A 144,179-nucleotide genomic window follows, 5' to 3' on the forward strand; every position below is an offset into this window, starting at 1 on the left:
CATCTTCTCTGAACTGCTTCCACTGCAAGTATATCCCAACTTAAAAAAATAAATCAAATAAAAACTGAAAGAACTGTGGATTCTGTAAATCAGAAACAAAAATAGAAATTGCTGGAAAAGCTCAGTAGCTCTGGCAGCATTGTAGAGAGAAAGGTTCTGAGGAAAGATCTTTTGACCCAAAACATTAACTCTGATTTCTTTCCACAGATGCTGCCAGACCTGCTGAGCTTCTCGAGCAATTTCTATTTTTGTCAAAGAAATCAAAACTGCGTGCAGTATTCTACAAGTGGTCTCACAAGCACTTTGGATAGATAAAACAAAATGTTCCTACTTTTATACTCCATTCCTTTGAAATAAACAACATTCCGTTTGCCCTGCTCAGTACTTTTTGTACCTACACATTAACTTCATATGATTCATGTACAAGAATGCACAGATTCCTTTGTATTGCAGCATTCCATAGTCTTGCTTCATTTAAATAATATTTTGCTTTTCTATTTTTGCAACAAAAATAGGAGGTAACCTCAACTTTATCTATGTTAATTAAACCTACTGGCCAAATCATCTACGCAATTAACCTATCTGTAAAAAATTGGGAACCTTACTTTTGCCAAGTTCAAACTTTCTAATAAATTCAGCTGATACAGCTTTCAACTTCTTTCTCCATATCCAAATATGAACACTGTCTTCCAAACAAGGACAAAATACAGTGAAAGATAATGATTAGTGGACCACTGATGACCAGTTCCCCAAGTTGTTTAGGTAAAACAAAAGGATCTGGTCCTGCATAATGTAAGCTGACCCCTGGGTGTGGACAATACCAGATTCTTTTAAGGTTTAAACAGAATAGCTCTAGGGTTGATGGAGACAATAAATGCTCTTTGGACTTTGTATTTAAGAGCTGGGTTCTTATAGGTTCAAGCAGTAGGCAATGAAGGAGATCATAATTGCCAACTGTTTGCCTCTATTCTGTGGCTACAATCAGTGGAGAGAGAGCACTGTGTCCAATACTTTCACTGCTTTTAGAGAAAGTTGAGCACTGCAGGGGGCAGAGTGCCTTATTTCCCCTTCTAACTCCATGTTGATTTAGTCCCTTGCCTCTCTATATACCTCTCCCACATCCTCGGTGATATTGCATTTCCCTTTCTGCACTTTGTACGTAAATTGATTAATTGGAAGCATGGGTGATTTAGTGGTGGTGGATAATAGATTAAAAGTACCTTGGGTGATTTGGTAGTGGGAAAAAAGCCATCCAGTGTGTATAATAACACTTCTGGATATGAGAACAAGAGAAGAGTTGAGTTCTTATTGTCAGTGTCTGTATGCCTTTGGAGAGGGAGAATATGGTGTCCCTTGAAGCCTTTCAGGACCAATGGCACTGCAGGGGCTGAGGTGCATTACCCCTCCACAATTTTGCTTTAGTTTCTCTTGGTTTTCCCCTTTTGGCTTTTGGTTATATTACAGCACCCCTGTTGGGCAATTTTTGTTTTTCTTATGTTGATTTATTTTTACAAAAAAGAGCTGAGTTCTTTCTTTGTGGAGGGTAAAAGTTGGCTTCAGGACAAGGATAGGATCCAAAAGGAAAGTGCAAAAATTAAGGTGTATATTAAAGTATAGGCTTACAATAAAGCCTTTGTAAATCTCGGGAGGTCTTTTGCTGCTTCATTCAACATATGGACATCAAGATTTAGAACAAGCAAGCATTGGAGTGGAGAAGGGATTGATAGTTATTTTGCCATTGTGCTTTTTTAAAATCCACACGTGGTTCATGGGTGACACTGGCTGACCCACATTCACTGCTGTCCCTAGTTGCCATTGAGAAGATGGTGGTGAGCTGCCTTTTTGAACTGCTGACATCCATGTGCTGTAGCTAGACCCACAATGCCCTTTGGGAGGGAATTCCATGATTTTGACCAAGCACCACTGAAGGTATGGTTCTATATTTCCCAGTCAGGATGGTAAGTGGCTTGGAGAGGAATTGTAGGTGGTGGTGTTCCCGTGTATCTGCTGCTCTTGTTCTTCAAGATGGGAGGGGTCATGGGTTTGGAAGGTGCTGTCTAAGGAGACTTGGTGAATTTCTGCTGTGCATCTTGTAGATGCTACACACAGTTACTACTGACTGTCGGTGGTGGAGGGAGTGGAATTTTGTGGATATGATACCCACAGACTGCTTTGTTCTGGATGGTGTCAAGCTTCTTGAGTGTTGTTGGAGTTGCACTCATCCAGGCAAGTGTGAATAATTTCATCACAGTCCTGATTTATGCCTTGTAGATGGTGGACAGAGTTTCAGGAAGCAGGAGGTGTAATACTCACCACTGTATTCCTAGCCTCTGACCTGTTTTTGTAGCCACTGTGTTTATGTGGCGAGGCCAGTTGAGTTTCTGATCAATGGTAACCCTCAGAATGTTAACAGTGATGGTAACACCATTGAAAGTCAAGGAGCGGTGATTAGATTGTCTCTTATTGCCTTGCATTTGTGTGATGCAGATGTTACTTGCCAATTGTCAGCCCAAACCTGGATACTGTTGCATTTGAACACGGACTGCTTTAGTATCTGAGGAGTTGCGAATGGTGCTGAACATTGTACGATATTTCATCATCAGTGAAAATCCCCCTTTTGAATATTAAGATGAAGGGAACATCATTGATGAAGCAATTGAAAATGGGTAGGACTAAGATGCTACCCTGAGGAACTCCTGCAGAGATGTCCTGGAGCTGAGATGATTAACCTCCAACAACCGCAACCATCTGCCTACGTGACAGGTATGGCTCCAACCAGTGAACAGTTTACCCCCAATTCCATTTTTGGAGTGCTTTTTGATGTCACACTTGGTCAAATGCAACCTGGATGCCAAGGGCTGTCACTTTGACCTATAGAACATAGAACAGTACAGCACAGAACAGGCCCTTCAGCCCATGATGTTGTGCCAACCACTGATCCTCACGTATGCACCCTCAAATTTCTGTGACCATATGCATGTCCAGCGATCTCTTAAATGTCCCCAATGACCTTGCTTCCACAACTGCTGCTGGCAACGCATTCCATGCTCTCACAATTCTCTGTGTAAAGAACCCGCCTCTGACATCCCCTCTATACTTTCCTCCAACCAGCTTAAAACTATGACCCCTCATGTTAGTTATTTCTGCCCTGGGAAATAGTCTCTGGCTATCGACTCTGTCTATGCCTCTCATTATCTTGTATATCTGAATTAGGTCCCCTCTCCTCCTCCTTTTCTCCAATTAAAAAAAGTCCGAGCTCAGTCAACCTCTCTTCATAAGATAATCCCTCAAGTCCAGGCCGCATCCTGGTAAACCTTCTCTGAACCCTCTCCAAAGCATCCACATCTTTCCTTTTATAGGGCGACCAGAACTGGACGCAGTATTCCAAGTGCGGTCTAACCAAAGTTTTATAGAGCTGCAACAAGATCTCACGACGCTTAAACTCAATCCCCCTGTTAATGACACTATATGCTTTCTTAACAACCCTGTCCACTTGGGTGGCCATTTTAAGGGATCTATGTACCTGCACACCAAGATCCCTCTGTTTCTCCACAATGCCAAGAATCCTATCCTTAATCCTGTACTCAGCTTTCAAATTGCATCACCTCGCATCTATCCAGGTTGAACTCCATCTGCCACCTCTCAGCCCATCTCTGCATCCTGTCAGTGTCCCGCTGCAGCCTACAACAGCCCTCTATACTTCCAACGACACCTCCAACCTTTGTGTCGTCTCTCTCTCTATCTCTTCAGATATTTTTCTTTATTCTTTCATGGGAAATTGGTTTAGCTGGCCAGATAGCATTTGTTCCCCATCGTAACTGCCATTGCACTGAGTGGATTTCAGGAAACAGTTAAGAACTGGATCTGGAATCACATGTAGGACAGGTAAGGTAAGAATGGCAGATTTCCTTCCATGAAGTGCATTAGTAAATTAGATAGGTTAGTCAGTGGCAATTTCATGGTAACACCGACAGACTGTTCTTACATCTCAGATCACTAGTTGCTGTGATGAGATTCGAACCTATGTCCCCAGCACATTATTTCAAGTCCATTAACCTGGCATGCACTGGTACAGACATCCTCTAGGAAAGGAGCCACAGAGAAGGAGAGGATTAGGCAAAATGGGAGGATATTTAATTGGGGAAGAGGAAACTATGATGCGATTAGACATGAGGTAGGAAGCATAGATTGGGAGCAATTGTTCCATGGTAAAGGTACTATAAACATGTGGAGACTGTTTAAGGAACAGTTGTTGCATGTGATGAATAAATATGTCCCTCTGAGACAGGCAAGAAGTGGTAAGATAAAGGAACCTTGGATGACGAGAGCGGTGGCGCTTCTCGTCAAAAGGAAAAAGGTAGCTTACATAAGGTGGAGGAAGCTAGGGTCAAGCTCAGCTCTAGAGGATTACAGGCAGGCGAGGAAAGAGCTCAAAAATGGTCTGAGGAGAGCCAGGAGGAGGCACGAGAAAGGCTTGGCAGAACAGATTAGGGAGAACACAAAGACATTTTACACTTACGTGAGGAATAAGAGAATGGGCAAAGAAAGAGTAGGGCTGATCAGGGATAGCATAGGGAATTTGTGTGTGGAATTTGATTCCTGAAGAAGGGCTTATGCCCGAAACGTCGATTCTCCTGTTCCCTGGATGCTGTCTGACCTACTGCGCTGTTCCAGCAACACATTTTCAGCTCTGATCTCCAGCATCTGCAGTCCTCACTTCTTCCTCAATTTGTGTGTGGAGTCTGAGGAGGTAGGGGAAGCCATAAACGGGTTTTTTGCTTCTGTCTTTACGAAAGAAACAAACTTTGTAGTGAATGAAACCTTTGAAGAGCAGGTGTGCATGCTGGAATGGATAGAGATAGAGGAAGCTGATGTGCTGAAAATTTTGTCAAACCTCTTTTGAACAAAGGTTGTAATGAGGTCAGGAGCTGAGTGGCCCTGGCAGAACTAAAACTGTGAGTGAGCAGGTTTTATTGCTGAGTAGGTGCTGCTGGATAGCACTGTTGGCACTTTCCATTGCTTTACTGATGTTCAAGAGTAGATTGATTGGATGGTAATTGGCTGGATTGGATTTGTCCTGCTTTTTGTGTTCACAACATATCTGGGCAATTTTCCACGTTGTCAGGTAGATGTCAGTGTTTTAACAGTACTGAAATGGCTTGGTCAAGGGAGTGGCAAGTTCTGGAGCACAAAAAGTCAGTACTATTGCTGGAATACTGTCAGGTCCTTTAGCCTTTGAAGTATTTGCTGCCTCTAACTTTTTCTTGACATCACATGGAGTGAATCAAATTGGTTGAAGACTGGTATCTGTGATGCTGGGCAGAAATGGAGGAACCTGAGAGGGATCATTCACTAAGCACTTCTGTTTTAAGATTGCTGTGAATGCTTCAGCCTTATCTTTTGTACTGATGTGCTGGGCTCTTTGTTCATTGAGGATGGGGATATGCGTCGAATCTCCTCCTGTGTGTTGTTAAATTGTCTGCCAGCATTCCAGACTGAATGTGACAGGACTGCAGAGTTCAGGTTTGGTCTGTTAGTTGTGGGATTGCTTTAGCTCTGTCTGTCATTTGTTGCTTATGCTGTTTGGCATGCAGGTTATCCTGTTTGGTAGCTTCACCAGGTTGACCCTTCATTTTTACGTCTGCCTGATGCTGCTCCTGGCATGCCCTCCTGAACTCTCCATTGACCCAGTGGGATTCATCCCCAGGTAGAATGGTAATGGGTGAGTGTGGGATATGCCAGGCCAAGAGGTTACATATTGTGCTGGATTACAATTCTGCTGCTCTTGATGGCCAACATGCTTTATGGATGCAGAGTTTTGAGTTGTTAGCTCTGTTTGAAGTCTGTCCCATTTAGCATGGTGATAGTGCCACACAACACAATGGAGGGTGTTCTCAGTATGAGGTCAAGTGTGTTTTTCTCTTTTGTTGGTTCACCAACTGCTGCAGATCCAGTCTAGCAGCTATGTCCTTTAGGACCCGACCAGCTCGATCAGTGGTGCTGCTGTTGAGCCACTCTTGGTGGTGAATATTGAAATCCCACATTCAGAGTACATTTTGCGTCCTTGCCAACCTCAATGCTTCCTCCAAGTGTTTTTCATCATGGAGGAGTACTGATTCATCAGCCAAGGGAGGATAGTGTGTGGTAATCAGCAGGAGGTTTCCTAGTCCATATTTAATCAGAAGACATGAGACTTCCTGGGGTCAGGCATCAATGTTGAGGAATCTTAGGACAACTCCCTCCTGGTTGTATACCACTGTTCTGCCACTTCTGCTGGGTCTGTCCTGCCAGTGGGACAGGACATATCCAGAGATGGTGATGATGGTATATGGGACATTGTCTGTCAGGTATGATTTCAGAAGTATGACTATGTCATGTTGTTGTTTGACTGTTCCAGATGATTGCCTGTGTAGAGTTTCAAATTCTCCCCATGTCTGCGTGGGTTTCCTCGGGATGCTCCGGTTTCCTCACAAAGTCCAAAGATGTGCAGGTTAGGTGAATTGGCCATGCTAAATTGCTCATAGTGTTCAGGGTGCTAGGTGCATTAGTCAAGGGAAATGTAGAGTAATAGGCATAGGGGAATGGGTGTAGATGGGATACTCTTCGGAGGGTCGCTGTGGACTTGTTGGGTCTAACTGCTTGTTTTTACCCTGTAGGGCATCTATGATATTGGTTCCAGGACATCTCTGAAGGAGTTCCTCAGAGTAGGCCAACCATCTTCAGCTGCTTCATCAATTACCTTTTCTACATCGTAAGGTCAGAAGTGGGGATGTTCATCAATGATTGGTTGATTTTCAGCACCATTCGCAACTCCTCAAATACTGAAGCATCAAATGCAACTAAATCAGGACATTATCTAGGCTTGGGCTGACATGTGGCAAGTAACATTCGCATCACAGGCATGCCATACTATGACCATCACCGATAAGAGATACTCAATGGTGTTACCATCACTAAGTCCCCCATTATTAACATCCTGGGAGTTATCATTGACCAGAAACTCAACTGGACTCACCACATAAACACAGTGGCTACAAGAGTAGGCCAGAGGCTAGGAATACCGTGGTGAGTAACTCACCTCCCAAAGCCTGTCCACCATCTACAAGGTACAAGTCAGGAATGTGTTGGAATACTCCCCATTTACCGAGATGAGTGCAGCTCTAACAGCACTCAAGAAATTTGACACCATCCAGGACAATGATTTTCATTACATCCACAGGCATCCAGTCCCTCCACCACCTACACTCAATAGCAGCAGTGTAAAGCATCTACAAAAAAATTCACCAAAGATCCTCACACAGCACCTTCCAAACCCATGACCACTCTCCATCTCAGAAAAGGGAAGCAGACACATGGGGACACCACCACCATTAACTTCACCTCCAAGCCACTGATCATCCTGATTTGGAAATATAATGCCATTTCTTCACTGTTGCTGGGTCAAAATTCTAGAATTCCCTCCATATGGGCATTGTGGGTCAACCCACAGCAGGTGGACTGCAGCAGTTCAAGAAGGCAGCTCACCACCACCTTCTGAAGGGTAAGTAGGGACAGGAAATAAATGCTGGGCAGAAGATGGAACCTTTATCCCACAATGAATTTTTTTAAAAAACTACCCTCCTGGTGTAGTCGAACCAAAATCTTATGTAATTGCATCAAAGTGTCCGCAGTCCTGTATTCAAAGGCAATCATGTAATTTGCCTTCCTGGGCCTCTCACGTTTCCTGTTGCAAGTCTTGACACCAAGATTTGAGCACAAAGTTCCAGGCTGACACTCCATTGCAGAAACAAGGGATGGATGTGGTTGGATGTGGTTTATTTCAGTTGTGATGTTAATCTATTTGCTTGGGTGGACAAGATCCCATGAGCCTATTTTGATGAAAAGCAAGGGAGTTAACCCCATTCTTGTGGCCACTGTGTACTCCCGTCAACATCACCATAAAGGAGATTATCTGGTCTTTACCACATTGCTGTTTGTAGGGGTTTGCTGATCATATGTTCACTGCCATGTTTCTGACACATGACAACAATGACTACTTCAAAAAGGGACATAGCTGGCTGTAAAGCCCTTTGAGATTTCCAGTGCTTTTGAAAAATGCAGTATAAATACAGACCTTTTTCATTTTAATGGCTTGTTGTACTACACTAATATCCAAGTACTCCTGAATGCCAGCGTTCCTCAACAAAATGTTCTGCCTGAGTAGCAAACCTTGAAATATTACCCGGTGGTCCTTCATCTGACCCATTGAAATCATTGAAGATAGCTCCTCCAAAGGTGCAGTGCTTCTTTAGCCCTGCATGATTGTACCAGCTAAATCTTTATATTCAGCACAATGTGTTGTGACAGTTCCCTATTTGATGTATGTGTGTGTGTGTGTCTGGACAGAACACATTGACCAGATGTGGCAGAAGTTGCAGCGGGAAAGGGGCCAGGTTGGGCTTGATGAAAGTGATATTGAGCGTGATTTGCACTGATAGTGCTATCCTTGTCGTACAAGATTGCTTGCAGATGGTTTTGCAACACATCAGCAACTCTTCTGACCCAGAGCTTGTGGTACCCCTTTCCCATGGTTATTTTTGGGCCAAGGTTGATGGATATGGTCTTGGCAGAAGGTGAAGGAGACATCAATAAAAGAGAAGACAGTTCGGCTCTTGCAGGTTGTTCCATCATTTAATTTGGTTGTGGTATATCTGTTCCATTGTTCTAATTAACAACCTATGTAGACACCATGTCTTTTTATTTCCTTTATTTTTGGACAATGGACGAAAGAAGGAATATCCTGCTTTAAACCAAGGAGACTGTGTAAAGAAGAATCAAGTTCACTAATGTACATTGTGAGTAATGGACAATGTTGCCTTTTCCTGAGACATTGAGAATAGAAGCAGACAGAACAGAACCGACGGGTGCTACGTTAAGGGAAATTGCTTGACAATATTTTGATAAGCTCCTGATCAGGTAACCATGGCTTGTATAGGGCCAGTGCAGCTGAAGCAGCTAGACTAGAAAGAGAAGGCATCAAAAACCTCTGTGTGTGTCTCTCTCTGCAGTGTCTTCAGTAACAGCTAGCTGTCTTCCTCTCACATTTCTCTGCAAGTGCCTCGTTGAAGGAGGAATAAAATGCCTTCAGAAACTCTAAAAATTCTCAACCAGTGAACAAAAGACTAAACATCAGCGTTCAAATAATCTTGTGTCAACATCAAAGAAACATCAGGAAGTGTAAGAAAAAGAACAAATTGAATCCCGTGATCCAGCATGGTGCTATCAAACTGTGGTTTTTCATTTGTCCCACCCTTAATATTTATGTCTTGTCTGTCTTTGTATGTTTGTCTGTTTGTGAAGTATGTAATTTAAAATGAGTTTAAATTGTAGAGGTGTAAGTTACAAATTTTATGTCATTGGTTAAAAACAATCTGTAATAAATAGATGCTTGTTTGATCAGTATGGAACCTCTGGTGAGCATTTTCTTTGAGCATGTATTGGAGCAAATTGGAGACTTTGTAAAGTTTGACAATTTTTTTTCACATTTGAACAAAAAGACTATGGGGTGCAGGTTTATAGTTACTTAAGAGTGGAGTTTCAGGTAGGCAGGATAGTGAAAAAGGCATTTGGTACACTTGCTTTGCATGGTCAGTGCATTGTGTATAGGATTTGGGAGGTCATGTTGTGACTGTACGAAACAATGGTTAGGCCACTTTTGGATTACTGAATTCAATTCTGGTCTTCCAAGCTATAGGAAAGATGTTGTGAAACTTGAAAGGGTTCAGAAAAGATTTACAAGGATGTTGCCAGGGCTGGAGGGTTTGAACCATAGGCAAAGGCTGAGTAGGTTGGAGAGCTGTTTTCCTTGGAGCATCAGAGGCTGATGGGTGACCTTATAGAGGTTTATAAAATCATGAAGGGTATGGATTGGATGAATAGTCAAGGTCTTTTCCCCAGGGTTGGGGAGTCCAAAACTAGGGGGCATAAGTTTAAGTTGAGAGGGGAAAGATTTAAAAGGGACCTAAGGGGCAACTTTTTTATGCAGTGGGTGATACGTTGTATGGAATGAGCTGTCAGAGGAGGTGGTAGAGGCTGGTACAATTACAACGTTTAAAAGGCATCTGGATGGGTACATGAATAGGAAGGGTTTAGAGGGATATGGGCCAAGTGTGGGCAAATGGGACTAGATTAGTTTAGGATATTTAGTCAGCATGGATGAGTTGGACCAAGGGGTCTATTTCTGTGCTGTACATCTCTATGACTATGATATTATTTGCAACTATCCACGTATTTGAGCTAGGCTGTTAGAATCTCATTCCTCTCTGATGTAGGACTGGCTCTCTTCCTTAAAGGTGGGTCTTGCAGTTCAGAGTGGATCTCCTCCTGGATCTTCTTGGGTTGCTGCACATTCTTCTGTCATGATTCTTGCTGCAAGTCTCCACTGAGCAGGTGGCTTCCACGTCTGTATTTTTATCCCCTCAACATGGGCCTTTCTGAATGTTCTCTGGCCTTTGGCCAATGGGGTCATGAGCTGGATTCAAAGTATCTATGGGGGTCACATCAAAACACTTCACTGTTGTCATGCCGGCAAGATGTAAAGTACATGTCCTCAGGAAAGTCAAGCTGCCTGGAAGATCGAAACTTCTCCAATATACAACCCTCAGGCTGGTTGTAACTGGTTTGCCTAAACTTTTATGACCTCTTTTACTTTTGTTTCTGCTATTCTCTGTAGCTGATAGCTGTTGGCTGCTGTTTAATTTGGTTTGGCCAGTTTTCTATCAGACTTGATTTCTTCCATTTGGGTCAATTTAGAAAGTTCAACTTTGGGCCTGTCATCACCTGAACACAAATAGATAAGGACAAACTGAAAATTTAAATTTCAGAATGCTTTAAATAATGTCCCACACAGAGGTTTGTTTACAAAAGTAAAGGACATAGGATTGGGATTAATGTACTATTGGTTTATAGAGCAGTATGACAATGTGGGTTCAATTCCCATCACCAGTTTGTGGTTACTATGAAGGACTCTCCTTCTCAATCTTTTCCTTCGTCTGAGGTCTGGTGGCCCTCAGGTTAAATCTCCACCAATCGCTTCTCTCTTTAATGAGAGAGTAGCCCCTATGGTCTGGTAAGGCTGTGGCGACACAACAAAAAAAAGTGTGGTACCACAAGGATCAGCATATGGGTCTCAGTTCTTCATAAACTATAGAAATTATTTGGATTAGATTAGATTAGATTACTTACAGTGTGGAAACAGGCCCTTCGGCCCAACAAGTCCACACCGACTCGCCGAAGCGCAACCCACCCAGACCCATTCCCCTACATTTACCCCTGCAGCTAACACTATGGGCAATTTAGCATGGCCAATTCACCTGACCTGCACATCTTTGGACTGTGGGAGGAAACCGGAGCACCCGGAGGAAACCCATGCAGACATGGGGAGAATGTGCAAACTCCACACAGTCAGTCACCTGAGGTGGGAATTGAACCCAGGTCTCTGGCGCTGTGAGGCAACAGTGCTAACCACTGTGCCACCCACGGATGTGAGAACTACACGTAACATTTCTAAATTTGCAGACTGGACAATACCAGTTGGAAGTAGGAGTTTTGAGAAGGCTTTCAAAGGGATTTTCAGAGGTTAAGCAAACAAATCAGGGCAGGACTTATACACTTAATGGTAAGGTCCTCGGGAGTGTTGCTGAACAATGAGACTTTCAAAGTGGAGTCACAGGTAGATTGGATAGTGAGAAGGTGTTTGGTATGCTTGCCTTTATTGGTCGGTGCATTGAGTATAGGACTTGGGAGGTCATGTTGCACCTGTGCAGGACATTGATTAGGCCAATATTGGAACACCGTGTGAAATTCTGGTTTCCCTGCTGCAGGAAGTATGTTGTGAAACTTGAAAGGGTTCAGAAAAGATTTAGAAGTATGTTGCCAGGCTTTGCAGTTTTGAGCTATAGGGAGTGGCTGAATAGACTGGGGCTGTTTTCCCTGGAGCGGCGGAGGCTGATGGGTGACTTTATAGAGGTTAATAAGATTGTGAGGGGCATAGAGAGGGTAAATAGGTAAGCTGTTTTCCCTAGGATGGGGAATCTCTAACTAGAGGGTGTAGGTTTAAGGGGAAAGATATAAAAAGGACCTAAGGGGCAACCCTTTCATGCAGAAGGTGATGCGTGTATGGAATGAGCTGCCAGAGGAAGTGGTGGAGGGGTACAATTACGACATTTAAAAGCCACCTGGATGGGTAAATGAATAGGAAGAGGAATTTGGGCCAAATGCTGGGAAATAGGACGAGACTTATTTAGGATTTCTGGTCGGCATGGAGAGTTGGACTGAAGGATCTGTTTCTGTGCTGTAAAGCTCTGTGGCTCTATGACTCTAAGTGTGCAAAAAAATTGTCAGATGGAAGACAATGTGGATATATATGTGAAATTATGCTCTTTGCTCAGAGAAATATAAATATAGAGTGTTTCTTAGATTGTTTTTAGAGGTCTACAGCATGGAAACAGACCTTTTTGCCTAAATTGCTTATGACACCAGTGAGAAACGGTGAGAGGCTGGGTGTCATTAAATTTGAAAGGGACTTAGGTGTCCTAGTTCATAAACCACTTGAAATTTAACATGCAGGTACAGCAAGCAATTAAGAAGACAAGTGGTTTGTTGATTTTTTACTATAAGAGGAGCTGAACTTCAAGTAAAGATATCTTACTGCAATTGTATAGAGCCTTAATGAGACCACGCTTGGAATATTTGTGTGCAGTCTTGGTCTTTTAACTACAGAATGATGTGCTTGGCATTGAGGGATTGCAACTAATACATTGATTAAACAAATTCCTGGGATGGATGGATTGTCCTATGAATGGGAAGGATTTAGAAGTATATGGGCTCGATTCTGGCAAATGGAACTAGATTAATTTAGGATTTCTGGTTGGCATGGACTGGTTTGACTGAATGGTCTGTTTTCATGCTGGACAGCTCTATTACTCTATAAGAAAGATTGAATAGACTGGGTTATTTTCTAGAATTTACAAGAATGATAGGTGACCTCATTCAAACAGACAAAATCTTTATAGGGATCGACTGGGCAGACATGCGAAGGATGCTTCCCCTGGCTTAGGGGAGTCCAGAACCAGGAGACATCATCCAGAATAAGGAGCAGGCCATTGAGGACTGAAATGAGGAGGACCTTCTTCACTCAGAGATTAGTGAATCTTTAGAATATTTTGCCCCAGAGGTCTGTGGAGGCTTAGTCATTGAATATGTTGAAAAGTGGATTTGATAGCTTTCTATGTATTAAAATATCAAGGGATATGAAACATTTGGGGCGGCACAGTGGCACAGTGGTTAGCACTGCTGCCTCACTGCGCCAGAGACCTGGGTTCAATTCCCGCCTCAGGTGACTGACTGCGTGGAGTTTGCGCATTCTCCCTGTGTCTGCGTGGGTTTCCTCCGGGTGCTCTGGTAATTTGAATTGGCCATGCTAAATTGCCCGTAGTGTTAGGTGAAGGGGCAAATGTAGGGGAATGGGTCTGGATGGGTTGCTCTTCGGAGGGTCGGTGTGGACTTGTTGGGCCGAAGGGCCTGTTTCCACACTGTAAGTAATCTAAATTGCAGCAGGAAAATGGTGTGAACGTAGAAGATTAGCCATGGTCTTGCTGAGTGGGTTCAAAGCACCAAATAACCTACTCCTGCTCTTGTTCCTTATGTTCTGCTGTGTTGAAATTTGTACCCAAATACTCACCTGGGCCTCTGGATTGCTAGTCCAGCAACATTATATTTTTTGTCCTAACCAATTTTACTCTTCCATTACAACTAATAAAGAAACATGAAGGCAATGCTAATATAAAATTGGATAGTTAAATTTTATGATGCATTGGATTTGAAACATCAGCTCTTTTTCTCTCCCCGGATGCTGCCAGACCTAATGAGTTTCTCAAGGAACATCATTTCTTTTTCAGTTTTATGAGGTAGTCTAAGTCTTCCAGATAACTAAACAAAATACTTGGATTATACATAAAATGGCTTAAACTGCACTTTACATCTCGTAACTATTTTAAAATGAAGTGCCTGTCAATTTGTCTCATTTTCAACTTCCACGTTTGCAAACATCACTTGTCATTTAAGTTGCTATTGTTTTGGGGCATGTGTCAGGTTTTTTTAAAAGGAAAGTATTGCAGATGCTGGAGTTCCAAATGGAAGACTAAAAATGCTGGAGGAACGTCTGTCAGCACCTGTGGAAAGAAAAATAGATATAATGTTTCCAGTCTAATATGACTCTTCCCCAAGAGTCTGTGGATTTGTGCTGAGAAATCTTTGAATGCAGATCTCATGAGATAGGGAATTTGTAAAGGATGAAGTAACAGATAATATGTATAAGGTTTCAAACTATAAAATAAGATTGCATTGGACGCGGCTAACATATCTTGAGATAGAGGAAATAGACCTGAATGTTTTACAAGACTTAACAAAGCCTATGGCTATAGAATTGGCAAAGGGGTTAAAGGTGGTGTTATGTCTCATTGAGGTAGTGAGCTGGAAGTCAAACTTCACCATTCCCAGAGTTGTCACAAAAGTTAAAGATTTTATAGAAGTACGCAAAATTCCCCAATTTACCTTTACCGACTCAGGTTACAGAAAGGCATGGACCAGATTTCTATACCTAACAAGACTGGCTACTTATCACAAGTAGGAGAAAGTGAGGTCTGCAGATGCTGGAGATCAGAGCTGAAAATGTGTTGCTGGAACAGCACAGCAGGTCAGGCAGCATCAGCCTGCCTGACCTGCTGCGTTGTTCCAGCAACACATTTTCAGCTACTTATCACAAGTAATCAGACTTTAGCTATAGGTGAACAATTATGAACCATTGCATATGTTTGTATATTGCATATTACATTGTTACACTGTAACTAACCTTGTTACTGAAGAAATTGTATGAAGGTACCTTTCTACCTAAGATGGTGCTGTTAGTGGCAACTTAGAACTTTTCACTGTATTCTTTTGAATACATGTGACAATAAAGCTAATTCAATCCAGTTCAATACATAATTTTACAAGTTAATACTATAACTCCTTTTATAAACCCACCCCTCTTACACACAAACACTGATAGGAAGAATTACATGGGTGTTATGGATGGAAGGAAAACCAGAAAGCAATTCAGTAATCTCTGCTGAGCTTGTTCTTGTGCTGATTAGAATGCTACCTCTCAGTCATCCTTCTCTAGGTATTTTCACTGGTTTGCAGGGTGAAGCAGGGGCTGTTTTATATTTCTAAAAGTTATCTGACTTATTAATTAAAAGTTTGGGCTGAAGAAAAAAATAAGCTGAATTTCTTCAGGTTTAACGTAGCCTTAATTACCAAGATCAGACAGTTCCTAAGCTGGTGGAAACCTGAAGGCTTCTCTGTATCTTGTTCATAGCACTAAGCTGTTCAGCTACCTGAGAACCAATCATATAATTGTTGGCAGGCAGTTCTTTTTCTTCAATAACTGGTCATTAGTTCACAGTCCAATCAACTACTTGTTGCCAACCAAAGCTCAATTTTTACAGAACCCTTCAGCTCCAGCCCATCTGCAAACTACATGTCAATGACTGTTGGAACCAGCAGCTGTATAAACAGTATTCACAATGAGTTTCAGATTGCTTGCTTTAAAAACGTGCAACAATCCTGCATAAATTCTTGGCTTCTAAACAGTACTTTTCTCATTTGACTCCACTGCTGAAAATATAGAAAAAGCGGCTTTTTTCCCTGGACCTTTGGAGACTGAGGGGTGACCTAAAAGAGGGTTATAAAATCATGAGAGGCATAGATAATAAGATGAATAGTCAAGGTCTTTTTCCCAGGATGGGGAGTGCAAAACTAGAGGACATTAGTTTAAGGTGAGAAAGGAAAAAATTAAAAAGGATCTAAGGGGTACTTTTTCATGCAGAGGGTGGTGTGTGTATGGAATGAGCTGCCCAAAGAAGTGGTGGAGGTGGTTACAATTATAACATTTGAAAGGCATCTGGATAGGTATATGAAGAGGAAGGCCAAACACTGACAAATGGGCTTGAGTTCTGAGGAAGGGTCATTGGATCCAAAATGTTAACTCTGATTTCTCTTCACAGATGCTACCAGACCTGCTGAGCTTTTCCAGCAATTTCTGTTTTTGTTTAATGGCAAATGGGACTAGGTCAGATTGGGATGTCTGGTCGACCTTATGAGTTGACCATAGGGTCATTTTCTGTGCTACATTACTCTATGACTCTACAGTCTTTACAATGGAATTTTCTGCTCTGTCTAGAAAGGCAGAGACAATTAACCTATTAGCATAGTATTTGGGATTGGTGCATAAAAAGGCCAGGCACTTCAAACAGTTGCGATTGAGTTACGGTTAAAACTAGCATCTTGAAATAGAAATGGAAAGAATATTGGAATTGAGAAAAGATGAAGATGGAGGTGAAAAGACTTGAGATTTAAGAGAAAGATAAAGTGAGAATTTGAATTGCAAAGTGTGTATTGTTCAATTATCCTGCACAATGAGTCCCCAACTCTGACCTGAAGAAGAATCATATTGAACTCAAAACATTAATTGTTTCTCTCTCCACAGATGCTACCAGACCTCCTGAGTTTCTCCAGCACTTACTATTTTTATTATTTCATAAAAACATAGAATTTTAGAAAATTGGAAAAGGAGTAAAGCTATTTGGCCCTGCAAGCCTGCTCCATCATTTGTAACCCTTTAATGTAGTTACCATGGGGTCCTTCCAGATCATAGGGCTATTCTCTCATTACAGAGAGATGACTGATGGTGTTTTAACTTGATGGTCACCACACCCCAAGTGAGGGGAGAGGTTGAGAAGGAGAGTCCTTCTTGTAATTTCAGCTGATGTGGAAATTAAACTCACACTTTTGGCGTCACAAACCATCTGCGCTAAATGGCCTTCTTTGCCATCCAATATGATTATGGCTGATCATCCAACTCAGTACTATTTTCCTGCTATTTCCCTGTACTCTTTGATCCCTTTAACCTGAAGAACTATATCAACTTATTCTTGAAAACATTCAATGTTTAGACCTTAAGCACTTCCTGTGGCAGAGAATTCCATCGACTCACCACTCTCTAGGTGAAGCCATTTCTGCTCATCTCATTTGTAAATGACCTATCCCATTATGAAAGCATAAAATTACAAAGGGATATTCAACTAGAAGAAGTTGAAACTACTGTAGTAGAATAATGCAGAAGTTATACTGAAGTTATATCAAAACCCTGGTTTGACCACACTTGGAAAGCTGTGAATAGATATGGGCACCACACCTTAGGAAGGTTATATTAACCTTGGAGGAAGTACAGGTTGTTTTGCTATAACACGTGTTTCGTTAATGTGAATTTGCTGTAATGTGATTGACAAAGTAGGGACACAGTTTCTAAAGTGCGAACTTTATAAAGTGTGTTGACTGTAATGCGATTACATTGCCAACACTTTAAGAGCTGTTTCTAAAGCATGATTCTTCTATAATGCAAGGTTGCAGAAGAACACAACCATCGTGTCATAAAAGAACTACTTGTACAACATAGATTTCCGAGCATATCTGTCTTTCAGCAGTTATGATGAGAGGTTACACTAATTAGGCATGTTTTCTCTAGAATTTAGAAGGTCAAGGGGTGATTTGATTGAAGTTTTCAAGATATTTATAGGACAAGACACGGTAGATCAAGATAAACTATTTCAAATGTTTGGGGATTCTCAAGGGGCATTATCTGAGAATTAGGGCCAGACCATTCAGAAGAGATGTTAGAAAGCACTTCTACACACAAAGGGTGGTAGATTTGAAATCTCTTCCACAACAGTAGTAGATACTGGATCAGTTGTTAATTTTAAATCTGAGGTAAATTCTTTTTGTGAAGCGAAGGCATTAAGGAATATGGGCCAAGGGCAGGAATAGAGTTAAGCTACAGATCACCATAATCTCAATGAATAGTGGAACAAGCTCGAGGGGCTGAATGGCCCACTCCTGTTCCTTTGTTCCCATGTCCTAAAGTATGACCCTTTATTCTGGACTCTCCAGTCATTGGAAACATTTTCTTAAGTTCACCCTGTCTATTCCTATTAGCATTTTCTAGGTTTCTATGAGATGTTCCCTCATTCTTCTAAACTCCAGTCAATATAGTCTTATCTGATCCAATTCTCTTCATACATCAGTGGTCCCATCTGAGGAATCATTCTGGAACATCTTTGTCACACTCCCTCCATAACCAAAACATTCTTCTTTAGATAAGGAGATGAAAACTGTACACAATACTTCAGGTATGGTCTCACCAAGGCCTCGACAATTGCAGCAAACCACCTTGGCTCCTGTACTTGAATCGTCTCACATTTGTCTGCATTGTTCTTTATCTGCCATGCATTTGTCTCTTCACTGCCTGCCGCCCCTGCATGCTTACTCTGAGCAACTGGTGTACAAAGATACCTAGGTCTCATTGCACCTTCCCTCTTCAAATTTATTGCCATTCAGATAAGAAACTGCCTTCTTGCTTTTCTACCAAGTGGATAACCTCACATTTATCCACAGTATACTTCATCTATGATACATTTTCCTGTTCACACAACTTGTTCAAATCATACTGAAGCATCTCTGCACCTTCCTCACATCTCCCAACCAGCTTTATGTGGTCTGCAAAGTTAGAGATAATATGTTTTATTCCATTATCTAAATCAGTTATATTGTTTATTGCTGGGGTCCAAGCATTGATCCCTGCAGTACCCCACTGGTCAGTGGCCATTCATAAAAAGACTTGTTTATTCCAACACTTTGTTTTCTATCTGACAATCAGTTCTCTATTCATATCAGTACGCTACCCCAAACTCATATGCTTTAATTTTACATGCTTATCTCTTTGTGGAACTTTATCAAAAACCTCCTGAAAGTCCAAGTAAGTTAAATTCACTGGTTTATTCTTATCTATTTTACTTGATAAACTTTGGTAAAATGATTTTCCATTTGCAGATATATGCTTTTGTCTGATCCTGTCACTGTTTGCCAAGTACTCTGCTATTAAATCTTTCATAACGAACTCGCACTTGGAAAACAGTAACAGGATCAGATTATTTTTATTGTCTAAGGATCTTAATGAATTTATACAGTGCATCTTGTAGATGGTACACACTGTTGCTGCTGAGCATTGATGGTGGAAGGAGTGGATATTTGCGGATGTGGTGCTAATCAAGCCAACTGCTTTGTATATTTATGTTGTAATATTTAAATTACTTGATTAAAAATCACACAACACCAGGTTATAGTCCAACAGGTTTATTTGGAAGCACTAGCTTTCGGAGCGCTGCTCCTTCGTCAGGTGGTTGTGGAGTATAAGATCGTAAGACACAGAATTTATAGCAAAGGTTTACAGTGTGATGTAACTGAAATTATATATTGAAAAAAGATCTGGATTGTTTGTTAAGTCTCTCATCTTTTAGAATGGGCATGTTGGTTTCAGTTCTTTCATACGTAAATCACAAACTTTTTAAGAAGTTACATTCTCAAATGAACTTTAACAATTGGTGTCCTGTCGGCCCAGATAATGTACTGAAGGTGTGAGCTTCCCTGTTTGAGACTGTCTGTGCCACAATGGATTTACAGAATCTTACATGGTTTTATGCAGTGTTTGAGCAAAGTAAGATGTAATTCTGCAAGTACAAATTCACCCCACAAACTTACATGTGTATGTGTGTGTGTGTGGGGGGGGGGGGGGGGGGGAGGTGTGGGGGTTATGAGTGCCTGTGAGACTTATAAAGGGGAACAATGAAAAGTGGCTGAGCAGAGGCTGACAGCCAAGTTTGGTAGCCATGAGGATGGCCTCAACCAGGACCTTGGGTACATGTCACATTACAGTTGACCCCATTGCCCTATATACACACACACACAGACACTCCTACACATACACAGACCCTCACTCATGTATACGCTCACAGATACACTCCCACACTCGCCTTCTCGCAGACAACCACCTGATGAAGGAGCAGCGCTCAGAAAGCTAGTGCTTCCAAATAAACCTGTTGGACTATAACCTGGTGTTGTGTGATTTTTAACTGTCCGCCCCAGTCCAACATCGGCATCTCCAAATCATAAGTTACTTAACTGTTAATGGAGCTGCAACACCTAGGCAAGTGGTGAGCATTCCATCCCACTCCTGCCTTGTAGATGGTTAAAAATCACACAACACCAGGTTATAGTCCAACAGATACACGGTGACAGGATCATTGGTGATAACCCGGGGTCCAGGGCTGGTTACAATTGACGGAGTATGGGTCACGCATTCTCACTTCTGATTGGTCAGATTAAACCTCGGCCTGGTGACATTGTGGAGGCTGATTGGCTAACTTCGACTCTCTATTACGGATGCAGTGGCTGATTGGTTGCGGTATAATGGAACCGTGTCCGAGGAGCCGGAGCCCGGCTGGACCCTAGGCCCGGAGTTCGGCTCGCTCGCTGACCCGGGGTGAGGGGGGGGAGAGGCAGTACCAGGCACCGGGCACCGGGCAGGGAACCCGGCCGGGAGACCCTGTACCGTTCCCAAGGTAACGGCCAGGCAGCGTCACGCAGACGGATAGCCAATCAAGGACTGGTGCTGTGTCGAGCGGACTGTGATTGGCGAAGGGAAATTCAAAATTCAACCGTTAAACGGCGAAGGTTCTGAGCGAGGGAGCGGGAAAGGGCGAGAGAGACGGACAAGTGTGTGTAGAGAAAGAAAGATAGATATACGAGAGAGAGAGAGAGAGAGAGAGAGAAGGAAAGAAGAAAGAGACGGATAAGTCTATGAGAAACAGACAGGCGGAGAGATAGAGAGAGATAGGCACAGAGCCGGAGCCATGGCGGATTCGCCGGTGATCTGGAGTTACGATGCACCAACTCACATCGATTTCAACAACTTGCAGGAGCAGGATGATCCAGCCGCGGACAGCTGGTTCGGTAAGAACCGGGGGCGGGGACGGGACCGGGACCGGGACCGGGACCGGGACGGGGTGAACCCCTCGCCGATCCCGATTACTCTTCATCCCTACCCGCGGCCCGATCGCTGTGTCCCCTTCCCCCTCCCGATCCAGTCACCCATTTTTACCCGATCACTGCCCCTCCCTCCCGGGAATCTTTACGCACACCCCTCCCCCCCAAACTGGGCAATCTCTTCCTTCCCCACACCCCAAAAAAACCTGGGAATCTCTTCCTTTCTCTCTCTCTCTCTTTCCCCCCGTTGATTTGAGGGGGTGCAGGCATATCCTTTGTCCACCCGGCCCAATTTAAATTCCCTTCCCGCCTCTTCTCCCCCACCCCCACCATACCAAACACTCACCCCCCCCCCCCCTCCCCCCAAAGATTAACCCTCAAACCCCCTGCTCCTTTTCTGTTCTCCCGTCTCCCCCTTCAAACACTAACAGCTCCTCCTCTAGCAGCCTCCCAGACACTCACGACCACCGCTCATCCTCCGCCCTTGGAGCCACTCCGTGCTGTTCCCGGGGTGATTCTCGGGCGTGGGGTCAGTGCTGCCTCTGCAAGATTAGAGATGGAAATATCCAGAGGATGCAGGTCGCTTTGGCACAAGTTTTGTTCTTCACTGAAATCATCTGCCCCCATGGCATTTCCTTTTATTTTGCTTGAAGGATCTCTATCTGTGACAATTTGTTGACCAAGCGCCTATCGTATTTTTGGAAGAGATTTTTAAGTCTCGGTATTTTTGTTCCGTTGAAAGAACTTTTCTCTCTCTTTGCTCCAAGTGATTATGGTTAGTTATGGTCAGTTCTGGATACGGCGAGCAGTTTAATCGACTCTTCCGTCCCTACCCCACCTCACCCCCTCGACTCTTTTCAACAAGTGGCGACGTAACCATCTTCATGACTTGATCGAAAAATCACTCTATTTCTAAATGCAATACTCCAGATAGACCTTTCCAGCTATAGAGGTTTGAATAGCTTCCATTGTACAAGAAATCCCAATTACTATGAACGATCTTCCTTTTAACTGCAGACTTGACACACACCCCTCCTCAGCCTGACCTGAGAGTTTCTAGAATTCTGTTTTTATTTTGAAGAATGTCCCCATTTCTGTATTCAAATTCTTTAGGTAATAGTTAAGGTTCTGTTAATCTCTAAACTTTTTTTTTGATTTAAATTTTGAGGTCCATTCAATGTTGATCTCGCTCTTTGTGTACGTTGTGTTCCTCGCTGAGTATTTCCCTCATGCACTCTGTATAATATGATCTGCTTGTACAGCACGCAGATCAAAACCTTTTACTGTACTTAGACCCATGTGACATTAATATTTTTTTTAAAGGGCATAACTTGAGATTCATTTTGGCTGCTTTTTGACTTTTCAGATGTTCGTATTTTTTTCAGTTGAGCTACTAGTAACTAACTGCTGCCCAAATCTTGGCTGCTGCTTCTGTTTTTGGTAGGATAGTTCTTGATGTGGCTTCCAGCCTGTCTTTTGAGTTTTCAAATGTGTCTGTCCGTTTTTCTTTTTTTTCTCTCTGGATTTGGCGTTCTCTTGGTCCTAAAGGATGTTGAGAATTTGTTTACATTGTCGAACACGATTTACACTCGAGGTATTTTCAGGGTAAACTGAGACACTGCCTGCTGCCCTTATTTGTTTTGAGCATTGACTTGAAAAGACTTGTTCAATGCAGGTATTGCAGAAAAGATGGACTCTTTATGTAAACCTTTTTGCACTTTTAAAAAAAATGTTGATTGTATTTTCTTCTCTTTATAATAGATCAGCAAGTTGGGATGACAAAGAGCCCTGTCCCTTTGGGAGTTCCTGTCATCCACAATCAGGCGTCAACGAAAACTTCAAATGAGCTTTCTCGTGAAACAAATGAACCAAGCTCTGTATTGGATGAACTCAATGAAGGTAATACATCTGCATGTAAGAATTTAATTTTCTTTTTAGTAACACAAGTTTATGCAAAATTAACTATCCTTGTGGCAAATCTGCATGCAATGACTTGTACCTTGCAGGAGAGGTGAGATATTTCACACACATGAGGTGATTAAAATAGTTAAGGAGGTGATATTGGATGGGCTCTGCACCTGAAGTTGATGGGCACCATGACTGCATGAAGTTCAGCTCTGAAGTCATCTAGACTCCAAACGTTAGCTTGCTTTCTCTCCATGGATGCTGCCTGGCCTGATGTGCTCTCCAGCACTCTGTTCTTGACTCAATTTTCTTGTTGTTCATAGATTATGGTGGTGCAGAGAATTGGAGAATTGCAATTATTATACTGTTAATAAAAGCTGTGGAGATGAGCACGTGATCAGGTCCTGGCCACTTTGAAGGTGTAGTGGGAAAGCTTCTAAAAGTTTGTGAACCAATCACAATAACAGGATGATTGAGTGTGGGAGCAGTTGTTGAAGCACAGGATGTTATAGTATTCTAAGAGCAGTTTCAAAGCCAGATTGGCAGAGATGAATTGTAATCCATAGTGAAATATAATGAAGTATGTCTTTAACATCTGGGGACGATTTGCTGAGAAATCAATAATATCGCTCTTGATTGTGTTTGCTATTTTGGGTGTGCTGTTTGTCTGTTTACTGTATAATATGAGAGAAATAAGCTTTTGTTTTATAATTGATTGTATATTAGGATCAGTTGTTTGTTCAAATCCTGTAGCTTTATTCTGTTAAATCCCCATGATTTCTGCTTAAAGTTTGATTTTTACAGCATGGAGAAAGATCTTCAGCTCATCGTGTCCTTGCAGGTAATCGATTATTTGGTTAGGCCATTTTTGGAATTTTGTATGCAATTCTGGTCTCCCTCCAATAGGGGGGATGTTGTGAAACTTGAAAGGGTTCAGAAAAGATTTTGTATGAATGTTGCCAGAGTTGGAGGGTTTGAGCTACAGGGAGAGGCTGAATAGGCTGGCGATCATTTCCCTACAGTATTGGAGACTGATGGGTGACCTTTTATAGAGGTTTATAAAATAATGATGGGCATGGATAGGGCACATTGATAAGGTCTTTTTCCTGGGGTGGGGTAGCTCAAACTACCCCATCCCAGGAAAAAGAGGGCATTGGTTTAAGGTGAGAGTGGAAAGATTTGAGGGGGAACATTTTCACACAGAGGGTGGTTCATGTATAAAATGAACTGCCAGAGGAAGTGGTTGACGCTGGTGCAATTACAATATTTAGAAGGCACCTGGATGGATATACGAATACGAAGGGGGATTTGGGCCAAAGTCTGGGAAATAGCCTCAATAAATCTAGTTTATCTAGTTGGCATGGATGAGTTGGATTGAAGGGTGTGTTTCTGTGCTGTACATCTGACTATATCTTTAATAGCAATGATATATCCTCAAATGTCAACCAGTGCCCTCATCTCATCTACCTTTATTTTCAGAACTCCTTGTAGCAAAATAAATGCTATCCAGAGTTTTCAAGCTCCCTTGTGTCTTTTCTGTCTGCCAGGCTGACCTGTCCTCTGCAGCTGTCCAAGCATCACCCACTGCACCTCCGTGGATTACCCCATTATCCTTCTAAGTGACACTTGCTGTCTCAGACACACCATTGTGGTTCAAGTACAACCTGTCGGACTTGTCCAAGTCTCACCTTCCCTGGGAATTAACCAAATGATCTTGAAACTGCTGCACCAACACTTCGGCCACAGAGTTATCTGGTTTATCTACCATTTTTTATACTCCTCTACCCAGCTCCCCAAATTCTAGTAGAATCTCTCCCCTCTTTCTGCCTAAGTTGGTATCGACTTGAGCCATGACCTCTTGACTGTGCACCCTCTCCCTTTGTACTGTACTGAATGTACTGTAGCTTTTCAATAACATCCTTGTCTTCGTCTGTCAGCTCCTTCTTTCCTCTTTTCTCTCACCTATCTAAAGTTGACCTCTGACTTCATCCTTTGGAGGAAATCTAAGAGCACATCTTTGGACTGTGGGAGGAAACTGGAGTACCCTGAAGGGACCCACGCAGACATGGGGAGAATGTACAAATTCCACGCAGACAGTTGCCCAGGGCTGCAATTGCACCCAGGTCCCTGGCGCTGTAAAGCAGCAGTGCTAACCACAGTGCCTCACTGGAAGTTGCTGCAGAAGATCTTGGGTGGAGGCAGTGTACAGACAGGAATCTTTCACTTCATCAAATTGACCTGACTAAAAAGAGGGATTGGGTTGGATAGACTGATTTAGGAAAGATTGACAAACCACTCGCAAATGACATCACAAAAAGCAGCCCACCTTTAGATTGCTCCTTGTGTTATATGATGGAGTCCAGAAGTAAGAGAGAGTGCAGCAGGGAGAACCTTGGAATCTGGCATAAATGTATTGGTGCGGTGTGATCAGTAAGCTATTTGCAGTCACGAAGCACATATCTATCTTCAGATGTGATTTGGGTCGAGCGAGTATTCAGTTTGGGAAAATTTGGAAGCCGTGTTGGATCTCAGTGCAAAGTGGAGAAAGTGATTATTGCTTTTTTGTTTTGAGTTCGTAGTTCATGAGGGGCATGGATAGGGTAAATAGACAAAGTGTTTTCCCTGTGGTTAGGGAGTCCAGAACTAGACGGCATAGGTTTAGGGTGAGAGGGCAAAGATAGAAAAGAGACCCAAGGGGCAACATTTTCACGCAGAGGGTAGTACATGTATGGAATGAGCTGCCAGAGGAAGTGGTGGAGGCTGGTACAATTGCAACATTTAAAAGGCATCAGGATGGGTATATGAATAGGAAGGGTTTGGAGGGATATGGTCTGGGTGCTGGCCCGTGGGACTAGATTGGGTTGGGATATCTGGTTGGTGTGGATGGGTTGGACTGAAGGGTCTGTTTCCATGCTGTACATCTCTGACTCTATAACAGGATATATTGAAGCCCAGGGTCAAGGGTCCAGAGAAAAGTGACATCACAGGTAAAACTGTAATTGATTTGGTAGGTACTAATTTGACTATCTAGCAAGGTTACTTTTGAGATTGAAGGCAACTACCTCAAATACAGTGAGTGGTCAGGGACAGAAGAGCATGACCATGAACGAAGTGGAAAGAGAATACAAGGGGCAGTGCTGGAAGAACTCAGCCCTTGAACACACTTGAGATTCTTGCTCCCTATTGGGGTGAGAGTGGGATGATATATGGAAGATGAGCAAATTGACAACATTATGGTACAGGAAGCCATTCAAGAGAAGGGAGTTAAGAGAAATAATTGTAGTTGTGGATGATTTATCATGGAAATTATGAAGGGATGCAATCAAGGCATACCGAGTGTTGTACTTAAATACAAAACCAGGTAAATGAGCTTGTAGTGCCGATTGAGATTGGCAGGTATAATGTTGTAGGTATCATAGATATAGCTGTAATGGAGTCAAAGCTGGGAACTAAATATACAAGGACGTGTCCCATTGAAAGGATGTGCAGAGGGGCAGGGTTGTCTTGTTAGTAAAAAAAAAAATGAAATTAACTCAATAGCAAGAAGTGATATAGAGTTGAAAGATGTAGAATCTGTGTGGATGAAGTTGAGGAACTGCAAAGGAATAAAGATCCTGACTGTGTGCACGATGGCTGTGGTTAACAATGGTGCTTCGCAGCACCAGGGACCAAGGTTCGATTCTAGCCTTCAGTGACTGCGTGGAGTTTGCAGATTCTCCTCTTGTGTGGTTCCAGTGGGTTCTCAGGTTTCCTCCTTCAGTCCAAAGATGTGCAGGTTGGGTGGATCACTATGTCCAGTGATGTACAGACTAGGTGGGTTAGCCATGCAAAATGCATCATTATGGGGATAGATAGGTGGGGTTTGTCTGGGTGGGATGCTCTTCAGAGGGTCGATGCAAACTTGATTTGGCTGAATGGCCTCTTTGCACATTCTAGGGATTTTGAGTTATGTACAGACCCCCTAGCAGTAGTCAGGATGTGGGGAGGAAAAAAATTAATCTGGAGAAAGCAAGTGCATTTAAGAAAGGCACTTACAATAATCACGGGGCCTTCAATATCCAGGTCAACTGGGAAAATCAGGTTGATAGTAAATCTCAAGGAATGCAATTCATGCAATAGATGAGAGATCTCTTTTTTAAGCAGCTTGTGATAGAACTGATTAAGAGATAGGCACGTCTGAATTTGGTGGTGTGTAATGGAGCAGACTTGATTAGGGAGCTTAAGGTGAAGGAACACCTAGAGGGCAGTATGAGGGGGAGAAACTGGAATCTGATGTAATGGTATTATAATTTAGTAAAAGTAATTACAATGCCATGAGGAAGACCTGTTCAAAGTTGATTGGAAGGGGAGCCTTGTAGGGAAGATGGCCTTAATGAGTTTTGAGAAGATGGTAGAGGAACAAAGGCAGGAATTTCTGGGGGTTGTTTGGGAGATACAGCAAAGATTCATTCCAAGGAAACTCTCTCCTCAAACGGGGAGATAACACTTCAAAACGAGCTTGCTAAATTCCTTGTTATTCAGGCTTGTTTATTTCTTCCTGTAGAAGATACCACTAATAGACCTCCGCATAATCTGGTTCCTACCTTGGAAGCATGGAAAGATAACCCCAACAAGACTGTTCCTAACAAAGCAGTGCCACTGAGGAGGTAAGGAATAGATCTGTCCAAATGTATGACTGCTCCATGTTACAGCCTGTGGCTTGGGGGAGAAACATTTCCCTGTTTTTGAGTTGGTTACAGATTAGCTGTGCTAATTTATTGGACGAAGTTAAAGCTGGCAATAGACAGCTGTAAGTGCTTTTGTTCAATAAGTGACTAATAGTCTTTGTCATACAGTATGAAACAGAGCCTTCGGTCCAACTCATCCAAATTGATTTTCCTAAAGTGAACTAGTCCCACGTGCCTGCATTTGGCCCGTTTTGCACTAAACCTTTCTTATTCATGTGTTTGTCCAAATGTCTTTTAAATGTTGTAATTGTACTTTCCTCTACCACTTCCTCTGAATGGCTGTTCCATATATGTGTGGAAATAATTGTCCCCCAGGACCCTTTTAAATCATTTTCCCCCTTCATCTTAAGCCTATGCCCTTTATGCTGCTTATGATTTTAAACCTCTATAAGATTACTGCTCAACCTCCTATGCTCCAGGGAAAGCAGTTCTGTGCCCTCCTTAGAACTCAAACACTCCATCTCAGTGACATCCTTGCAGATCTTTTCTGCACTGGTTCCAGTTTAATAATATTCTTCCTATAGCAGGGTGACCAGAATTGTATGCAGTATTCCAAAAGTGGCCTCAACAATGTGCTATACAGCTACAATGTGACGTCCTGACTCCTATACTCAATATTACGACCAATGAAGACAAGTGTGCCAAACTCTGTCCTCATCACCCTGTCTGCCTGTGATACCACACTTTCAAGGAACTATGGACCTGTACCCCTAGTCTCTTTGTTCGACAGCACTCCCCAAGGCTCTACCATTAACTGTAAGCCCTGTCCCTGTTTGTCTTGCCAAAATGCAATACCACATATTTCGCTAAATTAAACTCACCATCTGTCACTTCTCAGCCCATTGGCCCAGCTGTTCAAAATCTAATTTGTATTCATGGACTTTACTGTCTGTAATGCTATCAGTTTTTGAATGTCAGTTTTAATTTGCTGTTGACTAAAGTGGTAGACATCAACAATGAATGTCAGTGTACCTTCACACGCTTTCACACTTGGACTCCAGTTGTTCCAGGAGTTGATGTACCGCTTTTGGAGGGCTATTATAGGTAGACAATGAATACATGCTTTGCTACTGATGGCCAAGAATAAGTCCAAGTCATAGTCATAGAGCAGTACAGTGTGGAAACAGATCCTTCAGATCAACTTGTCCATGCTGACCAGATATCCTCAATAAATCTAGCCCCATCTGCCAGTATTTGGCCCATATCTCTCTCAACCCTTCCTATGCATATATCCATTCGGATAACCTTCTAAATGTAATTGTACCAGCCTCCACCACTTCCTCTGGCAGCTCATTCCATTGTGATAGTGACCACAATTCTGTTATGTTTACTTTAGCAATAAAAAAGGATTGGTATATACTGCAGGGCACGGGTTATTGATGGGGGAAAGGCAATTACGATGCGATTAGGCAAGATTTAGGATGCATTGGATGGGGAAGGAAATTGCAGGACTGGGCACATTTGAAATGTGGAGCTTATTCATGGAACAGCTACTCTGTGACCTTGATAAGTATGTACCTGTCAGACAGCGAGGAAGTGGTTGAGCAAGGGAGCCGTCGTTTACTAAATAAGCTAAATCTCTTTTCAAGAGAAAGAAGAAGACTGATGTTAAGATGAGTCGTGAAGGCTCAGTTAGGGCGCTTGAGAGTTATAGATTTAGCCAGGAACGATGTAAAGAAGAGCCAGGAGGGGACATGAGAAGTTGTTGGCAGATAGGATCAAAGAAAACCCTGAAGTTTTGTATAGGTATATCCAGGAATAAAAGAATGGCCCAAATCTTTCTCTAGTCAATTAAGGACCATAGTGGGAAGTTGTGCGTGAAATCGGGGAGATAGGGGAAGAGCTACATTAATGTTTTTCTTTTTTTTTTGTCTTTTTCCTGTGTGAATACTGACCATGTTGTTGAGGACAGTACTGAGATACAGGCTACTAGACTATATGGGATTGAGGTTCACAAGGAGGAGGTGTTAGCAATTCTAGAAAGTGTGAAAATAGATAAGTCCCTTGGGCTGGATGGGATTTATCCTAGGATTCCCTGGGAAGCCAGGGATGAGATTGCAGAGCCTTTGGCTTTTATCTTTGTCGTTGTCTACAAGGATAGTGCCAGAAGACTGGAGGATAGCAAATGTTGTCTCCTTGTTCAAGAAAGGGAGTAGAGACTAGTAATTATCGACTAGCGACCCTTGATTCAGTTGTGGGCAAAATGTTGGATAAGGTTAGAAGAGATAGGATTTATAATTAGCTAGAGGAATAATTTGATTAGAGATAGTCAATACAATTTTGTGAAGGGTAGGTTGTGTCTCACAAACCTTTGTTGAGTTCTTTTGAGATGGTGACCAAATAAGTGGATGAGCGTAAAGTGGTTGATGTGGTGTATATAAATTTCAGTAAGATGTTTGATAAGGTTCCCCATGGTAGGTTATTGCACAAAATATGGAGGCATAGAATTGAGGATGATTTAGCAACCACCATCAATCACATTACCAACGAGAACATCATGAAGCTAGTGGACCTGTGCCTCACCATCCACTTCACTTTCAACAACATAGTCTACAAACAAACCAACAGCACACCCATGGGATCTCCGCTATCAGGATTCATAGCAGAAGCAGTAATGCAAAGGCTAGAACAAACGGCCCTACCAATCATCAAACCAAAAATCTGGGTTCGCTATGTAGATGACACCTTTGTCATCACAAAACAAAACAAGATAGAGACATTTAACATCATCAACAACACCCTCACAGGCATAAAGTTCACCAAGGAGGAAGAAACCGGCAACAAACTTGCATTTCTGGACGTCACAGTAGAAAGAAAGGACAAGGGGCGGCATGGTGGCACAGTGGTTAGCACTGCTGCCTCACAGTGCCGGAGACCCGGGTTCAATTCCCCCCTCAAGACGACTGACTGACTGTGTGGAGTTTGCACGTTCTCCCCGTGTCTGCGTGGGTTTCCTCCGGGTGCTCCGGTTTCCTCCCACAGTCCAAAGTTGTGCAGGTCAGGTGAATTGGCCATGCTAAATTGCCTGTAGTGTTAGGTAAGGGGTAAATGTAGGGGTATGGGTGGGTTGCGGGTCGGTGTGGACTTGTTGGGCCGAAGGGCCTGTTTCCACACTGTAATGTAATGTAATCTAATCTAAAAGGGAGAGTTACAAACCTGTGTATACAGAAAACTGACAAACACTGACCAAATACTCAACTACACCAGCAACCCAACACACACAAACGAAGCTGTATCAGAACACTATTCCAACGAGCCACCACACACTGCAGCACAGACGAACTTCGAAAAACAGAGGAGAACCATCTATGCGACGTATTCAAGAACGGATACTCAAAAAACACAGTGCGCAGATTCCTCAAGAACAAACCATGACAAGCAGACAGCACACAGCCAGAAACCCTCACCACCTTACCATATATCAAAAAAGTTTCAGAAATGACAGCCAGAATACTTAGACCCCTCTGAATCCTAGTAGCACACACACCCACCAACGCTCTCAAACAAAAACTAAAACTTAAAAGACCCAGTACAACCCATGGACAAATCAACGTCGTCTATAAAATTCCATGCAAGGACTGCCGCAAACACTACGTAGGACAAACAGGAAGAAAGTTAGCCACCAGGATACATGAACACCAGCTAGCTACAAAAAGACACGCCCCCCTCTCCCTCATAGCCCTACACACGGATGAAAAAAAACACCATTTTGACTGGGACGGGCTAAGCAAAGACATGCCAGAGAATTCCTAGAGGCCTGGCACTCCAACCACAACGCCATAAACAAACACCTGGATCTAGATGCCATCTATCAAACCCCTAGAAAACGAACAGGAAATGACCACCACAAACTCTATCCAGGAGAAAGATACAAATAGAAAGCAGGAGACAACAGCTTCGCTTCACTTGGAGGTCGCCACTGATGATGTTACCTAGCCAGGTAATGAAACGTCTGGATATCAAACCTACAGCTCAGCGAGCAAACCTACACCCTAAACCTCAACCTGAGCTACAAACCTTGCGATGATTTAGCAGTTTGGATTATAAATTGTCCAGCTGAAAGAAGACACAAGGTGGTAGTTGATGGTAAATGTTCATCCTGGAGTTTAGTTACTAGTGGTGTACCACAAGGATCTGTTTTGTGTCCACTGTTGTTTGACCTGGATGAGGGTTAGTAAATTTGCTTATGACAGTGTTTGGTGGAGTTGTGGACAGTGCTAAGAGAAGTTGCAGGTTCCAGAGGGACATATAGTTGCAGAGCGGGTCTGAGAGGTGGCAAATGGAGTTTAATCCAGAAATGTATGAGGTGTTTCACTTTGGAAGGAGTAATAGGAATAAAGAGTACTGGGATAATAAGATTCTTGGTATTGTGAATGAGCAGAGAGATCTGTGTCCATTACATGGTTTCCTGAAATTTGCCACCCAGGTTGATTGGGTTGTTAAGAAGGAATTTGGTGTGTTAGCTTTTATTGGTAGAGGGATTGAATTTTGGAGCCACGAGGTCATGCTGCAGCTATTCAAAACTCTGTGGCTACACTTGGAGTATTGCGTACAGTTCTGATCACCTGCATTTATAGGAAGGATGTAGAAGCTTTGGAAAGGGTTCAGACGAGATTTGCTAAGATGTTGCCTGGTATGGAAAGAGTCTTATGAGGAATGGCTGAGGGACTTGAGACTGTTTTCATTAGAGAGAAGGTCGAGAGGCGATTATATTGAGACATAAGATAATCAGAGGGTTAGATATGGTGGACAGTGAGAGCCTTTTTCCTCAGATGGTGGTGGCTAGCACGTGAGGACATAGCTTTAAATTGACAGATGTCAGAGGTAGTTTTTTTACTCCGTAGTAGGGGTGTGGAACGCACTGTCTGCAAGAGTAGTAGACTCACCAACATTAAGGGCATTGAAGTGGTCACTGGATAAACATATGGATGAAATTGGAATAGTGTAGGATAGATAGGCTTCAGGTTGGTTCCACAGGTTGGCACAACATCTGGCCGAAGGGCCTATGCTGCGCTGTAATGTTCTGTTATGTACCCGCATCACCCTTTGCATGAAAGTGTTGCCCCTTAGGTGCCTTTTGAATCCTCCCCTCTCACCTTAAATCTGTGGCCTCTAGTTTTGGACTCCTCCCACCCTGGGTAAAAGATTTTGGCCCCTCATGGTCACCCCTCAGCCTCTGTCTCTCCAGGGAAAACAGCCTTGGCCTTTTCAGCCCAACTAGTATCAAACACTCCAACCCTGCCAACCTCCTTTGGTAAATCTTTTCCATACCCTTTCTGTATCTCAAATTTCACAATATTCTTCCTATAGCAGGGAGACCAGAATTGCATGCAATGGTTAGGCCATTATTGGAACAATGTCCTCTGTGGATGTAACATGACCTCCCAACTCCTATGTTCCATGCACTGATCAACAAAGGCAAGTATACCAAATGCCACCTTCACTCTTGTCTATCTGGGATTCAACTTTCAAGGAAGTATGAACCTGCACTCTAAGGTTTCTTTTTGTTCAGCCACACTTTTAGCATATACGTTCTGCCTTTATTTGCCTTTCCAAAAAGCAGCACCTTACATTTATCTAAATTCAACTCCATCTGCCACTCCTTGGCCCATTGGCCCATCTGATCAAGATCCCATTGTACTTTGAGGTAACCTTCACTGTCCACTGCATCTCCAATTTTGGTGTCTAAAATGAAATTTACTTTAATAAGTGACTTAAATATTACTCTTTTGATTCCAAATATGCAATGTGTGGGAATGAATGCAAAGATTTAGAAAGAAACCAATGAGAAATTACTGCTCACTCAAGCCACAGCAATGTTTTGAAATGGCTAAGTATTGACATGACTGTGATTTTTACTTATAGTATTGTACTATCTTTTAGGTCTTAATTTGTTTAAAATTTTAATTTTCACTAGATCAACTCGACGAACATCTGAACAATTGAGAAAACAGTTGGGCAAAATTAGAGATACAAGAAGATCTAAGGAGTTGGAATCTTCTGAGCCTCCGGTTAACAAAAAAGCCAAACTGTGAGCTGCTTTATTTAAATTTGTTCCTCTTTGAAGGAATTTGCACGATTGTGAGTTTGATGGGAAGTGCAGGAGGCCTCCTAAGTGTTTGGCCTCCTAATTGACCACTAAACTTGTTCTTCTGTTTTCCTGCTTATGTATTCCCTTGCCTGAGAGTGCCATAATGTGAATGTTAGAATGGTTCCAAGTCATTGTTCTTCTACTTTGAGCAGGGTTTGTAAAATGTTGCATGTGTCCCATGGAATCTTAAGTTATTGTTGGCTTCTTGTTCTTTTATGGCTGCCTGTTTCCACAGTGGATGTCTTTGTCAAATTTAAGGGTTCCTGGGAAGTTCTCAATGAGGGATGCATAGTTTGCTTGATGTGTTCCTAATTGGCTGGTTTTGCAATCATACTTCCACTGCAAAATAGGGTTAGCAATGTTACAAAATTACTCTGCTTTATTGGTTTTCTAAACTGTCATTTTGAAGCGCTCACTAAGTAAATTTGCTTGATGGTCATTTAAGCTTCCTGTTCTGAAAAGACAGATGTACCCAGCTGACAGCGATTTTGTTTGATCTATATTGCTGCAGAGGAATAAAGCAAAAAAAAAATCTCTTGTATTAAATCTAGGGCTCTGACTGGGAAGAGCTCTGGGAGTAGAGCAGGGAGCGTGTCTAGGACTCGAACTAAATTGACTTTGCCTGGCACGCCAACAGTTCTCAAGTAAGTGTTACTTTTGTTGTAAAGAATGTACTGCCTTCTAAGTTGTCTTGGTTCTTTGCGTTTTTTAATAGCAAGTTCTGGAGAGATTTTGAGTTTAGCTTGTGCTAATTTTTTAGTGTGTCAAGTTAGGGTTTCAGATTGAAGTATAAAAGCACCAAGTGACTGCACCAATTTTTTCCCTTGTTAATGGACCATTTTCCCAATCTATTAGAGCAGCTGGGTGTACTATATAATATGTTTTCGTTGGAGACTGATTTATGTAGTTGTAATTCCTCCTGACTTCCAAAGCCCATTGACAATCTACCTGGCACAAGTCAGAAATGTGATGGAATAGTCCTCACTTGCTTGGATAGGTGTAGCTACAATAACACTCCAGTTTGATACCGTCCAGCACCCATTCCGCCACCTTCAAGATTCAGTCTGTCCTTCATAGATGTATGGTGACAACAGTGTCTACCATCAACAAGATGCATAACAGAAACTTGTCAAGCTGGTTTTGGAAGCATTTTCCAGACCCATAACTTTGTCACATTTTTAAAGGACAAGGGCAGCAGATACATGGGAACAGTACTGGCAAGGTGTTTGAGACGTGGAACATGCTGCCTTGGAATTGTAATCACCCTTCTTTCACTGTCGCTGGGTCAAAATTCTGGAACTCCCTTCCTAACAGTGTTGGGGGTTGAACTCATCGTAGCCTCCTGTGTTTCAAGCAGTTGACCTTATGTAGTCCAATTGGGAATTTGCAATAAATTCTCACCGAGTCAGTGATACCCACGTCCACGTAAAAGTAAATTTTAAATGGTACGATTTGACAACGTGTTTCCACATTAGTAGCTGAGATTTTATAGATTGATTCATCAACTTTTATCTGACAGGAGGAAGCAACATATGGGGTCAAAAGGAAAAAGCACAGAAGAGTTGGAAATGGAAAAAATTGCTCTATTTCAGAAAGAAGTAGCAGACCAGAGAAAACTTAATGAGGAATCACTGAAACTGGCCATATCTGGTGCAGGTATACTAACCAAGCTAAGGTTGGAAGGAGAATTGTATTTTCCTTTTTTTTTTTAATGCAGTGATCTAACATTACATGAACTGTTATCGTGGTTTTGATAGCAAGCATCAACCTTTCCCACTTACTAACAGAAATTATGTAGTTTAGTATAGTTTATCTTCTAAGTCTGCATAACTCATGATGCCCCATGCCATGAAGTTTTGAGGACCCTTTATTTGCACACTGGTTTACCAACTGAATGACAGGAAAAAGCTAAATTTTAAGTTTTATGGCAGTGCAGAAACTGACTGAAGTTAATGCATGTTAAAAGATACACTTTTTTTTTTCAATTTCAGTTTTGATTTGCAATATGGGAGCTATTTGTACTTGAATATATCAGATTGAAATAAACATTGCAAGGACATGCCACTGAGCACTTTTATAGCTTTTGGGCTGTTATAGTTATCATTAGGAGATTTTTTTTTTTAGAAAGCTGCACAATTTCATTTAGATGTTGCAAGATAATCCCTGAATATGCTGTCTCAAATTGGGGAATTTGAGAACAGATTTGTGCTACCAACTCTTTAAAGCTATTTGTAACTATCAAAGCAAATGTTGTGAACAATACACTTTTTCTGTATTAACAAAGTTTCATGTGGCCTTTTTTCTGCAGCTGCATCACCTTTAATATTGCTTAAGTCGTGAAAGTGTGCCTGGCACCTTGTTAAATTTGTTTGGCTACATATGCATTTTTTTCAAGGCTGACTTGTGCAAAACCTGAGAGAACCTCTTTGGAATGTTCTCCAAACATGCAGTTTGGAGAAAATGAGAGATGTAACAAAATTATTGTACACCATTGTAGCAGATTAATAAAATGCTCAGTCTCACCAGCCTGAGAGACATTAAGTGCATATTTAATAACTTTTTTCACTTCACCATGAATAACAATACCTTCCATTAATCCCCTGGAATAACTGCTTAGGTTCTTCTAAACTAAAGGATTAAGATAAACTTTTTAAAATGTAGCATCCAATACCCTGTATACACTACTAAGAAGATTACTGTTTAATGTATTGCTTTCAGCTTTTTTTGATTTTTGCTTTTCAGGTCAGAGCAAGAAAAGGACACACATTCCACCTACCAAACCAATGGATATCAAGTTTCACACAGATGAACGCATTAAAACGCACAGTGAAAGCCAAATGGACAGAGTATACAAGGAAGTAGACTTCACCAGTGAACTACGTAAACATCAGCAATTTTCTGTGAGTAGATTTGTTATTATCACTAGATGTATGGATTGTACACTGTATTATGATCAGGGAATGAGGTGAGATGTATTGTATAAATTCTGTTCCACTTTTTGCCTGGTAGTTGTGGGGTAAACTTTAAAAATGGAAATATTAGTTGAGCTTCAGTTGCGATCATAAGCAGATAAACCATCCATAAGCAACTTGTGACTTATTTTTTTTTGCTTTTACTCCAGTTGTTGGGTGTTTGGTGCAATGTTGTCATAATTATTATTTCGATTTATCTGTCTGTAAAGATTTCTGATAGCTGCCATCCTCCAGAATCTTCTTGGATTTGTCTGGGTTTTGTTATCAATACCAAGCTTGTGTTTATCATTCCTTGTTTGGGACTTTCCTTAAGAAGCCATCTTCCCTATAACTTTTATGATACCCACCAGAGTCCTATTGCAACAAATGATTCTCTGCTTTATGTTATGACTCCGAGGTATTGCACAAGAAGTTAAATCCCTGTGTTCCTGGAGTGGCCATGCAAGTTAAATATCTTATAAAGTTTACAAAGTTCCCCAATTTGCCTAGCTTTCAGACCCAGATCAAAAGAAAACACAGACAAGGTTTCTGTATTGAACAAGAATCTTCCTCTGTCGCTCTCTGCTTATGCAATGTTGACCCATAATGCTACTGATCTAATACTACATTTTGAGTTGATGAAGCTCTAATTCTCCTGCAAAGGCACAGACAGGGTAAAATAGATTATGGTCAAATAGGAAATACAGCTCAATAGTCTTGTTCCCAGGTACCGTTGTCATGGTTTCTTTGACTCTTTTCAGACAGACTTGCACATTGCTTCAGTCGTCGTCTGTCTTTCATCAACCAGTGGAAGCAAAGGTGACTGGGTTACTAAAAAGTTTGATTTGTTAGTGAAAAGTCACAGCATAAAGCAACTATTGCAGGAAAGAAACTGGCTGCACAGTTGTTGGCATGCGAGCAGATCTGTCATTGATAACTGTTCACTAATTCGTGGATACATACTTCAATCAACTTCTTGTTGTCAAATAAAAACATCTGTATGCTCCTTTGTCTCCCATATGTTTGCAGCTCTAACTTCAATTATTGCTTCTTCATTGTTGTTTCTGTAATGTCTGGCATGGGTGTCAGGGGACCTCCCATTCAAAACTACAATCACTGTTTTAAGCAAAACTGATTTTTAAAAACTCAGAATAAAAATACATGGTCCTTGCATGTAAAATACACTTGACCAGTCTTATTTTCTTTCAAGTGTGAGAGTAGAATGGCTGTGAAAATTGAAGGGAACACAAAAATCTTCATCTGGCATGTAAATAAAGTAGATAATTTAAAAAAAAATCAACCTGTTCAGATGTGTTGTGACCCGTGGGGAAGGTGGCACTTGAGCATAGGCATTCTGGCCCAGAGGTAGGGGCACTAGCACTGCACCACAAGATGTCGAATGGGATCAAAGTATCTTTCCCCACAGTTGAATGTCAAAGCACGATTGATTATTTCTGTGCCATTTTGAACTGGGCTCCCTTCTGTTTTTGTATTTTTAGATGAACGTGATGATTACTGTACTACAAAACCGTTCAGATTTAAGGTTTTGGGTGAGAGTTTCTGGTCAGAAGGGGAGGATGAAATTTTTTGCGTGACAGGTGGTAATGATCTGTAGTGAAGACAAATTATCTCTGAATTTGAGCAAGGAAATCCAATCATGGCTTGAAGGAAACAAACTTGTAGGATTATGGGAATTGAGTAGGAGGTTTGGGACTGACTAGAAGCTCCTAATTGTGTTCCCTTCAATTAGGCTTGATGTATAAAATAGGTACTTCCTGAGCAATAAATGACTGACTACCATTTTTCAATTCACTTTATGTTACGATCATGGAGTTTGTTGGACTTAGGACCTTGGGAATTTCAGTCAAGTTGATATATCTCATCATTATTGACTGATTTATGCAGATAACATTCATTGCCTGTTAAGTCCTGCATTGTGCTGCTGCTTTTTCCGTGCTGTGATGTGCCCTGGAAGCAGGCAAACAGTGTTAAAGTATAAATAATATCTTGGGAAGGTTCTGGTTCTTGACTGTTTTGCTGACTTTCAGATTGATCTGTATTACCAGATCATGTCTTGGTTGGCATGATCTGTTGTCAACTGTGGCTCAGTTGGTAGCAATCATAACTGAATCTGAAGATTGTGGTATAAGTCCCACTCTGGAACTTCCAATATGAAAACCAAAGTTGACACTCCAGACAGCACAGCATTTACTTTGTACTGTCTTGAAGTGCCATCATTTAGATGAGTTGCACTTAACCAATGCCCTTTCCATTCCCCCAAATAGCAGTGTTTTGAAGAGCAGAGAGTATCCCCTGTGTCTGGCCAACATTTATCCCTCAGTTGACATCCCAATGAATGATGTTTTGGTCACTTTTCACATTGATTGAAGCTGGCTGAGTGCAAATTAGCTGTTTCCTATATTACAGACAACACTTTTTAAAAGTGCTACTTCATTGTAAAATGCACGGGAATGTCCTGTGGCTCTGAATGGTGTTATTTAAATACAAAATTTTTTTTCTTTCCATTTTGACCCATATTTGAACCATTTTAAAGTGTTGACAACCAACCATGTTAATGTATGTTAATTTGCATTATTTGCAATGTGTATTGTCTGCTTTTGATAATACTGGCTACTTGCTGTACAGACACATGGACACAAAGGAGCTACAGTACCAAAGCCTTTCAACCTATCATGTGGGAACAAAAGAAAGCATGAGGCTACAAACTCCCAAGAATACGTTTCTCTGGCACAGCAGGTAGAAGCATTTCAGTGTCGCACTCCATCACGCTACCAGCTGAGGAGCAGTCATCAGGTGGAAGAAGGTAATCTGAAATTCTGCCGAACTTTAAACAGATGACCAAATCCTAAAGTAATCAATCTTTACCCTGCTGTAAAGATTAATGTGCCTATCGGTCATATTTTCTCAGATTCTTTGAAACACGCTTGGTAGATCATCCATCTTAGAATTTAATTCTCTACGAGATCTTTCTGTATTGGGGGTGACTGTACTAAAAGAGCACTTTAGCTTCTATTCGAACAGTTTTCCTTGCACTTCAGATTTAACAACACAACATCAGTGATTTTTTTTTAAGTGACTGAGAACAGTAGACAGTGATAAATTACATCCAATGCATTATCTGGATTGTCATTATATTGATATTTTATAGACTAATAAACGAGGTCCAGGAATGTGGAGAATGGATTGCTAGCTGCCTTTTGAGATAGAAAACAAAGTGGGAATAAAAGGAAATTGTACAGAGTGGCTGAAGTTAGGATGCTTGCCCTACAAGGGTCCATGCTGGAACCACTGCTACTCATAATTGACCATTTAATATCTTGCATTATATTTTGGTTCCCAAAATTTGTGGATGGCACAAATGGATGAAGTGGGGCATGATCTTTAAGAGGGCAACAGCAAATTATAGCTGTTTGTTTATAAAATTGGCAAAGTCGGCAATAATTGGCACATGAAGTTGAACACATATGAAATTGTGCATTATTGTTAGGTCAAATTGCATAATTTGTTGCTCAGATGCCAATACAGTGAAGTACAGGAACAAAGATCTTGAAAGGGCACATCCATTAATAGCTACCAGCTGGGCAAGACCATAACACAGCAAACCAAGCACTATGCTTTTATTCCCAGAGAAAGAGATTTGTAAAGAAGGCAAAACGTCAAAAAAATAGTTCTTTTTACCATTGTTAGATCCCACATTTTAATACTGCATACCATCCTGGTTGTCATTATTATCTAAAGGATGTTGAGGCACTGGTGAGGGTGTGAAGAAGATTTGCATTAATAATGCCAGAAATATATACATATCAAAGAAAGACCTGCTTCGCTTCCCTGGGGGAAGGGTAGGCGCAGGAGCAAAGCTCCTGCTGAACGGCATGCAATCGATCCAAGGAACTGTGATTGGAAGCCGCTGTTGTGACCTTGGATGACTGTGCAGCCAGAAAGAAAATTGGATGGAGTGCTGCTCAAGAGTGACCAAACAGAGGTGTTTTTAAAACAATATGAAGTTTTGGTTGGAGTAAATGCAGTCTCATGGGGAAGAATATAACTAGAAGTTATCAATGTAAATAGTGGCTAACGCTTCCAATAGGGAATTTAGAAAAAGCTTTTGCACTCTGAAATTGATATCTGAATGAGAGCATGATAGCTGTATTGAAAAGGAGGCTAGAAAACTATCCTGACATTACCAACTTGTACCTGTCATTCCTAGATCCTGGACAATTTTCCAGACTGGATAACCCCAAACTCTTAATATCCTGGCCCTGTGTTTCTTCACCTACTCCTTCTGGGAGTTTAATTTAAAGAATCCCATTTTCTTCCAGACCAAATGGACTTTGGCTCCATTTTTAAAGCAAACATAGCCAGGTTTTTTGAATTAATAGCACGCATCCACATAATTAGAAATGAGTTATGTGTTGTGGTCATTGTTGGATTGTGCTGGTAGAGTTGATTTTGCCAGTTGAATAGTCGATTTTCAAAATCCTTTGATTAGTAGGCTGACTGGTTTACAACGCTTTAAGAAGTTTCCTTTATTTACCTCCAGTGCAGGGATGTTTATTGGCTGTTTTTAAAGGTTTGGTTTCCACCGTATACTAGACACAGTTAGTCTATGGCTTAATGTGTAAACTGGTGTTGAAATTCTTTTTTTTTAATCTTTTCTTGTATATTCCTGCAAGTGGAAACTACAAACCTGCCAGTGTCCTTAATGGGTTGCTGTAGTTATTCTGAACTCTGTGAACGCATCTTAGTGGGTTTTGCATTTATCCCCAAAAGACTTCCCATGTGCTTTTTTTTCTCCTCCTGCTTCATCTTGATGTTATTGTTGAAGTTGCAAGTGACATTTTCATGTCAGATGTAAAGCTATAGTGTAGAATGTTGTGTACAGGTGAAATATGTCATTCAGAAATTAAAACAGACCTGCAATTTGTGTTGCCATGTTCCTTTTACTTCATATTAACCTTTTCTCACTTCAACCCATTCCTTGTTCGGCCCATCTCAAAATTCCAACTAGTTAAGGATTCAGTTAATAGACCTCTGTCAGCCCTTCAATGAGAGAAATTCAACTGAATTTCTACTGTAGAATAACTGGTTGACTGAACCCGATTCCTTTTCCTTTTTCATTATTGTTCCCCTTCTGATTGAACCATACAAGTTCCTCAGACAGAGGTCTGAACAGTATCTAAGCATGGTGATTCAGTGGTTAGCATTGCTGCCTCTCAGTACCAGGGACCCAGGTTCAATTCTGGCTGTGTGTGTGTGTATTTCTCCCAGTGTCTGCGTGGATTTCCTCTGGGTGTCCTGGTTTCCTCCCACAATCCAAAGGTATGCAAGTTAGGTGAATCGGCCATGCTAAAATTGCCCATAGTGTTCAGGGATGTGTAGGTTAGGTGCAGAAGTCAGGGGTAAATGTAAGGGTCTGGGAGGGTGACTCTTCGAAGGGTTGGTGTGGACATTTTGGGCTGAAGGGCCTGTTTCCACACTGTATGGATGACCACGTTTGTGTGCAGAATGAATCCGTATGGAGCCATTTTAAATTTTATTCATGTTCCAATGAAAAAAAGCTAGCAGACAAACCAAATTATTCTACTCACTCTTGTTTTCCATATCCCTTTACCTTCAAATATTTTATGCAATTTTCTCTTGTGTCCAGTGGACTCTGCCTCAGCTACTCCTTTTGCAAAGCATTCTCAGTTTCCACCAATTTGCCAATTGGGTCATGTTTAGGTACGTTTGAAATCTAACATAAGCAATAAATATATTTCCTTTGGCACTGACACAGAAGGTCCGCTTTGAATATTTGAAAATTGGATTGTGTGCTGCACATATTTATGATTTACAAAGGTATTACCAGCTTTGGAGGGTTTGAGTTATAGGGAGAGACTGGGGCTTTTTTTCCTTGGAGAGGTGGAGGCTGAGGGGTGAGCTCAGAATCATAAGGGGCATGTGTAGGGTGAATAGCCAAGTTGTCATGTTAGGATGAGGGAGTCCAAAATTAGAGTGCATAGGTTTAAGGTGAGAGGGGAAAGATTTAAAAGGGACCCGAGGGGTGCTAGCCCTTTCTGGGGTGTGTGTGTGTGAAATGAGCTGCTAGAGGGAGTGATGGAGATGGCTGTTTAAAAGGCTTCTGATGAGTACATGAACAGAGGCATATGAGTCAAATGCTGACAAATGGACTTAGGTCAGATTGGGATGTCTGGTTGATCCAGTTGAATTGGACCGAAGGTTCTGTTTCCTTGTTTATGTATCTGTGACTATAACATAGAAAGAAACAAAGATCAGCTGGCACATTGAGCCTACCTCACTAAATCATGTTGCAAATGAACATCCTAACTCCCCCATGTTATCAGATCAAGCTCTTGATAAAGGATGACTGCGATGCATCCTGCCAGACTTGTATTTGCCTCTTTTTACAAGTTTTGATGTTTTTTAAAAATGTTTTGCAGGATGTGCAGACTTGCACAAACTGGGATCATATTCAAAAGATGTCTGAGGAAAAAGACCTTCAAATATCTAAGCTAGATTTAAGTTTATCTAACTGAACATATCTATTCACTCATCCTAAGCTCTTTGCCTGTGTTAGCAGAGTATATATAAAGCAATACCTAATTCTTTCATATTAAGAGCCACATTGCCTCAAATTCATGTTGTCTGATTTCAAAAAGATAACGGAGTCTCATGTGACATGGTTTACACTAGATTTTCGCCTCCACCTGAACCTTTTTTGAGTCTTTAACTGCGACAAATAAACAAAGAACAAGAGTCAGTGACTCAGCCATCGAGCCTGCTCTGTCATTCAATAAGATCCTGACTGATCTGATTTTATCTCAACTGTACATTCCTGCGTGTCTTTCCCCACCCCCATTTTAATTTTTTTTATCTCCTCGGTAATCAAGAATATATCTCTCTCTGCCTTTTAAAAAATACTTAAAGGTTCTGCATCCACTGCCTTTTGAAGAATTATATTATCAGTTGGAAGCATGCGCAAAAAAAATGCAGATGGAGTTTTATTCTTTGTTCTAATCTTTGAATCCCTACAGTGTGGAAGCAGGCCATTTGGCCCATCAAGTCTGCACCAACCCCTCAAACTATATCCTACCCAGATCTGCCCCTGTACTGTGTCTCTGGAACCTTGTGAACCCCATAGCTAATCCACCTAATCTAAAGGTCCTTGAACACTACGGGGTAATTTAACATGGCCACTCCACCTAACAACCTGCACAGATACTGATTTGTCTTAAATGGTGGCCGTTTTTACTTTTAAAACTATGACCTCTGGTTCTTTGTGCTCCCCTAAGAGGAAGCATCTTTTCTTCATCTACCCGGCCACATTCTCAGGATCTTGTGCTTCAATTAAGTCACCTCTAATTCTTCCAAACTCTCAGACGATGCGGGCCTAGTGTTTCCTCCTAAAGCAAACTGTCCTCCATTGTAGGAGGGTAACCCCCAATCAGGAGTGAAGGTTCAGGAGGCGGGCATGATTCCGACAAATGGAAGATTTTTATTTAAGCAGGAACCAGTTAATGGAGGGAGAGGGCCAAAGGATCTTCCTCAAATCTGGTCTGTAAATGAGAAAGCAATTTTTCCCTTTTGATCTATCTTCTAATCTGATAGAAAGATTAATGACAGATTTTACAGTGAAAAGCAGTATTTTATTCATTGAGTTACAATGATCGCATACAACGTGGTCACTATGTTTTTTCCCTCTTACTCTGTATATCTAGTCCTATGAGAGACCTAATCACTGCTGGGCATTCCTATGGACACCCCCCAGGTTCCCATGATCTTATGCTGTTTAACAGACACTATAATCACAACCTTTGGATCTTGCTATGCCTCCTATTCATTCACATTCCAAAGTTACTAGCAATACTCCTTTTAGATCTGTCTCGGGCTGGCTTATTTATATGTGCTGCATTTATCAGATTGTTATTGTTCTTTACATTTTCCACTATTCTAGTTCTTTATGAAAAATACAAGAGACAGTTAGTTATTTTTAACTACTTGGTATAACGCTTGTAATATTGTTTTTTTAATGGTAGTCCTAAAAATTAATTACTATAAAAGACTTTAGCTGTTGTTCTGATGGCTGCTTAATGGGTTAATGGGCTTTATCTCGCACCTCATGTCTGTTTATTTAAGAGGACAATTATCCTTTCATTTATGAAACTAGGATTAATTATTTGTCTGATTTGTAGGCATGTTCTTATCAAAACTGTCTGGAATAGGCTGTTCGTCATGTTTATCTTTCCAGCCACTTAGTCTTCTGGTGCTGGGACAGGCTGCTCTGTCTTGTTTGTCTATTTGTGTGAGTAGATATGGGCTGTTTTGGTATAAGCATGTATGGTACACCCCTACATCCATGTATTAGTTGAGTAAATCTTCTCTGAACTATCTTCTCTGAACTATCCTGTAAGTATGATGACTAGTACTGTCAACAGTACTCCAGATGGAGTGTCCATAATGCCCTATATAACTGCAGAATAACATCTCTATTCTTTCATTAATTCCACTTGCGGTAAAATATAACATTCTGTTGGAGACAGGAGTAGGCTTTTTGGTCCTTCTGAACCTGCTCTGCCATTCCATATAATTGTGGCTGATTTATCCTACTTAGTACTCTGTTACCCTTTCGTCCCTTTAACTGAAAAACTTGATCTAACTTATTTTTTGACAATTCAGCGTTTGATCACAACCACTTCCTGTAGCAGAGAATTTCACAGGTTCTCCAACTCTCTTTGGGTGAAAACATTCCTCCCCTCAGTCCTAAATGGTCTATACCATATCCTCAGAAAGTGACCTCTGGTTCTGGACTCCCCCTGTTATTGAGAGCATCCTTCCTGCATTTACCTTGTCTGCTTCTGTTATATTATGAACCAGGCTAGACCCCCTCAAAACATTTAAAGGAAGATGCCAAGACCATAACTTTTTTTTAGTTGTTTTAAGTGGACATCCCAGTGGATAGCCATTTTGTATTAAACAAAACCGTTTGTTTAGAGTACCAAATGAGTAGGAAGGGGTTTAGAGGGATATGGGCGAAGTGTTGGCAAATGGGATTAGATTGGATTAGGATGTCTGGTTGGCATGGAAGAGTTGGGCGGAAGGGCCTGTTTCTGTGCTGTACATCTTTGACACCTTCCCCCAGTTTTTAAGGTGTGAGTATAGTTTTAACCAATCAGGTCTCATTACTTTTCTGGGTCACTTGATTGCTACATGGAGGACCAGAATTAAAACTTACTGATTAAAATCTAATCAGTGTTGCATAAAATCACTGATTTGAAAGATGTAGATTTACTGTATTCTCTTTCAGGTCCTTGCAAGGTGTCTGAAAAGATCAAGCTAACTAAACCACATACTCCCATGTTAGTAACTAAGACCCGTGCTCGACCAACAACTTGTAAGAGTGCAGCTGAAATAGAAGCTGAAGAACTGGAGAAAATACAGTCGTAAGTGTGAGATTTCAAAAGCCTAAAATGTTTCCCGACATCTTTTGATACTTAAATGCTTATTTTTAGAGTTGGTGCGCAAAAGTTTCCCCTCAACCAGTATTTTGTCAGTATTACAATGTAGGATTTTCTCTTTCATGATTGATGGAATATATGTGAAGATTTAGTTTGTAAGTTGCAACAGTGGAACTGTTAGAGCCTGAAATTGTTTATTTACACGCCACTGGCCTGATTTATTTGAATGTAAGGTGAGTCCATTATTTGTTACTTATTTACAATCTGGTCTGAATGTCCACTTGAATTTTGTCAATCTCTGGGTGGCTTTCTTCGCTTCATGTAAAGCTTGCCCTTGTATGCAACTCGTCCTGACTGAAGCTACATATGGTTGCTCAGGCTTTTGAGCTTTTAGAACTGCGCAATCAGCCAGTTGGCTTTCCAAGTCTAAGTATCAGACCTGTTGGAATACAGAATCATGTCTGTATTGTGTATTGTTAAGCATTGTTCAGAGGCGTCAGGGCTAAAATGCTTGAAAAAGAAGGACACATTTAAACAGCATCAAATGAAACTAGCAATTGTCAATCTTTGTTCTTTGAGCAAGCAGACTGTTAAGGGTGTTGCTAGCAGAGGTAAACTGTCTCTGACCGTATTGTCACTAAAATTAAATGTTGAAATGTATGTGCAAATCTTTTGCATGCATAGGATAGGATCCTGTATGTTACTATTGTTTGCTAAGCATTACACTGAAACCAACTAAAGATTATCAGTCAGGTCCCATTCATGCATGCTCGGAGCTTCATATGTTAACACAGGATCCTGTTTTATGTAGTCAAAAGGAATAAATATTGAGGGGGGCAAAGAAGGGTTATGGAGACTGCCAATCTCTGGTCATGGAAAAGCAATTTAAGTCAATTTGCCTGACTCTAAGATTTACGGTTAACTAGTCCTGCAGAGTGGTAGATCTAGTGATGGTCATGTCAAGGAGGAATGATTTAAAGCCTCACATTGGAGGTAGCCATTGCCTGGCAATTTATACCATTAATCAACCCAAACCAGCTGCTGATCAGGTTTTGTTGCATATGGACATGGCGTATAGTTTCTCTTACCTGAGGAATCATAAAACCTGCTGATTATTGTGGATACCCCAGTTAATTTTATCTCTGAGGTAACTCCGATAAATATTTGTTCAGTAATTAAGGTACATGAAGGTATTCCACAGATCAGCCATGATCTCAATGCAGCTTCAGCTGAATGGTCTACTCCTGCTTCTATCAGTGATCAAGCCCACTTTTGATCTTGTGATTTGAGCCAAGGTCATTGCAGCAGCTCTAGATGTTTGCGTCCAAGGCACCACTGTGCTATGATGTCCTGGATTGTCAACAAGCATAAGTGTCTTCCTTTTGTTCTCAATTTGACTCCAACCACTGAATTGTGCCCCCACCTCGACTCCTACTGAATGCAGTTTACTTGATATGGTAAATGCTGCTTTGATGTCTAAGGCTTTCACTCTCTCTGTAAAAGACAATTGTAATCTTGAATCAAACATGAAGCCAGGAACTAAGTAGCCCTGATGGAACCTGATTTGGGCATCTATTAGCATGCTGTGGCCAAGCAAGTGCAGCTTGATAACACTGTTGACCACCTCTCTGAATTACGCTGATAAGGCTTCAGAATTGAGGCTTTGAGTAGATGGAGAGAATAGAGAACACTGGTCTATTCGGACTTTTCTCCATGAATACTTGGACGAAGTTAAGTAACAACTACAATTTCATGTTGAGGTGTTAGGGACCCAGATTAGTGATTGAACTGGAAATTAATTCAGACCTGATTCCTGCTTTTACAGGTACAAATTCAAAGCCCAGGAAGTAAATCCCCGACTCCTTGAGGGTGGCCCAATTCTTCCAAAGAAGCCACAGATTAAGGAACCAACAAAAGCTATAGGTTTTGATCTGGAGATAGAGAAGCGCATCCGTGAGAGAGAGGAAAATAAAAAGCCGGAAGAGGCAGAGGATTACGTTTTCCATTCCCGTCCCTGTCCTACTAAGATACTAGAAGACGTAGTGGTAAGCATTCTTCTGTTTCTTTACTCTGAAAGAAAAATAGTGTTTCAGGCATTTATTGTAATATCAGAATTAATTCCTAGATTCGATACAACATGAAATTCTGACTTTGAACTATCTAAGGTTGTAATTTTTGCTTGTTTTTATGATGATTGGTTTATTGTCTCATTGAAGGCGACACTTTTCTTTTTCCCCCATTTTCAGGTTGCTGTTGGTTGAGCTGAAGCAATATTTGATCAGTTACTAACCTGTCAATCCATTTTTAGAAAAATAATTTTCCATTGTGTGTGGGTTGTTTCACAATGTATGAATACTTACTTGCAGGGAGTTCCAGAGAAAAGACTGCTACCTATAACTATGCCTAAATCCCCAGCTTTCACAATGAAGAACCGAGTGAGAATTCCACGCAAGGAGGAGAAGGTAAGAACATAGATTATAATTAATGATAGATGTCAAATAAAAGCTCCAGCTCTATTCTGATCATTACCAAAACAAATCAATTTATTGCTTCATGCTTCATTTGAAAGTGAAAAAGCAGCCAACTGCCACCATATAATTGTAGAGATGTTCAGCATGAAAGAAAGCCATTTGGCCCAATGGCCACTGCCAGGCCATAACCACATCAGTAATTTGTTTAAGAACAATTTTTTTCTTGTAATGGAACATCCTAAGGTCTTTCACAGGAGCATTGTAAAGCAAAAACTGCTACTGAGTCTCAAGGAAACTTCAGGTCAGATAATCAAAATTGTGGTCAAAGAGGGAAGGTTTAAAGACTGCCTTGTCTTGTGGGGGCAGGAGGGGAATTAGCTGGAGAGCTGTGGAGGGATTCTTTGAGCTTGATGGGTAAATGAACTTGAGAAACAGAGCTCAAAATATAATAAATTTCAGTCCGAGTCAAATTCTGAAGTAGTGAATTTTATTGAAATGTTCTTGCAAGACTGGTGTCTAACAAGTAGGCACCCTGATCCAAAAATTACTCCACAATTTATACAGTTTAATTGAGTCTCTCTCGGTACTTCCCTGTTTACCTCATTGGCCTTCAAACCTGTAAATATTCCTTCTTGTGTTCTGCCCCTGCCCAGTTGCGCTCCGCCCTTGTTTACTTCTCCCCTCCTCCAAGCTGGATGACCCTGACTCTTATTTACCCTCTCCCTTATTTGTAACTCGCTTGGCTCGTTTCAGTGCCTACATGAGGGCAATATGCCGAGTTTGGCATAACTCTATGTTCTTTGCATCTTATCTGTTTGTCTGTAACATTGTTTGCAGGCACATTTCAATCTTGTATGCACATTTTTTAGCTAATGAAAAGCAATTATGTATTTCCTTCACATTGTTTCAGCCAAGAATGGAAACAATTATACACTGGTGTTAGTTCATTTACCTTGCATAAGCAATTATGGTTGCAGAAGTAACACTTTACCTATATCCCACAAACTAAAGGACGCCAACAGGTAGAGAATTTACAATTTGGGATGCTTGGATTTCTTGCAGTGAAGAGTTTAATCCTTCAAGTCTTATTGTGTTGTGTTGTGTTGTGTTGTGTTGGAACTCAGCAGGACAGATTTAAGAGCTCAAAGGTTCCAGCTTCTGATTCTGTGGGTGTAGTGCTGTTAACCGCCCAGTGTTACTTTACAGCAACTATAGCTGTTTCAAGATGTCGCTCTTTTTTCCCTCTGCTTTTTCTCTGGAGAGAACTTTTACTTGGATGGTTTAAAGACTTTGTGTAGGTAGCATGTCTTTTTATCTTGGGCATGGGAAGATGCCTGGTGTCATAGAAGGACTAGGAGTAGTTAGCACTGCTGCGTCACAGCGCCAGGAACCTGGGTTTGATTCCTGCTTCTGTCGACTGTGGAGTTTGCCCATTCTCCCCGTGTCTACGTGAGTTTTCTCCTAGTCCAAAGATGCGTAGGTTGGGGTGAATTGGCCATGCTCAGTTACCCATAGTGTTCAGGGATATTTAGGTTAGGTGTGTTAGCCATGGGAAATGTAAAGTAATAGGGGTAGTGGAATGGTCTGCGTGGGATATTCTTTGGAGGGTCAGTGTGGACTTGTTGGGCCTAATGGCCTGTTTCCACCCTGTAGGAATTCTATGGTGCAATTCAAACCTGCTCCATCATTTTCCACTGATCTCTTTTCCACTGTCCTGCTGTTCCCCATAACCTTTTTAACCCATTGCTAATTAAAAATTGAAAAACCTGTTACTAGGTGATCTGTATGAAGGCAAAATTAACGTTCTGGAAACAGCCATTTTCCCATCTGTGTGGCTCTTGGGTATTGACTAGGAGAAAGCTAATTCATAGTTACCTTTGTGTTATGTTGTGAATGTACTTAGGATTACTTGGAGGACTGGAGTTCTGAAGGAATGTTGTAAAAGGAATTTAAACGTTTGTGCAGATACCTTCTTAAAGAAGCCACTCCAGGTCACTGAAAATTCTCTATGCTTGGTAGATCTTATTAAAAATATCACCAGCATCCAGTGCTGTGATAATAGTTTGCTTTGGTGCTGACTGTGACAAGGCTGTTTTGCATAGTGACTAGCTTAATGAGGTTGTTCTTTTTATCTGATTCAGTTGGAGGAAAGAAGCTACCTTGCCACTCTGCTTCCTGAAAAGTAACACCTCTTGATTCGTGATGAAAACAAGGAAACTGTCTGCAACTGTGTATGATTAGTGACTTTATCACGTGCCAGCACATCAGAGTCTATTACTTGAGAACATCCTTTTTTTTTGTCTTCAAGAGCAGCTCACTTGCTGAATTGTTTTTTCTGCAGAAGGCCAACCTCTTTCGGTTTTTTTTTCTTTGAAGAATGTGTTTTTAGGGATATTGGATAACCATATTTGCTACAGTACTGATTTTCTGTTAACTAATTATTCAATGGGTTTTTGTTTTGAGAAACTTGATTGCTAGATCCATGTTTTAAAACTTTATTATAGAATAGACATTTAATTTGTCATCTTGGTAGCTGGAAAAAATATGTTTATTTCATGTTGTGTGTAGTGGACCATTGTAGAGACAGTACACTCCTGCAGCCTTGGTTATAATACAGTTTCATTGACAATTATGTCCTAAATAATAGTCTTTCACTCATCTATTTGAATTTGTATTTTAGTGTTAAGAGTGTGAAGTCAATAGTCGGTAATAGACAAACTATCATGAAACCCCTCACAGTATACCTATTAGCAACTGTGGCTATACCTATACCCCAAGGACTTCGGCATTTGAAGGCTGTTCACCACCCTCTTGAGGGCAATGAATGCTGTCTTGCTGAGTGATGCAATGTCCATGAATTCAAATGCCATCAAGATGTATCCCATGGCTTTCTCTACAATAACCCCAAGTCAATGATACTGGTATTGAGACAGTCTTGCTATCTTGTTAAAGCCCTTTCTTATATAAACAGTGCTAATTCTTCACTTTCAAAGATTATAGCCCTGGGACTCCCTCAGATGATTTGTCATGCAGCACCTTGATTGCTTAAGCGTTTGATCTGTTACCCTAAGCTTACACTACCCCTGGATTCTGCACCAAGCAAACACTGCTAATTGGCTTCCTCCCTATTCTCAGCCACACTATTAATGGCTCCCCAATGTTTATTTTTTGTTTGAGCACATGAAGGGTCTGGATAGCTTTTGGGGTTTTTTGTTGAGCTCCAATAACAAGACATGGCTGCATCTTGAATTACTGTGTTCAGATCTGGTCTTCTTTCTGCAGGAAAGATGTTGTGAAACTTGACAGAGTTCAGAAAAGATTTATAAGTATGCTGTTGCTGCTCCTCGGATGCTGCCTGAACTGCTGTGCTCTTCCAGCACCACTAATCCAAAATCTGGTTTCCAGCATCTGCAGTCATTGTTTTTACCTACTTTTTATAAGTATGTTGCCAGGGAGGAGGGGTTGAGTTATAGGGAGTGGCTGAATAGGCTGGGGCTATTTTCCCTTGAGCGTCAGAGGCTGCATGGTGAACTTAGAAGTTTATAAAATTGTGAAAGGAATGGATAGGGTGAATAGGCAAGGTGTTTTCCCCGGGGTAGTCCCAAACTAGAGGGCATAGGTTTAGGGTGAGAGGGGAAAGATATTAAAGACCTCTGGGGCAACTTTTTCAGAGTGGTGAGTATATGGAATGAACTGTCAGTGGAAGTGGTGGAGGCTAGTACAACTGCAATATTTAAAAGGCACCTAGATGGGTATATGAATAGGAAGGGTTTAGAGGGAAAAGAGCCAAATGGGACTCAGCACAGACGAGTTGGACTGCAAGATCTGTTTTTTGGTATGCATCTGACTTTGACATACTGGCTCCCAGGGCACTTCTGAACCCTAATTGTTTGGATCTTGTTGCAGCTGCATCATTTTACTCAAGTGGAATTTCTTTTCTCAACAGCCTTGCACTAATGTGGGTGGTTTATTTGTATGGCCATGGTAAAAACAAGGACTATATATTGCTGGAAACCAGAGTCTAGATTAGAGTGGTGCTGGAAAAGCACAGCAGGTCAGGCAGCATCCGAGGAGCAGGAAAATCAATGTATCTGACAAAAGCCCATCATTGGGAATGAGCCTGCAGAATGGAGAGATAAATGAGATGGAGGTGGGGAGAAAGTAGCATAGAGTACAATAGGTGAATGGGGGTGGGGTTGGAGGTGATAGGTCAGAGAGGAGGGAGGAATGGATAGGTGGAAAGGAAGATAGGACAGGTCATGAGGGTGGTGCTGAGCTGGAAGGCTTGAGGTGGGGGGAAGGGGAAATGAGGAAACCGGTGAAATCCACATTGATGCCATGGAGTTGAAGTGCTCTGAGACGGAAGATGCGTTCTTCCTCCAGACCTCAGGTGGTGAGGGGCCGGCGGTGGAGGCGTCCCAGGAACTGCATACCCTCGGCAGAGTGGAAGGGGATGTTGAAATGTTGGCCACGGGACGGTGGGGTTGACTGGTATGGGTGTCCCGGTGATGTTCTCTAAAGCGCTCTGCGAGGAGGCGTCCCATCTCCCCAGTTTAGAGGAGACCGTATCGGGAGCAACGGATACAACACTCTCCATTCTGCAGGCACCCTGCCTCTATTCCTGATGAAGGGCTTTTGCCCGAAACATCGATTTTTCCTGCTCCTCGGATGTTGCCTGACTTGCTGTGCTTTTCCAGCACCGCTGTAATCTATTTGTATGGCCATGTCAGGTCCTGATGTCTGTCTAGTTTTTGTGCCAGTGCCAGACCTGGTCCCAGTCCTGTGGTGTCCCTTTTGATCCCACAATCTTGATCCAGATGGCTGAGCTCTTTGTACTGGGTAAAGCTTGCTTAGACAGTTATGCTGCTGGTCCGAGAGTGTTCTGGGACTCCTGGGGCCAATTGCTTGCCCTTATTGGAGTAAGTGTATTTCAAATTTTATAATGCGTGAAATGGGCATCTTCCAAGAGATTGTATGGTTGTTTTTCACTTGCATGTAGGCTGCGAGAACAGCTGATGTTTTGTTTAGTGGTACTTGTCTGAGTTTAGTATGGTGAATGAAGACTCACTCTAGTCTCTTGCCTGTTCAAACTTGTAGGAGGAGAAACGTGTAATAAAAGCAAATCCCATGCCACACTCTGCTATCCCATTCAAGCCAAAATCTTTGGAAGACAAGCTTATAGAAGTTCAGCCATTCTCATTTGAAGCACGGGACAAACAGAGGGAAGCATTAAAGGAGAAAAAAATACAAGAATTGCGCAAAGAGTTGACTGAGGTAAAATTCATTTAAACATTTAATTGATTTAAAAAATGGCCACTCTTCAGAATCCAATTTGAGAGGTTACACAAATTTTTATATCTTGGAAGTTAGCCAGACAAGTTGACAATATGGTTAGGTTACAGGGCATGTTTAAATCTGAAATTGGCAGCATGATGTCTGAGTGAGTGGTTAGCTGCTTCAGTGTTAGGGACCTGGGTTTGATTCCAACCATGGGTGACCATGTCTGTGTGGAGTTTGCACGTTCTCCCCATATCTGTGTTTCTATCAGGTGCTCCAGTTTGCTCCCATAGTCCAAAGATGTGCAGGTAAGATCGATTTAGCCATGATAAATGTGGGGTTACGGGGATAGGATGGGGTTGTGGGAGTGGGTGGGATGCTCTTCGGAGGGTCAGTGCATACTTGATGGACCGAATCGCCTCTTCCTTCACTATGGATTTTTTAGGGATTCTATGAAAACAAGGAAGTCACGGTAATTCTTCACAAACATAAGACGTCATCCAGGGTATTTTGTGAACTTAGCTGTCCTGCTTTTTCTTGAAAGAAGACTATCAAGTCTCTAGGGAGCTGAGAGGATCTTTACTAGAGAGATGGGAGCTCAGATACATGGAGAAACTGGAATTGTTTTCATTTGAGCAGGTTTAGTTAAAGATTTTCGAGAAGTAGGTCAGCAACCACAAGTCATTATTTTAAAACCCGTTCACAAAGGGAAAATTCTTTTTTGTGTTTTGCAGTGTGATTATGGAGATCTGGAAAAAGTAGTCAGTGTGTGGGATTGAATTGGACAAAAGTTTCTTTTAGTTCAAGTTATACTTGTCTGAACTTATTTCCAGACTGTTACTTATTAATATCTATATTGTCCCTTGTACAGTTCCCTAGCTTTAAAGCTCAACTGCTCCCTGACTTTAATTCTACTCGGTTACCAGAAAAGATGGTGAAGTCTCCAACTAAAGTGCAGCCATTCCATCTGTGTTTAGAGGAACGTGGTGCTATCCGAGATCAACGCTGGGCACAGATGGTAAGCGGTTATGATGGGTTTTTTTTTTTTGGCTACCATGTTTTTTTTCATTTTTTTGCCTGTCTTCTAGGTAATCGAATCTCCTGTCAATGGATGATTCTTTGGCCCCCACCTTGACCATGAGTATGGATTTGTACCATTATTGAGGGAGGAGGAAGTGGAGGGAGAGGATGAAGACGCTATCCACCTCTTTCCCCCCCCCCCCCCCCCCCCCTCAAAAAGAACCCTGGCCACTCATGCTGAGTTGAATATCTCTGCCCTTAATTGGATTAAACAAAAAACACTGGGACCAAAGGCACCTTGTCATTCTTGGCTTTTACCCAAGAAACCTACACTGGATATCAGACAAATTAGGGCTTCATAATCCTATTTGGTTATTCCTGCTGGGAATTAGATGTGAGGGGGTGGCAGTGGGTGCTCAAGCAAGATGGGGAAATGGTAGGTGTTACTTTTGAACGGTCCAAGTCCTGCTTGTGAACAGTAAGGTTTAAGAAGATGTAATTTCTTTCTACAGATGAAAGAAGAGCTGAGACAACAAAAAGAAGCAGCATGCTTTAAAGCTAACCCCAATTCTGTCATTTATCGTGAACCATTTCTCCCAAAGAAGGCAGACCGGTCATTAATAGGTAATCTATTAGCTTTATTTTTTTGGAAAGGCGATGGTGCGCAGGAAACTCTACAGTGAAATGTTATAAAATGTAGTAAACTGACTACCAGTGGTTACAAGACAGAGGGTCCTGTAGTCTGATTATGGGAATTTCCACTTAGTTAACCCCAAAGTCTTTCCCATCTGAAATCTTTAGTTGCTGAATGCTGTCTTTTCTAGATGTTGCTGTGGTTCATGAAAGTCTTTTGAAGGGTTATCTGCTTGTAGTAAACCTACCCACAATAGATTGATTAAACATGATTTCCATTTTTCCAGCTTGATTCTGTCTATTTACCATTTATCTTTTAAATGTCTTGCTAGAAAGTCTTTACTAATAAGTTCTAACATCTTCCCTAAGACAAATGTTAAGCCAACTGGCCTATTACCTTGTTTTGTCTCCTCCTCTTGAAAAATGGAGTTATGGTTGCTATTTTCTAATCCGTGGAACATTGAGTCAAAGGGATTTTAGAAAATCAAAATCGATGTGTCCTCTATCTTGTCAGCCACTTTGAAGACCCTAGGATGGATTCCATCAGGACCTAGTAACTTGTCAATCTATAGCTGCTACAAATTGCTCAGTATCGTTTCCTTGGTGATTGATATTATTATTTTTTTCCTGAGATCCTCTCTCCTTCCATTTTTTGACTTTTACAGACATTTTTGGGTTGTTACTTTTCTGTCTTCTGTAGTAAAGACTGGTGTAAATTGTTTGTTCAAATCTTCTGCCATTTTGTCACTTCCCATTATTAGTTTCTATCTATAGGGCCAACACCTAAAGTTTATCAAACACAGGTGTTACCAAAGTGTAGAAACCTTTTTTTAAATCTGTCTTTAAAATTTCTGGCTGACTGTCTGTTGTACTCCAGTTTTCCACCCCCCCCCCCCCATTAACATGTTAGTCATTCTTTGTTTTATATTCTGTCCAATCTACTGAGCAGCTGTTGATCTTTGCATAATTATATAAAGTTTGACGTAAATCTTTAACTTTTAATTAAAAGACCCAACATCTGTGGTTCTCATTAGAATGTCATTTCTGAAATATTTCCTTAAATGTTTGCCACTGCAACTCTCTGCCTTAAGCTGGTCTCCTGGGTCTCTTTAGCTAGCTCAGATTTTATGCCTTCATAATTGCCTTTATTCAAGTCTAGTCTTCAGCCTACTCTTTTGCCCTCAAATTGACTGCAAAGTTCAATTATATTGTGATTGCTATTGCTGAAAGGAGTCTTCAAATGAGGTATTGACATGTTTAGTGAGGAACTGTAGCACAATAGCAAGTCTGGTACCTGTCTGATTTCTCTTGCCAGATCTGTTTAGTTTCTTCAGCACTGTTTAGTTAGATCTCTAGCACTTGTCATTTTACTGTTATTATATAAATAAAGGCTATTGCCAAGGTTTGGGTTTCAAATGAGTGGAAGTTTGAGACCCTGGAGAATCATAGAATCCCTACAGTGTGGAAACAGGCCATTTGGCCCAACAAGTCTACATCGACCCTTCGAAGAGTAACTCACTCAGACCCATTCCCCTACTGTATAACTTCACATTTCACCTGACTGATGCACTTTAACCTACACATCCCTGCATACTGTGGGTAATTTTGCCTGGCCAATTCACCCTAACCTACACATCTTTGGACTGGGAGGAAACCCACTCAGACACGGAAAATGTGCAAACTCCGCATACAGTCACCAAAGGCTGGAACCGAACTCGGGTCCCTGGAGCTGTGAGGCCACTGAAAATAATTTAAGCAGATGCTGAGTATTGGCTTTCACTGTAAAGTAACTTGGTGAGTGTCCTTGAAAGTCAGGAGCAAGTTGAGATGAGCATGAGTACTGTCTTGGAGCTTAGACAACTATCGTCAAGTTTTGTGTGGGGTATCGTGGCCAAAAGCATGGTGTTTGAGCATCCCTATATTTGAAAAAAGCATTTGACATTTGGACAGAAGAAACAAAGTTGAAGAACATGTGCATTGATATGAAACAACAGTGCTAAAATTGTTCAGAAGCTCCACCAGACCAGAGAGTCCCTTTTGAGATATGGTGGAAACAAGATTATTCTGTTCAAATACAAATAGAGTGGGAGAGAAGGGGACGATTCTTGATTTACACAGTTTAATCCAGAGGAACTGTTGGCTTGGTCTAAATTAGATTTGGGCAAGGAAGATCTAAAGTTGCTGTAGGGTGGCATGGCGGGGACCTGGGTTTGATTCCAGCCTCTTGTGACTGTCTGTCTGTGTGGAGTTTGCATGTTCTTCCTTTGTCTGTGGGATTTCTCCAGTTTCCTCCCACAGTCCAAAAATGTGCAGGTTAGGTGGATTGGCCATGGCTGAGTCACAGATAAGATGGAGAGAACTGGGTCTGGGTGAGATGCTCTTCGGAAGGTAGGTATGTACCTGATGGGCCAAATGGCCTCTTTTCACACTGTAAGGATTCTATGATTCTGAGAACTGCAGAAGGAGGTTCTTTCGTTGGCTTAATTGTCTTTTTTTTTTTTGCTTTTCTCTTCCCCCTAAAGTGTGTTTTCCTTTTGTAGCAAATGATTAATGTTTTGTTTGAACCCTTGCTTTTCAAACTTAGAAAATGTTGATTCCACAGTTCAGCAGACATTTGAACTGGCTACAGAGAAGCGTGCAAAAGAGCGTGCAGAATTTGAAATGCGTAAAGCCGAAAAAGAAATCATGAGGGAACAGTTTGAAGAGAAGAAACGAAAAGAAAATGAAGAAAGAGAAAGAGAAGAAACTGCTCGACTTCGGCAGGAGCTAGTGAGTAGCTGGTTATTTGGGGTCTGTTTAGCGGAGTTGGTTAAATGGTTGGTTCCAAATGCTCAAATCAAAGAGACTGGTTAAAGTGTTTCTTCATTCCGATCCACCTGTGGAGCGTACACATCCAATTTACTATCTCCCAGCTGGTCTGTGAACTAACTGCTCAGTGGGGCTAGTGGTTTGGGAGTGTCGGTCATTTCTTGACATATCTTCCAGCTGCATTCCAATATTCATTTGAACTTTAGTTTGTGTTTTAGGAGAGAGATGTAAAAATGATTCCTGTTTCTATTTGTCTAAACTGATTCTGACTTACAGTACTGAGAGTAACAGGGCTTTTGTTTGAAATGGCATGGCTTCTGTAACCGGCAGACCCATAGGTGTTAGACATTTCAGTTATCTCATGTGGCCTTCATTTTAACAGCTCCCATCAGTCATTTAGTACTATTTTCAGTCTTCTAGGCCAGCAAGTATCTTGCCAGTATTATTAATGGGTGATAGATATTTGTTTGAATTTTCAGGTTAATTACTCATCATTATCAACTATAACAAGAGTATCAGATTTAAAAGTTTAGTGCTAGTTATTTCTAATCCTGGGCATTTGCTGCTTAAACATGGATTAATAAATTTTATCCTTGAAAACAAGATAAGGTACTTTGATATTGTTAGTGATTTTTTAAAAAGAAAATGAATTTTACTTTGCTTAGTTCTTTCGTCGAAAGAGCCTCTCTGTACAAAGTTCTGTATTTTGGGGAGGGTGAAAGAAACCACATTCTAGGTTTGGATTTATAGTGGCGTACTCCTGTGAGGCTTGCTATGGCACAATCTGTTTTGAACAAAGGTACTTCAATGTCCTCATGTTAGTGGAGTTTGCAGGTTTCAGGTCATCTGAACAATTTAAATGGGGAAAAAAGAATTGAGTCTCTACCTTTTTTTTGTTTTGCAGGTACATAAAGCAAATCCTGTTCGACATTACAAGAAAGTGGAAATCAAACCCAGTGAGCAGCAACTTACAGTTCCACATACTCCTCATTTTTCAGACAGATTCAGGCTGTGATGTAACTTACTTTATCTTCAGTATTATGGTCAGAATCACTTTGGAGGGTTTGTAGCTGTCTGTAATGTTACTAACTTGATTTCAGGATTATTGCCATAGCTGTTGTATTTGGTTCATAATCCGCTAATTTTGTAACTTTTGTTTCACTCAATAAAGGTAGGCATTTTAATCACACTGTTATAAATATTATAAAATATTTAGAAAGTTGTCCTTAGTTTTTTTTCTTAGCTTGTTAAACTTCAACATGAAAATTGTGAATTTGGTAACCAGATGAAAGTGGTCTTCCAATATGGCATTTATGTGCTGTATTGTTCCAATGTCTAGATTTGGGAAATAACTAAACCACTGGTAACAATTCTATGAGGAATGCATTTAACATAGAGCATTGTTCTATATGTAGCTATCTTGTCTCACCAGTAAGTACACTCTAGCCTGTTATGAATGTGGACTGAAAGATCAGCTTTGAGCACTTAATGATTCCCCTTTTTTGAAGGTGATCAAAGCAAATCCCTGCTTGAACCTCCTAGAAAGCAAGAGCAGTTAGTTATTGTTCACTGTGTATTCATGACTCATATACAGGGCCCTGTATTCTGCAGAGAGTACATTACTTGGGCATTGAATCATTTTGAAATAGCATGGAGAACTGTTCCCTATTACAATACTATTAGCAATAGTTCAGCACTTTTCATTTTTGTTTCACGTGGTATAAATTGTTTTCCTATAAATTTTGATGTTTCTTCATCTTGAGTAAAAGACAAAAAGCTTTATTTTTCAGTTGGTACATGGGGTACTGATTAAGACTGCTTTGCTTTGTTGTGGATGGTGTTGACTTGAGTGGTGTTTGTGCTACACTTATCCAGGCAAGTCAGGAAAGTGCTCTGCATCTAACCTGGTCTTGTAGCCAGATTATTTGTGTATCTTGTCCAGTTCAGTTTCTGGTCAGCAGTAAGCCTCAAGTGTTGAAGGGAATTCAAACCTAAGTTCCATGCAACTCCAACATTACTTCCCTGCTTTTGAAATCTGTGCTGTTTTGAGAACTGCTAGTGGCGCATTTGGCTTTTTCACCACCCTATTAACATGTCCTTCTGCCTTCAGAGATCTGTGGATGAACACACTAAGGTCCCTTTGTTCCACAGAATTTTCTAGTGTTAAACCTCACTAGGTTGTCACCTTTTGAGATATACCAGGTGCTGATTTTGGCATATTCTTTGAAGCTAGACCAGCCCCTGGTTTGATGGTAGACTGACTGATATGATGGCCACGAGACTAGATTATGGTTGAATCCCTGCCCTCCCCTTCACTGTTTGATCATGCAGCATTGCCCTTTGAGAAGGACACTGCTTGTCACTGGCCACTCTGGTGTTTCCTTTCTTCCTGGTGATGGAAATTGAATAAAGATTTGTACACCTGTTGTCTTGCACTGTCTCTTATACCTGTACACACAACATGGGTGCTGGGGAAAAAAAATAAACAACTGCTGTTGGGTGGGGTGGGGTGGGGTATTATAACTAGGAGCTTTAGAATCTCCTCTGTTTAGGGAACTGACTGTGTGTTGGATAGGCCACAGTCGATGTGTTCCTGCTGTTAAAGAGGAGATTTTTTTTTTTCTTTTCCCCCTTGTTTAGGGAAGGTATTTTGTTTCGTTTTTTTTTCTGTCACCTACTTCCATATATTTGCCTTTGGCCCATATCTCTCTTTCTCGCTTACAAAAGTTTATCTATCTTAACTTTAAATCTAACAGTGCCACTTGAGGAAACATCTGCCAAACTTTGTCTGTAGAAGTGCTTCTGAACTGTCTGACCCTATCTCTTACAGTGTGCCCCTTTAGTTGTAGTATCCCCAACCAGTGGAAGTAGTTTATCTTGCCCTATCTTCCTATTTACATCTTGAAGACTTTGATCAGATCACCCTTTAACCTTTTTACATTCTAGAGAAAACAAGCTTGTGTAGTCTGACCTCCAATGTAATCCTAGAACTCTGGGCATTGTTCTTGTAAACCTATTTGCTACACGACTAAAATATCCATCTGATGGTGTGGTGCTTAGAGCTGCTTGCAGTACTCCAAATGGCATCTAAGCTTTGGTTTCATCTATCTTTGTGTTTTGAGTCATAGAATCATGGCATGGAAACAGACCACCTGTCCACACTGACCAGATATCCCAACCCAGTCTAGTCCTACCTACCAGCACCTGGCCCATATCCCTCCAAACCCTTCCTATTCATTTGCAATTGTACCAGCCTCCACCACATCCTCTGGCAGCTCATTCTATACACGTACCACTCTGTGTGAAAAGGTTGCCCCTTAGGTCTCCTTTATATCTTTCCCCTCGCACCCTAAACCTATGCCTTCTAGTTCTAGACTCCCTGACCTCAGGGAAAAGACTTTGTCTATTTACCCTATCCATGCCCCTCATTATTTTGTAAATCTCTATAAGGTCACCCCTCAGCCTCTGACACTCCAGGAAAAACAGCCCCAGCCTGTTCAGCCTCTCCCTATAGCTCAGATACACCAACCATGGCACCATCCTTGTAAATCTTTTCTGAATCCTTTCAAGTTTCCCAACATCGTTCCGATAGGAAGGAAACCAGAATTGCATGCAATATTCCAACAGTGGTCTAACCAATCTCCTGTATGGCTGCAACATGACCTCCCAATACTCTGATCAATAAAGGAAAGCATACCAAACGCCTTCTTCACTATCCTATCTACCTGCGACTCCAATTTCAAGGAGGTAGGAACCTGCACTCCAAGGTCTCTTTGTTTAGCAACAGTCCATAGGGCCTTACCATTAAGTGTATAAGTCCTCCTAAGAATTACTTTCCCAAAATGCAGCACCTTGCATTTATCTGAATTAAACTCCATCTGTCACTTCTCAGCCCATTGGCCCAGATCCTGTTGTAATCTGAGGTAACCCTTTTCGCTGTCCACTACACTTCCAATTTTGGTGTCATCTGCAAACTTACTAACTGTACCTCTTATGCTCACTTCCAAATCATTTATGTAAATGACAAAAAGTAAAGGACCCAGCACCGATCCTTGTGGTACTCCACTGGTCACTGAAAAACAACCCTTCTCCACCATTCCTGAAGGGCTAATGCCCGAAACGTCGATTCTCCTGTTCCCTAGATGCTGCCTGACCTGCTGCGCTAGTTTTCCCTGTATTCCATGAGATCTAACCTTGCTAATCAGTCACCCATGGTGAACGCCTTACTGAAGTCCATATAGATCACATCTACCGCTCTACCCTCATCAATCTTCTTTCAATGTAAAGATGTTTGCACACTTGGCTATGTTAGTCAGAGTTTTGAGTGTAGGAGTTGTGATGCCATGTTATGGTAGTACAAGATCATCTATGAAGTAGTGTGTACAATTCTCGTTGCCCTGCTAGAGAAAGGATTTCATTAAACTGGACTAGGTGCAGAAAAGACTTATGAATCTTCCAGTTTTGGTAACATCCTTATATTATCAGCAAAGGCTGGATAGGCTTCTTCCCCAGCAGTGTAAGAGGCTGAGGGGTGACCTTTGATTGGGGTTATAAAATCATGAGGGGCATAAATGAAGTGAATAGGCCAGGTCTATCAAAAGTAGAGGGCATAGGGTTATTAGATTAGTGTAGAAATAGGCCCTTTGGCCCAACAAGTCCATACCGACCCTCCGAAGAGCAACCAACCCACACCCATTCCCTACATTTCCCCCATCACCAACACTACAGGCAGTTTAGCATAGCCAATTCACCTAACCTGCACATTTTTGGGCTGTGGGAGGAAACCAGAGCACCTGGAGGAAATCCACGCCGACACGGGGAGAATGTGCAAACTCGAGACTGACAGTTACCCAAGGCTGGAATCAAACCTGGGACCTGGTGCTGTGCCGCCATAAAGCCTACTGCACCTGGTATTCCCAGGCGGTCTCCCATCCAAGTACTAACCAGGCCTGAGTCTGCTTCACTTCCGCGATCAGACGTTTTCAGACTAGTATGGCCAGTGGTAAAAGATTTAAAAATATATTATCTGCCCTTCATCCCTTCAGAGCAGTGTTGAATTCTCAAGACATCCTTCTCCTGACTAAACCAGATCTAGCGATGTTTTCCTCTTGAAGCTGAAGGTGTCTGGCTGTGTTTTCTCCATCTTGACCTGGTATCATATGTAGAAAAGTCCAGGTAAGGGATCAGATTAGTTAACAAATGCTTTCCAATGACAAACTGTTCTTTTAATGCTTACTCTTACCATGACATTTTTAAAATCCAAATTCATTAAATATTCAACATGAAATCAATTTGAATCTGGGCAAAATCTTGTCACCAGTTGGATTCCTATTCAAGTCTAATCTCCCTGTCATGCTCCTCATGATTCAAACAAAAGGGGAGTGATGTGGACAAAATTCTAAAATTTAACCTAGGCAGTAGACGGAGGCCAGAATTACATATGGAGAGAACATGGTTACATCAGAGGCCTTAAAAGACCTAATTGTCAAATATGTGTAGGTTCAAATTACAATAGAATCCCATCTGTTTGCTTTGGTCAGAAATGCCTAATTATAGGTCTATGTTAGTTGATTAGTTTTAACTAGCTTTACAGTGGGTAGAGAAGTGTTACAAAAGACAGGTCCACAGGGCTTTGTGCAAAGCAGATGACCACACCTGTCTTCGGCTAAATATGTTATTACTACAAACAGCTGGCATTCAAAACACTATTAAAACTTTCAATGAAGTTTCTTTTAAACTATGAAATGGGTTACTTTTAAATGTAATGGGCAAATTCTGAATTATTTAAACAGAATCCAAGCAGCACAATAATCACTCAAAATTAATATTAGATTACAAGAAGGGAAGAGAGTTGGAATATCTTATTCAATGTGCTTTCGATGTCAGGTTGGCCAAGTGGCAGCAGTCACAAATGGGATTTCTGTTATCTATGATAATTAATACGGTCAGTAGATAACCAACAGCAGCATTTGATCCCCTAACAGGATTACCTGAACCACCTTTTGCTATGTTCACTTTATAAAAAGTAGACTCAGCTGTTCTTAAATGTTTTTAAAATTTGATTGATTTTCTAACAATGACTGGCAAGAACATTAAAGAAATGATACACTTCATCTTTGTCAAACACTGCCACTTCCACTGAGCACTCTGCACAGCGCACTGGATGATACATTTCTTCCTCACTGTTCTGTGGTGAGCCAGGCAAGATCTCTGCCGTTGGGCCTTTTACTTTTTTGTATTTGTTCCTTCGTTTGCGGTTTCTTGCCTCCTTGTATTTGAGAACTTCTCCTCTGTTAATAATACAATTCATCACAAACATAGCCCTATATTGCTCTTTGTACAATTCATGCCTGGAAATATAAAGGAGAACACAAAATTACACTGATGGACTCTGAGGTTTGAGCTAAACAAGTTGCATGTCAGATGCATGCCAGTTTGGAGCAGTGTAGGTGGGGTGGTGTCCCCACACAAATGATTCTTCCATTTCCAAATTTGCACTTGTGTGAGAGCTGATTTGCTGACGGTGAGCAGGAAATTAGGAATTAATGTAGTGGCAAATTTATTGTTTATCAAGCATCACAGCCTTCTCTTCACAAACAGAAGTTCCTTGTACTTCCGGACACTCTTTTGCCATCTCCACTGATATGGCCTCTGACCAACTGAATATTGCCAGCATTTCCTTTTTGTTTCTAATGTATTTAAATTGATGTGAAATATTTTAGGGCATGCGGAGGTCACAGGTCTTCCACTGTAAGTGAAGACCTTTAGGTTTTACGAAAGATAAACAGATGTAACATGCCTTTCTCTTATTATCTCCTATCCACAACAGTGAAAGAAACTGTGGCACGGATGTTGAACATCACATTATCAATACTTGCTTTGCAAATAAATTATGAACAGGGCCTTTTAACAGATGTTTATCTGCATATTTACAGGATCTAAATATCCACTCATCTGCCCGAAGGTACTAACTGTTGCTTGGGTAACAGATTCACACATTAATGCTGCTCCAGCTTTTCGTTAATGATACATTTGAGGCTGTGGGTAGATGGGAGCATCACTGCCGGCTCAGGCTAATCTCTTGTTATCCAAAAACATGCTGCAGCTTCTGTACACCAGTGAAGTGTGATAACTGTGGCTCGTCTTCCCTCCCTAGCCCAGTCCCAGAGTATCCTGACAGTGACCAAACTTATTAACTGGGAACGGAATCTGGAACATTTGACTAGCTTCAAGCTTGGCATCTGCACAGGAACTAATTGCTCATGCTGCTTACCGCTGACAGTCCAAGCACAGAGTTGTCATACACGATGGGCAGTTTAGAACAGCATCACTGGTTGGAACTGGCATTACTTTGGACTGGTTTGACTGGTTATAAAGCCCACGATACCTGCAAAGGAAGAATATTGGGAGTCAGATTTTATTAAATTCACCAATACATTCTATATTTCAGGAAATTTTAACCTCAGGTTTTCTTCACATCATGATCCAATTTGCTGCTTTCATTGTACCCAAAGTCATTAATCCAGTGTTTCTTCCAAATCATCTAGCTTCCTCCAAAGTAGTTACTGTTGTTCTTTCAAAAATTAAGTTTGCTAACGCAAGATCCTCAGCCCTTTTTGTACATTATGATCAGACCATGGTTTGAGACTAAAGTCAGAGCAGCAGGCTGTTTCAGAATTCACATCAGTCTCATGCTCAGAGAACATCTGCCACCAACTCATCAGTACATCCCTTCATTCAACACAAGCACACAGCAAAAGGTTCACTTACCCTCTCCTCTGCCTGTCAACCCAGGCCTGATCACGGTCATCTTGATCTGGATCATACAACAGCTCATCATTTGTCAGAACCTTCCGCCTCTTGTGTTTCTTCTTTGAATCACATTCTTCTGCAAGGATCAGGGCAATGTTTAGTGTTGAAGTGACAGCAAAAGAACTCTTGAATGGAAGGGAAAGTTAGGGGTCTCCCCTCACTCCAATCCTCTGACAATTTTTTTTTCTATTCTAAATCAGAAGTTTCGGTTCATATTTCTGCCATCAGACATAGGATGTGGGTGTCAACATCAAGACTTGTATTTATTGCCATTTTAGTTACCAGAGAATACTGTGGTATGTCTTTTTATTGTTTTGACATAACTGAGCTCAGTGGCTCTGGGAGATTCTTCAGAGCGTGTTCAAAATCAACCCTTTGTAGCTGTGACTTGTACGAGGTGCTGGCCAAATGGGCAAGCGTGACATTTTTTTTTAACTTCCTGATTTTTATATCTAATTCAAATTCTCAAACTATTGAGACTTTTTATATTTCATTTTATTATTAGCCAATACCTATACTAATATGCGGATAATGTCTCCCACACAGAGGTCAACTTTGGTGTATGAGAAATTCCTTCCCCTTCAATGCCCTCAAGCTCCATTAGGAAGGCTAAATGTGTAACTGTGGTGAAACGGTTAAAAATTATGTCCCAATACATGTGTGAATCTAACCGGAATGGAGGTGTTGCTTAGTCCCGTGTGAATCTTATTACACACCTCCCCGTGTGAATCTTCTTATCTGTATGTAACCAGAATGGAATGTGTTTTTTAGCCTTGCTCTGCTGTTCACATGAATGTTTATATCTGGAAAAGAGTATATCAGCTGGAAAAGTCTCCAGTTCGGTGAGTCTGCTCCGGGGTTACGTTTAACCGCCGATCGTGGGTTGTTGGCAACCGCTCTACGAGAACTGACGGCTCCCAGTTCCGGTAACATGTAGAGTGAGTATAAGCCAGACCCGTTGGTTGTGGCGACGCTGCGGGGAATAAAATGCCCATATTCTAGCAGACTCGCCTCTTGGTCGTTTGTTCTGTGTCAGACTACTCTCCTACGAACCTGACCTTGAGAATTTTTTAAAACAGTAACCTGTCAGTACCTTTGGCTACATGGTTCTTCTTGACCTAATTGTCCAGTTTCTGTTGAATCACTACTGTACGTTCTCTATGAGATGCAACTCATAGAAGCAGCGATTGCAAGGATAAGAGGGTACCTGTCTGCCAATTTCTGTTGTCTAACAAAAGTAGATTATCTGAAAGTTTGAAGAAAGGTTACAGTGGCTGGACTGCTTAACCAGTTAGGGACATGGAATTAGTGTTCTCAGGAAAGGCTTGGAATTAACTTCAGGACAAGGCAATCCCACCTTTCAACATCCTATACCAGCCGGCACAGTAGCTGCAGTGTCTACCATCTACAAAATACACAGCAGTAAGTCAGCAAAACCCCTTTGACAGGACCTTAGTGCTCAGGAATATGTATGTTAGGTGCATTAGTCAGGGGTAAACGTAGAGTAAATGGGTAAGGGGATATCCTTTTGGGTGGGTTACTCTTCGGAGGGTCAGTGTGGACTTGTTGGGCCAAATAGCCTGTTTCCACACTGTAGGGGGATTCTATGATCTTCTAAACTGTGACCTCTACCATCGAGAAGGACACCACCAACTTCAAGGACCCTTGTAAACCAGACATCATTTTGAAGTCAAATCTTACCATCGCCCTGCTGCCCAGTCAAAATCCTGGACCTCCCTTCCTAATAGCATGGTAGGTGTTGCTACACCAAACGAGCTACAGCTTTTCAAGAAAATGGCTCACCTCACAGGAAATTGAGGTGAGGCAATAAATATTAGCTTTGCCAACAAAATAACTCCTACGCAGAAGTAAATAGAGAACCACTGTTCACATTATGGGGATCAAAAGGGTAGGTAATTTCTCTAATTCCTTGCTACACATCAAATGTTCAGAGCAGCACTGGCAGTGGTAACAAAATAGCAGATAGAATCAACTCCCTGATTCAGACTCAATCCTTCAGCATCAACACACTGCATCTTGAAGAGGGACCTGACCCCACCCCCGCCGAGAAGCAGGAAACCGACTCTCTCCTCCAGCAGTTACAGACAGCCCTATTCAATTCTTAATACTAAGAGACAGAATTGAGGTTCTGGTTTTGCAGATAACTAAAGCGTCTGCAGGTGATCCTATTACTGTACTAGCAATTCAGAGGCCTGGGTGAAGGACCCCAGGACAGTACTGAGATTTATGCTGAGGTGACGTTCTCACCTACTAGCATCAACTTTAAAGGTGAGCCTAGCTCAATGTGACCAGCACAAACTGCAGTGTCAATTCAGTTGCTGGCCTTTAAATTAACTTTCGGGCAAGACTTCCAACCTCATTGATTGGGATTTGGAATGCACTGTCAGAGTGTGATGGAGACAGATTCAATCAAGATATTTTAAAGGGAATTACATCATTATTTGAACTAGAAGAATGTGCAGGGGTACATGGAGAAGATAGGTAAATGGCACTGAAACCACTCCTTCAGAAAGCCATCACAGACACAATGAGCTGAATGGTCTTCTTCTGATCCGTAACAATTCTTTGATTTTCCCCTATCTTTCGGAAGAGGATAACTCAAGGAATCCAAATAACATGCTCAAGTTTGCCTCAATCTATCTGCATGGACCAGAGGTCTAATTCATGCATAATATTTGGTCCTATAACAATGCTCACATTAGTAAGCAAGTAGGAAAGCAGAATGGGTGGAATCTTACTTTGATCATCTTCAGCCTCAGAGTCTGAGTCGAAGTAGACTTCATCATAGTACTGTGGTCCAGGAACAGCTCTGGAGCAACAACTTCCGATGCTTGAGGAAGCACCTAATGATGAAGAATGAGGATGATCAACTCTTCAATTAAAATTGCTTGTGTGTGAAAATTATACTCATTAAGGCATTAAGGATGAAACCCTGGCCACCATCAAACACTCTTGGGACAACAACAGCATGGGGTTAGATACAGAGTAATGCTCACTCTCCTCTTTTAAACTGAGAGTAAACCACAAGTAAAAGGTCCCCCAACACTGTCAGCATCAAACACTCTAAGGACAGATTTAGCATAAGGTTAGATACAGAATAAAGCTCCCTCTTTTAAAACAGAAAATAATTGCTCCAACTACTTTCAAACTTAAGGTAAAGCTTCCTGTACAGTCTCCATCAAACATTCCCAGAACAAGTCATCATAGGGTTAGATTAAAAAGTAATGTTATCTTCATTATCTGCATCAAAAACTTCCAGAACAGGTACAGGAAAGGGGCCAGGCATACAATAAAGTTCACTCTACTATTAAAATGAAGGAAAATTTTCCTCTACTCTTTCAAACTGAGAATAAAGCCACCTTTACACTCACTCAATCATCCCACAATCATTCCCAGGACAGTTACAGCATGGGGTCAGATACCAAATAAGACTGTTTTGGCACCACCCCAACAAACACTCCTCAGACAGGACACAAATGTGCATTCTTTTGTTATTCATTCACAGAATGTAGAGGTTGCGAGCAGGGCAAGCATTTATTTCCCATTCCTAAATTGTCACAGTTAAGAGTCAACCACAGTGTTCAGAGTCTGGACTCATGTGTAGGCCAGACCAGATGAGGATGGCTGTTTTCTTTCCTAAAGAACATCAGTGCATCAAGTGAGTTTTTCCAACAATTGACAATGGTTTAATGGTCATCATTAGGACTCTCAATTCCAGATTTTTATTGAATTCAAATTCCACCATTCTCCATGGTGCGATTCGAACTCAGGTCCCCAGAACATTACCTGGGTCTCTGGGTTTACAGTCCAGCAATAATATCACTAGGCTGTCACCTCATCTTATATAGACAGGAGCAATAAACAGCATTACAGAACTGCTCCTTCAGAAGGCCAGAAGACATGCTGGGCTGAATGGTCTCCTTCTGATCTCTAACAACCCTGTGATTGTCTCATGCCCTTCTGAAGAGGATAACTTACTGGGATGTGTTTCTTTGGAGCCAACAGTCTTTCTATATAATCCATAAGATAGTTACCTTCATTAAATAAAACAAAATGCTGGAGAAACTCAGGAAGTGGCAATATCTATGGACAGAGAAACAGAATTAACATCACGTCTAAAGTGACTCTTTTTCAGAATTATGTTAGCTTCATTACAAAGTAAAACTAACAGTGTGCACTTGCACTGACCTGTGAAGATTAGAAGTTTAATTAAAATTTAATATTTGAATTGTCCAAGTTAATGAATGCAGTTAATTTACATCATCAAATCACATGCAGTTGGGAATTGGCAGTTTTGTTTAAAAGAAACTGAGTTAGGAGATTGTTTTACATTTGCATCCATTAGTATGATCTAGAATTTGAAATTTACTGAATAGTCAAGGAAATCACCAAGTTTAGAGTTTAATTTTCTAAAATAAGACAAAGAAATGATACAAAATACATTTAATTTCAGGAGACACATTGAAAACCCTCTGAACACACCTTCAGCCGATAATTCCCAGCTCTTTTCAATAATTTTCATGGTGGAATCCAGTTCTGCTGCCATCTCTTTTTCAAATTCATCATCGCTGGACTCACTCTCTCCTGTTAAGTACTCCTTGATCAGTTTACGTTTACGTTCAGGCGTACCATGGAGAAGGATGTCCAACTCATCTTCAGAACTGGGAGGAACAAAATATATTCAAAGCTTCCAAATTAAGGCCTATCCATACTCAAAATATACGAAAGGAACAAATACACTGTACAGAACCCAGAAACTTATTCTACCAATTCTGGAAATATCTGATAATTGGCAATCTTAGTCAAAAAAATGATTAGAAATAGTAAGACATGTCAATACCAACCAATCTCAGAAATTGTGGTGGTAGTGAGCTGTCTTCTTAAACCACTGGAGTCAACACGCTACAGATAAACCTTCTATTAGGAAATGAGTTCCAGGATTTTGAACCTATAACAAAAAGTGAAGGAATGATGATGATCTAGTTTTGTTGGGTTTAGAAGTAAGGGTGCCATCCTGCAGTTATACAAGCCTTGGTGAGATTACAGCTGAAATAGTGTGTGCAGTTTTGATCTCGCTAATTAAAAAAAAAAGAGGATATACCTGCATTTGAAGGAATACACCAAGAGTTCACTCAACTGAGATTTATGAGGAATTGGTTCCACAGGGCTTGCATTCATAGAATTTGGTGTCTGATCGACACAATTTTAACACAGCGGTTAGATTAGATGTAGGGATGTTGTTGCGTCAGCCTCAGGATAAAGGCTATGTTACTGTGACTTGGTTACTGAGTATGTTCAAGAACAAGACTGTATTTTGAGATATTAAAGGCATCGAGAGACATGGAGAAAAAAAAGTGAAATGATGTTGAGACAGAGGATCAACTGTGATTATATTAATGATGGAAGGGGAAATGGCCCACTCCTACTCTAAAATTTGATCCAAGTTCCAAGTCAGGATGGTGTGTGGCTTGGAAGGGAACTTGCTGGTGGTGTGGAACCCAATCGTCTGCTCTCTTTGTCCCTCTACATGGTAGATCTTGGAACTCAGAAGTTGTCAAAGGAGCTTGGATGAGATGCAGCATTGTATTTTGGCAACAAATGCTTATATTAGTGAATGGGATGCTGATTAAATTGGGTTCTTTGTCTGATGGTGTCGGAACTGCACTCATTGAGGCAAGTGGGGAGTTTCCTGACATGTATCTTGTAGGTTTTCAGGGTGTCAGATGATAATTAATTGCTTTGGACCTGCTTTTGTAGCCACAATATTACATCTGGACTCATAGCTGAAGCAGTAATGCAAAGGTTAGAACAAACAGTCTTATCACAAATTCAACCTAAACTCTGGGTCAGATATGTTGATGAGACCTTTGTAATCATTAAAAACACAGAAATAGAGAAAACACACCGGATCATCAACGCCACACTAACAGGAATCCGATTTATGAGAGAAGAAGAAAAGGACAACCAACTCCCATTCCTAGACGTGAGGGTACAGAGAACACCGAACGGAGAATTCACCACAAAGGTATACAGGAAAGCCACACACACAGACCAAGTCCTGAACTATGAAAGCAACCACCCAACACACACAAACGAAGTTGCATCAAGACACTATTCAAAAGAGCCACAACACATTGCAGCACACCAGAACTGCAAAAAGAGGAAGAGGAACACCTGTACAAGGTATTCGCCAAAAACAGATACCCGCGCAATTTCATCAACAGATGCCTAAGAGAAAGACAACAGAATGAGGACACGCCACAACCCAAAGGACTAGCCACACTACCATACATCAGGAGCATTTCAGAACTGACAGCCAGACTACTGCGACCACTAGGACTTATAACAACACACAAACCAACAGCCACCCTCAGACAACAACTCACCAGAACGAAGGACCCGATACCCAGCATGAGCAAAACTAATGAAGTATACAAGGACTGCACAAAACACTATATAGGACAAACAGGAAGACAGCTAACGATCCGCATCCATGAACATCAACTAGCCACGAAACGCCACGACCAGCTATCCTTAGTAGCCACACACGCAGATGACAAGCAACATGAATTCGACTGGAACAACACTACCATTATAGGGCAAGCCAAACAAAGAACAGCCAGGGAATTCCTAGAAGCATGGCACTCATCCACAAACTCCATCAACAAACACATCGACCTGAACCCAATATAGCGGCCACTACAGCGGACAGCTGAAACTGACAACCGGAAGCGGCAGGGACAGGCCACTATAAATGCCGGAGGAAACACCACAGAAGCGCTTCACAGGAGGCTCCCAAGCACTGAGGATGTCACCTAGACAGGGGACGAAACGTCTGCAACACAAATTCCCAGCTCGGCGAACAGAACCACAACAATGAGCACCCGAGCTACAAATCTTCTCACAAACTTTAAAAACAATATTTTTCTGGTCTTGCTGCAACTTGGCATGGACTGCTTCAGTACCCAAGTAGTCGCAAATGGTGCTGAACATTATTCACTTATGACGACACATCCTCAATTCTGACCTTATGATGAGGGAAGGTCATTGATTAAGCAACTGAAGATGGCTGGGCCAGCGATACTACTCCTGGTGTAGAGCTGACTGACCTCCAACCATTTTCCTTTTACTAGGTATGACTCCAACCAGTGCACAGCTTCATCCCATTTCTTATTGACTCCAGTTTTTGATGCCAGACTCAGTTAAAGGTTGTTTTGATGTCAAAAGCCACCACTTTGTGGAATTTAGCTGTTTTGTCAATGTTTGGACCAAGGTTGTGGGCCAGACAAACTTGGGATGTTTGTATACCAATCTTTGAAAGTGGCCAGAAAAGCAGTGTGTGATGTTAAAAGCAAATTAGATCCTTGATTATTTTCACAGGAATAAAGAACAAAAGGACTTTATGCTGAACCTTTATAAAGCACCCATTAGGCAGGAAACAGTGGGCACGTTTCGACACCACTCTTCAGGAAGGACGTTAAAACCTTAGAGCAGTGGTGGAGATTTTCAGGAGTAGTTCCAAGGATGAGGGACTTTAGTTACATGGCCAGATTGGGGAGTTGTAAATTCTCTCCACAGTGTTTAAGGGAGGTTTTCAAATTCAAGGATTTTGAAAAGTGGAAATACATAGAAGCTATTTTTGGCAGGAAGGTCAACTTTAAAAATGAAGAATCAGAGATAACAAGTAATTTCCTTCCCCCAAGGCACAGTAATTGCATGGAGGCCACTGGAAGAAGTTTCAATGATAATTTTCCAAAAGTGTTAAGTTCTTTTTATCTACAGTCCTTACACACTTGATGCAACTGCAACACACCACCTTCTGTGAACAAGCAACCAAATTTATGAAGCGCAGTACAGTACAAGCTTTGTAGGAACTCTGAACACACCTTGCCATGCTTGTGAGGAGCGTCCAGGGTCTCTCCCTGAACAAAGGAAACACTCCTTCCTTTATACAAAATCTTTACATCACAGTTAGTAATGCCCACAAGACAAACACAGTCACTCCCTCACAGTCACCTGCCACTCAAGATATATTGCAGTGACCACCTCACCTCCAGAAAAAATGTAATGCAAATCATCCCTTAAATGTTCAGATCTGGTGTGAATTGTATTTTTATTGTAACTACAGGGAGTAGTCAGCATTCCAACTATACATGTTCGTATTGGGGGATCCAAGATGGCGGCGACCCAGCAAGTCTGAGTCTATAGTGCTCCTCCCAAGACTTGGGTAAAGTGGGTCACCCACCCCCACCACACTCACCAAATCATTTATAATAGCTGTTTAATTTAATTAGTTGCTTAGTACTAAATTTAAACAATCTAACATTTAGTAAAAATGACCAAAGGGAAGGGAGCCCGCAGTTCTCAGCAAGCAGGAACCCCTCCCCCACCCTCTCCAGCTGCAGCAGAAGCGTCCACAGCTGTCCCGGGGGACTTACCTACAGGGGCAAGCCTTGTGGAAATGATCTCCAAATGGATGCGAAGATCTACGCTTTTATTGAAGAATCCCGAAATTGATGGGACTCACTCTCGGCCGCGCTGCAAAAGCACGACCGAGACATCCAGGAAATCGAGCGCCGAGTTGGAGGGGCGGAGCTAAAGGCCGCGACCTCCGAAACCACAGCTTAATCGGCCGTGGATCAGGTCCGGACTCTCGAACAGCGAGTCCGGACCTTAGAGAATTACATTGACGACCTCGATAATCGAGGTCGTCGAAAAAATATTCGTTTGCTGGGCCTTCCCGAACGGGAAGAGGAAGGCCAGCTTACAGTGTTCCTCCAGCAGTGGCTGCCACAGCTTTTAAATCTGGAAGCTGGATCAGGCCAGGTCAGGGTGGAATGCGCCCGGTCCTGTTCCGGCTGCAGAGCTATAGGGAGAGGCAGATAATCCTAGAAGCCTCTAGAAATCTTGGAAAAGACCCCCAAGCTATGATCTATAAAGGATCCAAGATCATGTTATTCCAGGACTTTTCCCCAGTTCTGGCCCGAAAGAGGAAGGCATTCGACGAGGCAAAGAAGCGTTTAAGGGACTTAAATATTCAGTACTCCTTACGCTACCCAGCGACGCTACGCTTTAACCATGAAGGATCTGTGTATAACTTCGGATCGCCAGAAAAGGCTAAGGAATTCTTGGACTCTCTTAGATAAACTGTAAGAGATCATGGATGTTGGTTTGCCTTTCCCCCCCTTTGGTTTATATTTCACCCCCCCTTTTTTTCTTACCTTACTGTTTAATATTATCATGGGGGGTGGGGAGAGGGATTTGATTTTCTCCCCCCCCTTGGGGTTGTTTTTTATTATATATATAAGCCGGGGGGTTTGGTTAATGTTGGTGGGGGGAGGTGGTTACCTTATTCTATTTTACCTCTGTCTTTAGGAGCAGGGTTGTTTCTCCCTTGTTATTTTGTATTATTATATTTAATTATTACTTGTTGAGGTTGTAATTTATAGTTATATGTTTATATATGATATTAACATTACCAAATATATCTAGGTGTTGGTGTGGGTGGGGGTAGGGTGCTCACTGTTAACTGTAGCTTTGTATTATTTCTGAATTCTCCTCATTTTATTGAGGAGCGCCTGAGTCAAGGGTGGGGCATTGGTTGGGAGAGGATATGATGGACTTTTGGAAAGGAAGTGACACCCCCTGGGAACAAGGGGGGAAATCTCCACTTAAATACGTTTTTTTTATTATTTAGAAATAGTTTTTTATTATACTGTTGTGAGTGTATTAGAGAGCCTTTATTTTTGTAAATTTTATATGCTCTATGCTCGGGATGTTCTGTATAGTGTTTCTCCACACCCCCCCACCCCTAGTGGTTTCGGATTTGCCCGGATGATTATGGTTGATCACCTGGAATGTCAAGGGGAGTAATTCGCCAGTTAAAAGGAAGAAAATATTATCAAATCTTAAGAAAGAAAGAGTTGATATAGCTCTCCTACAGGAGACACACCTGCTGGATAAAGAACACTTGAAATTACGACAGGGTGGATTTGATCAGGCCTTTTTTTTTCTTTTAGCTCAAAAAGCAGGGGAGTTGTTATTCTTATTCGGAAGAATTTCCCTTTCAAAATCCTAAATCAGATAAAAGACGAATCTGGACGATATATTTTGATTAAAGCCCTTTTAAATGGAGAGGAATATGGGATTTTAAATTTGTACTGCCCCCCGGCACACCCCTTTAAATTTATAACGGAAGCTTTTTCAAAATTGATGGCTTTTGGTGCCCGTCATACAATTATAGGGGGAGATTTTAATTGTATTATGGATCCGGAAATAGATAGGATTCCCAAGAGTATTGCAGGAGTATCTCCCAGATCTAGACAAGTGGTGGATCTGAACAAAGAATTAAGATTAGTAGATGTGTGGAGATGTCTTCATCCACAGGGCAGAGATTTTTCTTTCTACTCCAATCCACATAAATGCCATACCAGAATTGATATGATTTTTGCCCCCTCGATTTTTAAAAATTCCATATCATCCTGTAAAATAGGTAGTATAGCAATTTCCGACCACGCTGCTGTATATATGGAAACTAAGGCGAGGAACAATGAGACATCCCCTCGGTATTGGTGTATGGATCCCTTCCTAATGAAAGATAGTAAATTTGTAAGGTACTTCTCTCAAGAATTTAAAAGTTTTTTAGAAATTAATTCAGGTACGGCTAGCAACCCGTCAATGATGTGGGAGACCATCAAAGCTTACACGCGAGGTTTGATCATCTCCTACTCAGCGAGCCAGAAAAAATTGAAGGGAGAACAACAGCGTCTGCTTGAAGCTCGCTTAAAAGCAGCTGAAACAGCATACACTGATAGACCTTCTATTATTAAATTGCAAAGGATTATGGCTCTTAGGACAGCTCTAAACACTACACTTACTCAAACGGCTAAGAGGGAAATATTATTTGCAAAACAAAGGTTATATGAATATGGCGACAAACCAGGTAGATACTTAGCATTTCTTGCAAAGATAAAGAAGGCCCCTCAGACTATTACATCTATCAAGGAAAGTGCGGGTATTCTGCCTCATGATCATAAAAAGATTAATGCGATCTTTAGAGAATTTTATTCTGAGTTATATAAATCACAGGATTGTGAAGATAGGACTAGGAGGATGCAGTCATTTTTAAAAAATTTGACCTTTCCGGGCCTAACTCCGGAACAGGTATCAGTCCTAAATGCTCCTCTAACAGTCCAAGAAATACTTGATGCAATCAGGCAACTTCAGAGCGGTAAGACGCCGGGCCCAGATGGTTTTCAAGCTGAATTCTATGAAGAATTTACAGAAATATTGGCTGGTCCACTTATGGACATGTATAACTATGCATACAGTCAGGGCTGTCCCCCGCCTTCGCTGAAAGAGGCAAATATCTCTCTTATCCTTAAAAAAGGAAAGGATCCAGAAGATTGTACGTCATACAGACCAATATCCTTGCTAAATGTAGATTTTAAAATCCTCTCTAAAACGTTAGCATTGAGACTAGAAAGGGTACTGCCACATATTATAAAGGAGGATCAGATGGGGTTTATTAAGGGCCGTAGATCATCCAATAATATTAGAAGGGTTTTGAATATGATTCAGCCTGTCATCAGGGAAAGATACCAGGAGTAGTAGTCTCATTAGACGCGGAAAAGGCATTTGATAGGGTTGAATGGTCATATTTGTTTTACACATTGGAGGGGTTTGGTGTTGGACAGGTGTTTACCAAATGGGTCTCAACATTGTATAGTGATCCCAAAGCAGTTGTGGTTACCAATGGATTAGGTTCGGATAGCTTCAGTATGGGTAGGGGCTGCCGTCAGGGATGTCCTCTCTCGCATTGTTATTTACGCTAATAATTGAACCACGACAGAAGCTATCCGAGCTGATCCTAATATAACGGCCCCGAGGATTGGTACAGGTAAACATAAAATTACCCTTTATGCAGATGATGTTCTTCTATTCCTCAGTAATCCTCTGATGTCCGTACCTCGCCTAATTCAAGTTATTAATACATTTAGCGCATTCTCAGGCTATAAAATTAAATTTTTCAAAATCGGAGGCTATGCCAATGGGTGGCCTTGCTATGATACCCCACTTAGTGGACGGATCCCTTTTTCCCTTTCGTTGGTCCCTGGAGGGCTTCTTATATTTAGGCATTTTTATTACCCCAGTATTTGGTCAGTTGTATAAGGCTAACTTTGTGCATTTACTGGAAAGGATAACTTACAATGTGCAAACAGGCCCTTCAGCCCAACAAGTCCACACCGACCCGCCGAAGCACACCCACCCAGACCCATTCCCCTGCACCTAACACTATGGGCAATTTAGCATGGCCAATTCACCCTAACCTGCACATCTTTGGACTGTGGGAGGAAACCGGAGCACCCGGAGGAAACCCACGCAGACACGGGGAGAACATGCAAACTCCACACAGTCAGTCGCCCGAGGCAGGAATTGAACCCGGGTCCCTGGCGCTGTGAGGCAGCAGTGCTAACCACTGAGCCACCGTGCCGCCCTCCAGGACCTCCAGCGATGGGAAGGCCTTCCAATTTCCTGGTTGGGTAGAATAGCACTAATTAAAATGAATGTCCTGCCCCGTCTCCTATACCCTATGAGAATGCTTCCGGTGATGCTGCCGAGGATGGCTCTATGTAAATTATATGGCTGGCTGGGTTCCTTTATCTGGAATCATAGACGGTCCCTCATTAAGCTGAAGAAGCTACAGCTTCCACAGACAAGGGGAGGATTGGACTTCCCAAATTTTAGGAAATATCAGTTAAGTTCCCTATTAAGTTACATAGCTGATTGATTGTGGATCAGACAAGACCCAATCTGGTTGGACATCGAGGCCTCTCAAGTAAAATACCCACTTATTAACCTTTTATTCTCAGACAAGAGGAAAATCATTACAGATCACTGTAAAAACCCTATAATACTAAACACAATTAAGGCTTGGAATATAATGCGGCAAAATGAGGGTAATTCACATAAAACATCCACCTATGCACCGATAGTGGGAGCATGGGGATTCCAACCGGGGTTTACAGATCCAACTTTTAAACTCTGGAGATCCAGGGGTATCTCATGTCTAGGGGACCTATTTAAGGATGGGGTCCTGATGTCTTTTGAACAGCTGCGTCAGAAATTCGGATTACCTAATGGAGACCTCTTTCGATGCTTCCAATTTCGAGACTATATACAGAAGAAGACTACGTTATTAGATAGTCTTTATAAATCTGATAGAGAATGTAGTGTCCTACGACCAGTGAGGGTATCTTCTGTCAGTACTATTTATCATTTACAACATGATGAAGTATTGGGAGATATGGATAATCTGCTTAAAACATGGGATCAGGATTTGGGACTAGAAATCTCTATAGAAACATGGAATGATATTTGGGAAAACGCTAGAAGAATTACTATCTGTAACAGAACCCAGGCTATCCAGCTGAAGATACTTCATAGGGCCCATATAGCACCGGTTCGATTGGCAACATTTAAGGCAGGAGCATCTCCAATGTGTCCCAAATGTAAAATAGAGGTGGGCACTCTTGTACATTGCCTATGGATCTGTCATAAGATCCGTAGATATTGGACTAAAGTAGCAAGTACCCTGACAGAAATTTTAGGAATGGAAATTAAAGTAGACCTCGTATCTCTCCTTTTGGGCTTTTCGAACTTATCCTCCCTGGACATGTACAGGAAGAGACTATTTTCTATTCTCTCTTTCTATACAAGGAAAAATATTTTGGTGAACTGGGTGGCTGAGGGCCCCCCTGGACTTCCAAATTGGCACAGATTAATTATGGAATGTATTCCCCTTGACTTCCTTACAAATATGGTGCACCGAAAGACCGAATTATTTTATAAAATATGGCAGCCCTTCTTGAATTACATAAATACAGATATTTCGGCTATCCTAACAAGGGCTTTTATTTAATTGAGATTACAAACCTGGCTGGTCCGGGGCCCCTTGGGAGAGGATTCCCGCACGAATACAGGTTTTATTACATTTGATGTTAACACATTCCGAGCATGTAAGAGACTTAAATATACACTCTGGTTAGTTGTAGGTTAGATTAGTAGACAGTTGAGATTTTTTTCTTTTTCGGTATTTTTTTTTGTTAAATTTTGGCTATTGTATATTTGATTTAATTGTATATCAATGTTTGTATTTGAGAGTTTTGTTTATTTTTGTAAACTTGTAAAAATGTTAAATTTCTAATAAAAATATCTATATAAAAAAAATAAATGTTCGTATTGAGTTCTGAGTAGGGGATGAAAATGTAAATCATCCCTGAATGGCAAGGGATGGGAATGTAAACCACCCACGTTCCACCTACAAGACAAAGACACACCACCCTACCCTCGAGGCATTCATTTTGTTGCCGGTCAGCAGAGCAAACTAACTCCTTCATATTGCAAAGGGAACTAGATAACAATTCCAAAAAAATTCCAGTGTATACAGGGTCATACATTTATTATCCTTCCTTATGGAAGAACAGGTGAATGCAATAAACCAGAGAAAAGGAGTATATGACCCTCGAGCCTGCTGACCCATTCAATATGATTATGACTTACTTTCTACTCAAGCTTACTTTCTATCCACTACCCATAATGCTGGACTCAGATCAAAATTCAGTCTACCCTAGCCTGAAATACATTCAGTTTCCCAATCTCAACTTCACAGAAGCAAAAATATAGGAATAGCCAATTCAGCCTGCAAATTTACTCCACCATTCAATATAATCATAGCCAATCATCTAAGTCAGTACCTTGTTCCCACTTCTTGTACTCTTTAAGCCTATGAACTATACCTACATCTGCCTTGAAAAGTTTTAAATGTTTTGGTCTTAACTGTTTCCTGAGAAGTCCAAAGACTCACCACCCTCTCTGGTTGGTTTGGGAACTGTACTGTCTCAGATCGCAAGACCCCACAATGGATAGTGAGGACAGCTGAGATGATCATCAGGTCTCTCTCTTCCCTATATTACAGACAGACATTTACACCACATGTTGCATCTGAAAGGCTAAGAGCATTGTGGAAGAACCCACACACCCCTCACTCAAACTCTTCTCTCTCCTGCCATCGGCAGAAGATACTGGAACATTCAGTCTCTCACGGCCAGAGTGTGTAACAGCTTCTTTCCCATAGCCATCAGGCTCCTTAACACAGTATGATAGGACTCTTTCCCATCTGAAATTCTTTGCATGACTTTGAATTGCTGCTAGAAACATGTGTATTATTTATCATTCTTCCATTACACTGTAACTTGTGTGATTTGCATTTCTGGTGCACTTTATGCAGTGTATGATTGTGTAGCTCGTGCTGTCCATGTAGCACCTTCGGTCCTGGAGGAACTCTGTCTCGCATTTCCTGTATCAGATGTATATGGTAGAAATGACAAATAAAAACGTTACTCTGCTCTCTGGATGAAGGCATTCCTTCTTGTCTGCCCTAAACAGCCTACCTGCACCCTTAACCAATGACTCCCCAGTCATCAAGAATACCCTTCCTGCATCTGCCCTGTATAATACTGTTAGACTTTAATATTCTTCTATGACATACCCCTTATTCTTCTAAATTTCAGTGAACATACTCCAAACTGATCCAGTCTCTCCTTGCCATCAATCCTGCCATCCCAAGAATTAATAAGCCTCCTTTGCACCCCTCAACAGTCAAAACATCCCTTCCTCAGATAAGGAGATTAAAACTGCATATAAATATTCTTGGTGCAGTCTTACCAATGACTTGTACAATGGCAGCAAGACATTTCTGCTCCTGTACTTGACTCTACTTGCAATGATGGAGGAGAAAGTGAGGACTCTGCAGATGCTGGAAAACCACAGCCAGTCAGGCAGCATATGAGGAGCAGGAGAATTGATGTTTTGAACATAAGCCCTTCATCTACTTTTCCTGTTTTTGCTGCCAAACGGATAACTTATTGATCCACATTCTACTGCATTTGCCTACTTCACTTGTCCAAACCATAAAGCTTCTCTGCATGCTCCTCTCATCATACTCTCCAGTACCCCCATAAACTTGGAGGTTTGATAGTTTCCTCTCTAAAATCATTAATATATATTGTAAATAGATTGAGTGATCATCCCACAAACAAGTCCTGGTGAACTTTTTGTTGCACACTTTCTATGGCAATAAAATCTTTCCTGAGATAAGGAGTCCAAAACTGCACACAGTGCTCCAGGTTTGGTCTAACCACATTCTTACAAAATTAAAACAAGTCCTTACTACTCCAGCACTCCCATACATTTCATTAGCCTTGCTAATATGGTGATGCATCAACACGTTAGCTTTCACTGACTTATCAACAAGGATTCCTAGGTCTCTTTGTAAATCTACACTTTTCAACCTCTTACCATTTAAGAAATACTGTACACATCTGTTACTCCTACTAAAATGGAAAACCTCACATTTTTCCACATTATATTCCACCTGCCACATTGAGCCCATTCACTAAACTTGTGCAAATCCTCCTGAAGCCATTTCATACTAAACACTAACTTTGTACCATCTTTAAATTGGAACTATTAACTTTGATCACCAATTCTACATCATTGATATATATATATTGTGAACTGGGGTCCAAATATCGATTCTTCTCGACTATTCACATTGCCAATATGAGAATGACTTATTTACTCATCAGCTATTTTCTGTCTGTTAATCATTAATCTATGCTAGTAGGTTACCTTCCATCCCAAGTGCTTTACCTTTTCTAACCAGCCTAATGCACAACCAGATGCAAGGCCAACAGATCCATAGTTCACTGTTTTCACTCTTACTCCCTTAAATACTGGGACAACATCTAGAATCAAAAGTTTGGAAGATTTGGATGCGAGCATAAGAGGTACAGTTAGTAAGTTTGCAGATGACACCAAAATTGGAGGTGTAGTGGACAGCGAAGAGGCTTACCTCAGATTACAACAGGATCTGGACCAGATGGGCCAATGGGCTGAGAAGTGGCAGATGGAGTTTAATTTAGATAAATGTGAGGTGCTGCATTTTGGGAAAGCAAATCTTAGCAGGACGTATACACTTAATGGTAAGGTCCTAGGGAGTGTTGCTGAACAAAGAGACCTTGGAGTGCAGGTTCACCCGGGTCTGTGTTTAGTTTCAAGCCAGTTGTTACATTTCTATGTTTTCTCAACTCCGGCCGGAAGTTACCTTGACCTGAGGTGATAGTCTGTTGTTCACAAATGTTACCAGTCCGACCATTTCAGAGTTCCCGTGTCTGCAGTAATTTTGCTCGGGATTCGCTCCCTCACCCTCACCCTCACCCCCCCTCTCGGCTCCCATCCCCTCTCGGCTCCCATCCCCCCTCCCCTCTCCCCTCACCCCCCCTCTCGGCTCCCATCCCCTTCCCTTCCCTCCCCTCTCCCATCCCCCCTCCCCTCCCCTCTCGCCTCCCCTCCCCTCGGCTCCCCCCCTTCCCTCTGAAAGCAGACTGCCCACGATAACCCCTGAAGCCTGTTAGCCCAGACTCCCTGCGGCCGTCCTCGCTTCGGGAGACCCCAGCCTTCAGGGCCTCCCCCGGGAAGCGGCCTTCCCCATCACGCACCTGGAACTCAGATCCTCCTGGTCACTCGGCTCCTCCACCAGGTACGGGTCATCCTGCTCCTGAACGTTCATGTCTGGAGCCCGAGGCTGGGCCTACTCCTCTCCGAGGCCTCACTCCAATCCGGGTTATTGATGCTGCCGTTAGACCCCCTGGCTACACGTCACTAATCCGCGACGCAAGAGCTACTGGTGGCGCCGACATATTACGTAAGAACAGACATTCCTGCCCGGATGTTCCGCCCCTCGCGCCCCGCCCCTTCTCGGCCGGCCCGAGCACAGCCTGCGGTCCCGGTCCCGGTCCCGGTCCCATCCGGACCCCGTCTTCTATTATAAGGGCTTTTGCCTGAAACGTCACCTCTCCTGCTCCTCGGATGCTGCCTCACCTGCTGCGCTTTCCCAGCAACACACTCTTAACTCTCATCCTGCCCGGACCCCGCCTCCTGCCCGGACCCCGCCTCCTGCCCTGACCCCGCCTCCTGCCCTGACCCCGCCTCCTGCCCTGGCCCCGCCTCCTGCCCGGACCCCGCCTCCTGCCCTGACCCCGCCTCCTGCCCTGACCCCGCCTCCTGCCCTGGCCCCGCCTCCTGCCCTGACCCCGCCTCCTGCCCTGACCCCGCCTCCTGCCCTGGCCCCGCCTCCTGCCCTGACCCCGCCTCCTGCCCTGACCCCGCCTCCTGCCCTGGCCCCGCCTCCTGCCCTGACCCCGCCTCCTGCCCTGACCCCGCCTCCTGCCCTGACCCCGCCTCCTGCCCTGACCCCGCCTGTTGAGATGCACCGGGGGAAGAGGTAAACTATCAGAATATGTTGTTTCAGGAGGCAGTCTTTGTAATTCAGGTTTAATTTGTGGTGCAGGGACAAATGGGTGTAACTGTAAGAGAAGTTGCTCAGATTGCCCTCATTTAACACTCCCTTCACTGACATCCCATCATTTTATTGTTTTTTGCGCTGGCACGTCACCTGTCACTGTTCCGACATTGGCCTTCCGCATTGTCACCTGATTATGCCACTACGTAATCATGCACCTTATGATGCATTTCATGTCATTCTGCTCAGGTGTTTCGTCATTTGTCAAGGGAACCAGATTTGAAAGAGTGAAAGAGAAACACAGAGAAAAAAGACAGAGAAACCCAGAGTTGAAAGGGAGAAAGAGAGACAGGATACAGATGGAGAGAGAATTAATATGAGCTACAAACACCCATTGGTATTGAGCATGGTAGAATAGGAAGAACAGCACCTCATCTTTTGCTTTGTCTGTATACAACTTTCAGGACGTAACACTCCTCCGTTTTGGTTGCATTGCCACCTCCCCTCCGAGCTTCTGTATCTTGATTGTGTTGATTTGCTGTCAGATAGGAAACTTGTTGGCATTTAGGAAACAAAGATTAGGAATGGATAGGTCTTTCTCCAAGGAACAGGCAGTGACTGGTGGGGTGCTTGGATCTCAGCTATTCACAGCATATATTAATGATTTAGATAATGGAACTAAATATAATATTTCCGGGTTTACAAATGACACAAATTTGGGTGGTGGAATGAGCTGTGTGGTGGATGCAGAGATGTTTTAGTGTGGTTCGGACAAGTTGAGTGAGTGGGCAGGTACATGGCAGATAATGTACAATGCAGATAATGAGGTTACCTACTTTGATGGAAAAGTAGGAAGAGAGATCATTCGGGATGGCAGGATTCAAATACAGATACCCAGATCATTACGTGGGTCTGTGGATTAGTAGTCTATTGATGAAATCACTAGGCCATCACCTTCCCATAGTGAGATGATTTGAGTATAGGAGCTGAGATACCTTGCTGCAATTGTACAGGGCCTTGGTGAAACTACACCTGGAGTATTGTGTGCAGTTTTAATCTCCTTTTCTGAGGAAGGATGTTCTGGCTGTGGAGAGAGTACCATTAATGTTTACTGGACTGATTCCTGAAATTATGGAGAGAGACTGGACCAATTAAGATTATATTTACTGGAGTTTAAAAGAATGGTGGTGGAATAGGATGTGGGATCTCATAGAAAACTATAAAATTAAAATAAGACTAGACAGAGTAAATGAAGGAAGGGTGCTCCTGATGACTAAAGAATCAGGAAAATTGGATCCCAGTTTAAGGATAAATGGTAGTTCATTTAGAACTGAAATGAGGAAGAATTTGTTCATGCAGATAGTAGTGGGTGGGCCTGTGGAAATTCTCTGTTACAGGAAGCAGCTGAGGCCAAAAAAACTGAATATTTTCAAGAAGTTAGATACAATTCTTGGGGTTAAAGGAATCTTTTCATATGAAAAACCCTCGCAGTAAAAAAGAAAGAAGACGATCCAGGAAGATCCTCAGCTGGAAGAAGAAAGTCACAGAAGATGACAGTGGCTGTGTGGTTTTGAAATTAAGTTGATATAATTCTAATAAGTATCTTATTGGAACAGCATATTGTTCTAGAATTGAGGCAGATAAAAAGCAGTTATGAGAATTGTGAATAGTTGTTTAATGTTCACTTTTAAAGATAAAAAATAAACTGATGTTATTTTCTTTAAATAGTGGAATTTGTGAGTTCTCTGTCACTCATTTTTTTAACAGATTAAGAAGTGAGGTGAGTTTTTCTGGGTATTTGGTTTAATTAACAGAGGGGTTCACCTCTGTGTCGTAACAGTTTGGGGGCTTGGGTCTGAGATTTGGACAGATTTAACCAGATTTGGGGTACAATAGGTCTCAACAGATTTAAACACTTGACTATTAGTATCCTAGATCTTAAATAAAACGTAGGTGTTTAATTTCGGTTATATGTGATTGGTTAAATTAAAAGCAAGGGAAATGCCTCTTAACATTGCCAAAGAGGTTCTGGAGTTTGAAGATGCTTCCCAAATTTGCCAAGAAAGTTTAGAAAGGGAGAGGAAGGATATACTTTTAGAATTAGCAAACAGGTTAGAATTGGGTTTAACCAGGGACAAAAGAAAAGCTGAAATTGTAATGGAGTTGATCAAGCACTTAGGTGTATCAGAGAAACAGCCAAGTGCAGTAGAGTTAGAAAAACCTAAATTGCAATTGAGGTAAGTGGAGTTGGAGGAAAAAGAAAGGGAAAGAAGAGCCATGTTAGAGGAAAAAGAAAGGGAGAGAAGGTTCTTATCTGAGCAAACAGAGAGAGAAGAAACAGAAAAGGAGAGAGAATTTGACCTTCAGAAGTTACAAATTAGTCAGGAAAGTCAAATCAACAGGAGATGAAGAGTGAAGGTAGTGACATATACAACTATGTTAAAACTCTGCCACATTTTGATGAGAAAGATCTTGAAGTCTTAATATCATTTGAAAAGTTGGCTAGGCAGATGGAGTGGGCAGAGAACTTGTGGGTAATGCTAGTTCAGACCAAGCTGGTAGGCAGACCTAGTGAGATATTTGCAAGTGCTGTCAGATGAGAGATCAAGCGATTGTGCAGAAGTCAAAAACGCTATTTTGAGTGCTTAAGAATTGGTACCAGAAGCTTATAGACAGCAGTTCAGAGACATAAAGAAGGAAACAGATCAGACTTATGTGCGGTTCGAAAGAATTAAACATAGTAATTTTGAAAGATGGGTGCAGGCATTAAAAATAGATAAAACCTATGAGGCTCTAAGAAAAATCATTCTGCTGGAAGAGTTTAAAAACTCACTTCCAGAGATGATAAGAATTCATGTGGGTGAACAGAAAGTTCAAGAAGTGAGAAGTGTGGCTGAGATAAATTTAACTTCCAGCAGGAATTTCAACCTGTGAGGGACAGACATTGGTAGACTGGGAGATCCTTCAGTATAAAACAAAGAGTAGATCACGCTGGGAATAGTTTACCACAGGTCAAAGAAGAAGCCCAAGAGGGTGGAAAGGAGGTGAAAGGCCTCAGGTGTTCTCACTGTAATGGAGTGGGACACAGAAAATTACAGTGCCAAGTGCTTTCAGAAGGGTGCTGGGAAAAGCTGGTTTTCAGAAGGGTGCTGGGAAAAGATGTTTTCATTGTCAGAAGTTGGGACACACAAGACCAAAAGTGCTGGACATTGAAGAAAGGCATTGTGGGAAAAGATGTGGTAAAAGAGACTAAGCCTTTGGCATCAGTGAAAGTAGTAAAGGAAACCCCAAGAAAAGTCAAGCTTCAGGAGAGTGCGCAGCCTAGACAGGGGCTGAGTACTGAGTTAGTGCCTGATCTCTATAAAGACTTCACCTCTGTGGGTAAAGTTAACTCAGGAAGAACAGAGGGAAAAGGGAAAGCAATTACAATTTTGAGAGATATAGGAGCTAATCAGTCTCTAATAGTAAGAGATGAACATATTTATGCTCTTTCTGACATGTTACTCGAGAGGGTGATAATTTGTAGAGTAGATGGACAGAAATTTAGCATTCCCCTGTGTAAGATGAGGGTGCAGAGCCAAAACAAGACTGGGGAAGTAACAATGGGAGTGATTGATAGAATGTCAGTTCCAGGAATACAATTTGTTCTGTATTCAAACGATTTAGCAGGATCCGAGGTGGGAGTGATGCCCCTTGTTATAGAGAAGCCAAAGGAAGACCAGGGAACTGAGGAGTTAAAAGACAAATACCGTGGAATTTTTCCACGCTATGTAGTAACAAGATCCCACGGTCATGAGTCACAGCAAGAAGCAAAAACTAAAGAGAAAGATGAAGGAGTTGAGGTTGAGTTAGCTGTCACCCCATTTGATGTAATGGTGCAGGAAAAAACTGAACAGGCAGAGGGTCAGACAGAAGGGTTTAGCCCTGAAAGACTAAACAACAGAACTTGGATTTACAGCAGAAAGATGGCCAATACTCAGAAAAGGAATCAGAATGTATTCCTGAGTGTTATTATCTTCAAAATAGAACCCCAAGATGAAAATGGACACCACGGCAGGTTAGTGCAGAGGAGACATGGGCAGAAGTGCACCAGATTGTATTGCCGGTAGCATACAGACAGGAAGTGTTATGGGTAGAACATGAACTACCAGTAGGAGGTCACCTAGGGGTACAAAAGACTCAAGCTAAGGTACAAAAGCACTTTATTGCTGGAACAGCACAGCAGGTCAGGCAGCATCCAGGGAACAGGAGATTCGACGTTTCGGGCACAGGCCCTTCTTCAGGAATTCCTGAAGAAGGGCCTGTGCCCGAAACGTCGAATCTCCTGTTCCCTGGATGCTGCCTGACCTGCTGTGCTGTTCCAGCAATAAAGTTTCAACTTTGATCTCCAGCATCTGCAGACCTCACTTTCTCCCCTACAAAAGCACTTCCATTGACCCGGCATGCGCAAGGGTGTAGTTAAATTTTGCCATATGTATATCATGCGTGCCAAATGTTAGGTCAGCTGTAATAAAAGCAGTACATTTGTTACCAATTCCTGCCCTGGAAGAACCTTTTATGGGAGTTATAATTGATTGTGTAGGTCCCCTCCTGAAAACTAAAAGTGGGAACCAGTACTTGCTAACCATAATGGATGTGTATCAGATTTCCGGAGGCAATTCCATTATGGAAAATTAAGGCAAAAAGGGTAGTAAAGGAGTTGGTAGCTTTCTTTACCCGGTATGGGCTAGCCAGGGAGATTCAGTCAGACCAAGGGTCTAACTTTATTGCTAGGCCATTAAAGGAAGTCATGGAGAGCTTTAGCATACAGCACTTTAAATCAGGTGCATATCATCCTGAATCCCAGGGACCTTTGGAAAGGTGGCATCAGACCCTGAAGACCCTGTTAAGAGCATACTGTCTGGATTACCCAAATGATTGAGATAAAGGTTTCCCATTTGTACTGTTTGCCATTAGAGATGCCCCACTCAGTTTATTCCCTTTGTATTAATATTCAGACATGAAGTGAGAGGGCCTTTGAAATTAGCTAAAGAAAAATTGATAGGACTGAAGTCAGAGAACTCACACTTGGATTATGTGTCTGAAGTGAGGGAGAAATTAAATCGAGTAGGTGAGTTAGCCAAACTGCACCTGAAGAGGACACAGTGTAGAATGATGAAAGTGGCAGATAAAATCTCTAAAATTCGGTCATTTTTCCATGGGGATGATGTATTAGTATTGTTCCCAGTGAAAGGAGATCCCTTCAAAGCCAGTTTTAGTGGTCCCTATCAAATTGAAAAAAAGTTGAGTGAGGTGAAGATGCCAGATAGAAAAGAAACTATATCGGGAATGTCACATGAATATGTTGAAACCTTATTATAATAGAGACAGGGAACTGGAGAAGCAGGCATTAGTTACTGCCCTGTAGAGTGAGGAAGCAAATCCAAATGTTGTGGAGTTTGATGTGCCTCAAAATATGTTAAATAATGAGGAAATCTTTGAGGAGTGGGAAAGGTTAGTGAGCGATCTGTCTCAGGAGCAAAGAACTGAGTTGAAAGGTTTGTTGCAGCAATATGAGGACACATACAGGAATAAGATGGGGGGAGGACTAATACTATTGTGCATGAGGTGGAAGTAGGAAATGCTGTTCCAATAAAACAACACCCCTACAGGCTTAATTCTCTTAAAGCAACACAGGTTCAGAAGGAAGTGGATGTGATGCTCAATGAAAATATCAATGAACTGAGTCAGAACGAGTGGAGTTCACTGATTGTGTGAGTTCCCAAGCCTGATGGGACTCAATGATTTTTTTGTGGACAATCGGAAGGTCAACGCCATAAAAAAATCAAACTCCTATCCAAAACCAAGATTGGAAGACTGTATAGAGAGTGTTGGACAAGGACTTCCATCACAAAGTTGAACTTACTGTGTGGTTATTATTAGGTACCTTTAATAGAGAAAGTGTTTATAACCCCAAATGGTGATATCAATTCAAATTGATGGACTTTAGAGTCGTAGAGATGTACAGCATGGAAATAGACCCTTAGGTCCAACTCGTCAATGCCGACCAGATATCCCAACCCAATCTAGTCCCACCTACCAGCACCCGGCCCATATCCTTCCAAACCCTTCCTATTCATATACCCATCCAAATGCCTCTTAAATGTTGCAATAGTACCAGCCTCCACCACTTCCTCTGGCAGCTCATTCCATATACGTACCACCCTCTGTGTGAAAAAGTTGCTCCTTAGGTCTCTTTTATATCATTCCCCTCTCATCCTAAACCTATGCCCTCTAGTTCTGGACTCCCCGCCCCCAGGGAAAAAGACTTTGTCTATTTATCCTGTCCACACCCCTCATGATTTTATAAACCTCTATAAGGTCACCCCTCAGCCTCCAACATGCCAGGGAAAACAGCCCCAGCCTATTCAACCTCTCCCTATAGCTCAGATTCTCCAACCCTGGCAATATTCTTGTAAACCTTTTCTGAACCCTTTCAAGTTCCACAACATCTTTCCAATAGGAAGGAGACCAGAATTGCATGCAATATTCCAACAGTGGCCTAACCAATGTCCTGTACAGCTGCAACATGACCTCCCAACTCCTGTACTCAATACTCTGACCAATAAAAGAAAGCATACCAAATGCCTTTTTCACTATCCTATCTACCTGCAACTCCACTTTCAAGGAGCTATGAACCTGCACTCCAAGGTCTCTTTGCTTAACAACACTCCCTAGGACCTTACCATTAAGTGTATAAGTCCTGCTAAGGTTTACTTTCCAAAATGCAGCACCTCACGTTTATCTAAATTATGCTCCATCAAATTAAGCCATGTTGACTATCCCGAATCAGCCCATTGGCCTATCTGATCAAGATCTGTGGTAACCTTCTTCGCTGTCCAATGTCCAGATTACAGAGGAGGAAGTGCTGGATGTCTTGAAACGGTTAAAGGTGGATAAATCCCCAGGACCTAATCAGGTGTACCCGAGAACTCTGTGGGAATCTAGAGAAGTGATTGTTGGGCCTTTTGCTGAGATATTTGTATCATCGATAGTCACAGGTGAGGTGCCGGAAGACTGTGGTGCCACTGTTTAAGAAGGGTGGTAAAGACAAGCCAGGGAACTATAGACCAGTGAGCCTGACATTGGTGGTGGGCAAGTTGTTGGAGGGAATCCTGAGGGACAGGATGTACATGTATTTGGAAAGGCAAGGACTGATTCGGGATAGTCAACATGGCTTTGTGCGTGGGAAATCATGTCTCACATACTTGATTGAGCTTTTTGATGAAGTAACAAAGAAGATTGATGAGGGCAGAGCGGTAGATGTGATCTATATGGACTTCAGTAAGGCATTCAACAAGGTTCCCCATGGGAGACTGGTTAGCAAGGTTAGATCTCATAGAATACAGGGAGAACTAGCCATTTGGATACAGAACTGGCTCAAAGGTAGAAGTCAGAGGGTGGTGGTGGAGGGTTGTTTTTCAGACTGGAGGCCTGTGTCCAGTGGAGTGCCACAAGGATCGGTGCTGGGCCCTCTACTTTTTGTCATTTACATAAATGATTTGGATGCGAGCATAAGAGGTACAGTTAGTAAGTTTGCAGATGACACCAAAATTGGAGGTGTAGTGGACAGCGAAGAGGGTTAGCTCAGATTACAACAGGATCTAGACCAGATGGGCCAATGGGCTGAGAAGTGGCAGATGGAGTTTAATTCAGATAAATGCGAGGTGTTGCATTTTGGGAAAGCAAATCTTAGCAGGACTTATACACTTAATGGTAGTGTTGCTGAACAAAGAGACCTTGAAGTGCAGGTTCTTAACTCCTTGAAAGTGCAGTCGCATGTCGATAGGATAGTAAAGAAGGTGTTTGGTATGCTTTCCTTTATTGGTCCGAGTATTGAGTACAGGAGTTGGGAGGTCATGTTGTGGCTGTACAGGACATTGATTAGGCCACTGTTGGAATATTGCGTGCAATTCTGGTCTCCTTCCTATCGGAAAGATGTTGTGAAACTTGAAAGGGTTCAGAAAACATTTACAAGGATGTTGCCAGGGTTGGAGGATCTGAGCTACAGGGAGAGGCTGAACAGGCTGGGACTGTTTTCCCTGGAGCGTCAGAGGCTGAGGGGTGACCTTATAGAGGTTTATAAAATTATGAGGGACATGGATAAGATAAATAGGCAAAGTCTTTTCCCTGGGGTTGGGGAGTCCAGAACTAGAGGGCACAGGTTTAGGGTGAGAGCGGAAAGATATAAAAGAGACGTAAGGGGCAACTTTTTCATGCAGAGGGTGGTACGTGTATGGAATGAGCTGCCAGAGGATGTGGTGGAGGCTGGTACAGTTGCAACATTTAAGAGGCATTTGGATGGGTATATGAATAAGAAGGGTTTGGAGGGATATGGGCCGGGTGCTGGCAGGTGGGATTAGATTGGGTTGGGATATCTGATTGGCATGGACAGGTTGAACTGAAGGGTCTTTTTCCATGCTGTACATCTCTATGACTACTCCTCCAATTTTAGCATCATCTGCAAACTTACTAACTATACCTCTTATTCTCACATCCAAATCATTTCTATAAATGATGAAAGTAGTGGACCCAGCACTGATTCTTGTGGCACTCCACTGGTCACAGGCCTCCAGTCTGAAAAACAACCCTCCACCACCACCCTCTGTCTTCTACCTTTGAGCCAGTTCTGTATCCAAATGGCTAGTTCTCCCTGTATTCCTTGAGATCTAACCTTGCCTACCAGTCTCCCAAGGGGAACCTTGTCAAAAGACTTACTGAAATCCATATAGATCACATCTACTGCTCTGCCCTCATCAATCCTCTTTGTCACTTCTTCAAAAAACTCAATCAAGTTTGTGAGACATGATTTCCCACGCATAAAGCCATGTTGAATATCCCTAATCAGTTCTTGCCTTTCCAAATGCATGTACATCAAGTCCCTCCAACAACTTGCCCACCACTGAGGTCAGGCTCACTGAACTGTAGTTCCCTGGCTTGTCTTTACCACCCTTCTTAAACAGTGGCACCACATTTGCCAACCTCCAGTCTTCCGGCACCTCACCTGTGATTATCGATGATACAAATATCTCAGCAAGAGGCCCAGCAATCACTTCTCTGGCTTCCCACAGAGTTCTAGGGCTGCACCTGATCAGGTCCTGGGGATTTATCTACTTTTATGTGTTTCAAGACATCCAGCACTTCCTCCTCTGTAATATGGACATTTTTCGAGATACCACCATGTATTTTCCACATTCTATATCTTCCATGTCCTTCTCCACTGGAATGAAGAATGCTCCAGCCACATTCCAAAGACTCATAGACAGAGTTGTGGCCGGATTAACAAATTGTGCAGTTTATCTCAATGCCGTTGTGATCTATAGTGAGTCATGGAAAAATCACCTGGTACAGTTGGCAGAGCTCTTTGAACGATTACGAGAAACAAACTGGTAATAAATTTAAAGAAAACAGAATTCGTGAAGGCAGAGGTAATGTTCCTGGTGCATAACATCGGTCATGGAAAGTTGACCCCAAAGAATGTGAAGATGAAGGCAATCAAGGAATTTCCACGTCCATCCTCGAAGAGAGTGCTTCTATTTTTGGGACTAAGCGGATTCTATCGGAAGTTTGTTCCAAACTTCAGCAGCATGGTGACACTGTTAACAGATTTACGAGAGAAGAACACAAACGTTTGCTGGACTGAACAATGCCAGGAGGCATTTGAGAATTTTAAAGCAGTATTATCCACTGCACCAGTTTTAGCTCCACCAAATTTTTTGAAACGCTTCAAAGTTGCATTCGATGCTATTTGGAGCTATACTGACATAGAAGATGATGATGGAATTGAACAGCCAGTTGGCTATTTTACAAAGAAACCCACCAGAGAAAATACTCTACCGTCAAAAAAGAATTACTGAGTCTGTTACTGGCCTTAAAACATATTAATGTTTATGTGATGAACAATGTGTCGGAGACATTTGTGTACACTGACCACAATCCTCTTACATTTTTGGAAAGACTTAAAGACAAATTGAGAGTCTACTTTGTTGGAGTCTTGTGTTGGAGACTTTTAATTTACAAATTGTACATGTAGTGGATCATAAAAATATGATAGTAGATGCCTTATCGCAGATTTAAAGAAAAAAGTGTAGATGAGATTTGACAGATTCCAATGTTATATCTGTGTGCAGAAATTAACATGAAAAGTATAACTTAGATTAATAACCTATGTATTTCATCATAGTGGTATTAAGAATTAGAAAAAAAATGAAGCCATCTTTTCGTTATGATGGTTCATTATTTTTAAGGGGGGAGGTGTTATGAAGTTGAAGGCGTGTACTGTACCTTTAAGAGAGAGCAGCTGTCATCAAGATAGAAACGCCTGGAAATATAACATCTTGCTCTCGAAGAAATTAGGAAACACTCTTTATCAAAGGTACATTTTCATATGAAAGATCCTCTCAGTAAAAAAGAAAGAAGATGACCCAGGGAGATCCTCAACTGGAAGAAGAAAGACACTGAAGACAACAGCGGCTGTGTGGTTTTGAAATTAAGTTGATGTAATTTTAATAAGTGTTTTATTGGAACAGCATATTGTTCTAGTGTTAGAGGCAGATAAAAAGCAGTTATGAGAAAGGGGGACTTAGATTGTGAATAGTTGTTTAATGTTCACTTTTAGAGTTAAAAAATAAACTGATGTTATTTTCTTTAAATAGTGAAATTTGTAAGTTCTCTGTTACTCATTTGTTTAACAAATTAAGAGGTGAGCTGAGTTTTTCTGGGTGTTTGGTTTAACCATGGTGCCATAACATTAACAGAACTTTAAGAAACAATGATATGATCAAGCAGAGTCAACGTGGTTTTATGAAAGGGAAATCATGTTTGACAAATTAATGGAGTTCTTTGAGCATGTAGTATGCATGTAAATAAAAGGGAATTAGTAGATGAAGTATATTTGGTTTTCCAGAAGGCCTTCATTAGGTGCCACATACATGGAATAAGATCCAGCAAAAATCCCCAATATTAAAGCATAAGGACAAAATCTTGGATTTTGGGCAGCGCCTTGGACTTTCAAAACTTTTAAAAGAAAAAGGACAGCTGCACTGAGTTCTGTGGAAAATACGCAGCAAAACCAGCAGAATGGAAATTGCGTCTGGGACTATTGTTCAACTGGAATCCCAATTTACCCCTCCTCTATAAAAGAATAATCAACTGAAACCAACAGATCCCAGCCCAAGATAATTTTTACACCTTGGGCTACACAGTATGGGATTAGATTACTTACAGTGTGGAAACAGGCCCTTCAGCCCAACAAGTCCACACCGACCCTCTGAAGAGTAACCCACCCAGACCCATTCCCCTACATTTACCCCTTAACCTAACACTACAGGCAATTTAGCATGGCCAATTCACCTAACCTGCACATTTTTTTTGGACTGTGGGAGGAAACCAGAGCACCCAGAGGAAACCCATGGGGAGAATGTGCAAACTCCACACAGACAGTTGCCTGAGGCGGGAATTGAACCCGGGACTCTGGTGCTGTGAGGCAGCAGTGCTAACCACTGTGCCGCCAAGCCACCCATATCTACAGAGCTACTTGATATTCAAGCTAAATCAAAACCCATTCACACAATTAACCTCAGAAGAAAACATCGAGCAAAAAACGACGACAGATTTGGCACGGAGATTGAAGGGTGAGAGCACGGGAGTGCCGAAAACTGCCAGCCTCGATCTCACCTGAGGTGTGGCCTTTTCCAACACAAGCTTCTGCGTGAAGAGCTTCTCTACAGGCAGAGAAGCCACCTCCAAACGGACCCCACCACCAGGGATATATTTCCCTCCGCACCCCTATCAGCGTTCCAGAGAGACCACTCCCTCTGCGACCCCCTCATCAGGTCCACACCCCCCACCATCCCAACCTCCATTCCCGGCACCTTCCCCTGCAACCGCAAGAAGTGCAAAATTTGCGCCCACACCTCCCCCCTCACCTCCCTCCAAGGCCCCAATGGATCCTTCCATATCCGTCACAAATTCACCTGCACCTCCACACACAATATTTACTGTATCTGCTACACCCGATGTGGTCTCCTCTTCATTGGGAAGACAGGCCGCCTACTTATGGAACATTTCAGAGAACACCTCTGGGACACCCGCATCAACCAACCCAACGGCCCCATGGCTGAACATTTTAACTCCCCCTCCCACTTCGCCAAGGACATGCAGGTCATCTTCCGCCTAGGAACCCTCCAACCACACGGGATGAATGTAGATTTCTCCAGCTTCCTCATTTCCCCTCCCCCCACCTTATCTCAGTCCGAACCCCCGGATTGAGCACTACCTTCTTGACCTGCAATCTTCTTCCTGACCCCACCCCCTCTCCGACCTATCACCCTCACCCTCACCTCCTTCCACCTATCCTATTCCCAGCGCCCCTTCCCCAAATTCCTCCCCCCCCCGACCTTTTATCTCAGCCCGCTTGGCACACCAGCCTCATTCCTGAAGAAGGGCTTATGCCCGAAACATCGATTCTCGGTTGCTGCCTGGCCTGCTGCACTTTTCCAGCAACACACTTTTCAACTCAACATTGAATTATCCAATTTCAAATAATCCTCCCACCCATCCCCCGGCACCCTTTCCATCCCCGCCTCTCTCTTCCATTCCACCTACTGACCCTTCCTTCTAGCCATAAACTGGATTCATTCCTGGCATCAACTCACCAGGTTGTACCCATCACTTGTGTTCACCTATCACTACCTCATCATTCCATCCCTCTCCCCACCCAAACCTGTTCCCCCCCACCTTTATTTGCAGCTCCCCCCAACCCTATCTCCATTTCTGAGGAAGGGTTATACCCGAAACATCTCCACCTCCTGATGCGGCCTGGCTTGCTATGTTCTTCCAGCCTCCTGCTTGTCTAATTTGGATTCCAGCATCTGCAATTTTTTTCTCTTGAGCTGAAAATCAAGACCAGGGAAGCCAAGCCAAGGGCCTCATCGAAACAAAAGATATCCAAGAGGGAGAAGCCAACTGTTGAAATCCGAACACGTTCTTTTCTGAACCAAGAACACTGATGGCAAGTCCCTTAACGACCAACCCGATCATCTGAACCAGACACCGACAAATCCAATCAATCACCAAGTCTACCAAAGCTGCAAGTCCTCAGTGACAACCTGAGGTGAAAACATGCTCACCAAACGCACCATAGTGAAGAAAATTGGTTACTAACCAGGTGTCCAAAATGCACCTTACCACATTAGCTGACTCATCCAAAACCAAAAAACCTTTGCAATCCAAAGTCTTCATTCAGGCTCTAGGTACGGTATGCCAGAACAGTCAGGCATACTTCAAAACCACGTTCTGAGTGGTGAGCATAAAACTCCTGAGATCCCAAAGTTCCAGCTTAGCTAGCAGGGAGTGGAAAGTGGGTGGTGACAGTGCATTGGGACTCTATTGTTAGGAATTCTGATTAAGAATCTAAAATTAAACATTGTCATTTTCTGTGTGTCAGTAAGGTAGTGTCTAATAGTGGAAATTTAAGTAAGAGTGTATTTTTCTGTATTAGTGTGTTTCTGTATATTCATTGTATTCTTGTATTATAATTACCTGTTGTCACTTAAACACCTGTCTGTTGTATATTCATTCATAGGAGAAAGTGAGGTCTGCAGATGCTGGAGATCAGAGCTGAAAATGTATTGCTGGAAAAGCGCAGCAGGTCAGGCAGCATCCAGGGAACAGGAGAATTGACGTTTTGGGCATAAGCCCTTCTTCAGGAAGGGTTATGCTCCTTGGATGGGTTATGCTCCTTGGATGCTGCCTGACCTGCTGCGCTTTTCCAGCAACACATTTTCAGCTATATTCATTCATATCCCCATAAATAAGTCCAATGTCTAGAATGAGAATTCTGGGGGTGATTCAAACCACTTAAAGATCATGAAAATAACTGATCACAAGCCAGAACCCTATAAAGGTTACTGAACCCTACAAGATAACATCTTATACAGTTGAAAGGCTGGATGATTCATTAGCTTGGTTATAAGATTGGCTAACTGATAGGATACAGAGAAGAGAATCAAAATAAATTGGTCTTTCTTAGCTTGTCAAACTATAACTTATGGGCTGGTGTTGTGGTGGTCGTATCACTTGACTAGTAATGATAGGCCCAGACTAATGTTCTGGGTCACAAATTCAAATCTCACCACAAAAACTGGTGGAATTTAAATTAAGGAGAAAGTGAGGACTGCAGATGCTGGAGATCAGAGCTGAAAATGTGTTGCTAGAAAAGCGCAGCAGGTCAGGCAGCATCCAAGGAGCAGGAGAATCGACGTTTCAGGCATGAGCCCTTCTTCAGGAATGAGGAAAGTGTGCCAAGCAGGCTAAGATAAAAGATAGGGAGGAGGGACTTGGGGGAGGGGCGTTGGAAATGCGATAGGTGGAAGGAGGTTAAGGTGAGGGTGATAAGGTAAGGGTGATAGGCTGGAGTGGGGGTGGGGGCGGAGAGGTCAGGAAGAAGATTGCAGGTTAGGAAGGTGGTGCTGAGTTCGAGGGTTGGGACTGAGACAAGGTGGGGGGAGGGGAAATGAGGAAACTGGAGAAATCTAAGTTCATCCCTTGTGGTTGGAGGGTTCCTAGGCGGAAGATGAGGCGCTCTTCCTCCAGCCGTCATGTTTCTATGGTCTGGCGATGGAGGAGTCCAAGGACCTGCATGTCCTTGGTGGAGTGGGAGGGGGAGTTGAAGTGTTGAGCCACGGGGTGGTTGGGTTGGTTGGTCCGGGTGTCCCAGAGGTGTTCTCTGAAACGTTCCGCAAGTAGGCGGCCTGTCTCTCCAATATAGAGGAGGCCACATAAATTAAATCAATGATTCTCAAATATAAAGCTAGTTTCAGTAAAAACAAGGATTAAATTGCCATTGACTTTGGTGAAAACCCATCTGGCTCATTAATTTCATTTAGGTCAGGAAATATGCCATCCTTACAAAATTTGGCCAATCTGATCAGATGAACAGCAATGTAATTGGCTCTAAACTGTCCACTGGACATAGCAAGCCACTCAATTCAAGGGCAAGTAGGGGTATACCGAGATGAAGTCATTCAACAGATGGAAATATAAGATGGGAAAATATATTAATGGGAAGAATAAAAATGAAGAGCTCTATTTAAATGAACACAGACTGGATGAGCCTGCAGTAGTAGCCTGATGTCTTCATTCATCAACTCACAAAACGTTAACCTGAAGGTACAGCAAGAAACAATTGAAGAGAGCACTTAGTAAAGCAGTTAGTGTGGCATGGTGGCTCATAGCATCAGAGACCCAGATTGGATTCCAGCCTCATGCGACTGTCTGTGTGGACTTTATACATTTTGACTTAGACCTGTAACATGGTTTCTCTATCACTGCACAGTCAAAATTCTGGAATTCTCTATCTAAGTCCATCATGGAAACATCAGTACTTCTATCAAAGTTTTGTTGTTTGCATTATGCAATTCCACCTTCTTTGAATATATTTTTGTTGAATGAATGAGCCTTGATTCAGATGCAGACTGGAGCTGTAGTAATCTTGGAGCACCAAACATGTTCTCACATACAGCCAAAACCATGGTTTGTGCACATTGAACCTTCCACAAATCAGTCCTGGGAATATCAGGAGATGATACAGACAGAAGAAAGATAGCCTTTGACTGTATAAGGTATAAGAAAGGGATGACCAACAGTAATCTAACCACTGTGGGCGGCACAGTGGCACAGTGGTTAGCACTGCTGCCTCGCAGCGCCAGAGACCCGGGTTCAATTCCCGACTCAGGTGACTGACTGTGTGGAGTTTGCACGTTCTCCCCGTGTCTGCGTGGGTTTCCTCCGGGGGCTCCGGTTTCCTCCCACAGTCCAAAGATGTGCAAGTCAGGTGAATTGGCCATGCTAAATTGCCCGTAGTGTTAGGTAAAGGGGTAAATGCAGGGGTATGGGTGGGTTACGCTTCGGCAGGTCAGTGTGGACTTGTTGGGCCGAAGGGCCTGTTTCCACACTGTAAGTAATCTAATCTAATCACTGCAGAGGAAGGGAAGTTAATGTTGGCCTGTGAAGCAAAATTATGGTCACACTATGAAGCAAAGATAGGTCATAACTGCTTCTTTTTCCCAATGTTTATGTAATTTCTTCATTCTTGGTCGTCTTCAAATCCAGTCCCCATTTACTTCCATGGATTCTTCCATGTTCCTCCTCCAAGAATAATTTCATTCCCATGCCCATTGGTATTGCCTTCCTTCCCCAATTCTTAACTCCATTCTATCCATCATGGATTACATCCATGAAAACCAATTCTAGCTCACATCCATGAGATCATCTTCAGTGTATCCTCACCTTCACCTTCTTCCTGGAATCTCATCTCCACCTTCCTTTCCGCAGGGTTACTGACTGCTTTACAGATACCATTGGATTCAACTCTGCCCCAAAATAACTTCCACTACCCGCTTCATAAATTTCCTAACAAATCCTCACCGAGTTCACCTCCATCTTCCAACTCTAAAACATTCCCATCTGTTCCGTCTAGAATTGTACACTCTACCAGTCCGCTGGGATTATATGCACCCTACAGGATCATCACCTTGAATACTGGGGATACTCTCCTCCCAGGGCCTGGGTGACAGGTTATATATATATCAGTGCCAGTAGCCAGGTCTCCAGGGTTCTGTGGGGACTGCTATCCTTGGGATTGGGCAAAACTGATTTTTTTTCCAAAACAATGCAACAGCATATAAAACAGTATGCTGCTCCTAGAATTCGAGGAAATCACCTCCAACACATAAAACACCTCAAAAAAGGAGCAGCAGTGACAGCCAGAAATTTTTCTCATCCTCCATCTTGGATTACCCAGAATCCCAATCTTGATTGGGATCTTGATCAGATGGGCCAATGGGCTGAGAAGTGGCAGATGGAGTTTAATTCAGATAAATGTGAGGTGCAGCATTTTGGGAAAGCAAATCCTAGCAGGACTTACACACTTAATGGTAAGGTCCTTGGGAGTGTTGCTGAACAAAGAGACTTTGGAGCGTAGGTTCATAGCTCCTTGAAAGTGGAATCGCAAGTAGATAGCATAGTGAAGAAGGCATTTGGTATGCTTTCCTTTATTGGTCAGAGTATTGAGTACAGGAGTTGGGAGGTCATGTTGCAGCTGCACAGGACATTGGTTAGGCCACTGTTGGAATATTGCGTGCAATTCTGGTCTCCTTCCTATCGGAAAGATGTTGTGAAACTTGAAAGGGTTCAGAAAAGATTTACAAGGATGTTGCCAGGGTTGGAGGATTTGAGCTACAGGGAGAGGCTGAACAGGCTGGGACTGTTTTCCCTGGAGTGTCAGAGGCTGAGAGGTGACCTTATAGAGGTTTACAAAATCATGAGGGGCATGGATAGGGTAAATAGGCAAAGTCTTTTCCCTGGGGTGGGGGAGTCCAGAACTAGAGGGCATAGGTTTAGGGTGAGAGGGGAAAGATATAAAAGAGACCTAAGGGATAACGTTTTAATGCAGAGGCTGGTGTGTGTATGGAATGAACTGCCAGAGGAAGTGGTAGAGGCTGGTACAATTACAACATGTAAAAGGCATTTGGATGGGTATATGAATAGGAAGGGTTTGGAGGGATATGGGTGGGAGCTGGCAGGTGGGACTAGATTGGGTTGGGATATCTGGTCGGCATGGACGAGTTGGACTGAAGGGTCTGTTTCCGTGCTGTACCTCTCTATGACTGCTCTGCTTGGGTTAGGGTCTAGGGTCTGGACCAAGTGAAGCACCAAGGTTTGTGATTTTTAGTCAAGATAATATCTCAACACTCTTTCTTAGAATAAATTCTGTCATCAATCAAAGGGTTATCTTCCTTTAGATAATGTCCATACCCTCCTACCTATGACTACCACATCTACCCCTAGAATCACAAACTCAGGAAGACCTCTGTGCTATGTTCCCCTGGATTTGCCTCCTAGTTTTAATGTTCTGATGAGCAAAAGTAAGATAACAAAAGGGTGACCTTCCCTTTTTACACAGGTACATTGTTAACCTCTCCACTTGTTACCCTCATCTGCATGTGCTATGTATAGTGACAAGTTACCATTCACAGTCCATTCGTGTGATGTGAGCATTACTGCCAAGGCCAGAATTTCTTACTGATTCCTAGTTGCCTTTGAGAAGGTGATGGTGAACTGCCACTTTTTGCTGTTAGGAGACAGTTCTAGGTTTTTGAACCAGTAACAGTGAATATTGGGGGCGGCACAGTGGTTAGCACTGCTGCCTCATAGCACCAGGGTTCCAGGTTCGATTCCATCCTCGGGTGACTACCTGTGTGGAGTTTGCACGTTCTCCCCGTGTCTGTGTGGGTTTCCTCCGGGTGCTCCGGTTTCCTCCCACAGTCCAAAGATGTGCAGGTTTAGGTGAATTGGCCATGCTAAATTACCCGTAGTGTTAGGTGCCTTCGTCAAAGGGAAATGAGTCTGGGTGGGTTACTCTTCAGAGGGTTGGTGTGGACTTGTTGGGCCACACTGTATGGAATCCAATAGTTTCATGTCAAGATGGTGTGTGGACTCAAGTGTTCAGTTTTCCAGCCTTGTTCTTCAGCTGGTGAAGGCTGCAGCCAAATAAAATACTGTCAGTGGGGACACAGTGAGTGGCTGCAATCTGTACATTTTGTATATCATACTCACTGCGGCCACAGTGCGTGGAGAGACTGAAGTTTTAAGGTGGTGTACCAAACAAGCAGGCTGCTTTGTCTGATGGTGTTGAGCTTCCTGTTGGTTGTTGGAACTGTATACTCCAATTACCATTTTAAAAAAAAGTCAAGCAGATTAGAGAATGAAAGGCATGGGTGATACATTTGTTTGAGTCAATGAATTTCGATCATGGGATTGTTGCCAATACACAGGAAAGAAAAGAGTTTTGTTTTGGATGGGCTCCGGTTAAACATGGCTGGGATTGTTTCCTGGTGAATTGTATAACTAGGACTGTTCAAAGGGCTTGGAACTTAACTGAGAAAAGAGAAGAGAGGGTTCAGGTGAAGGGAAATGTATAAATCTAAAGATAAAAAGTAAGACAGCAGAACAGTATAATGATTTGGGTAGACACGTGGAGTTCAACAGCAATAATCATAAGAAGGAGGTACAGGGCCCTCTTGTGCCACAGTGGTAATAGAACATAGAACAATACAGCACAGAACAGGCCCTTCGGCCCACGATGTTGTGCCGAACATTTGTCCTAGCTTAAGCACCCATCCATGTACCTATCCAATTGCCGCTTAAAGGTCACCAATGATTCTGACTCTGCCACTCCCACAGGGAGCGCATTCCATGCCCCCACCACTCTCTGGGTAAAGAACCTACCCCTGACATCCCCCTATACCTTCCACCCTTCACCTTAAATTTATGTCCCCTTGTAACACTCTGTTGTACCCGGGGAAAAAGTCTCTGACTGTCTACTCTATCTATTCCTCTGATCATCTTATAAACCTCTATCAAGTCACCCCTCATCCTTCGCCGTTCCAACGAGAAAAGGCCTAGCACTCTCAACCTATCCTCGTACGACCTATTCTCCATTCCAGGCAACATCGTGGTAAATCTCCTCTGCACCCTCTCGAAAGCTTTCACATCTTTCCTAAAATAAGATGACCACAACTGCACACAGTACTCCAAATGTGGCCTAACCAAAGTCCTGTACAGTTGCAACATCACTTCACGACTCTTGAATTCAATCCCTCTGCTAATGAACGCTAATACACCATAGGCCTTCTTACAAGCTCTATCCACTTGAGTGGCAACTTTCAAAGAGCTATGAACATAGACCCCAAGATCCCTCTGCTCCTCCACCTTAGTAAGAACCCTACCGTTAACCCTGTATTCCGCATTCTTATTTGTCCTTCCAAAATGGACAACCTCACACTTGACAGGGTTGAACTCCATCTGCCACTCCTCAGCGCAGTTATGCATCATATCTAAGTCCCTTTGCAGCCGACAACAGCCCTCCTCACTATCCACAACTCCACCAATCTTCGTATCATCTGCAAAGTTACTGACCCACCCTTTGACTCCCTCTTCCAAATCATTAATAAACATTACAAACAGCAGAGGACCCAGAACTGATCCCTGCGGAACTCCACTTGTAACTAGGCTCCAGGCTGAATATTTACCATCTACCACCACTCTCTGACTTTGACCGGTTAACAAGCCCATCACTTGTCCCAGTTCGTTACCAAGTACCAAATCCAATATAGCCTCCCCTCTGGTCGGACAATCTACATACTGAGTTAGAAAAGCTTCCTGGACACACTGCGCAAACACCGCCCCATCCAATCTACTTGATCTAAAGAGCTTCCAATCAATATTTGGGAAGTTCAAATCGCCCATGACTACTACCCTGTGGCTCCTGCACCTTTCCAAAATCTGTTTCCCAATCTGTTTCTCCACATCTCTGCCGCTATTGGGGGGCCTATAGTAAACACCCAACAAGGTGACAGCTCCTTTCCTATTTCTGACTTCAGCCCATACTACCTCCAAAGGCAGATCCCCCTTGAACTGCCTTTCTGCAGCCATTATACCATTTCTAATTAGCAACGCCAACCCCTTCCTTTTTTACCACCCTCCCTAATCTTACTGAAAGATCTGTAACCAGGAACCTCCAACAAACATTCCTGTCCCTCTTCTATCCACGTTTCCGTGATGGCCGCAACATTGTAGTCCCAAGTACCGATCCACGCCTTAAGTTCACCCACCTTATTTCTGATACTCCTTGCGTTGAAGTATACACACTTGAACCCATCTCTGTGTCTGCAAGTATTCCCTGTCAGTGCTATCTTCTCCACAGCCTCCCTACATTCTTGGACATCCTGACAAACAGCTAGCCTACTTGCTGGACTACAAGTCCGGATCCCATCCCCCTGCCAAATTAGTTTAAACCCCCCCTGAAGAGTGCTAGCAAACCTACCCCCCAGGATATTGGTGCCCTTCTGGGTCAGGTGCAACCCGTCCTGCTTGTACAGGTCCCACCTTCCCCAGAATGCAGTCCAATTGTCCAAATACCTGAAGCCCTCCCTCCTACACCATCCTTGCAGCCACGTGTTCAACTGCACTCTCTCTCTTTTCCTTGCCTCATTGTCACTGGGGTAATGCCCCTAACCCCAGACTGGGGGCGGGGGGGAGGGGGGGGGTTAGGTTCAAGTTTCACACACTCCAAAGGTTTGTTATAACATCTCTGAACAGGTTATTAAAAGAAACTAAAAGGGAGGCATACAGGGTTTTGGGGTCCAGTATGTGAATCACAGAAAATGACTATGCAGATACAGTAAGGGATTAGGAAGGCAAGTGGAATGTTGTCGTTCATTGCAAGAAAATGGAACATAAAGTAGGAAATTGGTGAGACCGTATTGCTGTACCATTTTGGCTACCTTTCTTCATAAAATATGTAAATATGGTAGAAGAAATTCAGAGAAGGTTTACTCGACTCATTCCTGGGATGAAGTTTTTAAAATTCCTTTGTGGGCTGTGGGTGACGTTGGCTAGTCAGTATTTATTGTCTGCCTCTTGATGTCCTTATCTTAGGAAGAAAGACTAAACATATTTAAGCTTTACCCATTAGATTATAGCTGAAAATGTGTTGCTGGAAAAGCGCAGCAGGTCAGGCAGCATCCAGGGAACAGGAGAATCGACATTTCGGGCATAAGCCCTTCTTCAGGAATGGCTTATTAGATTATAGACTGACGAGAGGTAATCTTACTGAAACATATAAAATTTTGAGGGGATGAGGAGACTGGATACCATGAGAATGTGTCCTCTTGTAGTGAAGACTAGAACTTGGAAGTGTAGTTTAAGAATAGAGGTCACCCTTTAAGACAGAGAGGAGGAGACTTTTTTCTCTGAGAGTTGTAAAAAGTGTGCAATTCCCTTTCCCAGAAGGTAGTGGAGGCTGTGTCTTTAATATATTCAAGGTCGGGTTAGATAGTTTATGATTGACAAGGGAGTCAAGGGCCACAGCAAAGTGCAAATGAGACCAAAACTAGATCAATCATGATCTTATTGAATGGTAGAATAGACTCAAAGGGCCAAATGGCCTAATCCTGTTTCTGTAGTCCTCATGCATCAGTGAGCGAGGTTCAGACAAGGAATAGTAGTAAAAATTAAAGGTTCTTTATCTGAATACAGAAAGCATCTGAATAAGATTAATGAACTTGTGGCATAAAAATATTTAACGATTACACAGACATGGTTGCCGTAATTGGAACATCAGCTAGGTGGGTCTCATTGGGTATGGGTTCCCTGATTGGGGCTGTTAATCTGGTCCAATCAGGGAGTCCTAGCTGACAGATATAAACAGGAGTGTCAGGGGTTTTGCTCACTTTAGGAGCCAACTCTGTGCAAATTAGGTCAGTGTCATGTATTATGCATGTGTAAATAAAGGGTGACTTGCTGACGCGATACTGGCCTTCTTGGAGTTATTTCAGTGGCGATGAGAGAAAAACATGCCCTGAAGAGATTCACTCGCAACAGACGTCTTTGAATTGGGGTGACCATTTCGGGCATCATACTGCTATTTGGGAAGGATGACTTGTTTGATCCTGCCATTGGAGACTGGGCCCAATATATGGAAATAATGTGTTATTTCTTCTGGCCAAATGACATTGGGTCAGACAAAGCCATGAATAATACCTCTGATAGCGCGTGGACCCACAGCATTTTTGATTAGTAGAAGCCTAACTTTCCCAAAAGCACCAGATAATAAAACTTCTCAAAAGTAGGCAGACTTAACTAAGGAACATTATGACCCCAATCCTCCGCTAATTCTGAGACATTATCAGTTTTACTAAAAATTCAAGAGCCAGGGAAATCAGCATCAGGATTTTTGATGAGGTTAAGATGACTGGCAGATGAGTATGAATTTGGTTTAATCTAAATAAGATGCTAAGAGACCATTTGGTATGTGACCTTGCAAGGTGAAGCCCAACTGGATTTCAAACAGGCACTAGAAAATGTGTCCAGTGAAGCTTATGATTTACAGGGTGTGCTGATGGAAGAGGACACCTTCGCCAGGCCAACTGAGCTTGATGAAACGCCACCCGAATGAAGGCCTCACACAGGACAAATCCTGAACAGAGGGACTCTAAGTCAGCCTACAGCAAAATCCCAAAACAAAGCCAAATCTTGGCCAAATGGTTAACATTTTGTTGAGGATCTAGGCCAGCAGGCCATTGTGGTTGCTACTGATATGCAGATTTGAGACAGCAAAAGAGTCCCACTAAGCCCGAATTGAGTAAAAGAACTCATAGGTCGGTATTCAGGAGAGTGCACACATTGTAAAGTCCACCTTCAGCTGGTTTGGAACAGCTACATTGCTTAGGAACATCCAAATCAGAACCAATCAATGTAAATGTCTGGTTAAGTGATCATCCAGTTTGAATAGAGGTTGATACAGGCGCAGCTCTATCAGTGACTGCAGAATTCACCAAAATTCACTCTGGACTTCAACCCTTAAGTTTGCTACATTTTCTAGTGTATGTTTGAAGTCCAGTTGGGCTTCACCTTGCAAGATCACACACCAAATGCCCAAGCTGAGAACCTATACCAGGGAGCTCCTCCTGATTAAGGGGACAACTTCAGTTCTGGTCTCTTATGAGAAACAGCTGGTTCAATTACCACTGAATGTAGTAGAAGCCTCATGCCTAACCTGATGGAGCAAAATTGGTTGAGAAAGATTCAACTTGATTGGGCTCAACAACTTTCAATTAGAAAATGGCTGCCTGAGTGAAGTTCTAACTGAATACCTGGAAGATTTTCAGGGAGGTCCAGGGATTATCAAAGGGTCCATATTACATATTGAATTCTTTGAGAAGGTGACTAAGGAGGTGGACAAGGGGAAATCGGTAGATGTGGTGTATATGGATTTTAGTAAGGCGTTTGATAAGGTTCCCCATGGTAGACTACTGCAAAAAATACGGAGGTATGGCATTGAGGGTGAGTTGGAGGTTTGGATTAGGAGTTGGCTGGCTGGAAGAAGACAGAGGGTAGTAGTTGATGGCAAAGGTTCATCTTGGAGTGCCGTCACTAGCGGTGTTCCGCAAGGATCTGTTTTGGGACCATTGCTGTTTGTCATTTTTATAAATGACCTGGAGGAGGGGTTAGAAGGTTGGGTGAGCAAGTTTGCGGATGATACGAAAGTCAGAGGAGTTGTAGACAGTGAGGAAGGATATGGCAGGTTACAGCGGGATATAGATAAGCTGCAGAACTGGGCAGAAAGGTGGCAAATGGAGTTCAATGTAGCTAAGTGTGAGGTGATTCACTTTGGTAAGAGTAATAAAAAGATGGAGTACTGGGCTAATGGTCGGATACTTGGTAGTGTGGATGAGCAGAGGGATCTTGGTGTCCATGTACACAGATCTTTGAAAGTTGCCACCCAGGTAAATAGTGCGGTGAAGAAGGCATATGGCGTACTGGCTTTTATTGGTAGAGGAATTGAGTTCCGGAGTACTGAGGTCATGTTGCAGTTGTATAAGACTCTGGTGCGGCCGCATCTGGAGTATTGTGTGCAGTTTTGGTCGCCATATTATAGGAAGGATGTGGAGGCACTGGAACGGGTACAGAGGAAGTTTACCAGGATGTTGCCTGGTATGGTAGAAAGATCGTATGAGGAAAGGCTGAGGCACTTGGGGTTGTTTTCATTGGAGAAAAGAAGGTTTAGGGGTGACTTGATAGAGGTGTACAAGATGATTAGGGGTTTAGATAGGGTCGACAGTGAGAATCTTTTTCCACATATGGAGTCAGCTATTACAAGGGGGCATAGCTTTAAATTAAGGGGGGGGGGTAGGTATAGGACAGATGTTAGGGGTAGGTTCTTTACTCAGCGAGTCGTGAGTTCATGGAATGCCCTGCCAGTAGCAGTGGTGGATTCTCCCTCATTATGGGCATTTAAGCGGGCATTGGATAGGCATATGGAGGATAGTGGGCTAGTGTAGGTTAGGTGGGCTTGGATCGGCGCAACATCGAGGGCCGAAGGGCCTGTACTGCGCTGTATTCTTCTATGTTCTATATTGACCAAGAAGCAATTCCACGATTCTGCAAGGCCCGCTGAGTGCCATTTGCCTAATGTGCAAAAGACGGAGAAATCAGGAGGTTGGAAGGCAAAGGAATCATCAAACCCATCCAGGTAGCCTAACAGTCAGCACCAGTTGTACCAATTGTGAAGCCCGGCAGGTTGGTTTACCTTCATGGGGATTTCAAATAAATGGTGAACTGCTTTTTGCAGCTGGATAAGTACCCAATCCTTTGCACAGGGGACTTAAAAACAAAACCAGACGGGGTTTTTCCTTCATGAAGCTGGACATGAGCTATGCATACCTGCAATTGTGATTAAATGAGGATTCCCAGAGGTATGCTACAATTAATACTTGTAAAGGTTTGTATTAGTACACAAGACTGCCTTTTGGGTATTGTTAGCCTGTGCCATTTTCCAGGGAACAATGGACAACATTTTACAAGGTCTACCCCATGTTGCCAATCATCTAGATGACGTACTAATAACTGGGAAGACCAATAAGAAGTACTTAGAGAACTTAGATATTATGCTTAAATGTTTCTCCAATGGGAAGGATACACCTTCGGAGGGAGAGTTGTGAGTTAAAGGCATCTTAAGTCATCTACTTGGGCTCCAGAGTTGACAAGGCCAGGTTACACCCGTTGGAAGTCGAGGGTAATCAAAGATGCCCCGATTCCACGTTAGTACTGGAGCATAGGTCTTTCCTTGGGTTGGTGAATTATTACAGTTAATTCACACCTAACCTGGCCTCCAGCCTGGCAACCTTCCATTTCCTAATGAAAAAGGGAAGTGAAGAAGCAGCTATCCTTGTTGAACGTATTGGCATACTGTGATCCCAAGTGAGATGTGGTGCTGACATAGATTGCCTCTCCATATGGTATTGGGGTAGTTTGGCTCATTGGTGGCCCAGTGGGGACGAATGCCTGATAGCGACTGCTTTCCTGATTTTGGCTGATGCTGAGTGAAGATATGCCCAGATAGAGAAGGAAACTTTGGCAGTCATCTTCATTGTGAGAAAGTCCCACCAATACTTTTACGCATGTATAGATAGTAACAGACCACAAACCCCTGCTAGGGTTACTTAAAGAGGACAGCAGTATGCCACCTATAGAATCATAGAGATGTACGGCAAGGAAACAGACCCTTTGGTTCAACTCATCCATGCTGACCAAATATCCTAACCTAATCTAGTCCCAATTATGAGCACTTGGCCCATATCTCTCAAAACCCTTCTATACCCATCCAAATGCCTTTTAAATACTGTAATTGTACCAGCCTCTAACACTTCATCTGGCAGCTCATTCCATACACGCAAGACACTCTGTGTGAAAAAGTTGCCCCTTAGGTCCCTTTTATATCTTTCCCCTCTCACTCTAAGCCTATGCCCTCTAGTTCTGGACACCCCCTCCCCAAGGAAGAGACTTTGTCTAGTTCTCCTATCCATGCCCCTCATGATTTTATAAACCTCCACATGGTCACCCCTCAGCCTCCGACACTCCAGGGAAAACAGCCCCAGCCTATTCAGCCTCTTCCTATAGCTCCAACCCTCCAACCCTGGCAACATCCTTGCAAATCTTTTCTGAAACCTTTCAAGTTTCACAACATCCTTCCTACAGGAGGGAGACCAGAATTGCACACAATATTCCAAAAGTGGTCTAACCAGTGTCCTGTACAGCTTTAACATGACCTCCCAACTCCTGTACTCAATACTCTGACCAATAAAGGAAAGCATACCAAACGCCTTCTTCACTATCCTATTTACCTGTGACTCTACTTTCAAGGAAATATGAACCTGCACTCCAAGGTCTCTTTGTTCAGCAACACTCCCCAGGAAGTTACCATTAAGTCTATAAGTTCTGCTCTGATTTGCTTTTCCAAAATGCAGCATCTCGCATTTATCTAAATTAAACTCCATCTGCCACTCCTCAGCGCATTGGTCCATTTGTTCAAGGTCCTGTTATATTCTGAGGTAACCTTCCTCGCTGTCCACTGCACCTCCAATTTTGGTGTCATCTGCAAACTTACTAACCATACCTCCTATGTCCACATCCGAATCATTTATGCAAATGACAAAAGATAGTGGACCCAGCACCGATCTTTGTGGCACTCCACTGGTCACATGTCTCCAGTCTGAAAAGCAACTGTCCATCAATACCCTCTGTCTTCTACCTTCGGGCCAGTTTTGTATCCAAATGGCTAGTTCTCCCTGTACTCCATGAGATTTAACTTTATAAATCATGTATGCCACACTGCCCTCATCAATCCTCTTTGTTACTTCTTCCAAAAACTCAGTCAAGTTCGTGAGACATGATTTCCCACGCATATAGCCATGTTACCTATCCCTAATCAGTCCCTGTCTTTCCAAATACATGTAAATCCTGTCCCTCAGGATTCCTTCCAACCACTTGCCCACCACTGATGTCAGGCTCACCAGTCTATAGTTCCCTGGCTTTTCCTTGCCACCTTTCTTAAATAGTGGCACCATGTTAACCAACCTCCAGTCTTCCGGCACCTCATCTGTGTCAGCGCAGTACCGGCCCTTCAGCCCTTGATGTTGCGCAGACCTGTGAAACCAATCTGAAACCTGTCTATCCTATAGATTCCACTTTCATCCATATGTTTATCCTTTAACCATTTAAATGCCCTTAAAGTTGGCGAGTTTACTACTGTTCCATGCCCCTACTACTCTCTTGAAATGCCTGTTATGAAGTCTTGAGTTTCCAGATTCCTACACAACCTGCTATTGGAATTTCTGGTGCCATTTGCAATATCTCCTGATGGGTGAATAACTGTTAATTTCTAATCTGCAATCTGAGGACATCTCCACCTGCTCATCAGACTTCCATTTCTAATATAATAAACTTCCAGAATATCTCCAGTCTCAGATTTCTTATAAGTGTATACTGATTATTATGCTCCACTGTTTCACAAGCTATCTGTGAAGTGTATCATACCCCAATCAGACTACCAAAATGACCATTTTGCTTGAATGACCATGTTGAACGAAGTTGTGTCGTATACTCGTGAAGTGGATGGCAGGAAGCTAGAATTTGTTTGTAAAAATGTTAGGGCGGAAAGAGTTGTCCCTTTAGGAGGTAAAATACCTTTCAAAGCTTAGAGATTAAAAAAAAGTCTGCAAGCAGCTGTAGATGCACAGACAGTTTTAAAATTGAAATATATGTATCAATTGGCTGTTTGGTGGCAACCTAGGCTTGTTTTGATGTTAAGACAACCAGTTTGAATATTAGACAATTAATTTAAACCAGGCCCTATATACCAAAACCCAATTAAATTTAAATCTGATGGTTTTAACTACCTCAAACTAATCTGATTGGAACGAAATTAATAGGTCATCACGGGTACAAAAAGGGGGCAATTGGACAGAGAGGGGAGAGCCAACAGCCATCTGGGAAAAGTATCTCACTCTCACTGAAATTTCCACGCTCTCTAAAAAAAGCACCATCTATTCATAAACGTACATGGCACTCTTAGATAATATTGCTGACACCAGAGTTCAGTGGAGAGAGGCATTCAGAACAGAAGAAATTACAGAGGAAACATCCCTGACAACAGGATCAGCAGAAGAAAGGCTCGAGAGGGAAAGAAAAAGGTAGAGCATTCCGGAAGACACATTCTGCATGAACTTTGAGAGACTAAGTTTTGCTTTATTGTTTTCTTATTACTTGGATTTATATAGGTGGGACTTGTGTTTATTGAAGCAGCATACCAGTAGAATTTAGTTCAGTTAGGAAATAGTTCGGAATTAGGGAGGAATTGTTAGGTTTTAGTAATTTGTTAGTCATTCTAGGGTTAGTCATTCTGTTAACTTGTTCACTGTTAGGGTTAAATAAGTTGTTACTTGTTGCTTATAAAGTGAGTATCAGAGATTCCCTTCATTTAACCATTCTTTTAACAGAGGGGCAAGGAGAGCTTCTCTGGGTGTTGTGGGTTTAATTATTAGAAGGGAACCTCTACTCCTGCCATAACAGATTGGGGCTGTTGTTTTTGTTTAATTATCACAGAGGTTTGACCTTTCCCCCCTCATAACAATGCTACTCAGGAAAAAAAAACTATTAATATTAGGTTTCTTCAGTAACAGAAAACTATTACATTATTAATTGTTATTCACTTTAATAAGTGAAATGAAAGTGAAAGACAGAAATTGCTGATGAAACTCAGCAAGTCTGGAAGCATCAAGGGGAGACGATGGCCGAATGGAATTGCTGCTCGACAGTTAATCCAGAGAGGAAGTGAGGACTGCAGATGCTGGAGATCAGAGCTTAAAAATGTGTTGCTGGAAAAGCGCAGCAGGTCAGGCAGCATCCAAGGAGCAGGAGAATCGACGTTTCGGGCATAAGCCCTTCTTCAGGAATGAGGAGGGTGTGCCAAGCAGGCTAAGATAAAAGGTAGGGAGGAGGGACTTGGGGGAGGGGTGTTGGGAATGCGATAGGTGGAAAGAGGTTAAGGTGAGGGTGATAGGCCGGAGAGGGGGTGGGGACGGAGAGGTCGGGAAGAAGATTGCAGGTCAAGAAAGCGGTGCTAAGTCTGAGGGCTGAGTCCCACCCCCTCTCCTGCTTGGCACACCCTCCTCATTCCTGAAGAAGGGCTTATGCCCGAAACGTCGATTCTCCTGCTCCTTTGATGCTTCCTGACCTGCTGTGCTTTTCCAGCAACACATTTTTAAGTTAATCCAGAGACCCAAGTAATGTTCTAAAGTTCAAATCCCACCTTGGCAGATGGTGGAATTCGAATTCATTTGAAACTTAGAGTCATAGAGATGTACAGCACGGAAACAGACCCTTCGGTCCAATCCATCCATGCCAACTAGATATCCCAACCCAATCTAGTCCCACCTGCCAGCACCCGGCCCATATCCCTCCAAACCCTTCCTATTCATATACCCTTCCAAATGCCTCTTAAATGTTGCAGTTGTATCAGCCTCTACCACATCCTATGGCAGCTCATTCCATACACGTACCACCCTCTGTGTGAAAAAGTTGCCCCTTAGGTCTCTTTTATATCTTTCACCTCTCTCCCTAAACCTATGCCCTCTAGTTCTGGACTCCCCAACCCCAGGGAAAAGACTTTGCCCTCATAATTTTGTAAACCTCTATAAGGTCACCCCTCAGCTTCCAACGCTCCAGGGAAAACAGCCCCAGCCTGTTCAGCCTCTTCCTATAGCCCAGATCCTCCAACCCTGGCAACATCCTTGTAAATCTTTTGGAACCCTTTCAAGTTTCACAACATCTTTCCAAAAGGAAGGAGACCAGAATTGCACGCAATATTCCAACAGTGGCCTAACCAATGCCCTGTACAGCCACAACATGACCTCCCAACTCCTGTACTCAATACTCAGACCAATAAAGGATAGCATACCAAACGCCTTCTTCACTATCCTATCTACCTGCGACTCCACTTTCAAGGAGCTATGAACTTGCACTCCAAGGTCTCTTTGTTCAGCAACACTCCCTAGGACCTTACCATTAAGTGTATAAGCCCTGCTAAGATTTGCTTTCCCAAAATGCAGCACCTCGCATTTATCTGAATTAAACTCCATCTGCCACTTCTTAGCCCATTGGCCCATCTGGTCCAGATCATGTTGTAATTTGAGGTAACCCTCTTCGCTGTCCACTACACCTCCAATTTTAGTGTCATCTGCAAACTTACTAACTGTACCTCTTATGCTCGCATCCAAATCATTTATGAAAATGACAAAAAGTAGAGGGCCCAGCACCGATCCTTGTGGCACTCCACTGGTCACAGGCCTCCAGTCTGAAAAACAACCCTCCACCACCATCCTCTGTCTTCTACCTTTGAGCCAGTTCTGTATCCAAATGGCTAGTTCTCCCTGTATTCCATGAGATCTAACCTTGCTAATCAGTCTCCCATGGGGAACCTTGTCGAATGCTTTACTGAAGTCCATGTAGATCAATCTACTGTTCTGCCCTCATCAACCTTCTTTGTTACTTCTTCAAAAAACTCAATCAAGTTTGTGAGACAAATTTCCCACGCACAAAGCCATGTTGACTATCCCGAATCAGTCCTTGCCTTTCCAAATACATGTACATCCTGTCCCTCAGGATTCCCTCCAACAACTTGCCCACCACCAATGTCAGGCTCACTGGTCTATAGTTCCCTGGCTTGTCTTTACCGCCCTTCTTAAACAGTGACACCATGTTTGCCAACCTCCAGTCTTCCAGCACCTCACCTGTGACTATCGATAATACAAATATCTCAGCAAGAGGCCCAGCAATCACTTCTCTAGCTTCGGACAGAGTTCTAGGGTACACCTGATCAGGTCCTGGGGATTTATCCACCTTTACCCATTTCAAGGCATCCAGCACTTCCTCCTCTGTAATCTGGACATTTTGCAAGATGTCAACATCTATTTCCCTGCAGTCTATATCTTCCATATCCTTTTCCACAGTAAATACTGATGCAAAATATTCATTTAGTATCTCCCCCATTTTCTGCGGCTCCACACAAAGGCCACCTTGCTGATCTTTGAGGGGCCCTATTCTCTCCCTAGTTACCCTTTTGTCCTTAATACATTTGTAATAACCTTTGGATTCTCCTTAATTCTATTTGCCAAAGCTATCTCATGTCCCCGTTTTGCCCTCCTGATTTCCCTCTTAAGTATACTCCTACTTTCTTTATACTCTTCTAAGGATTCACTCAATCTATCCTATCTATACCTCCTTTTTCTCAACCAAACCCTCAATTTCTTTAGTCATCCAGCATTCCCTATACCTACTAGCCTTCCCTTTCACCCTGACAGGAATATACTTTCTCTGGATTCTTGTTATCTCATTTCTGAAGGCTTCCCATTTTCCAGCCATCCCTTTACCTGCAAACATCTGCCTCCAATCAGCTTTTGAAAGTTCTTGCCTAATACCGTCAAAATTGGCCTTTCTCCAATTTAGAACTTCAACTTTTAGATCTGGTCTATCCTTTTCCATCACTATTTTAAAACAAATAGAATTATGGTCGCTGGCTCCAAAGTGCTCCCGCACTGACACCTCAGTCACCTGTCCTGCCTTATTTCCCAAGAATAGGTCACATTTTGCACCTTCTCTAGTAGGTACATCCAAATATTGAATCAGAAAATTGTCTTGTACTTAAGAATTTCCTCACCATCTGAGCCTTTAACACTATGGCTGTCCCAGTCGATGTTTGGAAAGTTAAAATCCCCTACCATAACTACCCTATTATTCTTACAGATAGCTGAGATCTCCTTACAAGTTTGCTTCTCAATTTCCCTCTGACTATTAGGGGGTCTATAATACAATCCCAATAAAGTGATCATCCCTTTCTTATTTCTCAGTTCCACCCAAATAACTTCCCTGGATGTATTTCTGGGAATATCCTCCCTCAGCACAGCTGTAATGCTATCCCTTATCAAACATGCCACTCCCCCTCCTCTCTTGCCTCCCTTTCTATCCTTCCTGTAGCATTTGTATCCTGGAACATTAAGCTGCCAGTCCTGCCCATCCCTGAGCCATGTTCGCGTAATTGCTATGATATCCCAGTCCCATGTTCCTAACCATGCCCTGAGTTCATCTGCCCCTTGCATTGAAATAAATGCAGTTTAATTTATTAGTCCTACCTTGTCCCTGCCTGCCCTGACTGTTTGACTCACTTCTGTTCTTGGCTGTACCCGTCTCAGATCGATCTCTTTCCTCACTATCTCCCTGGGTCCCACCCCCCCCACCTTACTAGTTTAAATCCTCCCAAGCAGTTCTAGCAAATTTCCCTGCTCGTACAATAGTCCCCTTCCAATTTAGGTGCAATCCCTCCGTTCTTGTACAGGTCACTTCCATTCCAAAAGAGATTCCAATGATTCAAAAATGTGAATCCTTCTTCCATACACCAGCTCCTCAGCCATGCATTCATCTGCTCTATCCTCCTATTCCTGCCCTCACTAGCTCGTAGCACTGGGAGTAATCCAGATATTACTACCCTTGAGGACCTCCTTTTTATATTTCTGCCTAACTCTCTGTAATCTCCCTTCAGAATCTCAACCTTTTCCCTTCCAATGTCGTTGGTTCCAATGTGGACAATGACCTCCTGCTGGCCCCTCTCCTCCGTGAGAACATTCTGCACCCTCTCTGAGACATCCTTGATCCTGGCACCAGGGAAACAATACACCATTCTGCTTTTTCTCTGCTGGCCACAGAAACCTCTGTCTGTACCTCTGACTACAGAATCCCCTACCACAATTGATCTCTTGGAAGCCGACGTACCCCTCTTTGCATTAGAGCCAGTTTCAATACCAGAAACCTAGTTGTTTGTGCTACGTTCCCCTGAGAATCCATCACCCCCTACATTTTCCAAAACAGCATGCCTGTTTGAAATGGGTATATACACAAATGCCCTAGCTGCCGACCTCTCTCACCCTCCTGGAGTTAACCCATCTATGTGACTGTATCTGAGACTTTTCCCCCTTCCTATAACTGCCATCCATCACATACTGTTGCTGTTGCAAATTCCTCATCGCTTCTATCTGTCTCTCCAACCGATCCACTCGATCTGATAAGATTCGCATCCAACAGCATTTATGGCAGATATAATCCACAGTAACCCTTAAACTCTTTTTAAACTCCCACATCTGACAAGAAGTACATATCACTGCAAAGGCCATTTTTACTCCTTCACAATCTACAGAGCCAGAAAATAACACCGTCTTATTCCTCTACAAACACTGCCCCAGGTTAAATTAATAGCTATGGCTTACATTTTAAATTTAATCAACAGACTTATCTCCAAAAACATAATCAAGAAAGAATCCACTATACTCACTACTGCAGCCTTTCTCTTGGACAGACTTAAATCAACAATTAACTTATCAGATTCTGTGTTGTGAACTTCGCCCAACAGTTCCTCCAAGATTAGTTGTGAATTTCACTGTTTGTTAATTTTCCCAGATGCACTCCGATGTCCAGCGATACACAAATTCAAACAGCAAAGGCGGTAACTGTGCAGGTTCTCTCTCTCTCCTGCACAGATCTCACCATGTGCTTCCTTTGTCTGCTGTTGTTTTGACTTATTTTTTCCTAAGTTCCAAAACAATGCAACAGTAATTGCTGCTCCTGGAATTCGAGGAAATCACCTCCAACACCTAAAATACCTCAAACAAAAAGGAGCAGCTCTTACAGCCAGAATTTTTTTCCCATCCTCCATCTTGGATTACCCAGAATCCTTGAATTAAGAATTTAATGATGACTACAAATCTGTTGTTTATTGTTCACTATGTCCTTTAGGGAAGGAAACTGCAATCCTTACCTGGTCTGGCCTACAGACAGGAGTAAGTTATTCAATGGCATTGCCCAGGATTCACTACTTGGAGCATTGCTTTTCTTGATCTAGACTGATGACCTAAACACAGGCATACAGGGCATAATTTCAAAATGTACGGAGAGTATACAATTTTGAGGTATTGTGTCTCACTAACTTGATTGAGTTTTTTGAAGAAGTAACTGAGAGGACTAATGAGGGAAGAGTGGCGGAAGTGATCTATATGGACTTTAGTAAGGTGTTTGACAAGGCTTCTCATGGTAGACTGTTTAGCGAGGTTAGATCACATGGAATACAGGGAGAACTAGTCATTTGGATTCAGAAACTGGATCAATGGTAGAAGTTAGAGGGTGGTGGTGGAGGGTTGCTTTTCAGACTGGAGGCCTGTGGCCAGTCATGTGCCGTGAGGATTGGTGCTGAGTCCACTGCTTTTTGTCATTTATATTGGATTTGGATGTGAGCATAAGAGATATGGTTAGTAAGTTTTCAGATAACACCAAAATTGGAGCTGCAGTGGACAGCCAAGAACAAAGAACATTACAGCACAGGAACGGGCGCTTCAGTCCTCCTCTATCTAAACCTGTCGCCTATTTTCTAAGGATCTGTATCACTTTGCTCCCTACTTATTCATGTATCTGTCTAGATACATCTTAAATGATGCTAAAATTCCCACCCCTGCCACTTCTGCTGGTAATGCATTCCAGGCACCCACCACTCTCTGCGTATTTAACTTTCCCCGTATATCTCCCCTAAACTTTTCCCTTTCACTTTGAGACCCCAGGTAATTGAGTCCTCCACTCTGGGAAAAAGCTTATTGTTATCCACCCTGTCTATACCTCTCATGATTTGTAGGCCTCAAATCAGTCCCCCCTCAACTGCCTTCTTTCCAATGAAAATAATCCTAATCTACTCAACTTCTCTTCATAGCTAGCACCCTCCATACCAGGTAACATCCTGGTGAACCCCCTCTGCACCCTCTGCAAAGCATCCATATCCTTCTGGTAATGTGGTGACCAGAAATGTATGCAGCATTCCGAATGTGGCTGAACCAAAGTCTTATACAATTGTAACATGACCTGCCAACTCTAGTACTCAATACCCTGTCTGATGAAGGAAAGCATGCCGTATGCAGTTTACCTCAGAGTGCAATGGGATCTTGATCAGATGAACCAATGGGCTGAGGACTGGCAGATGGAGTTTAGTTTGAATAAATGTGAAGTGTTGCATTTGGAAAAGCAAATCAGAGCAGGACGTATACAGTTAATGGTAAGGTCCTGGGCAGTGTTACTGAACAAAGGGACCTTGGAGTGCAGGTTCATAGCTCCTTGAAAGTGGAGTTTCTGGTAAATAGGATAGTGAAGAAGGCATTTGGTATACTTTCCTTTATTGGTCAGAACATTGAGTACAGGAGTTGGGAGGTCATGTTGCGGCTGTACAGGACATTGGTTAGGCCACTGTTGGATTATACTGTACAATTCTGGTCTATCTACTATAGAAAGGATGTTGTTCAACCCAAAAGGGTTTAGAAAAGATTTACAAGGATGTTGCCAGGGTTGGAGAGTTTGAGCTATAAGGAGGTAGCTATAGCTGGGGCTATTTTCCCTGAAGCATCAGAGGCTGAGGGGTGACCTAATAGAGGTTTATAAAATCATGAGGGGCATGGATACAATAAACAGACAAGGTCTTTTCCCCGGGGTGGGGGAGTTCAAATCTAGAGGGCATTGGCTTAAGGTCAGAGGGTAAAGATTTAAAAGGTTTCTTTTTCACATGGATGGTGGTGTGTGTATGGAATGAGCTGTCTCAGGAAGTGATGGAGGCTAGGACAATTCCAATATATAAAAGACATCTGGATGGAAAAAGAATAGGAAGGGCTTAGAAGGATATGGGCTAAATGCTGGCAAATGGGACTCGATTTACCTAGGATATCTAGTTGGCATGAATGAGTTGGACTGAAGATTCTGTTGCCATGCTGTACATCTCTTTGACTCTGCAGTGAACTAAAATAAGGATAGTTATAGACTTCAAAACAACACAGTCAGATTGGAGGAATGTTTGGACACATGATGAAATTTAATGTAGAGAAGTGGCTGATCTGATAATACTCACCTTCACTTTCCTGCATTTTCCCCAATTCTTAATCTCCATACTGATCTGTCTATCTCAGCCTTTAATATACGTAATGTCCAATCTCTACAGCCCTCTGTAGTAAAGAATTCCACAAATTCAGTACCCTTTGTCTTAAATAGGTGACCCTTACTCTAAGATTATGTCCTCTAGTCCTAAGCTCTCCCATGAGGGGTAACAACCTCTCAGCATCTACGATATCAATTGCCCTAAGAATCTTGCAAGTTTCATTAAGGTTACATCTCATCTTTCTAACCCCAACCCCACTAGTTACAGGTTACCATCTTGAAAATGTCCTCTTCAGCCCAACTCTCAATCTTTTATTAGTTAACCAAACCTCTGTCCATGCCAAAGCACTATCCCACACCATGCACCATTAACTTTTTAAGTAGCCTTACGTGCGGTACCTTTTTGAATGCCTTTTAGAAATCTAAATATATTGCATCCCCTTAATCTATACTGATTGTTATCTTCACAAAGATCTCTAATAAATTTGTCAGGCATGGTTTCCCCTTCATGATAAGTCTGATTGATTTTATTATGTATTTCTAAATGCATTACAATTTCATCCTCTGTCATGTTTGCAACGACAGGTATTAAGCTAAACATTCTAATGATACTTGATTTTGTCTTCTGTTTTTGAATAACCTTTTACATTGGCAGTTTTCCAAACCTCTGGGACTTTTTCTGTATCTAAGAATTTTTCGAAGATTAGAGTCATTACTACCAGTGCATTCACAATCATGACAAACTACTTCCTTTAAAATTCTCAGAAATAAGCCATCAGGGACTTATTGGCCTGTAGTCCCATTTGCAACACTAGTACTTTCTCTAGTGACAGTTGAAGTGTTTATTTCCTCCTCTATCCCTTTAGCCTCTTGATTATTTTGCCTTTTGGTGTGCTATTAGTGGTCTGTATCGTGACGATTAATGCAAATTAAATCCGTCCTCAACTTCACCATTCCCCATTGTTATTTTCTGAGTCTAATCCTTTGAAGAATTGAGGTTCATTGTGGCCTGTCTCTTTTCATATATTGAAGACATAATATATATATATAATCTTACTGTCCCATTTGTATCTTACTTTTTTGGGCCATCTTTGATGGCATTAAAAAATTTGCAATCATTTGGTTCACCACTAATCTTTGTCACTTTGTATGTATTTTTACTATCCTTTGATTTCCTAGTTGAGCATGGTTGATTTATCCCCTTTCTAGAATATTTCTTCCTCACTCAAATATATCCTTGCTGTGAATAACAAACTACTTTCTTAACCATTTGCCATTGTTCTTCAAGGTACTTTTCTGCTAAACACCCTTGCCCAACTTTGCCCTCATTCCTACATATTTGCCCTTATTTAAGTTTGGAACAGTTGTTTCCGACTCAAGCTTCTCACACTCAAACTGCATGCATAAATTCTGTCATGTTATGGTCACTGTTTCCTGGGGGTTCTTTTATTCTTGGGTCATTTTTAATCATGATCAGATCCAAACTATTACCAGATCTCTGGTTAGATCTGCAACATGTATGTTCTAAAAAAACTATCCCAAATTAGCCTATGCATTTCTTCTTCAAGATATTAACTGGAAGAGACAGGATGGTTAAAAATAAACTGGTTGGGGGTTCTAGAACTAGGGAGCATAGTTTGAGAATTAGGACCAGACCTTTCAGGAGAGATATTAAGAAACACATCCACACATAAAGGGTCATAGTTATTTAGAACTCTTCCACAAATAGCAGTGGAGGATCAGTTCCCCAATCTACATGAAGATTAAAGTCACCAATGATTAATGTTTTGGCTTTTGATTTTCTGATTTCCCTATGATTGTTTTAACCAGCATTCTTTTGTTATTTCTTGCCTCCACCCATATTGATTAGATTACCTACAGTATGGAAACAAGCCCTTCGACCCAACAAGTCCACACCAGCCCTCCGAAGAGTAATTCACCCAGACTGATTCCCCTGCCCTATATTTACCCCTGACTAATGCACCTAGCACTATGGGCAATTTAGCATTGCCAATTCACCTGACCTGTACATCTTTTGGATTGTGGGAGGAAACCCACACAGAAAAGTGGGGGTGGGAGGGGGGTAGTAATGTGCAAACTTCACACAGATAGTCACCCGAGGTAGGAATCAAACCCAGGTCCCTGACGCTGTGAGGCAGCAGTGCTAACCACCATGTGGCTCATATGCATTGTACATTTTCTGATCCAACATCACTTCTTGCTTTTATACCTAATCTAATTTGTCCTAACAAAGCTACTTTCTTTCCTGCCTGTCCTTTTGGAAAGTCACATATTTCAGAATATTGAGTTCTCAGTTTTGATCTCCTGATAACCATGTCTCTGTAATCATATCCATTTTTATTTTTTGTGCCATTAATTCATTTATTTGTTCTGAAAACTATGCCCATTTAAGTAAAGAAAAAATAATATTGTCTTTTTATCTTCTGTATCCTACCACTGATCCTATTACCCTTGTTGTTTTTTCATATACTTGAACACTTCATCCCTTTCTGTCCCACTCTGGATATGATTATCAAAATCATTGTTCCACAATACCACCATATCAAGGAGGGGTCACCAGACCTGAAACATTAACTCTGATTTCTCTTCACAAATCCTGCTGAGCTTTTACAGCAATTTCTGTTTTTGTTTCTGATTTACAGCATCCATGGTTCTTTCAGGTTTTTTATTGCCATATCATTTTGCTTGGTAAACCCCCTTCCTCAATCCTCCCTGCTCTAATTAGTTTAAAGTCCTCTCTTTGGCCCTAGTTGTTCATTTCACCAGGACACAAGCCTGTAAATACATTCCTCACTACCAATTTTTAAGTCACACATTTAACTCCTTAATTTTAGTTACCTTATCCCAGTTTGTTCATGCTTAAGTAATCATTTTAGAGATTCTGCCTTTTAGTTTAGCTTCTAACTATTCAAATCTTTCAAAAGAATCTCCCTTCCACTCACTTTAATGTGATTAGTAACAATGTGGATGAAAAATACCAGGACCTCTTACTCTTATTCCAAGTTCTTCTCCATCCTGAGAAGATGTCCTTAACTCCGGCACCAGGCAGGCATAGTAAATTTTCAGATTCACACTCACTGCTGTAGAGAACAACATCTACTTTACTAAATAGACTGTGCCAAAGCACTGTTATATTCCTATTTCCTCCCACAACTTGAATGACTCATTGTCAGTTCACTTCTCCTTCCTGGAGTCCCTACTCTCACCCACACAGTTTGTAAGAACCTTGTAATTGTTGGGTGATTGAAGGGACAGAGGTTCCTCAACAGGTGCGTCTTTGGTCCCTATACTTGCCTCACCCACAATCACCCCTCCTGTTCTCGATTACAGACCGAATTTTGATGATATAGTATGAGTGCAGTGATCACGTCAACCCAATAGGCAGATCTAATTCAGTCTGTGTGGAGTTTGCACATTCTCCCCGTGTCTGCGTGAGTTTTTACTGGGTGCTCTGGTTTCCTCCCACAGTCCGAAAATGTGCAGGTTAGGCGAATTGGTCATGCTAAATTGCCCTTGGTGTTCAGGGATGTGTAGGGTGCATTAGTTAGAGGTAAATGTAGAGTAATAGAGTAGGGGAATGCTTCTGGGTGGGTTATTCTTTGGAGGGTCGGTGTGGACTTATTCAGCCTGTTTCCACACTGTAGGGAATCTATGATGATTAGCCAACTATCTCACCTGCTGTGAAAACAGGTAATCAGAGGGTCTTTGATTGAAACCCTTAAACAGTTTTTAAACTAACTGTGCCCACCCCCACACTTGGTTGTAAAAATGGAAAATTGTGCCCTTAGAGAACAAAATCAAAGTGATCATAATAAATCTTTATAAAACACTGGTCTAGTTTCAACTGGAGTACTGAGTTCAATTCTGGGCACCACATTTTAGGAAGGACATGAAAGCTTTTGAAAAGATTTCCGAGATGGATTTCAGTGAGAGATTTCAGCTATGTGGATAGATTTGAGAATCTGTTCTCATAGAGTCATTGAGGTCTGCAGCACAGAAAAAGTCCCTTCAGCCCATCAGATCTGCACCAGTCAAAAACAACCACCTAACTATTCTAATCCCATTTTCCTACACTTGGCCCATAGCTGTGCTTGTCTTGGCATCACAAGTATACAGGTAAATGCTATTTAAATGATATGAGAACCTCTGCCTCTAACACCCTTACAGGCAGTGAGTTCCAGTTAACTACCATCTCTGGATGAAAAAAAAATCCTCACATCCCCTCTGAACTTCCTGCCCTTATATTAAATCTAAGCTCTTGATCGTTCATCCTTGCACCAAAGAGAAATGTTCCTTCCTGTCTACCCTGACTATGCCCCTCTCCCAAGGGAGGTTTGAGGGAAGATTTTCTAGAAGTGTTTAAATAGGGAAAATCTGCTCCTGCTGGTGAAGTATTGAGAACCAGAGGTTACTAATTCGAGATGGATGACAAAAGAAGCAGTAGTGAAATAAGGAAACATTATTTTGAGCTGGGAATGTGGTGGAATCAGAGTCTATTATGACTTTCAAGACTTCAGGGAAGGTGTTGGAAGTGATTTATTTTTGCTGAAATCCATGATTGACAGAATGAGTCGAATGTAACCATTCTATGATTCTATTTATAAACTGCAACTCAATATCTGTAATCAGAAATATCCACCTCTATGACTCTGAGAACTGATTCTCAAATTTATCCACAAAGCTGAAATCTCATACTGAAATCAATCTTGGAAATCTTTTCTAAAGCTTTCATGTCCTTTCCAAATGTGATGCCCAGAATTGAACTCAGTACTCCAATATATGTCTGTTGCCAATTCTGCATGCATTTTCCTTGTTATTTTAATCACTTGCTATGCCACATACTTGTGTTCACCACAATATCTGAATTTTCTTGCCAGTTCTTAGATAATGTAAGTTCAGCGGAAATGCCATTTCTGTGCTGTATTCAAAGCTTCAAGTGAACTGCACTAGAGATATGTTAGCCAATCAAGTGAACCCATGAGAGATTTCCCAAACTGGTATTCTTTAAAGGTCACCCTCTATGCAAGTGTTTCACGAGCATTTTTAAAGAAAGACTTTGGAAAAGATAGCTCATCTGGTCTGTAGAATTATCATACATGTAAAGAGATGAGACTTTTAATCTCTGTAGGATTGGGAATTTGACAAGATTGTAGGAGATGCAGTGCATTGATATAGTTCTGAATGTCAACACTTATATCCAGCCACCGACTAGTAACAGAGGATACAAGCCTCTGTCCTTTGCTTCTAAGATTTCTATATGAAGTAAGTTTGGAAATCTCAGTTCTCGAAAGTAAAACACAAAATATTCCTTGATTTGACATTAAATCAACATGCTCATTCAGTATTGTTAAAGGACAAATGAATAAATGTTCTACTCATGTAGTGAAATCTTTAATATGTAGTTGTCAAAGTTGGAACCAATAGATACTGAGAATGGTAATGGGAGAGTGTTCTATTCCACAGAACTAGCATCCTTCACTTAAAAAGCATAACATTTATTAAAAATAAACATGCAGGTGGAGTGGTCAGGAGCTTGCAGTAAGTTTATTTTTGATTTTATTAATGGTTGTTGCTTGTTTGACCTGTGAGGTAGATACACACAGGATACTGAGGTATGATGTATGTCCATAAGACCATAGTTGCCACGTTTAAACACTGATGGACCTCACAGGATACTTGGGTTCATTGCTGATTTTTGAAGCAAGTTTGTATAGTCTTACAGGAAAGTGTGGTAAACCATAGTTCATCGTGGAATGTTGCACATAGGTCTGTAATGTATGTTGAGGCGTGACACAGTTTCTTATAGGATACTGAGGTGTAAAGTAGGTGCTGAAAGGATATTGAGCTGTGACATAATTCCTAATAGGATAGAGGTTTGTAAAACGGAATACCATAGGATATTGGAAAGAGACAAAGGTGTCTTCAGGTTCTGGAACTCTGTCCATATTGGAGTTCTGATCCGGGGTGCAATTCTTCACAGGGCTTTGGGATGAGCTTCTGATCTTTACTGGACTCTGAGTTGGGCTTTTAGATTTCACAGGAGTCTGTGATGAGCTTCTAGCATTTGCAGGGCTTTGTGGTAGGCTTCTGGTCTTTCCAGGACTTTGTAATGAACTTCTGGTCTTTGTAGGACTCTGTGGTAGGCTTCTTGCCTTTGCAGTTTTCTGTGATGGGCTTCTGGTCTTTGTGGGACTTTGTGATGGGCTTCCAGTCTTTGCAGGACTTTGTGATGGGCTTCCAGTCTTTGCAGGACTTTGTGATGGGCTTCCAGTCTTTGCAGGAGTTTGTGATGGGCTTCCAGTCTTTGCAGGACTTTGTGATGGGCTTCCAGTCTTTGCAGGACTTTGTGATGGGCTTCCAGTCTTTGCAGGACTTTGTGATGGGCTTCCAGTCTTTGCAGGACTTTGTGATGGGCTTCCAGTCTTTGCAGGACTTTGTGATGGGCTTCTGGTCTTTGCAGGAGTTTGTGATGGGCTTCCAGTCTTTGCAGGACTTTGTGATGGGCTTATGGTATTTGTGAAACTCAGAGGTGAGTTTCTGGTCTTCTCAGGATCCTGGACTGCCACAAAGTACCTTGGAGGAACTGGACTTAAAATATAGGTTCTCACGGGATATTGAGGTATAGAATAAACCCTCATAAGGTACTGGCCTGCATCACTGACCATCGCAGGAGACTGGCCTCTATGGTAGATGTCCGCTGTATGATGAGGTGTTTGGCTGTATGTTCCCATTGGATACTGTGCTTTGAATTGTACATTCTCCAAATCCTTGACTGTACTATTGGTCATTAATATGCCTTGGCCTGAACTCAGTAATTCCTGATCTTTTCTATTGACTTTACTAGGATCCCTGCAATAGACACTCTTAGAATCCTCATCTGTACTATCGTTCCTGTCAAGATCCTGGTCTGTACTTAGAATACTTTCAGCATCCTGGTCTGCACTGTCGGTCCTGTCAAGATCCTGGTCTGCACTATCATTCCGTTCAGCATCCTGGTCTGCACTGTCGATCCTGTCAAGATCCTGGTCTGCACTGTCGATCCTGTCAAGATCCTGGTCTGCACTGTCGGTTCTTTCAAGATCCTGGTCTGCACTGTCGGTCCTTTCAAGATCCTGGTCTGCACTATCATTCCTTTCAGCATCCTGGTCTGCACTGTCAATCCTGTCAAGATCCTGGTCTGCACTGTCAATCCTGTCAAGATCCTGGTCTGCACTGTCGATCCTGTCAAGATCCTGGTCTGCACTGTCGGTCCTGTCAAGATCCTGGTCTGCACTGTCAGTCCTGTCAAGATCCTGGTCTGTACTGTCAGTTGTTTCAAGATCCTGGTCAGTACTGTTAGCACTTGTAAGATCCTGCACTGTATCAACGATTATCTTAGGATACTGATTCATGCTGTTTGTTCTTTGAGAATCATGAGGAGTTTCAGGTGTTGGTGTGGGATCCTGGTCTGTGCTGTAGTTATGTACAAAACTAGGAGCTGTGGTGTCACTCTTCACAGGATACTGTCGTATGATGTAGGTCATCAGTGGATAATGATCTGTAATGTATCGCCGTATATGATATGGAGGTAAGCTGTAGGTAGTCATGCCATATTGACCAAGGAGGTAGGTCCTTATAGAATATGGATTTGCTGTGTAGTAACTTACAGGAGACTGAGATGTGGCATAGGACCTCATAGGATACTGAGGTGTGGTGTATGTTCCCATGGGATACTGAGATGTGGCCTTGGAATTCACAGGATATTGAGCTGTAGCATAGGCTCCCACAGGATACTGAGATGTGGCCTTGGAATTAACAGGATATTGAGCTGTAGCACAGGCTCCCACAGGATACTGAGATGTGGCCTTGGAATTAACAGGATATTGAGCTGTAGCACAGGCTCCCATAGGATACTGAGATGTGGCCTTGGAATTAACAGGATATTGAGCTGTAGCACAGGCTCCCACAGGATACTGAGATGTGGCCTTGGAATTCACAGGATATTGAGCTGTAGCATAGGCTCCCACAGGATACTGAGACGTGGCGTAAGAACTTACAGGATATGGAGGTGTAGCATAGGTTCCTGGGGCATACTGAGATGTGGCATAGGCATTTGCAGGATACTGAAATGTGGCATAAGTGCTCACAGGATACTGAGGTGTGGCATATGTCCCCATGGGATACTGAGATGTGGCCTTGGAATTCACAGGATACTGAGTTGCAGCATAAGTGCTTGTAGGATATTGAGACATAGCATAGTTGCTCGGAGGGTATTGAGATGTAGCATTCATCTTCACTGAGTGTGCAGTTTTGCCATAGGCGCTGATGGGGTATTGATATGTAGCATAGGTTCCCACCGGATACTGAGATGTGGCAAAGGTTCCCATAGGATATGATGCTGTTTCATATTCCTTTGAAGAATTCACCATCTATTATTTAGGTAATAGCTGGTTCTGAAATATGTTACACAATCAGGCTCAGATGAGGATATAGACCACAGCTGAAGGCAGTTTACAAAGTCATCTGAACTCTTTTGATTGTGCCACTACCTTGTAAAGCATAATCTAAGTTAGTTGTTACTCAAACTAAATGTAAGACTTGTTTTGCAAGAGAAAATTAAAATTAATATTTTTGTGCCCTTAGACAGTTAGTTTCTCAGGTATCTTGAATGTTAGCACTAAGGAATACATTATTATTAAATTTTTTAGAAATGTAGAACAACTTGCATTTATATTGCACCTTTTAAGTGGTAAACTGCCCTACAGACACAGAATATTATGCTTAACCATTACAGATATTCTCTAATCAACCTGATCAGAGATGTTATTAAACCACCTGTGGAACAATTGGGATTTGGACGTGGCCCTCCTGGTCCAAAGGTAAGGAGGCTCAGCCATTCTAACTCTTCCCTCATTGATTAAGCTCACCTGGCCACATTATCACCTTATCCTTTTCTCTCAATAAGTGCATCGAATGGACAGATTCCACTTAGATGAGGCAGCTTGTAAAGCTGGTTAACAAATTTAACAACCACCAGTCAAATCCATGCCAATGGCATTTTTTTTCAGGCAGACATTTTATGAAGCAAAATTGAATATAAGAAAGTAAATGAAATCTGCTCGTCATAAAGCAGCTGTAATAATGCTGGTTTCATATCTTTAAATAATCACACTATCAGCTATATAAATGGGTAAAGTCTTCACCCTTTCACTGTGGAAAATTACATATTCCAGTAATGGCTTGATATTCAATGTGTAATTCCAGATTTTATAGGAGTTGGCCTAGAAATTAAATTGGCCTATAAATTCTCTGGAGAGTTATAGTGTTGCTGGGAGAGCATTTGACTCTGCCATTGACAACTATTGGGTGATCTGAGGTCCGCTGTTTACATCATTAAAGATGGGAAGACTGAAATGGTGGCTACCACACTATGCTTAAGCTTGGAAAGCACAGAAAATAAATCAGAGTGGTGAGAAATGGTGAGGATATCCTGAATTGGAGAAGAATGGGTTGGGCTGTCAAGGTGTGGCCTTTCAGGGTGGGTGGAGATGGAGTGCAGCAGCAGGATATAAAAGCTGATGCTGCTAAAAGATGCAATAGTCACACTGAAAGAAGCCTCACAATGAAAAAGGTAATGATGGAGAAAAGAGTGGCAAAGCTTTCAATCAGATCTGCTGTATGAGATGCACTGCAGTTATATAAGTCTGTTATTGGGGTTCTTGTGACTCAGTGGTAGCATACCTACCTCTGAGGTGAGAGGCCACGTTCAGGTTCCACCTGGTCCAGAACAGGATGGTTAGGAAATATGTAGGTGAATCTGTGGTATAGGTGGAAGCAACCCCTTAAGTTGGCAATTCTGTGTAGGCAGACAGCTATGGTAGTCAGTATCCCTTCCTGACCCCTAGTTTCCTATCGAGTATTAGTAAATAGACAGTTAACTAATCAGGGTACTTCTCCATATTTTTTTTCAATTTTGTTGACATGTGGTAACTTCACTGTGTTCAAGGGCTGGTCCAACAGGCTGGACTGCACCCTAACACACATTCAACCTGTACTTAAATAGAAAACGCTGCCCAACTCATCAAACCCATCCATCCATTTCTAGCTCCCGTTATTGCCTTCTGTGTCTTACATTTTACACAAAAATATTGTTCAAGTTTCACTGTTAATACTTATACATAAATCTTCATTTACGACAATATTCAATATTTTCATCTGATGGCACCTGACATACGGCCTCTCACCTTCCACAAGGAAGGAGCACAGTAGAAGCGAACTGCAAAAGCCATTGGGGAAGCAAAATAGGAGAAACAATGACAGGTGGCATATCTGCTACATCTTTAGCTTATGGTTCAGGAGCAGCTGTCCTTGGCAATTCTCTCTGCATTTCTGGAAATGCTATACGAGACAGTTCAACTTTCCTGCCAATATGTTAACTCCTCTTCAACTTTTTCTCTGGACAAGCACAAAAAGAAGTCAGTCTGGCAAGGTGAAAAAATAGTCAATGGCCTCTCAAGTTAGACATCCTTACTAAAGCCAACATTCATTATCTCACAGTTGTCAGCTGAAACATCCATCTACTGTGAATTAATATGGTTATGAGCATGTGTCACTTAACGAATTGGCAGTAAGAGTGGAATCTGATATTATGGAGTGTAAATTTTGGAGATATTGGTTGGATGGTCTGTAGATAACCCCTTAATTTGTTCTGTTTTGAAGAGAAAATTACAGGATACACGTCACAGCTAGGTGGGGGTATTGTAAATGACAAATCCCAATGCCTTTTCTTGGGGAAACATTTATACTGGGGTTTCAATAATGCAATGTAGCTCCAGGAACATCTGCTACTTTTTGTCTTATGAGGGCAACCTTGAGAATAGTCAATTTTTCCAGGATGAATCGATGAACTCGGACCATCAGGTGTTGGGTGTCCCGGAGAGAGAATTAATGTAAGTCGTTTTTGAGGCAGCATCCTTTTGGATTTGATTCGGAGATGCCGGTGTTGGACTGGGGTGGACAAAGTTAAAAATCACACAACACCAGGTTATAGTCCAACAGGTTTAATCGGACGCACCCCAGCTCAAACACCTGATGAAGGAGCAGCGCTCCGAAAGCTAGTGCTTCCAATTAAACCTGTTGGGCTATAACCTGGTGTTGTGTGATTTTTAACTTTGTACACCCCAATCCAACAACGGCATCTCCAAATCATTCTAAAAGATGAAAGATTTAAAAATCTAGGTTTGTTCAATATATCATTTCAGCTGCATGACACTGTAATCTTTTGCTATAAATTCTGAGTCTTATGGTCCTGCTCCACAGTTACTTGATGAAGGGGCAGCACTCCGAAAGCTAGTGCTTCCAAATAAACCTGTTGGACAATAACCTGGTGTTGTGTGATTTTTATCCTTTTGGATTTGTATAACCTAATTGTCACCAACAGTTCTGCCATCCTTCTGCTGGACTCTGCACATGTGCATGTCAAAAGACCAGCAGCATAATTGTGCTCTCATTTTTGAAGGGCTGTCCAGCTGCAGTTCCCTTGGGTGATTGGAAGAAGGTTGCCTAGGCTGCCCATGCAGCAGCAATGGAGCTGTAACCTTCATCAGGATGCTCCTGGGAGTGACTGCGCAGAAGGCCGGAGCCACGTAATTTCCAAACATTAATTTTCCCAGAGGATATGACGTGTCTTTGGTTTTTAAAAAAAACTTGTATCCAGAAAAATAAGCAGAGCTGATCATAAAGAAAACAAAAAACAGTTAATACTTCGGCATTAGTACAAATTAAACTTTTGATGAATGGGGTGGTCTTTTTTAAAAAAATTATTGCTCATTCGGGGATAGCTGGTGATGGTATAGAAATAGTATTGCTGGAATAGTAATCTGGAGACCCAGGCTAATGCTCTGGGTACATGGGGTCAGCTGGTGGAATTTACATTTAAATAATAAAGATGGAATATAGATCTAGTCTCATTAATAGTGCCATGAAACTACCATTCTTTGTTGTAAGGATCTGTTTGGTTCACTAATAACCTGTAGCAAAGGAAATCTACTGTCCTTACTTGATCTGGCCTACAACTGGCTCCAGAATTAACAATGTGGCTGATTCTTAAATTGCCCTCTAAGTTGGCCTAGGAAGCTACTCAGTTCAAGGGATATCTTTTTGGGAACAGATGCCAGCAATGCCCACATCCCATGAAAGGATTAAGGTGTGAAGAATAAAGTGGAGGTGTTGGGCTTTCTGCTTGAACTGCTCCAATCTGTGAAATGAAAGTGCACCCACAGTGTTGTTAAGTGTGGAGTTCCAGAGTTTTGATCCTCTGACTTGAAGGAACAGTGCTTAATCAAGGCATGAGTATCCAAGTCTGTTCACATATGCTGAGTCTCCAGGATGTTTGGAACAAGAAGAATGAGCTTGGCATTAAGTAGGATTGTAATACGTTGGTAGCAACTCTGCTGGGCTGGTCACAGGCATAGGATCCCTGAGTTTCGACTGCCAAAATAAATCTTCTTTGACAAGCTCAAAGAAGGCCTTCAAGTAAGAAGAGGACAAAGGAACATGGAACATAGAACTGTACAGTACAGGAACAAGCACTTGAGTCCACCATGTTGTGCCAAACATGACTTTAGATTAGATTAGATTAGATTACTTACAGTGTGGAAACAGGCCCTTCGGCCCACAAGTCCACACCACCCCGCCGAAGCGCAACCCACCCATACTCCTACATCTACCCCTTACCTAACACTACGGGCAATTTAGCATGGCCAATTCACCTGACCTGCGCATCTTTGGACTGTGGGAGGAAACCGGAGCACCCGGAGGAAACCCACGCAGACACGAGGAGAATGTGCAAACTCCACACAGACAGTCGCCTGAGGCGGGAATTGAACCCGGGTCTCTGGTGCTGTGAGGCAGCAGTGCTAACCACTGTGCCACCGTGCCGCCCATATTAAACTAATCCCTTCTGTCTGCCGTCCATATCCCCTATTCCTTGCATATTCATATGCTTATCTAAAAGTCCCTTAAGTACCACTATTGCATCTGCATCTACCACCATCCCTTGCAGACCATTCCAGACTCCTACCACTCTGTGTAAAACATTTGCTCCTCATATGTACTTTCAAGTTCCCCCTTCATCTTAAATACATGGCCCCTAGTTTTAGGCATTTCAACTAGATTCCCTACAGTGTGGAAACAGGCCATTTGGCCCAACAAGCCCACAGTGACCCTCCGAAGAGTAACCCACCCAGACCCATTTTCCTCTGACTAATGCATCTAACATGATGGGCAACTTAGCATGGCCAATCCACCTGACTGGCACATTTTTGGATTTTGGGAGGAAACCGGAGTACTTGAAGGAAACCCACGCAGACAGAGGGAGAATGTGCAAACTCCACACAAATAGTCATCCGAGGCTGGAATCGAACCCAAGTCCCTGGTGCTGTGAGGCAACAGTGCTAACCACTGAGCCACCATGACACCCCTAAACTCTGGGAATTCTGACCATCAACCCAATCTATGCAACTCATAACTTAAAGACTTCTATCAAGTCTCCCCTTAGCCTCTGCTGCTGCAGTGAAAACAACATGAGTTTTCCTAGTCTCTCCTTGTAGCTCATACCCTCTAATCCAGGCAGCAACCTGGTTAACCTCTTCTTCCTCCTTCTCCAAAGCCTCCACATCCTTCCTGTAATGTGGTGACCAGAATTGAACGCAATACGCTAAGTGCGGCCTAAGCAAAGTACTGAAAAGCTGCAACTTGACATCCTGACTCTTGTATTCAATATCCCGACCAATAAAGGCAAGCATGCCACACGCCTTCTTTACCACCCTATTTACTTGTGTGGCCACTTTCAGGGAGCTATGGACTTGAACCCCAAGATCCCTCTGTACATCAATGCTGTTAATGGTCCTGCAATTAGCTGTCTATTTTTTCTTAACATTTGATCTCCCAAAGTGCAGCACCTCACATTTACCTTGATTAACTCCATCTGCCATTTCTCTGCCTATACCTGCAACTATCTATATCCTACTGTATCCTTTGACAACTTTCTAGACTATCCACAACTCCACTGATCTTTGTATCATCTGCAAACTTACTAAGCAACCAATCTACATTTTCATTTAAATCATTTATGTATATCTCAAACAGCAGAGGTCCCAGTATGGATCCCTGCGATACCACAGCCTGAAAAAGACCCTTCCGCTTTCTAAGGGCAAGCAAATTCTGAATTCATGTGACCCATGCATCTTAATCTTCTGGATGAAGCTACGATGAGGGATCTTATCGAAAGCCTTACTAAAATCCATGTAGGTAACATAAGGAAGTGTTTCAAAGACTCCCTGACGGCATCCCTCAAGAAATGCAACATAGATGCTAATGTGTTGGACACCCTCATTCAGAGTAAATCAACTTAGAGGAACCTCCAATTTGAAGGGACACAGTTCTTTGAGAACACTTGTCGGCAAGGATAAGCACATTAAAGGAATCAGAAAAAGGAAAACCAATGATCTCGAGGCCAAGGGCCAATTCCACCTTCTGGAAACAATTGCCAAATATGTAGCGCTAGGATTGGACTCATCAACCACACAAGGACCCACAGAACTCATGACCAGTGACACAGAATTTCCTAGGTAGACAATCATACTCATTAGTCATTGCTGACAACAATGATGATGATAATAAGTTGGCCTTATTTTATTCCCAATATTTGAAACTTGAGACAGTGAGTATTTAAAACCTTTGTCCACTGTTTACTGAAAGTGATGGTGTCGATAAAGAAAACTTACAAACAAAAGCTAGATATAAGTCATTGTCATTGGTTTCTTTTCATCATTGAAGATTACCATTTCTTGCACGTAATTTGTTTTGCACTCTAAGATGACTGCAGAGATAGACTAAAGACCTGCATGAATTTCCACAGTACAAGGAAGGATGAATTGTCTAATTTTGTTGGGACTATCCAGTCTTTCTAATTTGCCTTTTGTCTTTAGCTACCTGTGTTCTCTGTTATTTGAACGAAGCAACACCACTACTTCAGCTCATGCCACAGGGAGTATTTTTCTCTCAGTCCATGGTGGTCATGACACATTTCCTGAAGTTCGCTTTCAGGAAGTCTTTAAACTTGACCTACCTACAAGTAGGTTCAAGTTTGAGATGTGAATATATGACTGTCTTACGTCCATTCCTTTTGAGCTGAATTCTTATGATAGGTGTTTCAATTCTGGACATTTCTGCTCTTAATTGGACATTTTGTTCTAATATTTGATGCCCATGATGTTCCAAATATATTTGATGTGGAATCTGTCCAAATCTTTAATATGTCGTCAGTAGATGGTCTATGTTTCACACAGATCTAGGACAGTAGGTATTACTAAAACATAGCATAAAGCACAAAAACAGTTTTAAAAAATTAGCATCAAGTAAAATATGACAGCAGGCAACATGTGATAATTTGTGGATATCAAGAATGGCTTGAGTGAACACAGATGCCTCCCCTTTAAAACTTCCTGGCTCAGAGTCATTGAATTTAATGTGATTTGGAAAAACACTGACACATATGGGACATGAAACAATACTTGGACAATCTGCTCAAGAAATCAATCAGTTTCTCGACTTTGTAAAGAGTTAAAGGTTCAAAATGGGGTTGATGTGACCAACAGAATACAGAGTAAGGAGGACCTAACTCAATAGAAAACATGGAAACAGATTCAACTTACTAATGCAATGTGTTATCTGTGAGGAGAAGGATAAAGACATTGCGATGCAGACTACAGCACTTTAGAGCAGGGGACAGTCCAAAGAGTGAAAGGGAGGAGGAGGGGAAGCTTAATGTCAAATCACATTCTCTGAACAGGTTGAAATATAACCATTTCAAATGAATCTGTTCAAAGAATGTGAATTGACATCTGTAGGATGGATAGGTATGAACCTGGCCCTCCTGGCTCAGAGGTAGGGACATTACCACTGCACCACAAGAGCCCCACCAATGTGGTAATTGCAAGCAATTTAAGAATGGGGAGGAAGATAATAAGCAACTTTGGCAAGTAGGATTGAGTAGTTGGTTGCCGATCTGGAGCAAGAATGAGGAACATTTTGAATTAGCCTGAAGGATAATGGAGAGGGACAGGTTGATTGAGCATTCATTACTGAGTTACACATTGGATAATAACATATAAAAAAGAAATAAATTCTGCTTGCAGACTACAAAGAACCAGATGCTAAATTAAAGGGACAGGTTCTTAAGGATTCTAATTTCTGGTTAATTATCCCCAAAGGGAGGCAAGCACATTTTTGAAGGTATGGTGTAGTGAGGAAGAGTTCCATTACATTGAACATTGGCACTAGCATTGGGAAAAGAAACTACACCACTGGAACATGCTTCACTCGAACTGGAATAGCACTAGCACAGACAATATAGAACACAGAACAGTACAGGTCCTTCAGCCCATGATGTTGTGCCAAGCATTTATCTTAATCTAAGATCAACCTAACCTTCACACCCTAAACTGTGGCTCCTAAACTCAATCTCCCTGTTAATGAAAGCTAAAACACCATACACATTCTTAACAACCCTATCAACATGGATGGCAACTTTGAAGGATCTATGTCCATACACCTCAAGATCCCGCTGTTCCTCCATACTGTCAAGAATCCTGTCTTTAATCCTATCTTCAGCATTCAAGTTCGACCTTCCAAAACGAGTCACTTTGCTTTATTCAGGTTGAACTCCATCTGTCACTTCTCAGCCCAGCTCTGCATCCTGTCAATGTCTTGTTGTAGCCTGCAACAGTCCTCTCCACTATCTACAACACCACCAACCATTGTGTCATCGGCAAAGTCACTAACCCATCCTTCCACTTCCTCATCCAAGTCATTTATAAAAACTGTAAAGAGCAGAGGCCCAAGAACAGAGCCATGCGGGACACCACTGTTCACCGACCGCTGGGCAGAATATTTTCCATCCACCATCAATGGCTGTCTTCTTTCAGCTAGCCAATTCTCCTTGTAGACAACCAAATTTCCCTGTATCCCATACAGTCTAACTTTCTGAATGAGCTTACCGTGGGGAACTTTATCAAATACCAGACTGAAATTCATATACACCACATCCACTGCTCGACCTTTGTCAACCTGCCCCTCACAAAGCTATACTATCTTTCATCAAACTATGTTTTTCCAAATAGTCATAAATCCTTTCCAGTACCTTGCTTACCATAGACATAAGACTGACTGGTCTGTAATTCCCAGGGATTTCCCTATTCCCTTTCTTGAACAGAGGAACAACATTTCCCTCCCTCCAATTATCCCGTACTACTCCCGTGGAGAGTGAGGATGCAAAGATCATTGCCAGAGGCACAGCAATCTCATTCCTCACTTTCCGTAGTAACCTTGGATATATCTGGTCTGGCCCTGGGGACTTTTTCTATCTTGATGCTTCCCAGAATTTCCAGCACATCCACTTTCTTAATATCAATCTATTCAAGTCTATTAACCTGGTTCATGGTGGTCTCATTATCAACAAGGTCCCTCTCTCTAGTGAATACAGAAACAAAAACTAATTTAGGGTCTCCCCTACCTCTTCAGACTCCAGACACAAGTTCCCTCCACTATCCCTGATTGGTCCTACTCACTCTGGTCATCCTTACATAAGTGTGGAATGCCTTTGGGTATTCCGTACTCCTTCCTTCCTTTCCTGCCTCTTCTTAGCTCCCCTCATTCCATTTCTGAGTTCTTTCCTAGCTATCCTGTAATCCTCTAAAGCTGTGCTAGATCCTTGCTTCCTCAACTTTAAGTAAGCTTCCTTCTTCCCCTTGACGAGAGGCTCCTCTTCTCTGGTTATCCAAGGCTCCTTCACCTTACACAGAGTGAAAATAAACTGGAAGGAAGAGAACAGCGTATCGTTCATAAACAACATTCAAGGCATCACAGGTAAGGGGAAGAGTAAAAATTAAAGTAAAGCTAACCATCCTAAGGAAACTCTAATTCAATCAGGTCCAGGAAATCATTAAAATGATCAGAAACAAGATTATAGTAATAGAGAATTTAATGGCAGTGGTCTTCCTATTGAATATAGACAATACAAAAGAAGCATTGGCAATGACATTTCTCCAGGTCTTTAATAAATTGTTGATATGGAATCCAAGTCTCAGCACAGTACAATTAAAAGCAACGTATTGTGGATGCTGGAGATCTGAAATAAAAACAGGAAGTGCTGCAGAAAATGCAGCAACTCTGGTGGCATACGTGAACTGCGTAACAGTGTTAACTGTTTTGAATCCAACATGACTCTACTTTGGGACTGAAAGAGGCTGGAAAATATTAGATTTTCTACTGTTGACAAAGGGGGAGGAGGAGCGAGTGGAACAGATGGCAAGATGTCAAAGGGAGTGCTAGAGGTAGAAGAAGAGAAATATAGATGCAAAATACGATTAATGATAGGTGTGAATAGTATGAAATAGGTGAGATTTGCTGAGAGCAAACCCATGTGAGCAAGACATAGAAGGAGAATAAGTGTATAATCAAAATGGAGTGTAGTGTTCATGCTCTGAAGTTGTTGAACTCAATGTTGAGACCTGAGGGCTATAAAATGCTGAAGTAGAAAATAAGGTACTGCATATTGGGCATCACTGGAGCACTACAGCAGACTGAGGATGGAAATATTAGCACTGCCTTTGTCTTTGCTTCTGGGCTCCTTACCATCTATTCACTTTCTCCTCCCACTTTTCAACACTATGGAAACAGTACCGACATTTCCAGCTCCAATCAGTTCCAATGAAGTCATAATAGACTTGAAATGTAACTCTATTCTCTCTCCACAGACACTGCCAGACCTGCTGAGTTTCTCCAACACTGTCTGTTTTTATTACAGCACAGCACAGGAGTGTGGTGAAAACAATTGGTACACTGGGATACTTTTTGAGTTGCAGAAGTCTTTGTTGTTAAATGCTCATTGCCATAATTTGTAGACCTTGGACAGCTGCTCTGTCATTGGATCTAATTGGCAATTATGCCTTTTGTGGAAGTAGCTGCTAAAATATGGGAAGAGTTCAATACATTCCTTCCTAAATTTCTCCTTTGCCATGCGAAGGTGGTGAAATACTTGCCTGACCATATGTAGCTGATATAGGGTTTGTTAATGGCAACATTCAAAGCAAGTTCCATTTCTTGATACAAAATTTAAGAGATTGACCATGCTTTACAAAGCTGGTGTGAAATGGCTGACACCGCAGTCGTTCACAAACGGTAAATCAGGTTTGTTTATGGTCGTCACTTCAGTTTTGTCACAGATGTGACTGAGGTTAAAGTTTTCCATCAAGACAATGTTTTATAATGACAGCAGTGGCTAGTTGAATAGCCACTGTCAGGGAGTATGGGTGTTATCACACACTGTTTGATTTGACCTGGTCTTCACCTGGTGAAGACGCCTATTTCAGATCTCCCACTTGCAGCCATTACATCATGAAGCAACTGCAGAACTGTGCTGAAATTTCTTGGACATCCAAATCCTTGAGGACAATTGAGAGCCTCATGATTTACTGAGTCAAATATTTTGGCCAGGCTAAAGCATGCAATGGAGAGTTTGTGCTGATGGATGCTCATCAAGTAAACACAAGAGCAACACAAAAGCATTGGACCCCAACATGGATTTGTTGATGCAGACATCATTTAAATCTTTGAACTAAACAATGACAAAATCCAATGGGTGCAATGCTTTGACCTACGATAGGTAATTCTATATCTATGATTTCAATCTTTGTCCTTCTGTCAGAAGAGGGCATTTGTTTTAATAAGACCAGGCTGGCAATTTTCTCAGCATTTACATTGGCTTTTTTGCTCTACTTTTCCCAACATTTGAGATATCAGAATCGTGACCAACTCTGGGGCATCAAAATTTCCCAAAATGGTGATCCTTTCTTCCTTTGGGATGGCAGTGAGGACTTCAACAGATCAAAATAAAACTGTTCCTTGACATCTTTATCAGAAACACGTGTTGCGGTATAATAGGGCTGTTGATGATGACATATTGGTTAAGGCTGAGCTGCAGGTGAAATGTCATAGACATTTTTATTTATAAAATTGGAAGCACTGGCAGTGGATTTGAGATTCTATTCCAGATAGTAAAAACAACTCTGTGGATAAGAGGTTTGCTGTCAGAGTCTTTACTGTCCAGTGGAAGGTGTTTGCCATTGCTTGTTCCTTCAGTTGCCACTCCCCAGGAAACCAAACCTTACTAACAGTGGCAAAGTGACTGAAGTCTTGATAGCTCCTGTGATATGCTTATTGTTCTTTCCAGATAGCTCCTCTTCAGATTATTCATAAGTGCTCAAACATTTCCAGTTTGTAAAATTGATAGTTTTCTTTCTCTGAGTACAAAAGCTGTAACCCTGTAAGTTTTGATTTCCAAGTCAGGTGTAATTTGAAATTGAAAAGCAGAATATTATGGATGTGGGAAATCTTAAATAAAAAAGGAAAATGCTGGAAATAAACTGAGCGGATAGGGCAGCATTGTTATACAGAGAGAAACAAAGCTAAAGTTTCAGGTCTGTCACCTTTCCTCAGAACTGGAAAATGCCAACTCTAAATTTTCATTTTCAATTTTTCTAAAACTCTAACTTCCCAAGTTTGATTTCTCTAAAACTCTGGCCTTTATTTTTTTCCCTAAATCTGATAAAACATCACAACTCTGAAACTTAACTCCATTTCAATCTGTACATTAATGCTGCCTCAGCTACTGAGATGGTTTTCCTCCATGTTCTGAATGGAATTGGGGTAGTTTTTCCAACTCTCTCCCTATTTGGGTTCATCAGAGAGTACCTTCATACAACTGCTCAGTCACAGATTCAGCTGCTCAAGGATACCTCTGTATCAACACATATCTAAAACCTTAATGCATCTTTCACCTGATTTTTAACTCAGAGCTCTTAGGTTCACAGTCTTGTTCCATTGTCAATTTTAAATTACCACAAGACTTGGTACATGAACCTTGGTAAAAGCCTGCCCATGAGATTGTTTCACACTGAAATGTTGGGGGTCCTTATTGTCCAAGTAATCTTGATGAGTTTGTAGTTGGGTTTTAGTGGTGTTGCACCATGATGAATAGAAAAATCCAACTGCTGTAGTTGCCTTTTCAGCTGGGGAACTACGGTCTTTCTTTATCTGCTCTGTCATTGAGGTCAGTTTGCATCATATTTTCTTCGAGATGGAGGCAGAGTAGCAACATTACTTCTGTGTGCTTTCTTAGTTTCTTTTCTATTCTGTTTACATTTGCGCTTTTTCTTTTTTTTTCCTCTTTAAAAGCCTTTCTTGGTGTCTTCGGCAAGGTGAGATCCAGCCTCCTGAGCACGTGTGGCAATGGAGGCGACAGAGTCGGCTCCTTCCTGAGATCCGTGACAGCAGTGACAGTTTGGATGGCATCAGTGGCAAAAAGACTCATGAGGGGTAGCGTGAACCCAGTGTGAGGGAGAGTGAGCACAGTGCATAGGAGACCAAGCCCTAAGGAGATGTCGGTGAGGTAGACCCAGCAGCGAAAGATGAAACCAAAGGATCGATGAGTTTGTCATTGATTGGGTCTGGCGCTGATGGTAGCAGGAGGGTACAGGAGTGAAAAAGGTGTTGCAGGAATGTGTACAGTATGAAAATTGCTAGGTGGGGTTTTCTGGATTATTTGGAAGAATGTGTGGCATGGAATCGTCATGCCGTGAAAATTTTAATTTCTATGGCAAAAAATGTTTTTGATTCAGATACCGTGTGGGGTTTACTGCAGAGGTGACCATGATGTGGAGGAGCCGGTGTTGGACTGGGGCGGCCAAAGTTAACAATCACACAACACCAGGTTATAATCCAACAGGACTATTTGGAAGTACAAGCTTTCAGAACACTGCTCCTTTTTCAGATAGCTAGTGGGTCAGGTAGGATTATAGGACATAGAATTTACACTAAAAGATCAAAGTGTCATACCACTGATAAAGTGTATTGAACAAACCTCGATTGCTGTTAAGTCTTAATCACTTAGAATGGGTTGCAGGTTTTGATTCATTAATATTTAAATCCCAGGACCTCTTTTAAGTCACGTTGCTGAGATAACTTAAGATTTTATAAAAAAAAGGTGACATATCAGCTCAGACAATGCATTAAAATATATACAAAAGTGATTGGATAGAAGGCCACTGAGCAACGATTACCAGGTGGGGATGTTCCCTCCCCATCGGGGAACATTTCAGCGGTCAAGGGCATATAGCCTCGGATCCTCAGGTGACCATCCTCCAAAGTGGACTTTGGGATACGCAACAACGCAGAGTCGCTGAACAGAGGCTGATAGCCAAGTTAAGTACCCGTGAGGATGGTTTCAACCAGGATCTTGTTTTCATGTCACACTACAGGAGAACCCATTACACTATACCTCTCACACACAAGCACACATACACACGATCATATTCACATACTCGTGCAGACCCTCTCTCATACACATGCTCTCTCTCAGAGACAAAGTCATGTGCACACCCTCTCACAGGCATACACCCTATCAAGCAAACGCAAACACACTCTCTCAATCTCTCTCAGTCAGACACACACACACACACAGAGTTTATGAGATGAATTTGCATTTGCAGATTCCATTTTGGATACTGTTGGGGGTGGGGGGGATGACTTACCAGGGGTAAGCTATGGGGTACAGGTCTCTGGTACAGTTAGGGGGACAGATAAGAGATTCTCCGGGAATGTGAGAGACTGGCGGTTGGTATGTTGCCTCCTGGGTGCCAGGGCCTGTGATGTCTCGGACTGTGTTTTCAGGATCATTAAGAGGGAGGAGAGCAGTCCCAAGTCCTGGCCCACATAGGCACCAACGGCATTGGTAGGAAAAGGGATGGGGATGTAAGGCAGAAATTCAGAGAGCTAGGATGGAAGCTTAGAGCTAGAATAAACAGAGTTGTTATCTGTGGTTTGATACCCGTGTCACGTGCCAATGAGGCAAAGAATAGGGAGAGAGAGCAGTTGAACATGTTGTTACAGGAGGGAGGTGCAGAAGGAGGGGATAATTGGGGCTCATTCTGGGGTAGGTGAGACCTCTAGAAATGGCATGGTCTACACTTGAACCAGAGGGACACCAGTATCCTGGGGGACATTTGCTAATACTGTGCAGCAGGGTTTAAATTAATTCAACAGGAGGCTGGGAACCTGAGTTATAGCTCCAGGGTATAGGAGGTTGAGACTAGTG

General features: G+C 42.1%; 2 protein-coding genes and 1 long non-coding RNA gene across 3 annotated transcripts; 1 reads left to right on the forward strand and 2 right to left on the reverse strand.

Moving 5' to 3' along the window:
* The first annotated feature begins 20,490 nt into the window (after window positions 1-20,490).
* Window positions 20,491-59,506, forward strand: tpx2 (TPX2 microtubule nucleation factor). Its single transcript, XM_043710109.2, has 16 exons — window positions 20,491-20,925; window positions 22,720-22,857; window positions 27,407-27,509; window positions 33,508-33,621; window positions 34,233-34,325; window positions 35,201-35,337; window positions 36,424-36,581; window positions 39,279-39,456; window positions 45,958-46,093; window positions 47,934-48,153; window positions 48,475-48,570; window positions 53,677-53,853; window positions 54,728-54,874; window positions 55,389-55,500; window positions 58,094-58,278; window positions 59,222-59,506. The coding sequence occupies exons 1-16, from the start codon at window positions 20,826-20,828 to the stop codon at window positions 59,330-59,332; spliced, it is 2,205 nt and encodes a 734-aa protein (XP_043566044.2). The 5' UTR covers window positions 20,491-20,825; the 3' UTR covers window positions 59,333-59,506.
* LOC148147679 (uncharacterized) lies at window positions 54,891-62,384 on the reverse strand. Its single transcript, XR_015759622.1, has 2 exons — window positions 60,503-62,384; window positions 54,891-60,050 (listed from the first exon to the last, which is right to left on the reverse strand). It is a non-coding gene; the product is annotated as an uncharacterized LOC148147679 (long non-coding RNA).
* Window positions 62,385-63,520: 1,136 nt separating this feature from the next.
* On the reverse strand, window positions 63,521-83,877 carry eapp (e2f-associated phosphoprotein). The gene is made up of 6 exons (XM_043710112.2): window positions 83,712-83,877; window positions 70,633-70,811; window positions 68,889-68,993; window positions 66,088-66,205; window positions 65,591-65,704; window positions 63,521-64,667 (listed from the first exon to the last, which is right to left on the reverse strand). Exons 1-6 carry the CDS (start codon window positions 83,780-83,782, stop codon window positions 64,388-64,390), a joined length of 867 nt encoding a protein of 288 aa, XP_043566047.1. The 5' UTR covers window positions 83,783-83,877; the 3' UTR covers window positions 63,521-64,387.
* Window positions 83,878-144,179: the final 60,302 nt, after the last annotated feature.

This window comes from Chiloscyllium plagiosum, unplaced genomic scaffold (assembly GCF_037043375.1).
Source record: "Chiloscyllium plagiosum isolate Xiang-an unplaced genomic scaffold, Cpla_swu_hap1 HiC_scaffold_15, whole genome shotgun sequence".
Taxonomy (NCBI): domain Eukaryota; kingdom Metazoa; phylum Chordata; class Chondrichthyes; order Orectolobiformes; family Hemiscylliidae; genus Chiloscyllium; species Chiloscyllium plagiosum.

Bases quoted from the DNA above. Each gene is read 5' to 3' on its own strand.
- eapp (XM_043710112.2), bottom strand. From the start codon at position 83,782: ATGAACGTTCAGGAGCAGGATGACCCGTACCTGGTGGAGGAGCCGAGT. The intron at 68,994-70,632 runs GTGTGTTCAGAG...CTTCATCATTAG, and splicing joins CTGGGAATTATCGGCTGAAG to GTGCTTCCTCAAGCATCGGA. The intron at 64,668-65,590 runs GTAAGCAGCATG...TTATATTTCCAG, and splicing joins CTGTGCTTGGACTGTCAGCG to GCATGAATTGTACAAAGAGC.
- tpx2 (XM_043710109.2), top strand. From the start codon at position 20,826: ATGGCGGATTCGCCGGTGATCTGGAGTTACGATGCACCAACTCACATC. The intron at 35,338-36,423 runs GTATACTAACCA...TTTGCTTTTCAG, and splicing joins ACTGGCCATATCTGGTGCAG to GTCAGAGCAAGAAAAGGACA. The intron at 48,154-48,474 runs GTAAGCATTCTT...ACTTACTTGCAG, and splicing joins AGATACTAGAAGACGTAGTG to GGAGTTCCAGAGAAAAGACT.